This window comes from Oreochromis niloticus, linkage group LG7, assembly GCF_001858045.2.
Source record: "Oreochromis niloticus isolate F11D_XX linkage group LG7, O_niloticus_UMD_NMBU, whole genome shotgun sequence".
In the NCBI taxonomy this organism is placed as follows: Eukaryota; Metazoa; Chordata; class Actinopteri; order Cichliformes; family Cichlidae; genus Oreochromis; species Oreochromis niloticus.
In genome coordinates this window covers 14,138,547-14,282,725 of record NC_031972.2, presented here as the reverse complement: position 1 = coordinate 14,282,725, position 144,179 = coordinate 14,138,547, and the positions used below count along the sequence as shown (strand labels likewise).

Below are 144,179 nucleotides of genomic sequence, written 5' to 3'. Positions count from 1 at the left end.
TGTTTGCAAATCCAAGATATAAGGGATTTTTTTTTTTGTACTTAGACTTTCTACTTCGACTTTGTACTTCAATAGACTTGCATGCACTGCGAGGCCCCCTTAGTAATATGGCAGCTGAGTTAAAACATTGCTTTAATGAATAGCAGCAAGTCCTGTGGTATCTCCCAGGGATGCACAGATCTTATATTTGGATCAAATATCATTGAGAGTGAGTTGATCTGTGATCCAGACCATTCAGTTCAGTTTTATACTTTGCCAGCAGCAGCTAGTGGCAGAGTTTACATAGCATGGAAGAAGCTAATGGCAGAATGTCATTGGTTCAGACTGGGACAGGTATTTCACTGTAGCTAAACTAACAGCATCTGTGCATTTGCAAAAGTGGTTTTACTTAACTGCAAACTGCGGTCAAAGTAAGCTGACGAATGAAAAGATCCAGTGATGAGGCTGCTGTCTTTCTCTCACTGCACGCTCATTTACTCCCACTCTCATCAATTTCGCTCAGAGACATTATTAAAGAAGCTAGCTAGCTCAGCCAAACTATTGTTGGTAAGCTTTTGGTAACCTAACATGCCAATAAATGTTTTTTCACTTCAGCTGTCTCCTGTCAGCTCTACACTTGTGTGAGAAGATCTGAAATAAGACCAGTGCAAATAAATTAAATAAACACCAGCACATGTATTTTTCTTCTTCTCTGTATTTATCCCGGCTACTCAGTATCAACAAACACCCATAGCTAAGAAACTGGTGCTGGATTAGAATGAGAAAAAACTGGACCATGCTATTCCCAGTACCTACATGGATACAGTATATCTACTGGGCTGGATTAGCTTAATTAGCCTACTTAAAGTATACAGCAAAAATAGATTAGGTCTCTTAGAAATATGCCTGAATATGACCTTTATCTTCCATCACAACATTGTCAGGTGGCAAACGTGAGAAATTGTTTGGTTGTTGCGAAGTTGAGAATGACCAAACAGTTACTTTGCTAAGCTACAGTTACCATACATGCACTATACCCCACATAGCTTGTATTTGTACAGAAGAGGGTGCTTAAACTTAATTGCATTGTGTAAGATATAATAAAGCGGAAAATAAACATAAATTAAGAAAGATACTATTGGTTTTTTTGTGGTGTGCTGTGTTTCAACTCCCTTTCTATACGCATGGTAAAATCACTTTTTAGCATTTTTTTCTAGTAACAATGTAATTGCCTCCGGAATTATTTATTTATTTTTAAATCTTATGAGGTTCTTTGTGAAATCTGCAATTCTGTAACACCACAACAATATTTTTTCAGATACACGGACATATGCAGTATGTAGATGTGTAGATATATGCTACATGCATAATGGATTCCAGTTACACACGACTATCGTGACACTACTGGAAATATCCAATATATATATATATATATGTATACATATATATATATATAGTCATATAGTGTATGTGACAAAATGGCCATATTTTGACCTCCTGTGTTGAGTTTTATGCATTTGGCCCCAGGTGAGGCGAACCTGTGACTAAATCAGAGCCAGGAAATCTCACAAAGACGACATATGTGACAGCATCAAAGACAGGATGTGTCCATTTTTCCCATACATTTGTCTGTAAAAGACTGAATGCAAAAAACAAGGCTCCACTTCTCCTCAACACAACATTACTTAAGGGCTATTATTAAGTATATTTACACATACAGACACAGGCATGTCTGTGGGTAATCAAACATAGCTCTTTAAAATGACATTAGCGACTGCTCTTCTGCTCAGTAAAACTGCGCATGGGATTTTGTTGTGAAACAAACTCCTACTCTCATTTTTCCTAATTTATTTTGTTTTATTTTCCAATCACATAACTGATTGATATAAGAACAATTACCACTGCCTGCTCTACCTCCCAGGCAGCCGCTGTGCTGCAGGCTTCACTAATGAATGTAATTTAAGTGTTATAGAGGATGCGGTTTCATATTGGTGATGGATGGTGGTGTGTGGGGGCCTATTTTGTGTTGTAGTGGAGGTGTATTAATCATTATTAAAGACGACTTAAATGCTTTCCCTATGCACCAAGGTGATTAGGACTCCTGGGTGGACAGTGTGTGTAGCACTGAGGGGACTGCTGCTGGTAGTTTCCATAATGAAGTACTTACTCAACCTGCTGCCAAGGGACTGCAGGGTCATGATAAGCTGTTGTAGTCAAGGTGAAGCAGTTTATGGGCATGCTCAAGGGCAAACACAAATATACACATGGCTACATGCGCATGCCAAGACATACGGCAATGCACTGTATGCATACTGTGGAATTAAGTGACACAATCACCAGACAAGAACAACAAAACTAAAGCAAAAATAATTAAGTTTGATATGGCTCCAGCCAGGGAAAATAAATGCAATTTATTTATTAAGTCTGTTTTGAAAACCAAAGTGTAAAAGTGACTATCTGCAGTTTGACAGTGGGTTATGAAGATGGCTACAGAGCGCCAGCAGAGACTTGGGGACGTTACTGGAAAACACAGTAATTAGTGAGCTTCAGAGATACTGGTAGGTGAATTCTATTAGCATCAGACAAAGCCTGCCTAACTGTTTTCTTCTTTTTGACAGTCTTCATGCCAAACTAATTTCATGTATTTGTTTTTAAGTTTAGCAAAAGAGCATTTTTTTTCTACAAGTTATTAGCATATGGTTGGAATAAAGCAACAGAAACACATTCAGTGCTCACCAATCACTGAGCCTGTGGTGATGGCTTTGGCATGTAGTGCCAAACCTAGCAATATTGAAATCATTCTGTTTAGCATTCATGGATAAACTAGTTTACAGAAAATAATGACCCAAACACAGTGAAGCAAAAAGATTAAAAAAGATACAAAGGCCAAAGAGGATACCCTGGACAGAGAAAGCTTGGCATCAATGTGTATATACACTAAAAAGCTACTTTCGACTGCTCCCTTATTTACTAAGGTTCGCCACAGTGGGTAGTTCCATGAGTTTCATTCAGCAGATTTTTAACAAGCGAATATGTATATGAACTAAGAGAAGTAATAAGCTCATTGGGATCGGTTGGTGCAGAAAATTAGCAGGAAAAGCACAACGGGCTGAAACAAAATGAACAAGAATACATGAAATCAAAGGATTACAAAATAGCACGGGAATCAGCTCGGCAGGAATAGTAGCCATAAGCACCCTTACTTTAATTTAGGAATATAACTAAATACATGTGCTTATTTGCAGTGTTGGGACTAACTACGTTATTATTGTGGTAACGAGCACGGTAACTAGTTATTATGCCAAAACCAGGAACGCGTTACTCGTTACTGGGATTTAGATAGGCTCGTTACTCGTTACTTCGTGTGGTGGATATCGCGGAGCTTCCACAGATTCAATAACATTAGCAAGTGGTGGAGGCCAGCAGGTGGATGAGGGAAAGGGGAGGCAAGAGGAGAGACCCGAAGCGGCCGCCGGTCCGCGTGTCAGGTGAACTGAACTTCAGGTAAGAAGTTATGACCTGCAGTCTATCGGAGTCAGATATAAACCAAGTTTAGGTGGAGTTTATTTTCGGTATGCTGACATTTTCGTACTGCGTGCTAGCTAGCATGACGGAGTTTCTATACAGCTGGGTGGGTGCTATGTTACTGATGTTTAACTTTATTTTGTTCATACGGTTAATTATTAGAGTTGCCAACCGTCCCGTAAAAAACAGAATCGTCTCGTATTCAGAGAAAATATTACGCGTTTCGTACTGAGGTGAAAAGGAACACAGTTTGTCCCGGACTTCAGCTACAATGAAAAAGACACAAAGCTGAAGCTGCACAGCTGCCTCTTCTTCTCTCATTCTCTCCTCTCCTGTTTCTACTTCAATCACGAAACTGATCAATGATCAGCTGATCGGCTTTTCTCTCTTGTTTATTTATCGCCCACTTTGCGCCAGAAAGAGGAAACCAGCGGATGTCGCGTTAAACAACAGCAGCACGTTTAAGCTTGATCAGCTGTTGTTAGAATTTATTTAATATTAATTTCTAGTATCAGCTGATGTTTGTTGGAGCCACAGCTGTAAAGCTGCTGGTCATGATATCGGTTTGGTTATCTGGTGAGAGGGAAACATGCAGATGAAACCAGGAGATGTCCTTACTGAATCATCAGAGCTGAACAGGTGATGGAGAAACAGGTTTACCTTTTAGGTGACATGAATGAGTTGAAGGGAAGTTATGAGCTGTTTCTGAGAGACAAATAACACCAGCATCCTTTTCTAAGTAGCTGACAGCTGGTAACTGTGCAGGGGCGGGTCTAGCAAAGTGTTGCCAGGGGGCAGGTAGGGCATTAACAGGGAAAGGGGGGACAAGGAAATAGTTTTCTTTATTATTCTCATTTAAAATGTCTCGCTTTTAAAAAAATAATTATCTGAGTCTTGCAACAAACAATTGATAGATTGATACATATATACCATCAGAACAGTGTACATCACTGTCACAACAGTGTTTATTTTCATTCAAAGGCTTTATGATTTTTCCTATAATGGCGGGCCGGTCTCTAGTCAAAATGCCTGGGACGATTTTTTTGTCCCAGTCCAGCCCTGTATGCAGCTCATCTGCAGTCTGGTGTTACCTACATCTTCCTATTCAGAAGGCAGAATTTCCAAGTTCTGAGTACAATCAAAAGCACCACGACGGCAGTTTTTGTGTTGGATGTAAAAAGCAGGCTAGAATCATGGCGGCGGTCAACGACGGTCCAGGCGTGGGATTTCTCTCGTGGAAATGTGCACATTATTTTTTCCTTTCTGTTGGTAGGTGGCACAGTGCACTTGTGGCAAGTAAGCAAGCTAGAAGACTGGCAATCTGGCTGGGTATCCAGTTACAGAAGCAACACATTAACAAGAGAATTCTGAGTAAAACCAAAGTTACTTTCCCTAGTAACTGAGTTACTTTTTTAGAGAAGTAACTAGTAATGTAACTAAGTTACTAATTTAAAGTAACTTACCCAACACTGCTTATTTGCAAACCTTCACCAATCTGTCTGAGAGTGAATGCAGTCAGTCCAAGTCGCATCACAAGTGTTGACGACAACTTGCTTCCCACCAGGAGACCTGTGCAATCAAAAGATGATTAAGGCAACCACCAATTTTTCCAAGTCATAAGGATGCAAGCCTTAGTGTAAATGAGTCATAAGGTGCTAGCTGCAAAAAATTACAACATGAATGTGATGTAAAAATGTCTGTGGCTGAGGAGACGCAGTTTCTCGGTGTTGCACTGTTTACCTTTGGCATAAAGATCACAGATAAGCATGCACAAAGTCTCCACATTTCTAACATCCTGCAGAGGACATATGCTCTATAGTCAGAATCTTCACATACACAGGCATACCATGATATATATAGAGAGAAGAACAAGTCTCTATAAAAAGATGTAAGCATTCATACAGAATACCACTTTATAAGCTTCACTCAAGTCAATGAGGTACACAATGTTATGCAGAGACACAGCAAACTCAAACACAGCTAGAAGCATCATGAAAGACTGTCTGATTCAAACCCAATCAACAGACACATCAGTGACTTCCTCCATTGCTTATGCTTACAGAGAGGATGGTGTGTTTGTGGAAAAATGTAATTACCTCGACTTGAAAGCCACCATCAATCTGTCCTCTTTACAAGGATCCGTGTGTGTTTGGATGGAAATGCCTAAATCACTGCGGCGGCTCTCCAAGATAACTTTAATTTTTTATTTCACACAAACTGAGCCGAAATAGAAGGGGAAAAAAGGAAAGGCATTTGAAGGTTAGCATTTAAGTTTTAGTCAATGAAAACAACTTTCACTTTAATAATCAGATTGTGATCAGGTTGATTTGTTAGGATTAAGCAACCAGAAAAAGAAGCTGGACTTTTTGTTTTGGCTTAAATGCTCTTTAGAGGAAGGATGAAATGCAGAAATGTCATATCCTATCATAAGCAACCAAATCTGCTCTGTTTGCTGTTGCCAAACAAGAGTTTGCGGATTGGCTCGCACCAATTCCACCATTACTTTTATTTTTATGCATGCCAGCAAGAGCATGACAACCGCTGTGCATAACTATTTTGTATGCAAGCTCTTTTTATACATGCAGACCAAGATAAGTGACAAATGTCAGATAATTATTCACTGCTCCTGCTTGAGAGACCTTCGAGCTCAATCAGAAGGTCCACTGGTCTCAAAAAGAAGTGGAGTATACTTCTTTAATGTGGCTTCTTCTATTTAGGAGGAAGACAATTTATAAGTAAAGTTGATTTTTGACTAATTAGCATCATTGCCACAAACATCCAAGGTGTCCAAATTAATGGACAGCAATTGCTGATGTATAAATGTACATAGAACATTAGTTTGCCTAATGAGAAGTGAAATGCATTCACTTTGTTCATGCATTTGTTATTAATCAAAGGTTATGAGTGACACTGGAAAAATCCCGAGCTACTACAAAAGCAAATGGCTTAGCATGAGGTAATTCACCGGCCAAAATACAGCTAATCAAAAAATCCGGTCCTTCCTTTTATGTGTTGTTCAAATCAAAATCTTCGTGTCGGTGCCCTGCTACACCTACAAGCTCTGCACTGAGCATTTTTACTGCATACAGTGTGTGAAAATTACAGTGTGCGACCCTGATCGCATGATCACACTAGTGACTGACTCTCCTTTGAGTCACTGTGGATTGCAATCTATGCTCAGCTTCAACAATAATAAATCCATTTTCTCTCCTCTCCTTGTTTTTTATTAAAACATCAGTGTGTCAAACATTCAGTCTGCAGCTTCTCATTTTTAGCCGCTTTTCCTTTAATTTAAAGAAAGCAAATAAGAGGGAAAAAGTTATTTTCTGTTTGTTTCACGGCACTTACCTTCAAAACCACAAGTAAATACACCCACACCTCCACACAGTCCCACTGAAAGGTGCTGGTTTGAGTGCATGTAAAAGCAACCAGGGTGCAAGCTTCTTGCTGACTGCTTTGGCCCTTTCTGCTCTTTGCCTGAGTCTGTAAGCACAGCAATGTCCTCGACTACACAGAGACTCAGATCTGCACCTCTTTATACATCAATGAATAACAGAGAGCTAAGAAAAGAGATGGATATGACGATGTTTGAAGGTTTTTTTTTTTTAAAGACTCTAACCTTCACTCTATGCTTGCTGTTATAGTTTACAAGGCTACACACGAACTGCCCAAAGGATGCAGCCCAGAAATGTCCAGCAAAACAAGAAGATATGAGAAAATACATGGTCAAAGCCCCTATGCTCACACTGACTTCTACTGGGTCATAAGTAACATAAGTTACATAAGCCTGAAATTGTCTATGTGTCTATATATTCTATACATTAATCTTCAAGTGACTTTGAAAGCCAGAACTTGGCTATCTTGCCAGTATTTAAGCTGTACAACCATAAGAAGATGTTTCTGGCATCCCAACAGTGTCCACATATTTATATGAATTTTCTGTAGCTTATTGTATCAGGTAACTTTAATCAATACTTTCTGCCTCGGAAATTGAAGGTTGCAGATAATAAAAACCTTTGGAAACGTTTGGATTTTTAATGTATTTTATCTGAAAGCTAAATGTAATAATGTAACTATATTTATACTATTTATATAGACAGAAATACTTACAAAGCAATACTATTTTATGTACTAAGTGACCAATTTTTACATATCATAGAAAGTCATGGTTAATTTTGCAGAAAAGCAAACAATATATTCCATGTTACATCAGAAATGTGGCCATTATATTGAGTACATTAATCTTGCGTTTTTACATCTTTTTTACATCTTTATTTAATATTCATTATCTTGATGTGCATCGTGGATGTTATGTTTTTCAGTAACTGTGTTAAGAACTATTCTGCCTGACCAACTGAGAAGAAAAAAAATAACTCACTCCATCAAAATGTGTATGTTTATGTGGTTTAAACTTATGATTGAGAAATTACACAGTAATTAAAAAATAGTTGTGCAGTACTTAAAATACTGCACAACAGTATAATTTGTTTGTTGTTTGTAAAATACCTGTGATATGCAATAGTTAAAATTATCATGCACTACCAAAACTGTTTACACTTTACTTAAATTACTTACAGACTGCTAAACATAATTACATTTTAATTTCTGATCAAATACATTGAAGCTACATTTAATTAAAGGGGAATTGCACTCTTATTCACAGGTGGTGTTAGAGTAGGCAAAACCAGTGTTACCAAATTAAAGACTGTATCAGATTTGGTAGCAGTTGATAGCAATATTGGCCGTGCACGCTATTTTTCAAAGTCCACCTTAATCACCTCTGCAGTTATACTTTATTTATTCAGCATTTATAACTAGCAAAATAACTAGAGTCTCCCAACGTGAAGCAGCAGCATGGGAGTGAATACACAAACGTGATGTGATGTTTCAAGTAAACTAGCAAAGGCCTTGAGAATCATTATGACTCCTGTCTACTGGGAGCAGAGGGTGTAGCGAGGTGTGATTACAGGGGCCACAAGGTGAACAGACCGAGGGAAGGTAGGTGATCGGGTGGTTAACAAAATGTCGTGCTTCTCACCTCCTTTCCTATAATGACAGTGGTAAGAAATAAGGAGTATTGTACATAACCTTTAAATGTTATTGCCGTTTACCCCCACTTTTAACCGGATTATTCATCCAGAATTGCTGTGCGTTGCTGACCTACAGCAGACAAGAGATTCTGGACATCTGGACTCATAACTCCAACAGTTTTATCGCCGATCTCCGACTCATCCCAGAGATCTCCAGAACACCGGAGGCTGCCCACTCTCCCCGGCCGGGCGGAAGTGCACGCAGACGGCGCCGAGAACGTAAACAAAGGCGAGGTAGGCGCGGAGGGCTACGGGCTAAGCTAAAGCTAACACCACATCGGCTGCCTTTACCCAGTATTTTCCTCGCCAATGTCCGTTCTCTGGCAAACAAAATGGATGAGATACGGTTCTCCATCACTAACAACAGACGGATTATGGACTCAAATGTCTTGTTTTTCACCGAAACATGGTTGAACAACAGCTGCCCGGACAATGCTATCGAGTTAGCAGGACGCCACACACACCGAGCCGACAGGCTAGCAGATGACTCCGGCAAGACCAGAGGTGGAGGTTTGTGCATTTATATTAACAATGCTTGGTGCATGAACTCCACTACTACTGAGAGTCACTGCTCACCTAATGCGGAGTTTTTAATGGTCAAATGCAGACCTTATTATCTCCCCAGAGAACTCACTTCGATCATACTCACTGCAGTATATATCCCCCCCGACGCTAATGCTAGGTTGGCCATGAAAGAACTTTCTGCAGCCATTAACAAACACCAGAATAAACACCCCGAGGCTGCTTTTATTGTTGCTGGTGACTTCAACCACACCAACTTAAAGACAGTCCTCCCCAGATTCCACCAACATGTCTCCTGCCACACCAGAGGAGACAAGACTTTAGACCATGTTTATTCCAACTTGGCTGGAGCCTACAAAGCAACACCCCTCCCCCACATTGGACAATCGGACCATCTCTCCCTGTTCCTCACACCTAGGTATTCACCACTCATCCAACGTGTGAAGCCTGCTGTGAGGACAATTAAAGTGTGGCCAGAGGGGACAGACGCAGTGCTCCAGGACAGATTTAAAAACACAGACTGGAATATGTTCACCCACACAGACCTGGACCAGTACGCCTCATCTGTACTGGATTACATCTCCGAAACCACAGACAGTGTCACCACCCAGAAACGGATCACCATGTACCCCAACCAGAAGCCTTGGATGAACCGGGATGTTCGTCTCCTCCTGAAGGCCCGCAACACCGCCTTTAGGTCAGGAGATGCACACGCCTACAGTACAGCCAGGGCTAATCTAAAGAAGGGCATCAAAAAAGCCAAACACCATTACAAAAAGAAGGTAGAAGAACACTTCTCCAACTCCAACCCCCGACGCATGTGGCAAGGACTCCAGACCATTACAGACTACAGGACCACCAAACCCTCCCCCGCATCCTCTGATGCCTCCTTCCTCAACGAGCTCAACAACTTTTATGCTCGTTTTGAGCGAGGGAACCCCACAACCACAACCATAACAGACATGACGCCAGACCACCAACCTCTGACTCTCTCCCCCACCGATGTAGGAGCGGTGCTGAGCAGGATCAATGTCCACAAGGCTGCAGGTCCTGATGGTATCCCCGGGCGTGTTCTCAGAGCGTGTTCTGGGGAGCTTGCAGGAGTGCTCACAGACATTCAACCTGTCCTTGGCCCACGCTGTGGTACCGGCCTGCTTCAAATCCACCTCCATCGTCCCGATACCCAAAAACTCCAACCCATCTAGCCTCAATGACTACCGCCCAGTAGCCCTCACCCCCATCATCACTAAGTGCTTAGAGCAGCTGGTCTTAGCACACTTCAAATCCTGTCTCCCCCCCCCACCCTGGACCCCCACCAATTTGCATACCGCCAGAACAGGAGCACAGAGGATGCAGTCTCCATTGCACTGCACTCTGTCCTCTCACACCTGGACAACAACAACACCTACGCCAGAATGCTGTTTATAGACTTCAGTTCAGCATTCAACACAATCCACCCCTCACAACTCATCAGGAAACTGACAGACCTGGGCATCAGTTCCCTCATCTGCAAATGGTTACTGGACTTCCTGACCAACCGCCCCCAACATGTCCGACTGGATAACCGCTGCTCATCAACAATCACAATGAACACCGGTGTACCACAGGGCTGTGTGATGAGCCCTTTCCTCTACTCCCTCTTCACCCACGACTGCAGACCTGCTGATGGTTCCAACACCATCATTAAGTTTGCAGATGACACCACGGTGATTGGCCTCATCAGTGACAACGACGAGGCCGCCTACAGGGAGGAGGTGGATCGTCTGGCTGAGTGGTGCGACACAAACAACCTGCTGCTTAACACCGAGAAGACTAAGGAGCTCATCGTGGACTACAGGAGGAATGCTGACCCACATCCACCCATCCACATTAAGGGGATGGCTGTGGAGCGTGTGAGCAGCTTCAAGTTCCTGGGAGTCCACATCTCCGAGGATCTCATCTGGACGACCAACTGCTCCAAGCTGGTCAAGAAGGCTCACCAGCGCCTCTTCTTCTTGAGGACTCTGAGGAAGAACCACCTGTCCTCAGACATCCTGGTGAACTTCTATCGCTGCACCATCGAGAGCATCCTGACCAACTGTATAACAGTCTGGTACGGGAACTGCTCTGCCTCGGACCGGAAGGCGTTGCAGAGGGTCGTGAAAACTGCCCAGCGCATCGCCGGCGCACCACTTCCTGCCATAAAGGACATCTACAGGAAGCGGTGTCTGAAAAGGGCTGGGAAAATCATCAGAGACCTCAGTCACCCATCACATAGACTCTTCACCCTCCTGCCCTCTGGGAGGCGCTACAGGAGCCTCCGGACTAAGACCACCAGGTACCGGAACAGCTTCTTCCCCACAGCTGTCAGACTCCTGAACTCTGCCTCCTGACATCTGACCCACGTTAAACTCATGGACTGAACATACACACACCCACAACCACTAGCACTTTACCACTACTGTATAGTTCTGTGTAGATAATCATTCTGTACATACGATCATTTTTAATCCCACAACTGTTTATAACTTACATAGTTCACATTTCTGTATAACTGTATATCTCAGATTTCTGTATAGTTTTTATTTCATATTTATATCCTGTTCATAGCCTGTACATAGCTTGTACTCACTACAGCCTGTACATACTTATAGTTATAGAATATTCATAACATACTTCACACTGTGTACATTATGGGGCGATCGTGGCTCAAGAGTTGGGAGTTCGCCTTGTAATCGGAAGGTTGCCGGTTCGAGCCCCGGCTTGGACAGTCTCTGTCGTTGTGTCCGTGCGCAAGACACCTCACCCGTTGCCTACTGGTGGTGGTCAGAGGGCCCGGTGGCGCCAGTGTTCGGCAGCCTCGCCTCTGTCAGTGCGCCCCAGGGTGGCTGTGGCTACTATGTAGCCAGTGTGTGAATGTGTGTGTGAATGGGTGGATGTCTGGATATGTAAAGCGCTTTGGGGTCCTTAGGGACTAGAAAGCGCTATATAAATACAGGCCATTTACCATTTACCATTATAACATACCATAATAGACCCATTTCTGTAATATACTTACACATCTCTATTATTGCTAAATTATATTGTAATATATCTATATCACGACTAAAGCACTTTCTGGATGGATGCAAACTGCATTTCGTTGCCCTGTACCTGTGACATGTGCAATGACAATAAAGTTGAATTCTATTCTATTCTATTCAAAGCATATTATTTTTTCATTCTTCATTTCATTTTGCAATTAGGTGCAGTCACGCTGAAACAGAATAGGACCTGCCCCAAACTTTTGTATTGTTTTGTGGCAAATGTCTTGGTAAGCTGAAGCATTAAGATTTTTCTTCAATAAAACAAACAGATCCAGAACAACCCTGTGAAATTCAATTTAATGTGGTATACTTGCAAAATTACATGGAGACAGAATAAAACATTATGGAGCTTTCTATTCATTAAGGCCCCATTACATTGGTAACTTCCCGCACTCGTGATAAAGTCATCACTCAGCTACATCCATTTATACGTGCCATTACAATACAGGTAGCCACTGCAGTATTCTCCTGAACAACAGGTGTTGCCACTCAAACAACACATCCAGATACAGGAGAAGAAGTATCAAAATACTATTAAAAGATCAAAATTTATGTCCTCCTTTAAATTCTCCAAAGTCTCTGTTGGGTTGATCCTGTCCCTTGGACCTTATGTTTGACACCTTCCGTGTAATCAGTGACTCTCTGAGCTTCCATCATAGAGTCAGAGGTGTGGTCCAGTACTTTTGTCTCTGTGTCCCTTTAGGCTTGCGTATCTCTGATTTGGAAAGGTTTCTCCACGGCATTTGTTTATTTAGCTTACCTGTAAAACAAACTAGGTGATCAGGCCTGCACTTCTGTCTGAACTAACCTGGAAAACCACAGAAACAGAAATAAAGTGAAATGAAATAAAAAATCACGGCTCAGCTTGAAAGTCTTTCAGATTCTCTTTCACTCCTCTCTGGACACCACTGACAATCCAGTACCGTCCTCTCTGCAGTCACAGCCAGTTCAGCCTCTGACCCTGGATCTCAGTGTCCCTGACACAGAAAGCAGTGGCCACTGATGTGAAAAATACTGTCACTCATCCATAATTTTTTTCTTTCTGCAATTTCTGAGAGGTAAGTGTGAAATAACCTCAGAGAATGATTCATTTACTGATGCAGCTTTTGATTACTGGCAGACTTGAGTGAGTCAGCCCTGTGAGAGCTGACAGATCTGGTGACATCATGAGCTGACCACTCATTTCTAACCCTACTGTATTTTGCTCTGCCCTCTTGTTTAAGTGCGGAAGCCTCACTGGGGATGGATGACAGTTTGCTGTTAATAATTCAGCAGCAAATAAAAGCCATATTGCAGCAAATTACCTCACTGCCGGCCTTGTTGCTGGGATTGTGATAATGAAGTCATGGGTTAGATCAGCTGGAGAGACTGTAAAGAGAAAAAAAACATTACATCATCAATTAGAAGGCTCGCGGTTCATAGTTTACACATTTTCCATATAGATTTATTGGACTAGCTTCTAGCTCCTTGCATCTGACTTGTTTTACATTATTTGGAAATTACATTTTGAACTCAAACTGTGAAAACTGGATTTACTGAAAGAAAGAAATGCTGCAGAGGAGAGAACATTTATATGTTTTGTTTTGCTTTTTTCAAGTAGAGCCTAATTTAAACACTTTCATAGCCCTCGTTCTGAGTCCATTCGCTGTGTGAACTACACACAGGCTGTTTTATTGCTGAGCCACAGTGGCAACCATGACAAATAAAAGAAACCACTGTAGTCAATTGCCTGTGGAGCAACCATGAGAAGAGAATGAAGGGATCATTTCTTGTGCTGCCTGAGACCTCTGGTCAGATGGCAGAATAGAGTTGTCAGGAGCTAATACAGAAGCTAAATTAAATAGATAAATCTCTCATCTCTGCCCTCACTGATTGTCTGAGATGCTTCGAGCTGTGCCGGGAGGTCAATGATGGCTCAAACTTCTGCCACGAGACCTCGAATCCATGACTCTGTTGTCACTAAGAAACTGTAGCCATGCTTGTGAATGCATCGTGTTGTCTAGCTAACCTCTCTCCAGTCAGCCAAACTCCCTGTACTGTATGTAGCATAGCCTTCTCTTTAAGAAGCAGTTAAATAACAAGATGATCAAATACCTAAAAGTAACAACATGCGCTACTCTCTCTCCTGCTTCTCTGTCCCCTGTAGCTGCCGTGCAGACACGAGTGGGTGGTTATTTCTATTTGACGGAGCCAATTTGAATGAGCGGCTACTGTTTGTGCCTTTGAATTTATGCGGTTTCTGCAAACAATATTGGTTCTGAGCCAGAAGGACTTTGAGCAATTTATACTGACAGCCAAGAGTTTCTTTTAAATGTATTTTACTGCAGATAATGAACAGGGAGGCTCTGACAGGAACATTACGTGTTTCTGCTGAATGTTTACTGATTATCCACTGTTTTTGTGTGCCATTCGAGCAGGTGGAACACACCTGCAGTCACTTTACAGGTGTGGAGAACAGCTTCACTGCTTGTTTTAATACACACTGCACATACACGCAACCACATAAATGACCACACATGCTGCTTTATCTTATACATCATGCTCTGTTCACCTGTTCATCAACGCTGGCAAATTGCTCTGCAGTCCCCTGTGATGTTTTATAAAGGGAGTGCAAACTGTTGCCACATTATGTGGTACCTAACTGAAATCCCTGGCTTTAAATATATTGTTTAATCACCTGATCCTTAGTTATTTTGGATTTTATTCATGTTAAGATAAGTACATGTTGAACTCGCTGGTTGGTTTTGTTTGTGTGTAGTTGTTTTATTTGGATTTGTTTACCATGTGTGTAGGCTGATCTGATGAGACGGTATTTAATTTCCTCTCTGGGGTTTGTTTGTTAGGCAAAGACACTATAAAACCTGGGTGTAGCTACTGGACTGGAAAAATGAAGCCTACAAAGAACTGCCTTAAAGCTGTATTCTCTATCTGAAGGCCACCAGATGGCTACGGCTTTGGGTGCAAAAAGACTCCTAGTTCTATTGAAGTGTATGCGAAAAGTGCCTTTCTGTCTCGATCTCTGTAAACACTTTCATGCTGAGTCACTCATTTCAGGTTATGTTAATAATAAATTACGTTTATTTTGTAAATCTTGGTCACGCTATGATTCAAAATGGAGGCAATGAGCAAGCAGTTTCACACTTCACACAATTTCACACCATCATGGACTGACACTTTATTCACCAATCAGGCATAACATTATGACCACTGACAGGTGAAGTGAATAACACTGACTGTCTCTTCATCATGGCACCTGTCCACTGTCGAAGCAGCAACAGTGCACACATGACCATCATAACGGGACGACGGAGCAACGGAAGAAGGTGGCCAGGTCTGGTGAATCACATTTTCTTTTACAACACGTGATTGGCCGGGTTTGTGTGCGTCATTTACCTGCTTTAGGCAATGTTCTGCTGAGAAACCTTGGGTGCACCACCTACGTAAGCAATGCTGAAGGACATGTACACAAAGCAAAAATGTTTCAGGGATGGTTTAAGGAGAACAACAATGAGTTTGAAGTGTTGACTTGTGTTCCAAATTCCCCAGATGTCAGTCTATTGAAGCATCGGTGGGATGTGCTGGACAAAAAGTCCGATCCATAGAGGCCCCACCTCCCGATTTACAGGATTAAAAAAATCTGTTGCTAACATCTTTCACCCAGATACCACAGCACAGGTTCAGGGGTCTAGTGGAGTCCATGCCTCGATGGGTAAGGGCTTTTTGTTGCAGCAAAAGGAGGACCAACACAATATTGGGCCTGTGGCCATATTGCTATGCCTGTGTATATACTGCATATAGTGCATTTATACTTAATTTTGAGCAGTCAAAGTACTTTTTAGTACAGGTCTTGTTCATTCACTCACACACATGTATACCTAACCATTTCATCAAATATACAAACATGGACAAGAAAGAGCCAAGGATTGATCCACTGACTTTCCAATTGATTGACGATCCCATTCTACCACCTGAGCCACAGCCGGCTCTAACATCGTAAAAGCGCTCACTGTCACATCTCCAAATTACCATAAAACCATACATCTTAGGGCTTCAATACAGGACTTAAGAAACTGTTGGACAATGTCATGGTATCCACATCCATCTTCCTTACCATGATTTTGTATATTTTCAATGTGTTAAAAGAAAAGAAAAAAAGTGTTTCAAAACTTACCTATTTGTATTGTGATGCAGAAATTGTATCTTCTAAACATCCTGCATTGCTGAATAAAACTATGAATCATCTGAACCAAAAGGACCTCAGAAGTAAAACTGCTTATCTGAATGTATCATTCAAACTTTATTTGAGCTGCACTTTCATTCTCGGAGGCAACACTTTTTTGTATTGTATACAGACACATAATTTGGTTTGCGTGTGAAGTGAGATGAAAATTTGTACTAAAAATTTGCAACTTGTATGTTCAAGCAGGATTGGGAAGTTACGCTTGTTTGACTCAGAGAAACCTGGCTGCGGTGCTTAGTGAGAATTTTAATTCAAAAATGATTCCTTTGAACAATTGTTGGATGAGCCTGAGGAAAAATATGTTCAATATTTACATTTGGAGTACATTTTTCTGACACTTGAGAACAGGCAGGGGTTTGTGAATTAAAAATAATGATATTTATAGATCTAACTCGCAAGTGTTTCTCATTACAGAGCATTACGGAGCCTCTTTAAACTTCCTTCAAGCGAACATAAATACAGAAGGATAAAAAGTGTTCTCTAATTTGACCAAAGACTTCTACTTTCACATCTGTTGGATATAGATGGATATCAGCAGTAGGCCATTATATTGCAGCTATTCAGTAGCAGTTCAGGTGAATTCCAGCTTGAGGCAGATAGACATGAGCTCCAGTCGCCATCTGTGTGCCAGCCCAAAAGGCATGGTTTTCCTTTCGCTCTTTCCAAACATGAGAAAGAGTGCAGGGGGTTGCAGAGAAACCGATCAGACGCAAAGTCCAGTTTCAAATGCAGCTTCTTCTTAGAGCCACCTGCCAGGAAGCTTAATAAGAAAGACCTTTATATTTTATTCAATAGTCAAGTGTATTGTTACGATCTTTATAAAGGAAAAAAAAGAGCCACTGAGAAGAGTTGTGCTATTTGATACAGAGTAAAGCCAGTGTTACACAGACGAAATCTGGCCTCCAGTGTAGTGACTCCTGACCTCAGACGTGTACCGGCACGGATTACAACACGCCCTTGGAGTATTGTGTTTGTAAAGATCATAGATGGTGATGGTGCTGCGGCTGCTGCTCACACGGCACATGACCGAGTGTTTCACTTCAAATTTAAAACGAAACTACCATAAAAATTACAGCCTGTTAATTTCTTTGTAAGTGAGCAAACTTCAGTTTTCAGCAGGGGATCTGTACTAGCATCTTCGTCTATGTTTTAATTGTTAGCATTGTGTGGTGATGTGTGCAGCTGAACACATGTGCTGGCTCAGAAAAGACCGAGTGCTGCCGCTGAGGATGAGGCAGCGAGCAGTTTTCATTGACCTTTGCGGTGTAGCAATGATAGCTTGTGCTACTTTTAATTAACTTATTATACAGGTACACCACACACCTGGTACGAAGGCTGTGACGATGTGGGGCTATAATGAGCATGACAGTGAAATTCCTTGAAAACAACAGAGCCTTATAATAACCGCCCTCTGTGTACACTGATGTATACGCGCAGAAGATAAAGATCCGCTCTGTCTATCAAACACACCCAGAAGGAAGGTTAGCCAAGGACTGCAAGCCATCTGATGCTGTGATGTGTTTTTTTTTTCTAGTCTCCAGCTGAAGCAAAGCATCTCGCTTTCATCCTTAATATATTTACACTTACTCGCCAGAAGGGCAGAGGCTGTATGGCTGTATGAACAAAGACTGTGATTAGAAGAATAAATCTACTGTTGTCTACTATATTAAGCAGGAAATGAGGATAATATTTACAGAAGATCCTCGCTTGCTGCTGCACGTGTTCCTGCTGTCCAACTTCATATTCTGGATCGGATTCAGGTTTGAACATGCACAGGAGGATTTAAGGAATTGCTATTTCCAATTAGGAACATTTTTTAAGTGACTTAACAGATTGTTTTCAAAACTTTTTTTTCAAAATCAGAGTCCCAGAATGCAAATATGGATGTGAGCTGGAAAAGAGCACATGTCCGCGTAATAAAAGCAATAAAATTCCACAATTCAGTTACCAAAACATGAAACCAGTCTTTTTTAATCTTCATATAGTAATAAAATTTCAAACATAATACAAAATTGGTGCTGTTCTGATGCAGCTTTAGTCAAGGCAGATGAGAACAAATGCATAGGTGCATTCAGCGGGTTTCTTGTGAGGAATTCAATTTGCTTCTAATCAAGCTAGGTGCATAGCAGATGGAAAAGAACGGGTGTCAGGGTTTCAAAAATGAAAAAAGAAGAAGAAGAAAGGGGTCTTGTGTATGTGAATGTGTGTATGACAGTTCTAGCCCCCAGCCTGGAGGGACAGGTCTGTTTCTGCAGGCCTAAATTGGCTGTCAAACCTGCCACAGACGACCCTTCTCACAAGCCTCAGTCTCATATTTCTCCTGTAATATGAACTGGAGGCGAGAATGGGGGAGGGAAAAAATGCAATTACTGTTCTTTTTTTTGTGTGTGTCTGTGTGTGTCATCTCGGTCATGTATGAAGGCAAAAACAGAGCAGCTCTTGTTATAATGAATCCCCCAAAACTCATTTCCACTCCCACAACAAGCAACGGGTGTGCGGGATCCCATAACATGAACCCGCAAAAGATTGTCAGAAACACTCCACATTACATGCCATTACTCCGTATTCTTCCTCTGTTTTAATAAAGGCTTCTCGGTACATTGAGTTTCCTGAGAGCTTGAATTACATTACATCCTCTTGTCCATGGGTATGAAGGCTTTGTTTTTTTCTCTGAGAAGTTACGGTATTAGTCTTTGGTTCATCTTAAAAAAGAAGACTAACAAAGCCAAATGATATTCACCACCTGACATCCTCATTAAAATGATTTATGGTAATTGGGAGGAGTGACAGCAACCTATCTTGCTTTATGTGTGTATTAGCGCACTATGAGCTAATACAGAATATTTGTCCTCATTACATCACTAACATTAATATAGAATACGTCCATGGTATTGCACCAGATTGCCACTGGACTGGATGACATGTCCCTTTATTATGGGTACCGTGGGCATTGTAGCTCATTTTAAGCTGACTAACAACCTGCTGCTGTAAGTACGAAAGCTAATATAGTCCCCAGCAAATGTACTGTTTCCACTAGGCTGAGTACACTCTACGTACTATATCATCAACATCCATTCATCCATTCGTTTTCTTCTACTTATCCAATTCAAGGTCAGGGTCAGGGTACAGACAGTGTGGGAAGGCAGATGGCTGGAGCCTATCCCTGCAACCACAAAGCAAGAAGCAGGCACCAAGATGTCTTACAGAATTATTTCAACTCTTAACAAAATGCCATTTATGGCTCCCAATTAGTTTATAAAGACTTATGTCAGTGGGCTTGGTGCCCAAAGCCACAGAGCAGTAAGAGAAATGGATACACCAACAACTTAGTCATGACTTACTGTAATTATGACAGCCCATACCCAAGACATTATTTTAATTGGTAATTAATTTGGTATTCTAAATTGACTATAGACATGTGTGTGAGTGTGATTGGTGTACTCTACCTCTTGCCCTGTGACGATAGTCTCCAGCTCCGCCACGACCTTGAATTGGATAAGTGGAAGAAAATGGATGGATGGATAAAAAAAACAATTTTGATGACAGCCAGTGCCAGCATGGTTTATTTTATTGTCCTGTTCTTTCTTTTTCCCTCTGTGCTAGGAAAACAAACAGATGATAAGCTGTTTTTATAAAGTCTTTTGGCTCTTTCTCACCCTATCTGCAGACATTCAGCCAGTGCCAAACTGATGTAATATAAAAGATACCTATCAGCCACTGACCTTGGTAAATATAATCTAATTTACAGATAAGATGATATCAGTCAGCAGGGCCCATACTGCCCCGTATCACTGTTCCTGTATCAGCCAAAACAAAACTATAGAATTTCAACCCAGCTCAATCATGAAAGGATAGGTTTGTTTTCTTATAATGTATAATGTATCTTTTGTGTGAAAAATGAAATAAAAATCCAAGAAAGCCAACAACCAAATTCTCTGGCATCCCTGCTCAGAAATCCATCAGCATAATGTTCAATATTCTCTTTAACTTTGCCACGATGCAAAGTTCGAATTCCCTCTGCTTTCTCCTTCTTGTGGTTTAGTGCTTGTTTAATGCTTTGTTTTTATAAGCAGAAGTTATTCTGCAAAACATCTTTCATGCCATGCTACAACTACACTGCAATGGACTGCATTCCAAAGGCTTGAATTTGAAATTGATTGACAGCCACCCACAGCGACATGCTACTGTCTCCATCTCTCGACCAGACAGATTTCCTCATTAAATGCAGTGTTCTGGCACTGTGGAGGTGATCGATGGCGTCGCTTTCTCATCCTTGTGTGCTCCTCACACGATTCATCATTCATTCTGCTCCTAGACCCCGCCCCCCCCCACCCACCCACCCTCCACTACCCCAAACCCCATCTCAAAACTCTGCAAGGTGAACCATTTCAATGTGGGGATAACAGACATACAGTAGGTCAGTTGTGGTAATCAGATGTGGGGGAGGAAAGCACCAAATGAGCCGTGTTTCAAAACACTATGCAGAATAGACCTCTGGAAATGCTACAACTCTGGAAATTTCCAGGCAAGGTCACTTTTCTGTCCTTCCTAAGCTTCGTCTGACATTGTGACTTCATGCTCTGGCAACCATTTCCACCAACTGATGGATCACAGGCAATGCCCTCCCTTTGCAAGTCTTTTTTGTTCTGCTGCTTTTTTCCCTCTTGTAAAATAAACGGAGGTGATTCACCAACTCCAGGGAGGCAGGGAAGGCCCCTGATGTGACTTGTATGAACAAATCACAGCCTCATTATCCGCAATCTATCATTGACATCCAGCTGACCTGTTTTCCTACAGCTGCGACATACAGCCTCAACTGACGAGTGACCACCAGATGAATCATAATTAAAAACCAGTTCCTCCCTTCCCTCAATCACCACCGTGGCAGCGATATCACTGAGAGTTATCAGCGTGAGACAAGCTGAAGTATAAATGAAATGCAGAAAGAGACAGAAGCTGTCAGTCACCCTGTTTAGAGTGAGCATATCCATCTGTGTCTCCTACAGGCACCGAGGAGGTGCAGCGGCCCATCAGCCAGTCAGGAATAGTTCCCACCTCCTCCTTTCTACTTTCTGATTATTACGTTCTTCATGAATAACTCTGGTTTTCAGTATACCACTGTGCTGCATACTCCCGTCTTGGGAAAGGGGGAGATTAAAAAAAAAAAACCTGCCATTAATAAGGGCAAAGGAATGCAGGGTACACACAGATAACATGTTTCCCTGTGCTGGATAACAGCCGTCTGCTTGCTGTTTTTCTTAACAAGCACAAAAACAGAAACATGTGATGTGTGCTAGGTGTGTTTTTGGAACCCTCAGAGGCACAGAGGCTGGATTGGATTTCCATACCTTGTTTTGGTATAATGAAATGCAGATCCTCTTTGTGCTCCAGAAAAGATAGCTTTCCTAGCATTCAGCTGCAGGATTATCACGTACAGCATAATGTTCGTGCATAACTGAGTCGTCTCAGCCGAGACAGCCGAACAACATTTGACACAAATTATAACTAGCGGGACACAAGTGACATATTTGTGGCTCTGAAGAAAGACATTTTCATGTTATTTTTTTCAGTCTGTCAGAGTGAATCAGGGGTGTGCAATTAAATTTCCCAAGGGGCAACATGAGAAACTGGGACTGTTGTGAAGCGCCAATAACACTATAAAGCATTACAGTTAATACTGAGCTGAACTGAGTTCAGCTTATTGGTGTGGCCTGCCACAACAGACCCAGATTTTCATTAGGGCCCCTTGGGAAAATTAATTGCCCACCCCTGGTCTACCTGGTCACATATGTGAAACATGAAGTACTCTGAGATCACTCTCTGGGCAGTATTTATTTCTAAGGAAATAGTATTGTATTTTATATATATTAATTTGCTCTTTTCCAACATCCCTTAAGAAGTCAGATAAGGGTGTTAACTTTGATTACACTAACATTATGTTATGATGGTAATTATAGCAGCTATAATGTGATATTTAGAATCCCCAACATACCAGCAACATTTCCTAAATGCTGACAATACCAAACAGAGGCAGCAGAATTTAAATCACAGTTTTAAAGATAAGAGACAGTTTATGAAAGTTATTTATCCATGAAGATAAGGTCAGAGGTCAAAGTTACATGATATTTTGAATCCCCATGTAACATTCCCTATATGCCTATATGTTGACAATCAAAACGATGCTTGAAGGAAACTTAGTTTAGCCCTATATACCATTATTATCACTTTGATATTCAGATCAATCAATTGACCTTGAAGGTGGGGTCAGAGACCATGTGACGTGGTATTTTAAAGCTTATAGAGTACTTTCTATATGTTGACAATACACCCCACACTTGTAATGATCATAGTTTCTAAGTTGTAACTTTTTTGTTTGTTTTTTTACAAACAAATCATTAAGCTGACCTTCAAGGCCTTGGTGGATGTAAGCCATATTTTAATGGATTGCTAACATGAGCCCACTCTACACCCTTACGAGGTTTTATCAGAATTAATTCGAAACTTTTTGAGCTATTGCGTTTGCACACAGAATGACATGCACATAAACACTACCAAAGAACATAACCTCCTTGGTTATTACATCCAGTACAATAACATACATTACATCACATACATTTTTCTACTTACTGTAACCGCTCGGGCTAAATAGCATCACTTTCTTTCTTTCCTGCTTTTATTCTTGGGTGACAAGTAGCTAAATTGCCCTTTTAAAAAGTAGTACAGCCGCTAACACCAATTCATCCATGACCAAGTGGGTGTCCACTTGTTATTTAATGAGGATTTCCTTATATTAAGGAAACTTTAACAGGCTACAACTTTGCACATCAAAGTTTCCTCTATAGCCATTTAAGAGGATTCAGTAAGTGTAAAATCCTTTTCCCTCATTAAATGTCACTAAGTTAAGAACACACAAGTCATGCTTGGAGGGTTTCCATCACGTGTGCGTCAAGTCTGTGTCAGGCCTCCTCGTGGCAAACGTGTATTTATATAAACAGACTCTTAACTCATTGCTATAAAAATTCATATTAAGTCCTGACTTCACTTTTATGAGACAAATGGAGCAGCAGAGCAAACATTTTTTTCTGTATCACATCGTTTTAAAATGTCAGATTAATTATCCAAATAGGGTCTATTGCAAGCTTTCACCTTTGTCACACGCTACTTGTTAGCAAAGAGAAAGCCTAACAGGATATTCTTCCTCCGGTCTTTCTGCTACTAATTGGGCCCCTGAAACTGCTGCTAGTATGGTAATTGTGGCATTGTATCTGAATATGCACTTCACCACTTTAAGCTTTTGGAATGAAAATTCATACAGGGTTCGGGGTTTGTGGTTGTGCCACGTGTTCATGTGAGTGTGGATAAAGATGGCCTATTAGGGAGAGGTGTGGTGAACCAAAGGAGGTGATAAGAAAACCCTCCTTTATTTTTGCTTTTAAAATGTAATTGGCAGTCATTGTTGGGGTTATAGATTAATGATTCCATGTGAAGGCTTCCTTTGGGCATTTGAAAGGAGCGATGTGTAAGGCATTTTTTTAACATTAGGAAACATTAAAAACACAAAATTTTAAGAGAGTGTGATGAGTGTTGACATTATGGCTGGCACTTTGATATATTGTGTTGCAGAGATTTGTACTGAAGTATGGGTGCTAACCAGCTTGCCCAAAGGCTCTGCCATCTCCTATTACCACTTTGTACCCCAAGAGTGAGTCACCATGGTGTCAACTTCAGTTCAACATATGAGGAAAAAGAAATGGGGCTGCCAGAGTGTATTTTTACTCCGTAAAGACTGTCTTGTCATGCAACTTGTGAGGATAGGTGGATGATAAATGAAACAATATATGCAAAGGAGAAGACAAGGGGATCTAAAAATTATTCTTGCCATAAATTAATAAAATGTATTAGACAGTAGGTGCACTATTTTCAGAATTACAGCCAGATGTGTCAACTAGCAGGCCTGGGGAATAGAACTGGGCAGGCACTGCTCCAATTTGGCTCTCAGGATGACATGAATTTTATGGCTTTTCTTCCTGATGAAGACCACTCACATTCATACTACAACAAAGTAATTAAATAATAGAAAAACAACTACATGACAGGAAAGAGGACTGCCTGGGCAATAAGCCATCAATTTTAAACATTTCTTTCTTCCAATTTAAGGCCGTAGAGTAGTGGTGACAGCATTTATTTATCCTTTAGAAAACCTGAGACATACTGTTGAGACTGCACTTCTTTTTCTTATACTAAGATGGATACTGAGCACACTAAGCAGCTGGATAGTGTAGTGGTAAGACTACACACCTTTGGAGCGTGAGTCGCAAGTTTGATTCCCACCAGTATCCAGTAAGGGTCCTGGCTAGAACCCTCATGCTAAAAACCAAGCCCTTGAATGGTGCAGCTATTTCTGCCAGCTGTCTGCAGTTTGGACACGAAACACTTCCACTGCATGTTGTACTCTGTATGACTGTGTATGTGACGAATAAAGCTTGTTTGTTTGAAGATATCTCAGGGATTAACTGTGTCGTTAAACGTCTTTACAATGACAGAAGGGAAAGTTTCACAAGTCTGGCCCATTTACGATCAAAGTGGGCTGCATGAGGCCCACGATGTAAAATGAGTTTGACATTCCCTGCTATAGGCATTTTCCCATGAAGCAACCTCTTTTGAATATGCAAACACTGGCTGTAGGCAAAGTGATATTGCTTACTTTCCGTTAACCAGGTGTCAAGGAAGAGATTGGACCAGTGAGTCTAACACAAAAGTCTCTGTAACAGTAATTTTCGATATGGTTTCGATAATGGTTTTATCTCTTTAACTTTTTGGATGCTTTGTCTCAGAAGCAGAAGGTCCAGATGAACAAAACGCCCATGAAGCCATGCAGAGGTAGCAATGATTCATTCAGCATTTGTTCTGGTATATCAGGGTGTAATTCAGCAGGCTTGTCCATAAAAGCCAAGAGAACCCCAAAATGTCCAGGGACCTAAACTTAGACTATCTTCACAAAGATCCAACCAAACATCCATGACACTGTGAAAAAGGAACTTTTTACCAACTAGTGAAATGATGAACTTATATGTGTGAACTAACTAGCAACTGGAAATTTGGTGTAGAGATGAATCTTTAAACATGTTCTTAATCTACCTTTTAAAAATTTGCCTTTGCTTTTCAAATTCCATAGTTTGGGGTGCTATAGATCTAATCTCAGTTTATGCTTTCCAACTTTCAGCTTGCTATCTCTGTACTTTTTAGCGACACTACAACAGTATCAGCCACTGAATAATTTCCCACAGCCACAGTAAACTCAAGATAAACTCTCACAGTCCTTGGGTCGTTTTAATATCACGCATATGTTTGTTCTTTGCCAATCAAGTTGTGAAGCCAAAGCTCAGGTTGGCTGTTTATCTGGCGTCCCCGCTGGGAAACAAAGCCAAGCATTGTAAAAAATTCTACTTCCTCTTTTCACCTTCTTTTCTGTTCCAAGGCAGATTTGGGAGAGTCTGATTAACAGGCCTGTAACGCAGCATTTAGGAAACATTTTGTTTTGATTAAAGACAAAGTTTTCAATTAAACTGTTGCAGGCATTTATAGCACTGGTCTTGTGCGTTCACTGGAAAATGCATTTCCATTCCTTGCAAGAGGGAAAACACTGTAATCACTTGGAAAGAAATATTGCTTTTTTCCCCTAAAACTTCTAAAGTTGATAAACCTTATTTATCTTTTTTACTTTTTAAGAAATAAACTATGTCATAATGTCTCACATAGATATTGTGTCTTTTTTTCTTAGTTATTACAACCACACACAGTATTTACTGTTATGGAAGTATTAACTTGGCATGATGTATCAGCTAAATGACTTCACACAGCAGACATCAGACATCTGTTGCAATTTTCTTGGCAAAGTTTCTACACCGGGTTACAGGACCATCTTTCACTCTCACCTAAACAACCGTCAGAATAAGATGTTCCATGTGTTTTTTGTGCAAATAAAATCCAGCTGAAAATGAACTGCAGTCTGTCTGACAGCCTTGTGACACTCCATTTTTTTCAGTGTAATTTTACCTTAAATGGGCTTGATTTGGGTTTCTCACTGCTATCCACTGATGAAGCTCTAACTGCTGCTATTCTAAGCACTAACTACAAACATTCAAAATAGTGCTAAAACTCATTTGTCCTGAATTAATAATTATTACAAGACTTGTGTCCAGTGTTTCCCGAGTTGCTGTTTGTGCCTGTTTATGAGAAATTACCTTTTTACATACCGTCTAATGCATTTAGCCCTGTGAGACCAGAGAGCACAAAATATAAACACAGAGAAATGTCAAACATGATCATCCGACAGCTTCTTCATTAATGGGGATTTGCTAGCGATTTGAATATTTCAGGGTTGTTGATATACCAAAAGCAGCACCATTTGTCTGGGTGTTCATCAGTAATTTGGTAGTCTGGGACTGGAAATACAAATATTAACCACTTAGGCAATGCAGGCAAAAGTCAAAGACAGCCTAAAATCAGACATTGTGTACCCAGAAAGGTGACCCTCACGTCTGTAGGTTCAATGCTGTACATTGGATGTGTTAGACACATGATTAAGTGAATTTATAAATATAGCACTCATCATCTGCATCAGAATGTGAGGTCATTGTTCACCCACTCTTCCAACAACCTGTGTCCCTAAAAATGCAACGAAACAATTAAATATAGCTCTTAGATTAATTTCAATCACCTAGTGCAAATAATCAAAATCATTACAATTTCAGTGTGAATCCAAACAACTGCCGCTCTCTGACAGATAAAGAAATGAAACAAAAATAGATTCAGAACTATAAAGCTTTGAAATGTGTTTTAAATTTCAGTGAAATAACATTTGATTATGGCTTCACAGTGCAACACACCAACATCAATCATAAATAGCAGTGTGAACAACAAACACGCAGAGTGCCTCAGTAATTCAGCTGAGAGCAGGGGGAAACCAAACACAGAAAGAGGCTGTGATTTTAAAGCAATTGTTCTGTGATTGAAGTACTCTGCTCCCCAGCCCCAGGCTCTCAAATAAAGCCTGATCCCTCTTCCCCCATATCCTCCAAAATGTTTTAATGAGACCAAATCCTTTTAACTCATGCCCGAACTGCCAGAGTTATGGATATAACTGGGTTTGGTTGTGTGCGTGTGCGTGTGCATGTGCGTGTGCGTGTGTGTGAGCGTGTGTGTGTGTTTGTATATGAGAGTTCTGAACAGTTTCTCCTTCTCCTGGAGTGAAAAGGGAAGAGCAGCAGTTTCCTCTGGAGGGGAAATCACATCAAAGACATCAAAAGATCCAAAAAGGTGGGGCATCAATTTCAGACCAAATGAGCATTATCTCGCACGACCAACCGTCCGTGACCACCGCCTAGCTTAACCCAAATGCACTGAAATGTGTCTGAACTCTGAATAAAATGTTACCAAAATATTACACCTGACAGACTTAAAGCTTATCCCGAGCAGCAGTCCTGATCTGAGTGCAAAACTATAACCAAACTGTGGCCGGGATAAAAAAAATCGGAATGACTCTTTCATGTCATATAGTCGGTAGGCGTTTATCATAAACGGGAAATTTAATTTCAGTGTAGCAACTAGGTATTAAAATAATAATAATGATAATTAGCCTCAGCACAAACACACCCACATGTGTGTGCTCGGCTGTATAAGGAGGAAACGTTTTCTTTTTCTACACTTTCAGAGTACTGTGGAATTTTCTGAGGAACTGTTGCTTAGCACTGATGGTTATCATTCACAACAAAGAAACAACACACTGAAAGGGGATGTTCTAGAGGCTAGAAGTGAAGTAATGTTGATAATACATAGTTCACTCAGCTATTTGCAACAAGAGCACCACAAATATATAAACCTCCATAGTTATTATTAGCCATGCCGTCTATCTGTGAGTTGGACAGTCCAGTATTTCAGTTTGTATTAAATATTTCAAATAGCATTGAACAGCCTGCCACAAAATCTTCCTCCAGCACCACTTTGAGGTTGATGTGTCGTTTAGAGTTCAAAATATTTAAAAGTTTGAAATAGTTTAAATCATGAGGTGTATTTAAAACTCTTTTTACATGACTATTTAACTAAACATCTTAACATCCTTTAGATTATCACAAATTTATGTTTCAATACTAATTTATCCAACAGTTGTGTCTTGTTTTAATGAAATATCTTGCTGAATCGTACAGGGAGTGCAGAATTATTAGGCAAATGAGTATTTTGTCCACATCATCCTCTTCATGCATGTTGTCTTACTCCAAGCTGTATAGGCTCGAAAGCCTACTACCAATTAAGCATATTAGGTGATGTGCATCTCTGTAATGAGAAGGGGTGTGGTCTAATGACATCAACACCCTATATCAGGTGTGCATAATTATTAGGCAACTTCCTTTCCTTTGGCAAAATGGGTCAAAAGAAGGACTTGACAGGCTCAGAAAAGTCAAAAATAGTGAGATATCTTGCAGAGGGATGCAGCAGTCTTAAAATTGCAAAGCTTCTGAAGCGTGATCATCGAACAATCAAGCGTTTCATTCAAAATAGTCAACAGGGTCGCAAGAAGCGTGTGGAAAAACCAAGGCGCAAAATAACTGCCCATGAACTGAGAAAAGTCAAGCGTGCAGCTGCCAAGATGCCACTTGCCACCAGTTTGGCCATATTTCAGAGCTGCAACATCACTGGAGTGCCCAAAAGCACAAGGTGTGCAATACTCAGAGACATGGCCAAGGTAAGAAAGGCTGAAAGACGACCACCACTGAACAAGACACACAAGCTGAAACGTCAAGACTGGGCCAAGAAATATCTCAAGACTGATTTTTCTAAGGTTTTATGGACTGATGACATGAGAGTGAGTCTTGATGGGCCAGATGGATGGGCCCGTGGCTGGATTGGTAAAGGGCAGAGAGCTCCAGTCCGACTCAGACGCCAGCAAGGTGGAGGTGGAGTACTGGTTTGGGCTGGTATCATCAAAGATGAGCTTGTGGGGCCTTTTCGGGTTGAGGATGGAGTCAAGCTCAACTCCCAGTCCTACTGCCAGTTTCTGGAAGACACCTTCTTCAAGCAGTGGTACAGGAAGAAGTCTGCATCCTTCAAGAAAAACATGATTTTCATGCAGGACAATGCTCCATCACACGCGTCCAAGTACTCCACAGCGTGGCTGGCAAGAAAGGGTATAAAAGAAGAAAAACTAATGACATGGCCTCCTTGTTCACCTGATCTGAACCCCATTGAGAACCTGTGGTCCATCATCAAATGTGAGATTTACAAGGAGGGAAAACAGTACACCTCTCTGAACAGTGTCTGGGAGGCTGTGGTTGCTGCTGCACGCAATGTTGATGGTGAACAGATCAAAACACTGACAGAATCCATGGATGGCAGGCTTTTGAGTGTCCTTGCAAAGAAAGGTGGCTATATTGGTCGCTGATTTGTTTTTGTTTTGTTTTTGAATGTCAGAAATGTATATTTGTGAATGTGGAGATGTTATATTGGTTTCACTGGTAAAAATAAATAATTGAAATGGGTATATATTTGTTTTTTGTTAAGTTGCCTAATAATTATGCACAGTAATAGTCACCTGCACACACAGATATCCCCCTAAAATAGCTAAAACTAAAAACAAACTAAAAACTACTTCCAAAAACATTCAGCTTTGATATTAATGAGTTTTTTGGGTTCATTGAGAACATGGTTGTTGTTCAATAATAAAATTATTCCTCAAAAATACAACTTGCCTAATAATTCTGCACTCCCTGTACAGATCATGTCAAATCAGACTCCTACATGCAATAACAAGTACTCATACCTTGTAACAAGTACAAGTTATCATTCAGTCTTCAAGCATTCCTTCACTATCATATGATCTGTGAATGAGTATTTCATGGGAGAGTGAGAGAGAGGTGAGATAAAATGCCATTTCCTAATAGAATAACATAATTCCAATTGCTCTGTAACACAAACAATATGCAAGATGTGTATCATTGCTTTAACAAAATAAAAGTGATTTTTCTGCTTCCTGCATCTCGTCTTCTAATTAAGAATATAGCTTTTAATTCAACTAGGATTGTTTTGAATATCATTTGTTGGGCTCCAGAGATTCACTGGTAATTAGCTGTGAATATTCAAACGTTCATCCATGGGGTTGGATATTGCAATTATCCAGTGTTTATGATTAAATCTGTTGTTTAACTTTTCCAAAGTCAAAAAAAGTTAAAAGTTGAGAGTTAAACCTCTAAAAGTGATCCAGCAGCTGATATTTTGTGTCAAATTGCTGCTTTCAAAGCTGGAAATGATCACAATCTTGTAAATGGTGGCTGTTGTGGGTTTTTTTCAATTAATGGCCTCAGGGAGACAATCAGATGTTTGTGTTTGTATTTATTTTTCAAAGACTTTTACAGTTATCAGTGATTTTGGAAAATTTTGGTATTGAGTAAATACAGCAACAATATCAGTACTGATACGTTTAACTTATAAAGGCAGCTTATGTCAGTTTGCCATGATTTCTAAAGATGAATTAGAGTCTTTTTCTCCAGTTGATCCTTCTGAGTTAGATTTAAGAAATTATTTCCTCCAAACCATCAAAGTGCCTTTTAGACCACATTATGACAAAACTGCCCAAATAGGTCCTACCATTAATTAATGCTTCAATCACAAATATGATCAGTCTATCTCTATTAATCAATTACTGACGACACGCCTTCAAGCTGGGAGTAATTAAGCCATTACTTAAAAAGCCATCACTTGACCCAGCTTGACCCAGCTGTCTTAGCTAATTATAGGCCCTTCTCCAACCTTCAAAAGTTCTTGAAAGAGTAATTGTAAAACAGCTAACTGATCACATGCAGAAAAATGATTTGTTTGAAGAGTTTCAGTCAGGTTTCAGAGCTCATCACAGTCCAGAAACAGCATTAGCGATGGTTAAAAATGATCTTCTTATGGCCTCTCAGAGGACTCATCTCTGTGCTTGTCCTGCCAGACAAGCAGTGTTCAATACTGCTGACCATAATATTTTATTACAGTGATTAGAGCATGTTGTAGGTATTAAAGGTACTGTGCTGCAGTGGTTTGAATCATATCTATCTGATAAATTTGCATTTGTTCATGTAAATGGAGAGTCCTCTTCACACACTAAGGTTAATTATGGAGTGCCTGTCTCTAAATGACTTTGGGTCAACTTTTTCTTTTTCATTTTTAATGTGCTATAGCTATAAAACGAGACGTGACAGTCAACGCCAGGAGGTTCAGACATTTTTTTATAGGTTATGTTTGAGGTATATTTTTTTAATTTCCCCAAAAATAATTTCTATAATGTGATGACCGACAGCCACCAGTGATGGATGACCCAAACATTTGACCAACAAATTCAGCCTTCTCTCAGGCAGCTGCGTCTGCAACTAGGGGTAAATGACCCCTCATAGCTATAATTGCCAGTTCCCCATAGTGAACAGGCAGATGGAAGTGACTGACCTTTTTTTCACCTACTTTAATGACCAAGGAGGGCCAACTCACTATCTGTTACCTGCTGCCTCCTCTGATGCCAAGGAGAATGCTATCAAAGGAATGAGCCTGTCAGACTGTGGCAGGGAGCTCATGGTCCAGTGAAAAAAAGGGATAGATGAAACTGAAAATATGCATGTGAAATTCAAATTAAGCATGTTAAAGGATTTTTCCAGTTAGTTTTAACTTGGGTCTCATTTTTGTCATTTGGCTATCATTCTTCTTACTTATAAAGATGTTGCACCAGTATAAGTGGTCACAGAGACCTCACAATCAAAAGACATTGCTATTAGACTGGGCAGTGTGGGAAACACCAGTACTCAAATGATCATACTGTTTTAAATATAAACTTATTCAAAACATAAAACAACCAGAAGAAATATAAACTGTTTGTATGATGTTTGAATGTCAGTTTACAGGTGTTAACAGTGTGTTCATACCTCTAATGGTCTTAATAAAAACATTTGCAAATGATTAAAACAAGATTCCCCATTTGGTTTTATAATATTCTTCCTGTAAGACTACAGTAAACCACTAGCACCCATATGCCATCATGAAACTGTTATTTAACAGTATACTGATGGTAAATTTCATACTATGAGAACTATCTCAATAATGTGCCGTACAGAATATAAACATGACACTGTTATAGACTGGTTCTTGTATTTTCTACTGTACTTAAGCACTCAAAGTGCTTCATACCACATGTCTCAGTCATACAAAAATTCATACAGGTTTTTTTTCCTACTAATATTCTAGCTAATATTCAGATGATTGACACATTGGGAGCAGCTTTTGCCCTTATCTGATTGCCATTACATCATTATTTTAGTTTTTCTACTGTAATCTCTGTGAAGCATTTATCAGTGTCAAATATATTAAAGTGTTCTAGAGTTATAGCAACAAAATGATTTATATTACTCAGTTCTCAACTTGCATATCCTCTTTCATATAACTCAACTTGATGTTCTGTTATGTTTTGTTCTTTTCTGGACAATGGAAAGATATCAATCAGTCGATCCCCTACAAAAAAGCATTAGGCATCAGTGGGAAGAAAAAAACTTCCTTTTAACAGGAAGAAACATCCTTATTATCAGCCACTACTACTGTCAATGTTCCCTCTAAGCTGCGCACGTCTGGCACGGTCTCTGCGCACAGAAAATCTGCGTTGCGCACAAAAAAAAATCTAACCTGAATTGAAATTAAAATTAAAACTTTAACAATTCTATTTTGCAGTGTTAGTCAGTAAGTGACTGGCTGCTCCTGTATGGGATAAGAACGATGCCACCTTATCCTATAGTCCAGCCAATAATGCGATTCACATACGCAGCCAATCAACGTAGTTGACAGGCTATGACAGCGTCCTTATGTGCCGACACCGGTGTTTTAGCTAGCAAAGCGGCGTGGCTGATGTGCAGTGAAGCCACATTAATGACAACGTGTCCAACCATTGGAGATGTGAGCACGACAGACGGAACAATTGACGGAAAAAGTGTGGACTTTATACCAGTTTTTAAATTGTGTTGATAGGCCACGTAGAACCAGAGTTATGATAAAAATATCTGCAGTGTTTGGTTTTCTTCCTGAACACTATCGTTATTTATATTTACTGCGGGAAGAAACGGTAAAAACGTTTTTACCGTTTCTTCCCGCAGTAAATAAAAAAAGCGTTTTCCTTATAAAAAAAAAAGCGTTTTCCTTATGTACACGCCGTTAACGGCTCGAAAGCACTCCGCCTGTGAGCAAAACCAAAACCAAAAAACCCCCCGCCCTTTCCTATTGGTCGAAAAAAGTACCGTGTCGACCAATCAAAAAATGATATGGCAACGTGGCATCTAGTTGTTAAGAAACGGGGGGAAGTTTTAGGAGTGACGGCGGTGTTCTGAGATGTGAGAGATTTGAGACGTTTAGCGCAAATCTTGTGTAGTTAGTGTGTAGTTAGTGTGTAGTGTAGTCAATAGTTTTGTTGGTGTGTCAGAACAATGAGGCGACTGCTGAATGTTACAGGTGTTACAGGAGTGATACATCTCCTGTTGTCAGGCCTGCAGGTATCAGGCTGTTGTTCTCCTTTATCTCATAGTGGACAGAAATTATTTTTTGGAGTGGCACAAATAATTTGTGTGGCATCAGATTTGATACAAAACAGCTGATTGTTCTGTAAATAGTTTGAAATGTTTATTTAAAAACGCCTTGGCTGCATTAAAAAAAATAAATAGCTGCAAAAAACTTTGTTGTTTGCCAAACTGAGTTACTTTTTTGAAGTAGTAACTATATAATTAATTGCCCAACATTGGTCATTATATACTGTATTTTGCAGACAGAGAGTTACAGGACTCTCTCCCAGACCACAGACTCATAATACAAGTCAGAGCTTTATGAAAAGAAAAGAAAGAAAGTTGTGTTTTCAAAATTGGAGTTCAAGTTATTTTTACTTCCAATAGTGTTAACATACTACACAGGTCATGAACAAAATTTTTTAAATTTTCATTGTAAGTGGGCTAAAGCAGTTAATTAAAAGTAGTCTAACATAAATGTAAATGCTGTAATTTGATTATTTTAATAAACCATGTAACTTGGATGGATTAGATGCTGGCGTGACCACAGTGCACACGTCTGATGTCGCTCACAGTGGTCCAAGGGATCGCTCAGGGAGTTTGTGTGTTCGCTCAGACACATGAAAAATTAGAGGGAACATTGACTACTGTAATATGAAAATGGTTGCTTGCTGTTAATATTTGGTCCTTAAGGACGTGAGCATATAGTAAGCAATAGTCCAGGGGGTCTTATCTTTAGCTGGGATAGGCTCCAACCACTGGATGGATGGATGACAACTTGTTAATTGTGTGAATGCCTACAGCACAGAAATCAAATTTTATAAACTCATTCATATTTCTACACCAGTCTCCATCTATATTAAAGGGTTTTTTCTTTCAAACATTTGTAAGAGTCTCTTATGGTTGTCAAAATACTTCCACAAGTCCAGTAAGTGTAGTTCAGTAACATAACATATTGATGGTATCATTTTTACTACAGTTTGAACTTATTCTGTTAACATATGAACAACAGTAACTGAAACTGGTATATAAAATGCATTTCCTGTAGAAAATGCAGTGTGAATGCTAATAGCTGAATAGTTTGATTTGAATTTTTATAATTGCTGAAATCTTTGGTGAAAAACATGCTTAATGGGCTGAAATACACCGAAACATTCACCTGACAGCCAAAGCACAGAACTGAAATTCACATAGAAGAACTTAGAAACTAGCTGAACAGCTTGAAAATGTACATAAGAAAAACTGTCAAATGGCAAAAGAAAATTTAGAGCTAGAACACATCTGAATGAATATTAATAGCTCATATTCTTTAAATCACTGGAAGAGTGGAATTATGTATTTTAAATGTCTAAACTCAAGAATTTCAAATGAAAAAAGCTGAATATTTTCAGAATATCGGCTGTTTTTTGTTTTTTGTACCCTTGTGTATCTGCCATTTGTTCGAGGGGAATCCTCTATATGAGAAATACACTGCAGAAAGCCTGTGTCTCTCTTTGTCTGTGTGTGTGTAAGGGCTGCAGCAGGTGAAGCTGTTTGGGCAGGAAAAAGTACACAGCCTCTCTGACTGGTGGATTCAAATTGAGTTCAGACTCATTGACTGGCATAGATCCACTCAGGCCCCTCGGTGCTCCATGTCTGTGTGTTTGTGTGAGTCTCTGTGTGCATGTGTGTGTTCATATGTGTCCATATTTGTAAATTTGTGTATCTGCTGGCTGTTCCCTCTTGCTTTTCTAATGTTTCTGCCAATTTTTCACAGTTGAAAAAACAAGTAGTTTTGAGAAAACTTCAGCTTTTTTTCAGCTGGCCATTTTGCTTTTCCAATATTTCCGCTTAAGTTATTATTTTTCTACTAAATTATACTATTTCTGTTACTATGTTACATTTCTACTACTATTATACTACTGTATATTAAGTTATACTGTTACACCACTTCTTCCAAGCTGTTATGTTTGTGCTAAATATTAACATTTCTGCTGAATTACAATAATTCTGCTGTGTTGTACCATTTCTGCCAAGTTATTATGTTTCTTCTAAGTTATTGCATTTCTGCCAAGTTATTACATTTTTGCTAAGTTGAGCAAAACGATTACAAGTTCAACTACTTTTCAAATACTGACTTCATCTTCTTCAGCTATTTTCAGCTGTTTTCAGCAGACAGCTTCAGCTTTACAGCATTCACACAGCATTTTTGCAGGAAATGCAAATTTTTCTAGTATTATGTTAATATAATAATATAATGTTAATAACAGATTTGAGAAAAATCATATCTATATTATATCTTGCTATTATTATATTATTATGATCTGCTGCAAGCTGGTTAGAATCATATATGAAAACTACAAAAGTAATCCCAAAATTTTGTCCTAACATTCAATAAGAAAGATGGGTTGAAACTAAAACAAGTGATGTCAAGAAGAAGAAGGTAATGTGATATCAAGATAGTACCTGATAAAGGAAAAAATGTTCTTTTCTGATTTGTTCATTGCAAGTTTGATCATACATCACTCATACATCAGTTTTACAATTCCAAAAGAAGAATAAAGGTCAGACAATACAAAGTTGGGAATGCTTTCTTCATGTGGTAAACACTTTAGGATTACACTACATCTGTTAGCATTCCGTGACAGTAACCTATCCTATAGGTTGCACAACACCCCAGTAATACATTATTATCCAGTAATTATGCCACCTCTTGTTAAACATCATGACACATGGCTACTTGACAGTCCTCTATAATTTAAAAGGACAAAGAAGCAAAATGAGGGTCCCATTGAAAACCTGGTGGGTGGGTTGAACAAATGAGTGAACCTATTGTGAGGGATTACCCCAGTGTCACGGTGCAGGATCACAGTGAACAGCTCATCCACATGCTCTCACGAACAGCATCACATGAGTGTCCGACACTCCTCAAGTGCTGACAGATATGAACCTTTGATGTGTATTAGTATGCCTAAGAGATGGCTCACCTCCACCCTGTGCATAAACACCAAGACTGCAATTAAAAGAAGCATTTAAAAATAGATGCGGTCTGTCATGTCACAACAATGTGGGCCGTAGATAGCCGACGACCGCAGCGCGTACACATCCAGTTAAAATGATTTTCATCCCTCGCATACAAACACATGCGTGCATGCACACGCCTTACTAATACTGTTGTGCCAACAATATCGCAGGAACGACTGATGACACTGATGACAGAAAGATGAGAGCGCTGACAGGGCGACAGGCGGTGAATACACTTTCATGGAAATAGCTCACGATGAAAAATGATACACTATTCATAGCAGAAAGGTACCCAATTGGTGGCAGATGTTAGATGCAGTATTTTTATGTTATTCCTCTCCTCTCAATTTGAAAAAAGCAATATACAGTATAGCTGGAAACCATTATACAAGTGGACATTTTACCAAATCAATGTAGAAAAAAAAACTGCCATGAAATGCGCATAGACGCACGTAGATCATACTTGTATTGATTTGTGCTCACCCTCTAGCAGTGTGAGGCATTTGGACACCACTAGAAGGCCATGGTTATCAATTCAGATGCTTTTTTGATACATGATAGCCATTAATAGAAAGTATTTCTTTGCCTTTAGCAAATAAGAAAATCATTTAGTTGCGCCTTTTCTGCTATGAGGACATATGAGTTTCTGTTTTGTCCCTCTCCTCCGTTTTAATTTATTTTAACTTTATCTGTTGTGATGCCTCCAACCATATGTCTGGGAAACTAGATTCAGATGTACTGTACAGGGATGGGCTTGGATAGACATGAAAAAGAATAGAAACTGATTAAAATAATAATAATAAACAAAAGAGGTTTCAGTTAACCTCATTGAATTCCCTTCCTGCCCTCTCCCAATATTCTGATAAAATATAAATGTCTTTTTAACCAGTTTTTGTAGCCCAGAACACAGGAATGAGCACAGACTTCTGTCAAATGAGGTAACGCATGCTCATTTTCTCTACTGTACACAGCATTTATGTTTCCAGCTGCGGATATTCACCCCCCCCAAAGGCCTATTCCGAGCCAGGAAAAACTCTGATGTAGGCCCCAAAGCACTTTGCAAAGCAGTCCCATGATAACAGTGCTGGAGAGCCTGTTAATGCTGCATTTACGTCAAAGGGAAACAACATATTTGTATTTTTCCAGCTTATAAAACAAACATAGAAGTCCTGGAAGGTAACTGTTTGATGTTTTTTTTTCCCTAAACCTCTGATTTATCCGCCTGTGTTTTACACAAAACTGAAAGGACTGAAAAGCAACTCAATGCAGTTATGCACGTAGACCTACTTAAGTTCAAACTGAGCATCAAAATGGGAAAGAACGGTGTTCTAAGTGACTTTGAACCTGCCAGATGGGCATGTATTTAAGAAACTGTCAATCTACCAGGATTTTGGCACACAATCATCCCCACAGTTTACAGAACATGTCCAGTGAGCATCAGTTCTCTCTCTCTTTGCTGATGTCAAAGGTCAGATGATAATGGACAGACTAAGACTAAAGGACATTTAAGTAATCACTTGTTATAACTGAGGTATGCTGAAGAGCACGACTTACTGAACACCAGAACAACAGAAAACAGTGGATAAAACTTGCACAGGCTCATCAAAATTGAACAACAGAAGACTGGAAAAACATCTGGCCTGATGACTCTCGATCAATGCTTCAGCATTCAAATGGTAGGGTCAGAACTGGTGTAAACATGAAAGCGTGGCTCCTTCCTGCCACTTGTATCAATGGTTTATGCTTGTGTTACTGGTGTAGTATTGCAGGGAATATTTTCTTAGCACGATTTGTGCCCCTTAGTACCAAATGAGCATCTTATAACTGCCACAGCCTACCTGAATACTGACGCTGACCATGACTATCCCTTTATGGCCACAGTGTGCCCATCTGCTGATGGCTGCATCCATGAGGACAGTGCTCTATGTTACAAACCTCCATCTCAAATTGTTTCCTTTAACATTACAGTGAGTTCACTTTACTCCACTTTTGGAATGTGCATTATGGATGTGCAGCAGACAAATCTGTTGATCATGTCTGTATGAACCAAACTCTCTGAGGAATGTTTCTGGCAGGCTGTTGAAAACATGTCATGAAGAATTAAGGTAAAGAGGGCTTCAACCCAGTACTAGAAAGGGGTACTCACCAAAGTGTCTGATAATTGTACTGTATGTTATTAACAGTGATAATCTTAGCTATAAAGCAACATTTTGTAAAAGAGTGGCGTACCTGACCTGCCTTTGCTTTGAAGCTCAGACCCGTGGCCATGACACTGAAGCTGCACAGTGTGTAAGTGTTGTAATTAGCACTTATTTTGGGTTAAACAGCATCGCACTCGGCTTTGACGCAGCTGCAGGAGACGATCGTGATTTTAAAGGGACGTGATGAGTGAAACCAATTAAAACGGGGGTCAGAGATAAAGATCAGAGGATGTGTCAGTTAAAAATGTCTCTTCAAAAGAAGCAACTTTTTGCAAATGCTGCAAAGGCATGTCATAAGCAAATCTGAACGGAAATGTTTGCTTGTGCCAAATACAGTAAAAAAGAGAGAGCAGAAAACACTGAAAAGTACTGAAAGTCAGACAAACATGAATCAGGTTGTTATGATCATTATAGTTGTAGATTTCCCTCTCTGGGTATGGTTTTGAATAGTCTGTATATATACTGAGTCTATGCTGTAACTATAATTCACCCCTAAGAGAAATCTAATAACCTGTATATATGTTGTATATTGTGCAGGTTTCTCATAAAAGCATCACTCACTGGGATAAGCTTTAATAGCTGTTATTTATATTTGGACTGAGCAGGTTTATTCTGTGTGCCTACAGAAATCATTACACCTCCCCTTGGGAGAGCCTGTAGCAACGTGTGGTTCGGCCTGCCAGATGACTCAGCGATAATATGTTTCCCCTTTATCGGTTTTTCCGTCGGTGTTATTGGTCACCTTCCACAGAGGTCATTAAAAAACAACTAGGGAAGAAGGGACAGAAGCCACGTGCTGTAATAAGGAACAACCTTTAATTACTGATTCCAGACAAAGAGAAGCTAAACGCTAAAGAGCTATTACTTTAATTTCAGCTCGAGTGTGTTTACGCTTTAATGAAAGAAAAATTATGACACTTTTGGCTCCGCTGCTCAGTTAGCAGGAAATGAAAAGCGTTTGTGATGATATCGAGGAACTTTCAGCTGAACTGGAAACATTTAGATGGTTGATTGACATCCTACTGCTATAGCTCAAGTTAGAGCGCATTTCTCTGTCTCTGCCTCCTGATTCCACAGTCCCAAACACGCACCACACATGATTCAGTAGACCATCCTCTGCATGGTCACCTCGCAGCAAGACCATTCCAGTTTTTGACCTCGCTGAGCTGGGACCTTTCTGTGGGAAGTTTGTGGGCAAAAACATGACTTAACACTCAGTTACTTTTCTGATAGTTCAGAACTTTTTAACTCTTTGTGATGTATGTTGAAAAACGTGCTGGAAACATTCCTAATTCCTGATTCGTATTGAGATCTACAACAGTGCAGATGATTTCAGTGTATTCATAGTTTTCACAGGACTTCAAATCATTATAGGAAGGGCCACCTGAAGAGCTTGACATTTATTTATAAGCATGTAATAAAATTGGGCAGTCTGCCTCACAGCTTAGTAGAGTTTAGCAGAAGATAAATTATACCGCCCTTCACTTGCATCTAGTTTAAAGGAGCCAAAGGTTCAAATGGAACAGGAGAAAAATAAAGTGGAGGAGCAGGAGGAAAATTACCACCAAGAAGAATAAAAGAGAAGAGGAAGAACAATAAAAAGGTGGAGTTCATACCGAGGTGTCAACAGAAAGAAATGAAGGAGAATATGAGTTAGCTCTACAAGGCCATCATTTCTCCTGAAACTTACAACCCCACCGTTTCCCCCCAAACCTATTCACTGCCTCTTACTTCAAACCTTTACACCAACACACCCCCTAACCCATGCACCTGCCTATTTAACCCTTATAACATACCCATTTACCCCAACCCATGTTTCCCAAATGTAGATAAACAGATAAGAAAATAAAAGCCCAATAAAATCAAAGGAAATAGCTCAAAACAACAGCACAAAAACCAGAAGTAGCTCAGAATGTGTAACAAAGAACAACGACGACCAACCAACCAGGTCTGCTGAAGTGAACTGACCCTGTCTGTAAGTTCCTTTTTAACTAAAGCTCTTAAGCACTGTATTCTAGTGCTTGTTTATATAACAGTACAAGCATATGCGGCTGTGCGAACAATGACACCTGTCACATATACACGCACACACACAGGCACCTCTATGACATGCATACAAAAGCTGGCAATATCGTAAAAGGCTGTTTCTTTCTCTTCCCACACCTTTGTCAAACACCTTTGTCCTAGACAAAAATACAAAAGATTCTTTTTCAAACAGCTGTTTGGGTTTCCTTCAAAACTGATGAGGTAAGGTACACCCTATTCCACAGAAAGCTCAAGAAGGCCTGAGGGAAATGGGCGTAATCTCAATTTTAAAGCAAAGGTAATGCCTACAATGGATCCTTGATAAGGTCTGACTAAAAGGAATTATTTTTAAATGATTTAAAAAATGCTAATAGTGTTTTACCCAAAAGGCATAAAGTTATCGTACAGTCTCAGAGTCAAAGTAGCCCCTAATTTAATAAAGCAGTGGTAAATAGAAAACCATCAATTTTGCAGCAGTTAACATTTGAAAAAGCTCAGATCTCTCAGCAGCTTGTTTCAGATCTGTACCACAGAGAAGCTAAAGGCTTCATCACTATATTTTATTTCAAAACTTGAAGGAGAAACAGTTCCCAGATGACCTGAAAGGCCTTGAGGGTTTGTAAGAGCGCAGATCAGAGTATTCAGAATATCAGAAGTGTTTTGGTCTTAAAACATTTAGTGTTTTATAGGACTGAAGTATATATATATATATATATATATATATATATTCACACACAAAGGAAAAAATAAACAGTCAAGCTCTATGATCAATGAGTTTAGCAGTGGAAAAAATTCTATCAAAAACATATATAGACTCTATATATCATGCCATAATGATGATAAAGTACGTACAGTATGTATGTTTGCTCCTGAACTCCTCTATATGGTGACTGAGTCAAATATTTACCCCAAATAAAAAGTACTGTTTCTTTTTCTGTGCATTTACACATAAAAACTGCACGATCGAGGAAGGGTTCATTGATTGATTTCCATTTTAATTTCTACGTTTCTAATTTAAAGCCCCTATTATTGATATATTGTGATAGTTAAAGTGTCTGATCAATATGTTGGAAGGGTGGCACTTTATAATAACTTCATGCTATTAAGCATTAGTAAGGTATTAACTTATCATTATCATTTATATATCATTAATTCTCCTTAGTCATTTATAAATATAGATATTTTTATACATCTGTTACTTTTTACACCACGTACAGCTGCCACTGTGCAGTTACAGCTATCACTGCTAATACAGCACCCCTAGTAATAATCGTAATAGTTGTAATAATATTAATAATACTAATATATTTTTTACTAAGCCAAGTTTGATCACCTAGGCTACCACATGCAACCCTAACCCTATGTCCAAAAAATGATGAATTACACTGTAGTTCTTTAAACAAAAACAAAAATAATCATGCAAAATGTACCAAGCCAGAAAAAAGGCCGGGGCGTGCAGCTGACATGTAATGAAGTGGGCGTTTACAAAATATGCAGCAGGTCTGTGAAATAATAAGGTGCAAATTGGGGGCAGAGCCGGGACCCTGTTGCTATCACAGACATCTGCTCTTCTTAAACCACGACAGAAGCAGAGACACAGGTGGAGCACATGAAACACATTACTTTTATTGTCAGGAAAAAACCTGGAAGCTCTGTTTTTGTTTTTGGCCTCTCGTGAAAAGATCAATTTTGGTTCGCAGGAACCTGTATTTGAAAATAATAAATAATGAAATGCCCAAGAAACGTATCGTTTGTTGCAAAACAACATATTGCATTCATCTGATACTGGAGCGGATTTTATGATTGCAATTCAGCGGTGCGCTCAGATAGGAAATCATTGACATTCACGCACCTGGTCTGCCACCTGTCACTGCTGGCAGCTGAACGGGAAGCTCAATCACACATCTGTTTACACTGTTGGAGATACTGCACATGGAGACCAAGGACATAAAAACTGAAGTGTTATTGTCACCCATGCTGAGCTCTCTGTTTATGATTCAGCTAATTTGCTGTTTCAGTGTAATAAACCCCATCATGTAGCCCATCAAACAAACCTAAAGAAAAACAAAGCAAATCCAATTCTTTTTAAATGCAATTTTATCAGGAAAGTCAGGAATGTACAACACATGAGCTCAAAACAAGAAAATAGACCTGGTTACACACGTTCACGTCTTTGTGCAATAGAACCCTTCACACCGCACAGTAAAACATGACTTTTTTTGTAATAAATAAATAAAAGCACATAAGTTATGTACATGGTACTTAAGTCAAAACATCAAAATACTTCCACTGCCTTGTGGTCTGATTACACTACAACAGAAATTAAACAGGATTCATGTTATAGTGCCTGTACAAACATTAGGAGACACCTAAAGCATTGGCACATTCTTTACAAAAAAAAAAAAAATCCTCAGGAGAAGCAATATGTAAATGCTAGCTCAATTGTAATAGTTCAGCACAGAGCACAAGAGCATCAATAAGGCAACTTCTTATTGTTCTGGGCACTTGGGAGGATATTTATATTAGGACATTTTTCACCCTATGAAGCAAGCAAAGAAAGACAGCTAAACTGAGCAAACATATTTATGATGCTGAGCTTTAAGCACTGTAGTTCAATGGTTCCTCTGTCTTAGTTTAGGGTCTTAGCACACTAATATTACTAAATCAGCACTAAGCATAAAGAGAGACCTGTTAGGCTATTTGTTTACAGGAACTGTTCGAAACTGTAGCATTTGCAAAATGAAAGGGACATTAGGTTTTACGAAAGAAGCACATTGTAATGGCTATGAAATGACAGTGTTTAGACTTGCTTCCAAAAAATATCACTGTAACTATGAAGTTCTTCCTGCCACTGGTACTAAATCTGGACTAAAAAGCAGTTAGCACTTTCCCCATTACAATGCACTAGTCAGGCAAGGAATAACTGTGGTTAGACATAGCTGCATGACTGAAATTATTGTAACCATGTGCAATGAACATTAGCTACTTACATTCAGAGTGCAGCTATAGATTTAAAACAGGAATGTCTCCACAAATAGTCATGTAGTTGCTGCATGACAGCAATTTAACCAAGAAGGACACAGGCACTTAAATTCAACCTTGCTTTTATGTAGGAATATAACTAGACTACAACCAGTTGGCAACCAGTTCGAGTACATATTGCAAAAGACGAGACGATTTTCACTTATTGGCACAGACTGACTCAGATGGATTCCAATTTGTTGGCAATCTGTCTGTGTTTATAAATTAGATGCCAGTTATTTGCAACCCTTGACAAATGTGTCTGAGAGTGATTTCAATCCAAGCTTGTGACTGTTTGGAGACAGGTATGCCTTACCAGCTGACCTGTGCAATCCTCTTGCAATCAAAAGTCGTAACCCAGAGGTTGAAGGTGTTGCACCAGTTGGTCAAACTAACTACTTCCAATTAGTCGCTGAAGGCAAAAAAACCCACAATCCAATTATCACTTCAGTCACAAGGAGGTTGCAATTCTATTTTTACTAGAGCAGTTTCTTTACTCTCGTGTGACTGAGCCATTAGTGAGCGGTTGCTTCCCCAGTTAGATGACGTGATGGGTGTGATCCAGTCTTTGTGACAGCGGGTGCCGAAATCTGTTGCCACTTTTAAATGTTTGACCTGAACATGACACTAGACGAAATACTAAAGGCTCAATTACGGTCACATTTTTTCCTGAGGAGATCATTAACGTTTGTACCAAAGGTCATGACAATCCATCCAATATTTGTCAAGACGTTTCAGCCAAGTGTCAAGCAGGATCACAAATGTCTTTAGAAAATTTTATGGAAATATATCCAACAGCTTTTAGGACATTTCATTTCTGATTTCTGATGGACCATTGGACAATCCAAAAGAGCCAGGCTACATTTTGACTTCAGGACTTAAGGCGGTTTGAGCGAGCGTGCTTTTGCGTATTGCAGGAAATAATTCTCAAGTGCTTGAAAGCTTATTTCTCATTTCTACTCCCTGATAAAACTGACAGACTAGCCCAGCTGCAACATCCCCACTAAGACCATATCTGGGCTTACTTTTTTAAACAAGGAAAACATGCTTCAGATAAAAGGAAAGAAATGAGACGGCAAGACTGCAAAACGTGGGACTGATGTTGTCGGCTCTCATCTCTCATTTCTAATGATCTGTGCTCCCCATTGCTCTTTAGCTGGTAAATAAACAGGACCTGTCTGATGAATGAAACAGGGACAGTTTACTCCAAGGCAAAACAATCGCCCACCTGAGAGATCCAGGCTGATGTTTCACCGATATGGAGTATATGCTTTTCTCTCACTCTGTAGGAAAAATAATAAATATAGAGCTTGAGGGGTGAGATATGCAGGACCTGAGAAAAGCAGCGAGGGAGAGACTGTAAAAAAGCAAAGAAGGCGAAAGGGGAAAAGGGCTGCAGGGGATTTGACAGTCAATATATGGCCATATATATATACACACACACACAGACACACACACACACACAAAAAGAAGACAGAAAACAAGGAACACTGAACACTCAGTGGTGTTTTGAGCTAAGGTGCATGACAAGTGAGACAGAGTCTTTCTCTCTCCATGTTGCCAGTAACTGTTTACAAAAAAAGAGACCAAAATAACCTTTCAATGGTAGAAAACAAGCATGCTGAAAAACGAAAGTTAAAAAAAAGAATTGCTTTCTTAAGGCGGCCCAGTCCACTACTGATGCTGATCGTGAATGTCTTTCACCAAGTGTTTTTTTAGAGTTTGAAATGCACCAACGTTCAGAGGTACACAATAGTTTCCTCCCTGCCCTCCTCCCCTCCACTGTCGGTCTCCAAGGAAACCAGTGCACTTAGGTCCAGCTGAGGGTCACCGGGATGCGGGCGCACCGGATACGGGTCAGTTCCACTTGCTGTTGGCGACCAGGTCTCCCCATTGTAGCTGTGATCTGAGTGGGCACAACACACACAAAAAAAACATCATTTGTAGGAGAAATACAGTTACTGAAACTGAACAATGAGACGTCATCATTTATTCAGCGCTGATCAAGTATCTGACAGTATGGGACACGTAGCCACGTGTTTAATGAGCTCGGTCTAATTGCTTAGCCCACTTATGTAATCACTAACAGCATACAGATTAGGCGCTGCTGAGCCTGCTGCTCCCTCCTGCACCGTGTCTGAAAATGGGGGAAAAAAGAGAATTTCAAGCTATGCATCACACCCCCTCAACTCAGGCGTGTCACTTTTATCAGCGGCTTTCTCAACACGATCAATTGTCAGGCTTCGATGACATCAGCCTCCTCGCAAGCGATGGCGGACAAAAAGAGAGGAAGAGACAAGGGACCAGAAATGACAAATGAAACTGCTAACACCTACGAGTTGGCAAGCATATGGTCATGCTGAAGTATTCTCGCAGCAAAATACTAAACCCCGACCAGCCTGTAGTTGCTGTTCTCATAATCTTTTTCAAGGATTAATACCATTATTATTCAGATTCAATTAGCTCTTAAAGAGGCTATGCTTTTGTAGGTGGTAACTATCACTTGTCTCTGCTACGCTTGCATTCTTTTTTCATCCGTGTGCTGTCTAGCATTAGGGCAGGTGTGCTGTCATGGTAACAGATGGCGTGAACTATAAATTGCCTCATTGTGTCCCTGTAGGAAAGTGTCTGTTTGATTAATTATATAAGAGTCTGTCAGAGTAGCTCTGTTAGCCAACACACAGGCCAGGCCTCCACTAAATGAGATGTAAAGATAAAAATACCAAATCTTTTTCTTTGAGTTTCATCCATGAAATATTAAGATTGAATGATAATGTGACATGCATGCTGTTAAACATTTAAATTGCAATAAACACAAGGCTGTTAAAGCGTGGCACAGGGTTGTTTTATTTTCTGTCTACAGCAGTGAAAGGTAAATACTACACTACTGCTGTGTGTCATAGTTAAACTCACTATTTTGAGTGCATAAGTGTGTTCACATTATCAACTATGGATACATTTAAGAGTACCTCAGTTGATCCTCGTAATGGTCAAAAAAAGGGCAACATTCCTGACGTCTGACCCGTCAAAATTCAAACACTACAGAAACAAGTGCTCGCTCTGCAGAAAGTAGTGTACAAAACAGAAGTATCCACTTTAACAATTTAGCATCGCATTTTAGTCCACAGCATGGAATAAAATGCAGCACAACAAGAAATGGGTCTATTTTTTAAAGTATATGTATTTTTTTTATTTGCATCTAAATAAACCAAATGCAAAATTGGTGCTGACAGTTTAACCAGATGATTTACAAACAGGGAAGAGCTCACAACTCTCCCAAGTTCCTGGTTCCCGCATCAAATGATCAAATCAGCAATCTTTAACGATGCTCCCAATGTCTGCCATAATTATCGTTTGGAAGCAGCTACGACCAAGAGATATGTGCTGTAATAAATCCTTTATTGACCAATTATGGCTCAGTCACACTAGAGTAAAAACAGCACACCAACCTCCTTGTGTCTACAAAAAGTCAACAGTTGACTGATAATTGCAACGAACTTTGTTGCTTTCGGAAACTGGTTGCGGGTACTTGCAGCCCAAACAATCACCATCCAACTCAGACTGACTGCAGACAGGTTGCTGAAGGCTGCTGTTCAATTCATAAATGCAGACAGATTGCCAACACATCTCTGCAAGACATTGCTTGGTAATAGTGGACTTGACTTGGTTACTAACACGTTGTATTCTGTTTACATTCGTATATAAAATCAAGTATGTCTGTGATTTTACAGTTCAATCAATGTCCTGCAACAAATACGTCATTATTGGTGGAGGCAATTCTGAATTCCTGATTGAAATCTACAGGGTTCTGGTTGGACTCTGAATTTTGCTGCATGCTTTTCGGTTGTTTGTTGTGTCTGTATTAAAAGTGTGCATGTAAGGATGGATGGCTGACGTCTGTAGACCAAATCTACCTACAGATACAAATAAGTAACCACAAAGTGACCTGTTATCACTTGTTAATATGAATTTTTGTGCATGCAGACGACAAAAGATAAATTGCAGTTTTCAAGAAATTTTTCACACATAATCGGCATATTATCACAAAGAGATTTCATTTAATTGCCAACCTGACCCAATTCGGTTGCACACTCAAAGCAGACTAACTGCAGACTGACTCCATCAAGCATAGCTTGTTGTTCTATTTCCATATTGTTGCAGTTGCTTTGAATATGTCTCCAACTACTGCTTTACCTGTGTGACCGAAACATTCACAGATTTCTAGCTTTCTGTAGGGGATATCATGCTCTATGTATAAAAAACAAACAAAAAAACAAAAACAATAGAATTCTCCGTTTTTCATTTAAATTCTGACAATAAATAAAAGCAAACTTAAACAGAATTAGGACTCAGATTAACTTTAGCCGGCTTCAGCACAATGAAATAAAAGGAAGCGAACGGGCTCTCTGTAGATGGGCTCGATGGGTTTGATTGAAGAAGTGGCTGCGTTAAGCTAGTTAAATCTAATCAGCCTGGAGCTGCTCGCCTTAGGCAGAGAGAGCTCAATTCATTCTTTTTTTTTCAGTCTTTTAGGTTTGTGAGCACTTGGACTGACAACAACACGCTGATGTCAAAAAAACGATACCGTTTATTAGGAAACTAACGATGAATGAATAAAGTGCCGTGATCATTGTGTTATATAGGCTCACAGTGTACAAAGAAGCTTTTTTATTTAATGCCAAGGAATTTTTAATGCCGGATAAACACAACACTTGGACACCTTTCCACAAAAGAAATTGTACACAACCAGTGTTATAAAGTAAGCAGTAAAATGTCCTGATGAAGGGAGGTTTTGTTAAGTTTTGCACCTTTGCAAAAAAAAAAACATTCCTAAGTTATGTGTTGCATTATTATTTGTATTGTGTTATGTCCACTGTTTTTTAAGTGTGTGGCAGACTCACAAAAAAATGATCTATTCAAAAGCTACTGAGCACTGCGATGCTTGAGCACAAAGTCACAAAGCAGGTTTTTTTGCCTCCTGCAGCACTTTGTACAGGGTTTGAATTCGTCAGCGTGCCGTAAAGTGAAGCGGCTTCACCTTTCTTTTCTTCCTCAACCTCCTCACAGAGCTCTCATCTTTTGTGTAAAAAGGTGAACAACAAAAACCTGATACGACTCATCAGATGAAGCGTCAGTGTAAAAAATTCCATCCAACTGGTTCTCCAAGATTACACTGAACCAGAACGAATTATGGAAATCCACTGAATTAAAAAAGGTGTGTGTGTGTGTGTGTGTGTGTGTGTGTCGGTGTGCACAAAAAGAAATAGTCACATGCACAGGTGAGGATGAGAAGAGAGATCATATTTTGATCCATGTGACTGACAGCACAATGGGTCATTTACATCTGAAAGAGATTCCTTTTCTTTTCACACGAAAAAAAAAAAAGAATGGAGATACCGGGTTCCTCCACATACCAAGCAGCTTGTGACCCAGAATGAGATCACACGAGAGCTCTTAAAATATAAGATGACAAAAATGACTCCTTGCAGAGGTTAAAATCGAACAGGAACTTAGGTGGAGATTTGGTCTTTTATTAACTGTCGAGGAGACCCTTAAGGGACCCACTGAAGAGCCTTGTGGTTACACGTCAGCTGGAGCACACCCTGCGCTGTAGACTGCAGACATCCACCCCGGGCTTGTTAACAAGTGACTCAGGTTTCACTGGGGCATTGAATGTGCTCAATAATGAGGAAAGGCTAATAAGCTGATCAATGGCAAAGAGGTTGTGCTGCCTGCTGTAAGCTGGTAAACAATACCAGGAACACCGCATTAGGCTGCGCTGACCCGGTTTTTACGAGGGCCCAGGGAGACAGGCCGAATGTAAACTGTAATTTTCCCCGCCTGCTGAGAGCATCGGGGCGAGCACGCTGATGAATGGATTAGAAATGGGGACGGGCAAACATGGGAATGTAGCCGACACCTCCAGAGTGCAACCTGATTAATCTGTGACTGCATCTCTCATTCCTCCCCACCCCCGCCCGCTGACGCCACCCTCTTTTCACCTGATGCGATGACAAGCCATGCTGTAATGAGTTTTGCAAAGATTTCTTTCAGATCGATGTCCCAATCAGTCAGCCATCGCCTGCGAACTGTGATTCACACGCTGTTGTCTGCCCGGCCAGTCGATAGATAGAGAAAGCATTGATTTTCTTTTTCCTTTGGCAGGCTCGAGCATTGTGGGGTGGGGTGGAGTTTGGGGGACTGGATACTGCTGCAGGTGGAGGTGATGGGAGGACAGGCAAGGCCTCACCGTGGATACGGCCTTGAGAGCGCGGCGTGTTTGTGTGTACAGTAGGCTCTCGCATGCATGGGTGAAACCAGTGCAAGCAGAAGGTTTGTTGACATTCTCACAGGGAGCAGATTTCTAATTTATGTTGACAGGGCGATAACACAGTACGCTACTGTTCAAATACATGAGGTAAATGCAATGTGTAGCGCTGTGCTAAAATGCATGTTCTTACATATTAAATGTAGTAGAAATGGAAATAAGCAATTGAGCTATTCGGTGCTGAAAAAAATACGATCCTCTTTTGGCAAGCAAAAGGTATTCACTGAGAGAAAATATATCCCAGCCTCAACTTTGGTCTGTAGGAGCAGACGGGGAAAACAACAGCTCTGAAACCAGCACTGTTACAAGTGTACCAGAGACTTGTATGGAAGCCAGCTGAGGGCTCAGTATCATTAGGTCTTCCTCAAAGAGGAAGGTCCCATCTTATCTTAAAGGCTTCATAGTCCCCTTTGCTCTCAGACTGCAGGGTTACTTGTGGTTCCTAGGATATTTAAGAAGTAGAATGGGAGGGAGAGCCTTCAGCTTTCAGACCGCTTTTCTGTGGAACCAGCTCCCAGTTTGGATTCAGGAGACAGGCAACCTGTCTAATTTTAAGACAAGCCTTAAAACTTTCCTTTCTAAAAAACTTACAGCTAAGGTTGGATCAGGTGACCCTGCACCTTCCCTTTGTTATGTTGCAATAGGTCTAGGCTGCTGGGGGCTTCCCATGATACACTGAGTGTTTTTCCTTCCCACTGTTGCCAGCTGTTTGCTCATAGAAGGTCGTCTGATTGGTGGGGTTTTCTCCCCACTATTGTAGTGTCTTTACCTTTCAATATAACAGTGACTGTTTTTGTGATTTTTTTCTATATAAATGAAATTGAATAGAACTGACAGAGGAGAGAAAGTACACCAGTGTACAGAAAAGAGATGCACTGGATTAATCCCATGAAACTAAAACCAAATCGAGACCATCAGTATATCTCAATTAGAACCACTGAAAGCCAAATGTTAATGCAATTAAAATTCAGTGTATCATACAGTCCAATTTAGTTTTTGATCTGTTTGAAAATATAGTAGCAAGCAAGTGACTGGAAAAGTTTAAAAAACATATGAGGCCCAAGCTGGCTTTGCATTTGCGTCTTCTCTTTCTAACTTTGAAACTGAACTTTGTGGTAATTCTTACCATGCCTTCCTGCAGGGCTGTAGAGGTATCCAGTCCCCATCATCCATCCCTGGGAGTCTGAGTGTTGGCCGTGGGGAGTCTTAGCTCCAGGAGGCTGTCTGCCATTGGATTGGGCCAGCAGGGAGTTGAGACAATTGTGTGTGCTAGCATCATTTCTTCTGTGGTGCACATGGCGGTTGTTGACGCTGGTACTGGCTAACGCGGCCTCGTTCACAAACACAGAGCCGTTACCGGTATGGCCTCTGGGCGGACTTGATGCCGAGTCCTGAGGGAGAGGGAGGAAATGTCAGGGCTCGATCCAGACTAGCAAGACGATCATCGAGAACCGTGAGAACAGGAAGAGGAAACCCGTTTTCGTTCCAGGATAAGATCATCAACAAACAATGAATGCTGACAGCTGGATGGCATTCACACCTGTGAAATCTGTCAACAATCCACCTTTGAAATACACTCATGCATTTACATAAAAAGACCAGGAAACACATTTGACATACCTGCCAACAACTAGAAAAGCCTCCATTTCAAGATCTCTACTTTTCTCAAGCTTTAATTACAAAAAGACAAAAGTGAGTCACTCGAAATGACATTTTCTCACTTCATGCAATAAACGGATCTCTCTCTCTGTCTCTCTCTCTCCAATATAAAGAAAGTGAATGAAATTTTATTTTTTGATGCTTGCAGTACTGAAACATTTCTTTCTGTGGATAATATAAAGACTTCACTGTGAAGTTTCTGCAGAGGCAATTTCTTCCAGAGAAAGCCATTTCCAAGAAAAGTGCTCACAGTATGTTCTGTGGATTTATGTGAATAATGGAGAAGCTGTTTCTGGAAAGACACCCTCGCTGACATTTTTTTCTCCCTCACAAATGACTCACTTATCGTTGCAAAGGCAAAAGCTCTCAAGAGAAAATAAAAATAAAAGTATATCAACTAAAGGTAAGTGAGGGAAAATGTTGTCATTTGGGTGAAGCAACCCTTTAATGTTTGGCTAAGGGCAGATTAGGACTCATCTTCACATAAACATGGCCTTTCCCTCTTCTGAGTGCAGGCAGCACAGCTAATTAGATGCAACCAGAGTCAAAGTGTGTGTGTGTGTGTGTGTGTTATTTGATCTGTCTCTGACCCTATGAACCACTGCCTCTGGCTGAAGCATTAGTGTGTGTGTGGGGGGAAACATTAGGACCTACACTGTCTCGGCACGCTTTTGTTGGACCGACTAAAATAGATGAATGGAAATAAATAAAGACTGCAAAAAGCCAGGAGAGCCTCATCACGTCTAGCCTGGAAAAGACCAAGGTGGGGGTGGCAGTTGTGGTGACATCTGTGTGTAAATTAATGAGGGACAGAGGGAATAACGAAACCTGAGCCTGCTCATTTGTCCGTCCATTCTGTGCTCTCTGTGTGTCTTCTGAACAAGTCACACCTGCTGCCGAACACAAGTCCCATAAGCCAACGGAGGTTCAGATAGATGTATGTGCTAAATTAGTTTCACCACTGCTGCAGTTCCACGTGAGGTATATTGGGACTTAAAGGGCAGGGGGAACAGCACACCCTTTATCCTCCATGCCTTCCAGCTGTGTGGGACATTTCGCTGGAGTGCTTTTCAAACAAAGTGTCGATAATCTAAGCCCCTTTGGGTCATGATTGATTGGTTTCTTAGGCTGTGCGCCTCTGGTTTTAATTATTTTTGTCAGAGCTTTTATTTGCAGTGGTTTAATTATCATCAATCATTAAGATGTTTACTGGTGAGCGGAGCTGCCGGAGCACTAAGACAAATGGTGCTGAAATTGCTCCCATTATCGCGGGTCGTATGTCAAGAGGGGATTGGGCTTCTAGGTGTGAACGTGTGAACCAGCGTAACTCAGGCTGATGGCTGTTTGAGAAAAGCTTCGCGTTAATGATTTTAGCACAAGAAATACTCCATAGATGCTGTACATCTGCCCCGTGCTCCCACTGAGGTCACGAGCATTAGTGGGGGGCTTTACTAGCTCATAGATTCAATGGTAAAAGAAAGGCCTATCATTTCCCCAATACCTGCTGGCCATCAAGAGGGATTAACATGTGAGGATTCGCAGTTGGAGGGCTGTCCTGCGGCCCGTGCTTCCAGCACTGCAGCAGCTTTTGCTGCTCATCCAGGTGTTCTCGCTCCCTCTCCACGCTCCTCTGGCCCTCCCTGAGCCTCTCCAGGTTCTGCTGGTACTCCTCGAGCTGCTCGTCCAGCTCTACGCGTTCACGTCTCAGCCTCTCCGCTGCCACCTGGCACTGCCTCTCCCTCTCTTCCAGCATGCTCTCCTGCGCCCCCTGCTGACTCTCCCTAGCCTGGCACTCTCGCTCCCAGCGCTCCTTCTCCTGGCGCAGGCGGTCATGGAGCCGCTGGGCCACCGCCGCCTCCTCCTTCTGCTTCTCCAGGTTACGTTGCTTCTCCTGATCCTGGAGGGCGCTGCCCCGGACGGTTGGGAGATGCAGCCGTTGGGCACGAGGGGAAGGGCGGCCGCTATCTTGGAGAAGGAGCCTCTGGACCTCATAGCAGCTGTCCTGGATGGTCACTGCAGCCTGGCACAGAGAGGGGAAGGGCAAAAGCGACATGGTTCATTAAAATACAAACGATCAACTGCCACTTTTACCACCGTGTTGCCTCCTCGCAATATATTTGAATGGCAAAATGTGACGGAAATCATGATCAAGGCTAAACTGATGGCTTTTAATTTTTATGCATTAAGGTCACTGCAACTAGTGAAAGGAAGCCACAGCTGCTCTCCGCCTGTGGTTTTCCGAGTTCATACCCAAGATGAAACTTTGAATATGGAAATCACATCGTGATCAAATCCTCGAGCCTAAGTAGACAGGCAAGAGCGCGCGAACATGTCATATGCAAATACACCCACATTCTCCTCCTCGTACAAATTTAAATTTTACACCAAAGAAGGAGCGTGTGTACAGTGAAACAAAAGATCCTGCTACGTCTCCCGACTGAAAAAACTAAACAAAAAACAGATCAGTGAGATGAGCTCCTGGAGCTCCAGCAGAGTGATGCTACTGTTTACTGAAAGTGTGCAGGCGAATGAGAGCCTGCTTATGATATAGCATGTATCTGTTCATACTGAGATCACAGGAGGTGTTTTTCTTTTTCTTTTAATTTCTTTGTTGGCTTAATATAGATGAGGGCTGTGAAGAGGGTAAATAAAAATAGCTCACCTGCAGACTGTACAGCAACTGAGTCAGGTTTTGGACACTCTGAGCCACCTGTTAATAGACAGAGTCAGATGCAAAACACAGATTAATGGGTCTTCTGCAGATTTCATGTGTGAACATCAAGATTTCACTCCCTATTAGTTAGCTACACAATTAACTACAAGCTCCATTCCTGTTTAAGCATGAAGTTGCATTCACAGAACACCTGCGCCCCCTGGAGGCCACGCATGGAATGTCACCACATTGTTTAGGGTTAAATTATCACTCAGTAGTCAGCATGAAAAGTTATTCTCTCTTATCAGAGTAATTTACCTCACAGGTCACAGAAAGCTGCAAAGAGCAGCAAGGCTGTTGCATGGTAATTGGAATAAGTCCCCATATCAATATTTAATGCTGCAATACCTCAGGAAACTAAATGGACTTCCTTTATTATGAACTTATCAATGATTCATTAGATTAAGGCCAAAATGTAATTCTAATAGACTGCACTGAATTATTAAAGCAACAATCTTGAGCCACACATCTGTAAAGACGTGGAAAGAAGCCGTGCTCAGATGCAGGGAACACGTTACCTCTGCAGTACAGCAGCGAGGGAGGCATTACCTCCTGATATCTGCATCAATATTTAACTCAAAAAGCAATTTAATTTATCTTCTCTGTTTATATGGTGAAGTCACATTTCCTACAAGCTAAATCCATTTTAAACAGCAGGTTGCGTACCTTCAAGTCAACGTCGCCTCGATTGTCTTTTTGAAAGTCAGTTGTGGACTGAAATACAAAGGTCTCAGGCCAGCTCCCCTCACTGCCCCGAGGGTCTTCAAGCGAGGCCTCCAAAGAGTCTGAGGGCTCGACAGGTACAGCAGGGCTGACAGGAAACACGCAGTCTGTGTCAGAGTTCTGGCTGTGACTCGATGGTGAACGGGCCTTGGACGATAACATGGCCTTCAGGTTCTCAGCTGGAAAAAAACAGACGGGACAAGTGTAAAACTCAAACTAGTAACATCAGTAACAACATTACTGAATCAACTGAAGCCATCAACAGTTCAATTTTGTTGTAAGAACATAATCCAAGTTTTCTCGCTGGCACCGTTGGCATTTTAAAAATCATGTAACTCTGTTGAATTAAAGCGCCAGCATCTCATACTTTATGAATTTTCTTAAAATTGGTTTATTCATCATGTAGTGAATTGCAGGGTGTGTGGAATAAAAAGAAAAAAAAACATTATGACCATTTCAACCCAGCACCACCAAAGACGTTACTTTGATCCCATGGAAACTAAGCTAAAACAACACAGGCTGCATGCCGGGCTGTGTAGCATCATGCATTTTTTGCACACCTTTAAATATGAAAGCTGCTATACCAAGAGCTAGAGCTAGCTGGATAAGATTATTTATATCTCTTACTTATATTTGTGACTTTCTGACTTATTCTTACAGTGTAAATATGTTTCTTCTTTTTGCATATATTGCTCTTTATGTTTATTAGTGTTGCTGACCTATTTTGGCTTCATCTCATATACTCGTACACATGCTGGAATCCTTGATTAACACATAAATGCAAAGGGGACTGTAGTAAGATAAAAGACGATGGGTCACAGATACTACCACATTTATAACCAAAATTAATTTTTAGCTTTTCCATAATGTTTTTCTTCTCTAATAAATGAATTATTAGATGTGTTAACTATTGTGTTCTCTGTTGTTCCCTTTGTGGATTCTAACATGTATTTTAACTTCATTATTTACGTTAATTTGACCTGATATTAAAACTTGTTTGACGATCTAAAGCACAAAAAGAAAGGAATTAGGAACACAGGTTTCTGGTTATTTTTCCTCTGTACTGTATTGCTACAGTAGATTTTTTAATTAAATGATCAAGATGTGATCAAGTGCAAACTCTCAGCTTCAATTCAAGGGGTTTTACAAAAGCTTTTCAATAACTGTTTAGGATTTTTATAAGTACTATAAGGAGTACTGTAAGTTGATAGTACTGTGGATATGAAAATATGTTTGCTGAAGTGTGCAGTGCATGTGAAAGTTTCACCTTCTTGCAGCGCAGCGGTCAGCAGCGCAGCAGACTGGGGAAGCTCCTCTGAGTGCGGCTGCACCAGCAGTCGCGGTTCAGCTAGCGAAGCCTCCATCCTCCCACTCAGAACAGAGAGCTGTGCGTAGATCTGCAGCTTCTCCGCCAGGCTAGAGCAGATCTGCTGGTCCTGGCTCGTCAGGCTCTCTGGTACAAGAGTTCATGTAGTTCAAAGGGCGTAAAATGTTAACAGCTACTATGTTTACAGTTTTTCTCAGTTGCTTTGGCTCATTTCTTAAATGTCAGCTGAACGTGGCCAAATCATGTGTGAAACTCTTCAGAACAGTCTGTTACTTTAGCACTTCAGAACAAGCTTTACTTGTTATTAGTGTTTGCAAATATTTTAGAACATTTAGGCAAGAGACGACACTCAGTGTGGTACAATTCAAACCATTCAGAGATGCTTCAGTCTTTAATAATGCTTCTATACGCTCACTATTTTTACTCTTGGTAATATGTAAGCATCAATTCATTTGCAGCTCAATGAACAGCGAATAGTCCATCTAACAGTCACAAATATGCTGAGCCAACATGTGCAAGTCATCAGTATTGTAAAGCATCTTTTAGAGCTTCAGTGCAACAAAGTTAAAACAATGTAACATTTTTCCATTACAACAGATGCAAAACATCATTTTGACAAATGCATACAAGGCCGGCAAGTTAAGACCCTTTGGCAGTTCATCTGCAGTGTTTTAACATTTTAAGAGAAATGCATCTGCAGAGCCAAAACAGCAGCATTAGGAGAAAAGTGTCAAAGCATCTGAAAAAAACCAACCCTGTAATAAATCTACATTTAAAATTATTACAGTCAAAAGTAAAAACACCCCAAACAAAATGGTTAAAAATACCTTGTAGCTTTTGGATCTTCTGAAAACGAGCCTCGGCAGCTCGCTTCTCCTCGTCCGATTCACTTGTGTATTCCTCTTCTTCCTCCGGACAGCTGAACAGAGGCGACAGTGAAATCAGGTCAGGCAAATGTGTACACATCAAAAAATCTGTGTATTCAGTTCTCAAAATCTTCCTTTTCCCCAGAATACAGAGAAAACCCCAACAATCAAACAAACCCGAATGAGCAAGAATCTGGTGACAGTGGGAAGGAAAAACTCCCTTTTAACAGGAAGAAACCTCTGGCAGAACCAGGCTCAGGCAAGGGCCTCATACACACCTTTCTACGGCCTCTCTAATGAGCCTCATCCATGTGTTTCGCTCCTCTTTGGACGACGTGTGGACCTCATACATTTCTGGTCCAGCCGCTGAGGCGCTGATCAGAAACATCCCTCTCTCTTCATTCGCTACTTCCCGAACTATTAACTTCTGTAGTGGAATCACTGGAGGCTTCTGGTCCTTTAACACATTTAAAGCATGGAGAAAAACCCCCCAAAACAAAACATCAATCATCCTTACATGATGCAGTGTTTATTACTGATTTCTTTACTGAATGCATACCACGGTTGCAAATGTGTACTTCTGGTCTTTTTCTTGGAGGAAGATGAGGGTGTCTATGAGGAGCAGCGCCAGGACATCTGGGGAAAATAACAACGGGTAGAAAAACAGTTAGATCAGAAAGGATGCAAAAATGACACATGAACTTCTAAGTATCAGGTATCACCTTTGAGTCGCCCGGTGGCAGTCTTCCACAGGAGCACCCCCTGGTGTTTGAGCACTTGTCCGGGTCCCATCATATCCTGCTTGCGGAAGGTGTGTCCGCTCTTCAGCTTAGCTGCGCTGCGGTTCTCCATGCGGTTAAAGACTTCCTGTAACCTCTGATGCCGTTCGTATTCGCTGACCCTCATGTCCACAGCTGCTATGACCTCTCGAATGTGAGCCAGGGCTTTCGAAAGGTCTGCGTGCTCCTCTGTTTCCTCTGATGGACAGCGCAAAGGAAAAACAAAAATTAAAAAAGGGGTTTTCATGGGGTTTTTTTTAACTAAAGTAAGGTTTTATTTTTTGTCCCCCAACACCTAGGTGTAGTAGTCATAAGAGCCTGTAGCCAGCAGAGGGCAGTAGATGACTGACCTTGAGTATAGTGTAGGATCCTCTCTAGCAGCACTGGGTACTTTGTAATCCTTTGGGTTACCAGCAAGATGCACTCTGGGATTTCCCTCCGTCGCACCAAAGAATTATTCCCTTGTTGCTTTAAAAATGAAGTATAGCAATTATGAAAGATCTAGTGAGGTGAAAGGGACTGAGTCTATTTTAATTTAATGATTTTTGAAAGCATGACACAAACGTTAAATACCCTGATGAAGGTCTGAAATCTTTTGTTATGTTGTTGGAGCTCTTTGAAAAAGCTGACAGCTTCATTATGGCGGCTGCAGAATTCCCCGTATACCTGCTTCATCTTCTCCCCGTTCTCATCCGTGAACTGCAAAAAGTAGAACCAGGCGAATCAAACATGACCTAATCCGCTCTAACCACACCTGAGACAAAGGTAGACCCATGAACACCAGCTAACCTGCTGGAGCAAGATGTCTCCTATTCTCTGGATGAGGTAGTTCCTGTGGCCCTGAGGCTGGGTCGAGCTGTGTCGCCGTTCCTTCATGGCGGCAAAGAAGGCATGGTGAAAGAGGAGCAGCTGGTCCAGACAGGGAAAGACTCGCTCCACCGCTTCAGCGTCCAGCTGCACTTCTTGTCTCATGCCTCGCCGGAAAATCTCGGCCATGATGTGCAGAGTTTGCAGGTGATGAAGCTCGGTCTGCATCAACTCTGCATCAGGGTGGGGGAGGTGTTAGATTTGGGACACGTGTTAAATTATGCCAATAAAAAGCTGAATCTCTTACTCAGTCTTAAAACAGTTCTCTGTGGTTTGACACTTTTACATATGAAATCCTGACACATGCAGAAAGTAAAGCATTCCAGGAGACGCCTTTCACAACAGCAACATCTGCTTACCATAGATTACATCCTGCCTTTTGACAGCTCGTTTGTCTTGCTTCTTGCAGAACTTGTGCTCAACCGTCAGGCTCCATGATTCAGCTTCATATTCCACAGAATCAGCTGATATGTCACTGTGGATGTATGAGTCTGTGCAGTCTGCAGATGGAAAGAGGCATACGAATCACTTTAATTTCTCTCAGTCAGTTTTGTTTATTTTCTGTAACATTTTATTTAGTAAAAAGAGACTCCCTAGCTTCTTTCCCCGCTAATTTGACAAAATGACACCTACAAGTTCTAACAAGGTGTTCAACTTTTTAACTGTTCAGCATTTTAACTGAATGATAAAAGAAAATTTGGATGTTTCTTATCTCACATAATGTTTCTGTACGATTTAATAGCATAACCTTGAACTACAAACAAAGTGCAGGTTATAATGTTCTCCCCACAAGATTAGACGATAACAGTGAAAAAAGCTTCACAGTGCAATGTACTGAAACCACCATCAGGGCATCGGTGAGGCCTGAGATTTAGAGAGAATCACAGAGAAGTTGTTGGAGAGACAGCAACAATCCACACTTAAACTCTTCACATGTGAAACTCTGGGATCGCATTTTTGATCTTCAGTTGATCCTAGCAGCACTGGGTACCCCGTAATCCTTCGTGTAACCGATCCTCTGATGACATCAGACCAAAACAAGTCAACTTTAGTGACTATATGTTACTTTCGGCTGCTCCCTTGTTACAAAGGATCGCCAGAGCAGGTACTTAAATGTTTAAGCAAGAAAACCCCTCTAAAGTCAGATGTTGGAACTCTGAGGGCACTAGCTTAGTGCATTTCAGTAGGAAAGTCAGGAAAACAAGGGCTGCTCTAACTTTACAAATCCAAGTTGAGGGGGGCATTACAGATTAAAATTCTGACTTAAATATTAGGTTAACCAGTGTGCATAAAATGGCTAGCTGTCTGTCCCGCTATGTTAGCCCTTTGATGGACTGGCACACCCTCCAGGGTGTCACTAGTCCTTCTGTGACCCTGCACTAGTTAAGTAGTTAAGAAAAAGGATAGATGCATTTCAAATATTGGACAAATTGCTATGAAATCGGAAAAAATGAAAAACATTGCAACCACCATTTCCACTAATGGTTTGACTGAAAGTTGGAATGCACTAAAGATTTTACAAATGCTTTGATAAACACTGAACGTTAATCATAAATCATACAAAAAAATCTAGCACAAAATCTTGCCCCTATCATATAGCCTCCATAATAATTAAAAAGACTAAAACTAACACTGAAACTAATAGAAACAAAACTAAAACTCAACATTTTTAAACAACAAAGACTGAAATAAAACAAGAAATTTCACTCTGGCCTAAAGTGGATTAAAAGCAAAAAGTCAAAATGAAAAAAAAAACATCAACTAATAAGTAAATAAATAATTAAATACAAAACTATAATACTTCTGGTTAACATTTTAAAATATTATTTGTATTGTTAGAAGGTTATAAAAAACTAGGAATGGTTTTGGAGAATGTTTTCCCAAGTTTAAGAAGAAAGTTTTGGGAAAAAAATAAAAGTGCCACTCAAAACTTTACTAGATCTCTGAATCATAATCATTGGGCGTCCTACGCTATAAGTGCGTCTCAGAGTTGGTAAGGATAACTGCCCTGTGAATATAAAAGTCTAAAAACAGTGGAAGACCCCCCGATTCATTTACAGACTGTGGAATGCATGTTAATGGTTCACTAAAGCTGTGTAAATCTGAGACTTGTCTGACACACAAACACACGATGCCTTCAGTTGCTACAGGAAAACACACATATCTGTGCTCTCACTAAATTTCAGTACATTTTCTTCCTCAAAGCATCTCCTCTCTGATCAGATGATTTAAAAAAAAAACCTTAAAGTTAGTTTTTAAATATGCATTTCACTGTTACATACAATTTTTTTTGTATTTGGGGATCCTGAACGCATCTTTATCACGCCTTTCCTGCAACTATTCCATTTGAAAAGAATATATATTCATTGGTTCTATTTTAAAAGTCAAATATAATGACCAAAAATGGGTGGAAAGCTACTTTTTTTACAGTAATATTATAATCTAATCTTTTAGGAAATAGGAATGTTTTACATTTATTCTTTGACACCCATCTGCTTCCAAACATTTCCTGTTTTAATTTAAAGTAATGGGAGGAACTGTGATGCCTACTCACCAACTATATGCCTTTGTCCCCCATAAAAAAATACTTTCAGTTTCTGAATAATATTCTTACAGTTTGACCTTTTAAACTGCACCGATCAGCTTTTTCTTGCAGCAGCAAACAATGAAACAGAAACTGATCTGTTTCTTTTTGGCTCTTTTAAACAACAAGCCCTATTCATGCCTTACCCTCTCCAAAGGACGACTCGGTGGAGGTGGAAGACACTGGAGTTGGCAGGAGCTCTTCAGATTGGCTGCTCAGCTTCAGGGTATCGGACTCTGTCTCTGAACTCTCAATGAGTTGGCTGTACCAAGAGGAAAAACACGAACAATCGCTACTTATCTGTATTTTTTTCTTTTTTAATGAATGTCACCACAACAAATTGTGTAAAAGATAAAGATTAATAACCTTTCCACGTTGGGGAAACTTCGTGAGAGAGACTGCGTCACGGCGTCCTTCTTCTCCTTGGGAGTCATGACAGGTAGAGAGGTAGAAATGGGGATCACTGAGTGAGAAGGGCTGTCTCTCACTGTGAAGTCTGAGGGGGTGACGGGAAAGCAAAGCAAATTAGCCTAGATAACAATAATCATCCCAAGTTTTATAAACAGGAAACTCTTGCATGACATGGTTAAAATCACCGGCGACCAAGTGTTGTAAACTCACTCTGTGGAAGGGATGCTGTCCTGTTCTTCACCATGGACACAGCATATTTTTCCTGATGTTTCTAAGTAATACAAATGAGGGAGTCTGCTTACAGCACATAAACAACCGACAAATGGACGATCTGCTTTAGGCCAAGACTCACCTTTAAACACGGGGGGACAGATTCCTTACAGCCCTTATGGACAATCGCAGTGCAAGCTGTAATGGAAAAAAAACACCATTTTAAAGTTTTTATACATGAAGAGAAATTAATATAAATGCTCTTTTGAATTGAAGTTTTACCAACTTGAGCAATGTAGTAGGTCCTTTCCAGAAGCTGGTTTGTCACACACCACACACACCGTGGGGCCTAAACAGGACCCCGTCGCAAAGCGATGTCCATTCGGCTGCCTGTCCTTGCCTTCTCTGTCCTTCCCTTTCCCCTTTGAAAGCCACGCCAGAGACATTGGAGTCAACAAAGAGGCCATACATACGCGAGGCGAAACGTGACTGACAGTTACACCTATAAACTCAAGCCCATGCAGGACTTAGTACAAAAGAGGATAAACATCTTTGTGAAAGTTTCTATTTGCAGGGTAAACTCTCCAACATGCGAGCGGATAAACGAGGCCACCAGGAGGACCCGCCTTTTTCCAAACCGTAAGAAAGTCCACTGACACGGAAATGAAGTGTGGTGTAAACAACAGACACAAGCAGGGAGGGCTTCCACTCTCTGTGCTGACTCAACAACAGGGGATTAATCATTAAAAAGGAAAGAAGCTGGACATGTTTGGTCTGTCCCTCTGACCTTGAGTGCTTCCCAGAAACATTTCCTGGTTCGTGTCTCTCAGAAAGCAAAGACTTGAGTCTAGACGTGGGAATCACCCAATGACATAAATAGTCTTACAAGAACAACACAAATGATCCTTTAATCTACGAATTTCATCACACCAAGGCCTACAGAGCAAACACCTGAAAACACTGCATGCCCTTTCAAGGTATTATACTGAGAGTTTCATGTTGTAGCTAAAGCCAGCTTTAATCTACAACAAGCTGAAGTTATGCGAGTTATTCTTTACATTGTTGTTGTAAGTAAAACTTTTATAGGTGTAACAGCAGGACTCTTTGTGGCTGGGGTTTACCTTGCTTTTGTTACGTGTACTGGACATCCTGCTCTTGAGAAAACTGAATGTGCGGATGACTTTGTACTTCTCCGACTCCGTTTTGGCTGGAATGTTGTATTTATCCAACTCCTCCTCTTCAATTCTGTAGACAGGTTGATGTAAGCAATGCAGTTATTATTATTTGTGTGTGTGTGTGTGTGTGTGTTCTGCTTACTAACTGGACTGAAGACATAAATTAGTCACCGTGCTCTGATTTCCTTCTTGCTGAGTCAACAAAAGTAAACCAAGCATGACAGGTTTGTTGAGGTGCATACACTCTTACATGCAAGTAGTCCACAAACATAACGGCTATATGACGTGACAAAATATCGTTTCAGCTGATACTGTGCAGCATGTTGTTTCTGTTAGGGACAGGAACTGAAATAAAAGACTGTACAAACATTTCTGTTATCTACCGTGGGGGAAATAATTATTTGATCCCTTGTTGAATTTGTCAAATAAACATTCTCTAACTTTTATGGTGGAAAGAGACTTTCTATCAACCAAAAATCTAGAAAAAAAATTACAAAAGTTATAAACTGATCTGCATGTTATTGGGTGAAATAAATATTCAATCTCCTTATAGCCAGAATTCTGGCTCCCACAGATCGGCCGTTTGCCCTCTGTGGATTACAATCACTCAATCAATTACACATTCTCCTGTTGTCAACCAGTTTTTTCATTCCAACTTCTCCACCACCATGGGCCTGGCCAGTGAGCTGTCAAAGGACGCATCAGTTTGACAGAGAAATGCTGAGTATGATCCAAATAACACCATCTCCACAGTAAGGCATGGAGGTTGAAACATTATGCTTTGGGGCTATTTTTCTGCTAAGGTTACAGGACATTAATGCACTAAGAGACCAATGAATGAATCTATACTGTACCAAGCCATGTTTTGCTTGGGGATCAAATACTTATTTCGCTAAATGACAAGCAAATCATTTTTTGGGGTTGATATTCAAAAAAAAATTGAGACTGTTCATTTCTTTGTCAGTTAGAAAACTTCAAATTCAGTAAGAGATTAAATAATTACTTCCCCCACTCTACAAACACAGACCAAAAAACAAGTTCTCCATTTCTGCAACACTTTGCTGTGAAAGCAAGTAAAAAAAACTAAGAACTGTTAGAAGTTAGAGACATGCATGACAAAGAAAGACATTCGGTGCATATTGTTAAAAGATCCTAATTCTGTTACTGTTCTGCTGTTAGAGGAAATGTGGTTTGTTGACAGGAGGTACACGTGCTTTAAGTTTTGTTTCGTTTTTTAACGGTTAGTCTTTTATGTCGGATGGTTAATGACGCGGAAACAGGCAAACAGAGGTTGATCCCCCACATACTCTTTGAGAAACTCAGACAGGGTGAGATGTTGTAGGGACTCTGCCAGCTCCATGCTGCCTTCATCATCAGCAGACTGGGCACGCTTACGAAACTTGATCTCCCTGTAAAGAACAGCGCCATAACAGACCATGTTTATATATTCTCTGCCACTAGAGTAGCTTTGTATGAGTCACAGTTCAAAATAATCCTTTTTTATCCAACACAGGGCTTTGGTAAAACAAAGAAACAAACAAAAATAAACCCCAAGAGTTTTCTTTTGTAAACAGGAGAGCTGAACATCCGATTGGCCATCTCTGCTCCAGAGATGATCACATTATCTACTCTCTTTGACATCATAGAGATCCTGGAGTAAGGAAAGCTGTGCGAGTGAGTGTTTCAAGCAGTCAGAATCCCAGGAATTTGTCTCACAGGGATTACTTTTGCATAGTTTGTCATCATTATACAAAACTATGAGCATCTGCCATTGTTATAAAACATCCACATAACCAGAAAGTTGAAGCGCAAAGTAGGTCCACTTAAAGGTGATTGATAAGTAATATCAATTGGCTTTTCTTTTTTAATGGAAGAACTGGAAACTGTGCTTCATATTCAAATCATAAACATTTCAACATCAATCCATATCCCTTTCAACTCAGTGATGAAAAACACAGAGCAGCCTTGTGACACTGACAAAAAAATCAGGTTGGGCGTAGAGCAGGGTCATATTGATATCTCTGCGTCACTACCTCTTTTGTCCCTGGAAAAAAAAATAGATCAAACACCAGTAATGCCAAAGAATAGGCTCTGAGTCATCAGGACAAAAGAGCTTTTCATAAAAACCAGCAGCCAAGTTCACAGAGCGCCTGCTGTCACCAAGCAACCTGGTCATGACAGTTACCTACATATGCTGCCCTTGGGATTGCAAATTTATTGACGCATACGGCACTTTCAATTAAGAGCCCCGAAAGGTCACATCATTTAGTGCTAGGAAACAAAAGGAGACAGAAAAGAGACCCTGGAACACAAAATAATCCTAATAAGGTTGAGTAAATTAAATGCAGTGTATAAATACCTTTTCTCATGTGACTGATCTGATATACTCGAGGCTCTTGGCTCTGTGAACACAAAAAAGGGGCAGATGTTGCTAAAGTTGAAAACAATAAAAAATGATTATTTACAACCCAAGAAAAACAGCAGGTAAAGTAATATTCAGACTAGGCAACAAGTTTTGTCGTCAGATTTGTCAGATTTTATTTCCATTCTAGAGAAGCTGTTCAGTTTCATATGACAACATTTGAATACAGACACAATTGTTATGCAAAGCAGCAAAGATGGTCCTCAGGCATCGAATCAGGACAGGACGATAATATGAAAGGCAGTAGCACAGACAGACAATCACAAGTGCTGACCCGTCAGAGACCCACAAGCAGTCATCTTTTATTTAATGGCTGCTAATGTGAATTCTTCTTGCACTCCCCTCGAACGTTCTGATTACAGCGAAGGTGTGTCGTGATTACGAAAGCCATACACAGACACAAAGACAAGCCAAGGTTATTACAGTTTGGTGATTCTAATTGAATTCTCTTTTTTTCTAATCTTAACTTTTAATTTTTTGTTTCATGTGTTTTGATGAAGAGCATTAGAGTATATTTTTACATTTTGATGTTTTTTTAAGGTTAATATGTGTTTTGTCTAAAGTCCGTATAAAACAAGAATAAATGTTTTCTGAATTTGTCACATTGCAGAAAGTTGTGTTGTTAAGTGTTTAACGTATATGATTAAAATATGATGAACAAATGAAGAAACTCAAGCTTTGTGAGCATTTGCAAAGACAACAATACTACGCCCATCTGTAGGAAAGGTGCAGCCTCTCAAAAGTTGAAATACCAGTTGTGATTTGGTGAATGCGTAACAGAAAATAAATGCATTCTAGCGGCAGTATTAGAGTTTAAGCCAAAAAAGATATTCCAGGCAACAATGCCCTACACAAGAATCAACTTTTCCAGCAGACTGTTAATTCTGTAAAGATAATAACTGTGTGGCCAAGTAGAGTAAGGCTGTCAATAACAAAGACCCAAACATTATTTGGTAGTATTTCTTTGTCTCTCTAGAGTAAGATTAAATTGACAGATATGCTCCAAGCCGTCTAAGTTGAAGTGGCAGTCATTGTAGAAACTATTCTCAAATTTCAGGTTCATGTTTCTTTTGTAGTAGTTTATGTTTTGCACAGAAATAAAGGCTGTACTTTTATGATTTGTGGGGAAAAAATAATTTAAATATTATACGCATCCAGCAGGCAGTGTAATATTACTATAGGTTACTGTTACTAACTGGTTTTCCCTCATTGACAATTTGCAGTTTTTCCTCAATATCAGCCCTAATTACCCCATTATATAAACTTTAGGCTAACATTGAACCTTAGTTGATAGTAAATAGCAAGCTATCATAGTACCGTATCATCCCAATGGAGCACTTTGCTCTCAGACTGCTAGCTTAGTTGTGGTAGAATGGGAGGCAGAGCCTTCAGCTTTCAGGCCCCTCTTCTGAGCTCCCAGTTGAATTCAGGAGACAGACACCCTCTTTACTTCAAGATTAGGATTAAAAGTTAAGAGCTGGGTCAGGTGTCCCCGAATCCTTGCTTAGTTACGCTGTAATAGGCCAGGCTGCTGGGGGCTCCCAATGATGTATTGAGTGTTTTTCCTTCACACTTGTTTTTATACACCAATCTGAATTTAGTCATTAATTTAATCATTCACTATTATTGCCCTCTTTCACAGTGTGTCTTTTGTGCTGTCTCCCTCCACTCACCCCAGATCGCAGCTGATGGCTGCCCCTCTCTGAGCCTGGTTCTACCGGAAGTTTCCTTTCCTTCCCACTGTCACAAAGTGCTTATGAATAGTGGGACATCTGATTGTTGGGGTTGTCTCTGTATTATTGTAGGGTCTTTACCTTACAATATAAAGTGCCTTGAAGCAACGATTGTTGTGATTTGGCTCTATATAAATAAAATTTAATTTAAAATTAAATTGAATTATATGACTATTACTGCTTTTTTTCCACATTATTACCAAACTATTACCATGTTGTTACCAAGTTTCAATATAAAATTCTATCAATTTATAACTCAAGCCATTTTTTTTTTTTTTTTTTTAAGAGTTGAATCAGTTTACAATAATAACCTTTAATCGCCCCTCCCACAAACATGCAAGCATTAACAGTGACAGCGGCATGCCGGCTTTGCTGGGCCTTAGCACAATGAGACGGGTGCAGGTGTCCAGTACTTACTACCAGGGTGGAGCAAAGACAGAGATTTAGACAGAGAGAGGGCCTGAAGAAGAGATCGGCTGTGGCTGACACTGTGGAGCACGGCATCTACAGGGCACAGTGGATAGAGGACTGCTCATAGATCAACTAAAGACACTTGAGACTATCAGCATGTACAGTCAACTCTAAGCTAAAAGCTGTTAAACAGTACTTCTATTTCATTCAGTTTTGTAAACTTGTTTTGAATAAAAACTACTAATAACAACTACGTAAAGAAAAACCTTAAACTCTGATTGACATTTTGAAAAATAAAGTGGCTTTTTTAACGGTTGCCACTGTCATGTCTACGCATTTCATATGAAGCTGGAGGCAGCAGCCGGTTACCAGCTGGCTCACCATTTTAACAGGAAACAGCTAGCCTGGCTCTGCTGGAAGCTAGCAAAATCCATCTAATTTGTTTAGTCCGCACAAAGAACACTGTTTAAAAATGATAAATTGTGTTTTTCCAGGAGAGGTTTTCTGCCAGACTATTTCTTGTCTAGGTCTGGTACACTCATTGTGATGTCAGGACTCCAGAAATAACTGACTCCAGCCAAGAATTTGTCTGTCACATAGAAGCACCACTTTTTTATTCAATGCATAACGTGCTAATTTGTGGACTATAACTGTTGCAGGTAGGTTAGCTTACACCCACTGTTTCGACCCTTAGATAAAGATAGATATTTTTTCTCTGTACATATATTTACTATACAGACAAGAGGCTGAATGTTCTCAAATGCAGGAACGTGAACAAGCATATTTCCCATTCAAACCACTACTTAATTTACTTAGAGTTGACTGTACATTATATTAGTTGTAAGGCTATCTAGTTCAGCTGATCTGTCACTTGAAAGCTAATTTAAAATTAGCTAAATATAATTCTCACCGACCAACGATGTGAGACTACCCCATCAGTGACAGACAAAAAAAGCAAAATAAAAAGGTTAATTGGAAATGTTGTTAGTCATGTGTTAAACTTTTATCATGCTCAACGATCTGAGCGTTACTAACCGGGGCTGATATCTGAGGCTTGGTTATCTCGAGTAAAACGAGCTGGACGTAAGCTGATTTTGGAGGAGTAGGAATAGGATCGCAATCGAAGGCCCTCGTCAACCAGTTCCTACATGAGAAACAAGTAATGTTTGAAAGCATTAGTATAAAACTTGTAGAGCACTTCATGCTCATAAGCTGAAGTACTTGATGAGAGGATGGTATATTACTTGTGAAGTGGGTTCATATGCTGATGCAGACTGGCTACGGGTGCAAGTGAGATCAGGAGAGGGGAGAGGGAAAGTTTCCTCTTTGTCTTCACTTCTCTCCACATCTGACGACAGCGGGGAAAGTGGAGACTTTGGCCCGACGCTTTCTTCTTCGCTGTCCACTTCCAGAGCCACCAGACTGGGACTGGAGTTATAGATGACAAATTAGTTTGACACTATCCGTACTCACAACGCACCGGAGAAGACATCTGATGTTAATACCTGAGGTCACAGGTCTCCATTGGTGGACTGCCTCTCTGATCGGTCTGCTCGGAGGAGGCGGGACGGATCAGCCTTGTGAGAGCCAGATCGACAGGTGAAAGCAGGGGAGAGCAGGATGCAGAGGATGGGTAGAAGTCTTCTGAAAAGGGCGGAGGGGTATCGGTGGCTAAAAGAATTTCCTCCGAGTTGATGGTGTCCCATAAACTGCCATCTGTCCCTGTACTGTCCCTCGTCACTCCGCTGACATTGTACTTAATGTCAACATCATCCGCCTGAGGTGAAAACATAAGGCGGGAGAGGAAAGAGCAAAATAAAAGAAATTTATTGAGCAGCAAAATTAAAAAATGAAATTTTATAATTAAAAAGAAAGAGAATGACGTATGACCTGTGCGATGGTGTGGTCGCTGCTGTGGATCGCAGAGAGCAGAGGGTGGGCAGCTTCCTGAGTGAACTGGCTCTGTGCTTCACTGGACGGCATGCGATCTCCATTTACTATGACAAGCATACAGTTCAAACTTCAGAAGAGATTCACTTTGGTTTAGAATAATTCAAACAGACTACTTCTTCTTGTCACACACACACCACTTTCTTAGTAAAGATCAACTACTGCACACTCTTGATTACAATAATTCCTCCCAGCATCAGCCCCATCAGCCAGAAACTAGAGAGAGACGGCTCTCAAGAGCAGGATAAAATAATCAGGCGACTTATCCACACAAACAAAGCAAGAAAACTTCACCATGACGTGGTCAAAAAAGCATGTCATCATGATAGACCTTTAAATCATTTTTGCTTCTCTCTCCTGCTTTTTTTCTGTTATTTGAAGTCTTTTTTTTAACCATAATTCAGTCATCCTATTGCCTAAATGTCATGGCTTAACACGAATAAAGCAAAAATGTGATGACCTTTAAGGGGTTGTTTTTATAGAAACTTCTACATATGATCCTTACCGGCAGTCTGTTTGTTTTCTGAGGGGAAAAAAAAAAGCAGATTACTGATTTGCACTGAGTCATGCTCACTATCACTCTCCCTCTCTCTTTTCTTCAAGTGCTAGGTCAACACAGTGTTTATGAACACTCATTCGTAGCAATATTCAGAAATAAAGGCAATGACCTTGGTTAGATTTTAGTTTTGATCTCATAAAAATCCAATGATGAAGAATAAAAGAAACAATGTTGCCAAAGTTTTATATCCATGTGCATGGTTTTTAAGATTTAAGAGGCCATAAAGCTCCTTGAAATCAGAGTTGAAGTTGTTAAGACTTGATTTTTTGTTTTAATTCATTGACTGCTCGGCACTGAAGAGAGAGGCATCTCTGTCTTAATCTCATCTTTCAAATCTGATCTGTTTTCCTTTTGTCGCCATATAAATTTTTTGTGACATTTTCTGGTCACTGAGCCTATACATGGTTAGGATCTGTTTGTGCGTGCTGCCTCTGGCATTCAGGAGCTATTCTGCCAATTAATAATCTCTTTTTAGGGCGACATAACATTCATATCTACTTTGGCTTAAAGTTTCTAAACACTACATACTTTGGTATTTAGACAGAAGTGAGGTTTTAGGACTGGTCAGAGTTTGTCTAGAAAGGAACAGTTAGTTCCAGGAGGCTGACGCAGGAAACTCTTTTCTGCGCTAAGCTCTTGGGTTTGAAACTCAATGTTTTTTTAAAAATTTATTTTCTGGCACTTACGTCAAGGTTCATATCTTGGAGTTAATGACCAACAGGGGGCGACACCTTTGGCTGCATATAGAGTTTTGCTTGGCAGTGTTTCCCAACTACAGTGCCACGGCACATAGGTGTGCCATGAGAAATGATCAGGTGTGTCGTGGAAGATTATCTGGTTCCACCTGATTTGTACTCTAAGTGATCGGCGTGAGTAACGGGCAGAACAATTACATTCTCTTCCACTAGAGGGCAGTACAACTACCTGCTCTAATTAAATGGGTTGCCAATTGCCAGTAAAACAGAAGAAGATGAAGAAGAAATGACATAATAGTCATGCTGTGAGTGAGACAACACAGCGCGTAATAGCAATAGATAAATATTTGAAAAGAGAAAGTAGTCAATCTGACCTGGGTCCTGGAAAAAATTCCAACCCAGATGAAGTCCCTAACATGAGTAGTGGCCAGAAGAAAGCAAAAACGATATAATGGGGACAAACTGAGCCAATTCTGCTATAGCTGGTGCGCAGGGAAAAATTATCAATATGCTTTTTGTGACATTTTTGTTTGGTGGTGTAACGTGCGATTTTTCTAATGTAAAATATGCGCCCTGGCTCTAAAAGGTTGGGAAACACTGGTCTAGAGTCCTGTGCTCCCTCACTACATGACCTCAGTAGACAGTTTTCTGATGACTCCCAGAGGACAATCACTAGTTTCAGACTATAGTGACTAAAACATGAATTTCATAATGTGAATAAGTCATTAGCCAAAGAGCATGCGGTGCTCTTTCACAGTCAGATCCATACCATACTCATCAGCTTGGGTTTCAAAACACTAAAATCATAAAAAAAAGCTCAGTTTAAGTCTTCATAACATGACTAACCAGTGGGTGACATAAAATTTGGTACTTCTTTTATAGTGTCTATGGTCCCAGCAGCTCCCTTATTTTGCAAGGGGTCGCCTTAGATACACTCACTGACTCCCTGAGGGGTTTGTGGGTGATAAAAAGCTAGTATACTGACCAGAGGTGGGAGGTAATTAAGTACAAATACTTGGTTACTGTACTTAAGTAGAACAGCACAATTCACCATTACTCCACACTTCAAAACATTAAACCAGTTTGAGTCTAGATGGAGGAAAACTATAGCTCATGAAAGATTATCTCATTGGTGTATCCATTATGAGGGCTTTCTGCATACAAAGAGATGAAAGAGGCATCCATCCATCCATCCATCCATTGACTTCCGCTTATCCTTTTCAGGGTCGCGGGGGGCGCTGGAGCCTATCCCAGCTGTCATAGGGCGAGAGGAGGGATACGCCCTGGACAGGTCGCCAGTCTGTCGCAGGGCTAACACACAGGGACAGACAACCATTCACACTCACATTCACACCTAGTGGCAATTTGGATTATCCAATTAACCTATCCCCACAAACTGCATGTCTTTGGACGGTGGGAGGAAGCCGGAGTACCCGGAGAGAACCCACGCAAACACGGGGAGAACATGCAAACTCCACACAGAAAGACCCCGGCCTGATGGTGGAATTGAACTCAGGACCTTCTTGCTGTGCGGCAACAGTGCTAACCACCATGCCACCGTGCTGCCTGAAAGAGGCAAATATATAAAAAATTTATGCACCGTTTATAGCACTATGCTCGAGTTAAAATGGGTCAGAATGTTCTGGAATGGTTGTATGTACATGCAGATGTACATAAGTTGCGGTCATGGTGCTTCAGCATCTAGCTAGCGCTACAGGAGGAGGAGCAAGCATAAAGGGAGCAAAGTTTTTTTTAAGTAATTTCAAATGCAGTGTCACTAACAGTTCAACACACATCAACAAACATACAAACTGTTTGAGTGCAGTTTGTCACACAGTGTGTTGCTAGCTAAAGGTGCAGCTGTTGCATTTCACAGGAAGAAAAGATAACTTCACTCGGAGATGAAGAAAGATGTAAGAAAGAGAAAGATGTAGAAAGACGGGCAGGACAAAGGATGTAATGTCCTCATTTTTAAAAATATGGTGCACAGCCGGTGAGGTGTTCCTGGTCAGAGTTGGTTTACAGAGTTGGTTTACATAAAGGGTGGCAGAGATTAAACTGAATTTAAGCTGATGATGCTTTGGTTCATTCAACTTTTATAACAAATGTATACTGTCTAGTATAATGACAGTATAGGGAATGGAAATCAGAGAAGATAGCTCTTGAAAAATTTGCTTACAGCTTGTTCAATTCAGTTGTGTAAATCCACAAAGAGCAGCAGCAACAGCTGATCACAGCATGTACACAAAGAAAATAGCTCACAATACTAAACAGGAGTAGAGCTCAGAATAGAAATGACTGGGTTCCCTTCTGTGAAATCCCACTTTAATATTAGACTGTACTCATTTTTCTGTTCAAAAAAGTTTGTATTCTCATCTGTTAATATCATTTAATTATTTTATTATTTTATTAATATAGCACAAGGTTCAGTTTACTTTTTACAAAAAATAGCTGGTGGAGATGCCCTCCAAAGAGCTATTTTTTTTTTCCTTTTTTAATATGAGCACATTTAGAGCTTGTAATTCTTCACTTTTACTTGGGTAAAGAATTTGAATCAGTACTTTGACTTTTACCAAAGTATTTTTAACACAAGTATCTATACTAGTAAAAAATGCTTCTACTTTTGACACCCCTGTCTATGACACTGTCAAATATTTTAATCTATATTTTATTGGTGTTCAGATATTGTTTTTCTCTTGCTTTTTTCTGCATCTTATTTTTTCTTCTTTTCTAACCTACATTAGTGGTTTCCAGTTAACTTCAGATGAATCTTGTCTTTAGTGCTAATTAGCAAACGTGAGCATTTGGTTTAGATTAAAGGTAAGGTGGATTAAGCTTCTTTGTATAACTCTGCATGTATTTATACAAATATACACACTATAAAGCCTGCCACATGATCTGTATATGTAATATGACCGTTATATGTATTTAAATAGCACAATATTTCCCTTTCACTATGAAATGTAGTACATTTAAAGTAGCCTGAACAATGTCTCAAAGTAAAGTGCTGTTGAACATGTACAGTGTACATAATTACTTGGGCAACTGTAAGGGAGTGGTGGTTGGCATTTTTATTTTAAACACGTGGAAAATTGCCTTCCTTGATGAGTGCACTTTCCACCCAGACTTTGATGTCTGGACCGGCCACGGCTGCACTAATGTAAAGGAAATCCTGGGCATCACAGAGGCATTTCCTCTTTGCTGCTCTCACACAGTGAAGACATACAAGTAGCGCAAATGGAGCTCAAATATACAAGGCAGACTTCTCATATAGTTCCATGACTTTTATCTTGTTTTTATGTATCTGCTGTGAGCTTTAAATAGAACCTTTCACACAGGCAAAAACAAAGAACCAAGATTCCAGTAAACTGGATCTAATGGTGACAGACACAAGCAGCACAAGTCTCGGCTGGTAGACTAATCGTAACACGAGCTAGCTCCAACAATAACTGCCACCGCTGAGTTATGTCAGTGAAACATGAGAAACTGTTATGATCATTTCAACAGATCTGGAAAAAACAATAACTCCAAATGACAATTTTTCACCAAGACACTGTCATCCCATCTAAAGCATTCAGGCCAAAAGAGAGTTTAGGAACTTGAGGAATATAAGGAGAAATTTGCAATCTGTGGAAAACAATGGGACAATGCCTCGTGTTTTTCACGCGACACTACTTAACGCCGACACTTCGTCGTAAACGCACACACATACTTTCATTTATACAGAATTTACAAGCGCCATTCAGTAGCACCAGAGTCTCTCCAAAGTTTACAACAAACTCTTCATTCTTCCACAGCATCACACAGGAAAATTAGCATTCGCAGTAACCGTGGTGACACCTGAAACACTTAAGCATCCTCTTCAACTTTTTTTACTAGCCAATGAGCTTCAGCTTATATAGTCTTGGGTAGATGTTGGATTTAAAAGGGAATCAGCGTAAATGCATGTGTCTTATCTGAAATGTCAGCTTTTGTAAGCCGAGGACACTTTAGCTTGTTAACATTCCACCTCTTGCTTCGAGTACACAGCTCTACTGTTTGATCCAGGAGAGAATCGGGGGAGGGGATGGCAGGGCGACAAACCAGAGGGGGGCATCTCATAGCTCAGACAAAGTCTGAGTGGGACAAGCCTGACCCCATTCCTGTCTTTGTCCCAGTGACAGGGCAGATTCCTGGACCCCTGGACTGAGTCATTATGGAGCCAGTGTGGGTAAAGACACAACCAGCATCATCCAAAGACTCCCAGAGGATAATATGTCCATTTAATAAACGAATACCACCTCTGTGCCTAATACAGAAGCCCATCCCTGTCTGTGCCTGTGAAGCAGCAACTGCATCGATTTCCAATGATGTGATTCAAAACAGAGCTTCGCATATTGTGCTAAGACCACGAAAGAAACAGTTCCTCCCCAGGCTTTTGTACTAGCTTAATATGTTCTGTTCCCACACCCTGCTGTTCAGTGCAGCCACAAATATGTTGTTGTATTTTTTATGGATTACCCATTCATCATTTAATCCAGATGCTGAAGAGTTATTGCCGTAATATTAAAACGGAAAATAAAAAGTTGTGATTGCTGGGCCAGAACGTTGGGCCAGTGAATAAATCATCTGAAAATGCTTGAAGCAGAGGTCGAAGAGAAGAGAAGAGAAGAGAAGAGAAGAGAAGAGAAGAGAAGAGAAGAGAAGAGAGTTACCAGATAATGAGTACTCTTCTTCATCATCATCGTCATCTAAAGACAGGACGAGCTGCTCTTCAAAAACCTTTAAGCAAACACAAAAAGCATGCGTGCCTTTTCACCAAAATTACATATAGTTTACTTGAAAACATCATAAATGCATATGGCTGCATTCAAAAACCAGGAATGATCATAAGTGGCAAATCTGCAAACATCTACAACATATGTATGTATACTCACACTGTCCACGAGCACATGCTGTTCCTCATGTCGTTCCTTGTTGATGCCTGTGCAAAAGAAAAACACTTAACCAAAAGCTGAAGCCTGACACACAAACACCCTCATCTTCCTCCTCCTCCTCCTCCTCCTCCTGCTACTGCTGCTGCTGCTACTCTAAAAAAGAGAGTTATGTGGAAGGCACAACATCAGGTTCTCTGGATGTGACTCTGCTATCCAGGAATGGAAAACTAACCAATCAGACTTTGTGCTTGTCCAAACCAGCAGGTCCAGAGAAAGAGCACAAGCTCCCTACTGTGGAGCTGTTATTTCAAGAGGATTAATGGACGGCTGCTAGAGTCGCCACGGGGTTAAGGTCAATACTGAGGTACACTTCCTGCTTCCCTTTATGAGTCGATACTGCCACCTGCCATCTCTATGGTTACCAAAAAGAGTAGCCACAGGTTAAAGAAACACAAAATGTGTGTGTGCGTGTGTATGTGAGACATAGATATAGAATGACGGAAAATAATTACCTGGCATCAAAGATTAGCAAAGATTAGTCTCTGCGTGTCTGCATGCCAGCCTGAACATGTCACCGCAGGGAAAGAGAAACAATGTGCTTCTTCAGTTTTCTCTGGAGGCTCACATGTGCAGCGGCTGTGCCTTTTATGGTGTCTGTTGAAAGTGTTTTTCTAGTCTCTTTAGGTCCTAAGTGATGGATGTCTGATCATACCATTGTTTGCTCAAGTGAATCTGTGGCTGTTCATTTTTCCACTGCTCCAGAGTAAAGTCTCCAAACTCGCATGCCACCGCAGGCAGACAACACGCATGAGCTGTTTGCGCACACGCAGATCAGTGTGATGACAATAGCAGGGTTGTAAGTAATTATTATTTTCATTATTGCAAAATCCTTTGATTGTTATTTTTGACAAATCAAACACTTTGTTTCGGCTACAAAGCATCAGAAAAGTTTAAAAATGACCGCTACAGGTTCTCAGAGCCTGGGATGAAGTCTTTAAACTGCTAGTTTTGTCTGACAAAACAGTCCAAAGTCCAACTATGAGAGTAAGTGATCTGAAATATTGAAAAATGCAATGATCAGTTTATTATCTGTCAATCAAGAATTTGGATCATGACTGAGTTCATGGAAGAAACAGTGCTGACATGTGTGTTTATGAACCTTTTTTTGTTGTGTGTGTGTGTGTGTGTGTGTGTGTGGGTGGGGGGGTTACACAGCCGGAAAGTCCATGTAATATGGGACAAGACACTGCTTTGGTGTGGACTGAGCTCAATCACTACTTCTGTAGTAATAACATGAGTAAGGACAAACTTGATTAAAGCTATTTCTTATATTTACTGTCAATTAGTACGGTCCAAGATAATTCTTTATTCTAAAATCCATAATTCTAATCCAACATTTTTGATGAAGACTTGCACTAAAGGTACAATCAGCTGCTTTTTAAGGTTATTTAATAGAAGAAATACTGCTGTGCTCATAAATATAGACTGATTAGTGTGTAATTACATCTTCTAACGTATAAATTTTGAATTAATCCATAAAAATACACAGGAACAGACACCGGTTTGTAAACGCTGCCATGTTATCCCACCGTCTTGGATACAGTGATAAGTTGGACATAGCTGCTCTTCCTAATCACATTTTATGTATGTGGTTAGAGACCGGCCCCATCAAAGTACACGAAAAGCTGGATAAACATTGGCCTCATATTTTTCAGATAAAAGCCTGAAAGTAATCAATTTCTCTGATATTATGAACACAAATTGACCACAATACTACACATTAGACTGAGTTTAATTCCGAACTTACCTTTGTTAGTCTGAACACCTTCATCCGTGTCCCTCTTGCCCACCACAGTATCAGCTCTGAGCACATTGATCTTGGACAGAAACAGATGTTTGAGTAAATTAAAACTGCCATGAACTGTACAAAGAAACATGACATTATGATAAAGTACAAATATTTAGTCACTACTGCAGTCTTACTATAATATGTGTATATATAAGCTATGTATGGATGTATGTCCATATGTACTCACCTACAGGTGGGCCAATGTGAACCAAACTTTGCATGAACAACATCATACATACATTATTAATATCGCTATGTTTTTTCATTTGCGTATTCATCATCCAGGAATGTCACATTCTCTGTTTGTGTTTGTTTCAGATGTGAAGTTCAGTGTACGTCAGCCTTTGCTTTGTTTTTGCTAGTATAAATTACACTAACTTCAATATCAATGTCAATTTTATTTAGAGAGCACATTTCATTACATGTAAACTCAATGTGCTTAACACACACACACACCCACACACACACGTGCACACATAGATATTAATTATAAGCCTGTGAGAACAGAAACTCAAAACCTTTCTATTGGTTTCATTGGTCTGTTTCTGAGTGTAGACCCATATGTAACTGACCTCAGGTCAGCAGGCATTGTGTTCCAAAGAACAGGACCACATTAACTGAAAGCTCCCTCAGCTCACTTAGATCTTTTTCTGGGAATAGTTAAGAGCTGCACCTGATGACCTGAGTGGTCTGATTGGGTTATCAACACGGAGCAGGTCACAGAGTTGTTGGAGAGGTCAAACCATTGTTTGCTTTATGAGCTCACAAAAGGATTTTCAAGTGTGTCCAAACATTAAAGGTGGACTCCTTATATTGATTTCCAACTCCATATTTAAACTTGTGGACACTACTATTGTAGTTTCACATGATCCACAGTTCAAAATAATCCTTATTTGCCTTATAACAGGCCTTGACGTGACCCCTCAGTTTATCCTCTGCCTGAAACAATTTGCTTTGGCTTCTCACTCTTTAAGGTAATCCCCTTAAGCCTGTTATCATCAGCTAAAGTCATTCATTTTCTTCCCTCATGCCCTTCGTTTTACAGAAGTAATGTATTTACTGCTTCACTCTTATCAAAACGTGTGATTGTTAAAGAGCATGAGTGTTTACACAAGGGTTTACTAAACTTATGATATGGCCTTAACTTGACAACATAACTTTACATCAAGCACAAACAGGCATGGGAACAGTCATTTGCATTTTCTTCCCTAAATTTTCAACAGATATCCCCTGCGGTTTATTCTCACCATTTTAGAAACACCAAAGTCTCCTAGTCTTTCTCGCAGGACCATGATGCTCTCCTGAGGGTTGCTTCCCGGGATATGCCTCACAGAGAGGGCTAGAGAGTCGGTCCCAGGACAGAACCTCAGCATGTAAGAACTGTTGGACCACAAGCACCACACACCAGGAAGAGGGCTAACTGCAGGACCTGGAGAGCTGATGGGGAAAAGATTTACTAAGAGACTTCCAAATATATCAGCTATTGTACATACTTCTCAAGCTCAGTCTTTACAATGTTATTACTGCATGTGGAAATGTTAGAGGTTTATCATATATAAAATATATTCTCTGACATTTAATGCATGTGCATTTGGTGTCTATTTCAATCTTTATTTTTTCATCATTACTCATCATTTACTTCATAAACCAGCTATGTACGATATTACAGTAATATCCTCAAAAGGAAAATACTACTTTCTTTCAAGAGCCTTACGCTGCTAGCAGCATGAACATGGCATGCTGTCCAGACTTTTGAGCCAGTTGAAGGGGTGTGTCTCCCTCCTGATTGGGTAAGGTCAACGCCCTTTGACCTCTTGGTTGGTGAATTAAGAATCGGGCAAGGTGGACCAAACCCAAACGCACCGCAACGTGGAGAAGGGTTTCTCTGGGGTGAGGTTTGACAGCTGGAGAAAAAGAAAAGAAAAGCGAGAATTATATGGAGGGAGAAAGATAATGAATAATCTTTTAATCAAGGAGATGTTTAAAAAGCGCTGACACATGTAAAACAGCCTTCTTAGGATGTGTCTTCTGAGTAATCAGTGTCAGGATTGTTTGTGTGAGTTGTTCATGTAAACAAAAATGACTTTTAGTCAATATGAATGAATCCAGAACTTGTCCTGCTATTTCAAATAGACTTCCAGTGCATCAACGCACCAGCAGGGCACTGTGCATATAAGGAATGAGTGACTCTGCGTTATGCCTGTATGCACTATATGAATATTATCATTACCAACTAAAACCAAATGCTTCCCTGAGCAAACACCTGCTGTGACACAGTTGCTAGCTCTAGCCTCCTGTTCACTGGAGTATAAGGGTGTATAAACAATGAGTATGAGGACATGTCAGCAGTCATTATTCCCTATGACTGACTGATCTTTTAACAGTCTGTAGTCTAATGTAGGGCAGCAGAAAAGAGCAAGCGAAAAACCAGCAGTAAAATTCTTCTCTCTACATCGATGTCGTCTAGTAAGCTCAGGAAGAAACGTTAAAAAAGATTTTATCATCTGGGTCTTCCCCCCGTCTGTGGGTGAGAGTTACCATGGTACCATCTTTCCAGAGCAGAAACAATGTGCAGAAGAATTCAACTATTTCTCTTCTCCTTTCCAGTTCTTGTTGAAACCCCAAAATGAACTGAAATGTCCTGCCGCCTCAACAATGGTGCCATTAAATTGTGACCCAGTTTGGAGACACCAAGGGGAGTGAATGCTGCACATGCTCTTTATGCAAAGTTCAACAAACAAGCACGTCATTGTCAAATTGTTGTCATTGCAAATAGTGCGCCGCATGGCTATGGGGGCCAAGAGCTACTTTGAATTTGCACCGCACCCAAGCTTTGCATCAGCATTTGCTTTTTCTTTAAGCAAACCATGACCATACATGCCAAATAAAAGGACACACACACACAGTCTGAATGCAGCCTTTAGCACTGCATGTGAATATGCTGCTTTAGGCTGCCTGTAGTCTCATTTGCTTTTCCTGCTTATGATGAATACAAACAGTCTGGAATTGTAAAGGCATAATGAAACAGCTGGACCAGGATATGTAATTCCTAATTTCTTATTTTCATTAAAATTTTGTCATACTATTGAGCATTTTAATCCTTTTCATTAAAAAGGATAGGTCAAAAAATAATAAATAACTCAATCTAAGGCTAGATGCCAGAAACTCTAGCAATGGAAGTGTAGTGCAAAGGATTGTGGGAGTTGATTTAGCACCCAAGGAGGTCTGCAAGACAACTCTAATCTGACCGAGAAAGAATAATGGCAATAATTACTTTGTCTTTGGAGCAAACCAGCCTCTGCCCAACTGGCTGGCTGGTCCTCTGAATCATGTGATGACTGAGGTGAGCCGCACAGTCAGATCTCATTGGGTTTGAAACCACTGAACACGAGAGCACCAGAGCAATAATGATCTGAAGGATTAATACTGTCCTTTCCTCAAAACTACAAAAAAAATGTTTTCCAAATGATTAAATAACTTTACTTTTGTGAAATCAACATGTGAAGATAGTGGGCACCTTGTGTGCTCCTTTCCAGCACAATGTTTTAGTGTTTTCATATTATCTAATACCAGACCTTGCTGCAACCACTCAGTTTAACCTCTGTCTGAAACCAACAGTTTCTGCATATTTCCCTTTAAGGTCAACTTTTCTGATTGGCTGCCCCTTTTAAACAGAGGGGTTGACCTACAAGTAGGTGGAGCTTCTCTACTCACAGCCAGAGCTGTGTGGTTAAGTCATGATATTAGGCATGTCCACTCTCAGTGGCATCATTAGAGAGCTAAGAGACTGACCTTATTATTTTAAACTTGACCATGTTCTATATGAGTATCTACAATCTACCATAAACCGAGCAATGTACGTTTATGGTCAGAGGTTTCCATACACTTATCATGCCAGTTTGCAGCTTTTAATGATTTCTCTGAAAATTTCTTTTTCCAGGGTGGAATAATTGTACAGCATACATCTTTAATGAAAATCTATGCACAAGTTTAAATTTATTTTGGATTTTCTCAAAAGCACACAGGCACAACAATATTTGGTTAAATGTCCCGATAACAATTGCACATTGACCAGACACTTTAACTAGCTTCTAGCATGATTTTGGATATTTGACCATTTCCGATGTGTATTTGAGAATGTGTATCACTCTTCTGTTGTAACACTCAGTTGGTATCAGTACCACAGCAGCAAAACAGCCCCAAAGCATGACGCTACCACCACTGTGCTTGACAGTTAGTACAGTCTTCTTGGGTTTGAAAACCTCACCTTTATGCCTCCAAACAAACTCTTGTCAATGTGACAAAATAACTCAATCCTTCTGTCTTATGACCATAAAACTTTGCAAATTTGAGTTGATTTTCTTTATCAGCGCCCTCTCATTTGTTGGTGACACAAAACATGTTCCACTGTGAACAGTGACCGGTATTCCTGCAGTTTACAGGTCCTGTCAGGCTTGAGTTGGTGGTTCCTGGGTTGTTCCTGAATATCCTAACCAATTTCCTCTCATCTGAGGCTGACAGGTTGGGTTTTCTTCCAGACCTTGGCAGTGCCGATATATCCAAAACCTTGTGCTTGCTTACAATTGTTTGAACTAATGAACTTGGAATTTCCAATTATTAAGAAATGGCTTCAGAGACCTTCTCAACTTGTGTAAATCTACAGTTCTTCTTAGATCTTCACTGAGTTACTTGGACTTTCCAATTTTTCTGAGTATTGGTCGATCTAATGAGTGCTGTCAAACAAATCGTTTTTATGCTGGCAAAAAAAAATTATTAAAGTTTTAATTATTAATGATTATTAACAAGATGTTAATAGGCCTTGACTTTGTCTAGCTAAAAGACATAGTAGAATCTTCAGCACCATGTAAAAGTTTAAAGTGAATGCATGTATATATTTGAGCCTGTGTGGATAAAAGATCCAAAATAAATTCAAATTTGTGTACCCACAATTGTTCTTTTAAAAGTCATTAAAGATGTGAAGAGAACATGAAGCAAAAATAACATGAAGACACATTTGGGCTTTAGAGTCAGAAACCTTCTGAGATGCAAGTGGTTACTGAAGTTTCTACAAAATAACCTCCGACTTAAAGTTGGACTTTCCATTTCATTACCTTCTTTAGGTTGGCCATCTGTTTTCCACTGCTGAGGGTAATCCATGTTAGCCAAAGCATGTGTGATCTTCTCATCCAGCAGCCGAAGATCAGCTGAACTTTGATTGATCTCCACCTCCTGCTCAACATGAGCTAACTGTTCCACAAAGAGCTCATCATCCGCTCCCTGTGCGCAACAAGGAAACTTCTTCAGGATCTCTAAGAAGTTCTGGGGGTCAAGATGGTCCCTGTTTTCACTTAGGTATTCTGCTACTTCCTGGGCATCATCCCTGACGTACTCAAAGAACGCTTCCCCCTCACACGGTTTGACTTTGTTCTCAATGTGAAAGTAGGATGTGACAGAAACAACTTCCTCAAGGTTGTGGCCTGTGGAATATAGAGAAAATCATAAAAAAAAATCAAAGCAGGAAGTGATGACAACGTGAGAGCCAAAGTGGTTGACTGAAGGACATACCTGGAACTGTGAAGCAGAGACTCAAGCCATCATTGGCTCTTTTTGCTGTAGTCACGTGTGCAAGTCTAGAGCCTTGTACAACAATGTAGAAATCTGCATGTTCAGAAACTCTGGTTTGCAGCCTCACATGAGCCTCCACTTGTCCCTGGTTTGAGAAAAAGAAGGTCAGACAATATTATCACCCTTGTGTATGATTTCTAGTAGAACTGAAGAATATTCTATCACTTTGGCTAGAAATCACCAAACTTATGCGATTGTGTCCAATGATGATGTTTCAAAGATGTGTACCAAGTTTGCGAGCACTTGCAGTCAGTTGCCTTTCAAAGCAACTTTGGTGCATCAAGACAGTGATAAAACAGTAATAAGACAGAGCCACTCTGCTGTCAGTGTGCAAGAGAATGTGATAACAAAGCAATTAACTGTGATACATCGGTGATAATCTTGAACCTGTTGCGAATCTATTGCCATCAACATGCAAAGAATTTCTCACTAAACATTAATTTGCATTAACTACTTGCATTCAGAGTCCAGCCAGAACCTCATGTATTTGAAGTATATATTCAGAAATTCCTTCACAAATAGGGACAAAATGGCACAGATGCTCAGCAACCTTGATTATATAGCAATAAAACCAGGACACAGTCTTTTGGCAACCAGTTGAATCAAGCCCACTTATGCAAAGAAACTTGTCCCAGGTGACTTGTGCTCATCTTGGCAATCTGTCTGCGTTTTTAAGTCAGACAGCAATTATCTGCAAATCTTTACCAATCTGTCTCAGTGTGGTTGTAGTCAGTCCAAGTCAGACTGTGACTGCTTTGGAGACAAGTTGCCTCGCACCAGGCAACCTGTGGCTTGTTACTCAACTTCTTAACGACCAACTGATCACTGCAACTACTTACAAGCTGTCACCAAACACAAAAAAGTTTATGCAGTTGTTGGGAAACCACCAGTTGTTCCTAGGATGCAAAATGTAAAAATAGGCCATCCTATTTTAACTCTAGTGTGTCCGAGCCATTAAGCGTAACCTATACTGTAAGAAACCTGAACTTCAAGACAGAAAAATGGGGGATTTAGTTTCACAACATTCACTACTCTTGTACTTAACCCTCCTGTTGTGTTTTTCCAGGAAGAAAACAGGGGCTCTTAAGTTTTCACAATCCATCCCATGAAGAGATTCTACTTTTTAACCCACTGCAGCCTTTTTTCCTGCATTATCCTAACAACTGTCATAACTTTACCATCTTTTAAGGATATCAGCAGGAAACATGACAGCACTGACTTACTCTGTTTGTACACAAACACAAGCAAAAACCACCAAGGTTTTCTTGCCTTCCAGCTCATACACTGCAAAGAAAACACAATGACATCAAATCAGGAATATGCTGGAAGGACAAATGTTCTCTGTAAACACCGTCCTCGTGTCAGTATAGATAGCTCAACACTGGAATTTATCTTCTTGGTATTATGTTCCTCCATAAGAGAGTTAGCAAACAGTTTGTCCAGACTCTGACGTTCCAGATAAATTGTGGGCAATACTCTTATCTAAGACATGTCACTTTCTAATGCATTTGCAGTGCCTGCAGTGATTTCACTTTCAAGGAATTTTTTTCTCAGGACATTTTATGTCTTCAAACATGTTTTGACCTATATTATACATGCAAGTATAGGTCAATCTTTCCCTTGGAAACAAAAAAAACCCAAAACAAAAAGTATAATCATTTTGACTGCACTTAAAATCTGGTTCCAGTCAAATTTCTAACCTTTACCCCTGTTCTTTCGAAACCCTTGGGGGTTTCAAGAGTTGCTATCTTCCTGTTGTTTGCGAGGCTGCTATTTGGAAGTGATAAACAGGTCTGACTCAAGCTGCAGTTTCTCCGTTTTCAGCGGTTAGCTGCAGTACCACTTAGTGCACACTTATCTCTGATTGTTTTTCCGCATAACAAAAGATAAGATTTCATCCTGCTGCTTGTGTAGCCTTCGTTATTTCCTGTAAGTCTAACTCCACATGAAGAGTCATTCATAAAAGTACATTTACAAAAAAAATGTAATAGAACTTATTTAGATATTAATGCTATGTGCAGTTTTCTGTACTTTTTATACTGTATTCCTTTGTAAATGTCTATAAAAGACACATCACACAATATTGTTTGATTGTATTTTGAATCCTGCACAAAGGATATAGTTTCAACTCAATTGTCTCAACATTACTTTAAGAGGAGCAAAATTTGATCAGACAAATCTGTACCTCCTGAGCCTTGGAGATGAGAACAGAGGACGGCTGGGGTTGTGATATGACGACACATCGATGTGATCTATGGCCTTTTTTCCAGAGCACCATCATGACACAACCTGATCCAGTAACAATGAAATATTCAACACCTTGTGGTTTTTTACCTCATGCCTTCCACGTGGCGAGTTTGAAGGTCGGGGAGTATATTTAGTTATGAACACAAGGTTTCTCATATATCCCTGATAGGAATCTACAAGGCGGTTTTGCTGTTGTATGACATAACAACTGGGGTGTTTTGTTTTTAATGTTTATTTTTATTAAAACACTAAATCCAATGATACACCAGAGAGATGGTTTTATAACCTCCACGTGTTATTGTCCATTCAGTGTGGGGGGTGGGAGGAAAAACAACATCAAATCTGCTGCCCGGTCTCCAGGAAACCTGTAGTTGTCAGCTCTACAGCTCTTTGCCATGATCTCCTGAGTGTATCACACGGGTGACGTCAGGGGAGTAAGCTCAGTGCCACCGCAACAACAAAAACAGCTCCAATAACAGTTAGATCCCCTCAGTGCAAAGACCTATTGATGTCAGCTCTCAAGCATAGTTATTTCAGTTTAATAACCAACACAAATAGCATTTGGTATCATTAAGAAAAACTGCACTGTGCAATGGAGCCTGCTATAATCATAGAGTCACTATAAACCCTCATAGCCTATTTAATTTGATCAAAGAACAACAGAGGCCACCGTCCCACTTACTTCCACATGCTCTAAGATGATATGCTCATGAACGTTCACACACAAAGACATTACATTAAGCAAAACAATTGTCCAACCACAAGTATGTGACAGTACGTCACACACTACCATAGCGACACTCTGGGCTGTTCACATCTGAACTAACATAAACTCCAGAGTCTTGAGAGTGACAACCAGCTAGTGCTGAAGGCCTTTTCTCAGGCTCAGCTGAGACACATACCTCTGATTTAATCTGCTGTGCAAATGGGATACTAATAACTAGTCTACATGTCAAAAGGGGCTGGTGCAGTGCCACAACCATTCATCTCAAAGAAAAGTCCTGTCGGTAGACTAACTGTTACATAATATTCTCAAGAAGTACTGAAATGAATAATTACGACATCTGAGAAAGCAGCTGTAATAGGAGAGCGTGTCTATTTGGTGAAGTAATGTTGTTTTATCCTTCTTTTATGGCTAACTATCTTATTCCCCATCAATAAACATTTGGAAACGTGAGTCTTTCTGTTGGTTTGACATATGAAAAGCAAACACAATCATCACAGCACTTAAAGGGGGAAAAAACCCATAAACCATTGCACACACACATACCTGCTAGTTTAAAGGAAACCACGATTACACTACACAAACCACACTCGCAATCTAACAAACATTGCAATAAGGAGACACCTAATCTATCTTCATCTGTCAAAATGTGGCAGTACTGCGCTGAGATAAAAGCTGCTGTTAAGAAAAAAAAAGAGGCTTGCAAGCAGATGTGTACTGGTTTAAGTAGAGCCCAACAAGACACTCACCAGCCACTTTACTTGGTACACCTTCCTATTAAGTTGGACCCCTTTTGCCTTCAGAAAGGCTTGAATTTTTTATGGTGTAGGTTAAACAAACTAGCGGTCCCCAAACCTTTTTGCGCCATGGACCGGTTTATGTCCGACAATATTTTCATGGACCGGCCTTTAACGTGTCGCGAATAAAAACAACAAAATAAAACCAGTACCAGTACCAAAAAAGATAGATTTATTCATAACACACGGGAAAAGACCCGTGAACTGACAAAAACCCTGAAAACCAGAAGTTTAACACCCGAGCCTCAACTCTCGCGGCCCAGTACCAAACGACTCACCGACCGGTATCGGTCCGTGGCCGGGGGGTTGGGGCCGCTGGGTTAAACAACAACCATTCCCTGTAAATTTTAGAGATAATTGTGTGAGAAAATCCAAACAACCAGTCTGATCACCTGCCTCCCCAGTTCTGATGCTCGGTTTGAGCATCAAACCGAGCTGGTCATCGTAACCATGTTTACATGTCCTGTGTTGCTTTTTGGATTAATGAGCAGTTGACCATGGGTACCTAGCGTACTGTACCCCCAGTGACCTAATCCCTAAATTAGGGATTGTGAGTTTGAGTCCCACGTAGAGTGGCGCAGTGGAAGCGTGCTGGGCTCATAACCCAGAGGTCGATGGCTCAAAACCATCCTCAGCTAGAAGAATATTTAACCACAATTTTGTTGTATAATAACAAAAGGCTATTCTATTGTAATAAAGTGTATGTGTGAGTATATACTGATATTAACAACCGACACTGGCCTATAACAGATGAATCGTTCTGCCAGGTATGTTGACATGTGCCAATATAAAAGCGTTTTCACAGAAAATAATCCAGATTACAAAAATTGAGCCAATTTTAAAGAATTGTTTTTCAACAAAATGTATCATAATTGTATCAGGATCAACCAGGGCTATTGTTACTATCATCCGTCAATATTAGCTATTTGCCAATCAATTGGTATCTGCATTTATAGTAGCCAGCAAATTCAAGTTTAAAAACGTACAAAGGGAACCAGATGAAAACACCCTTCAGCCATGTTATGAGAGTTAACATAGTTTGTCCAGCAGAGGCACTTTGCAACTTCCTTGTTGGAACCAATATGTTTGGAAGACCACAAACATAAACCACGTGATCCAAGCAGAGTCAGACACATCATAAATGTGTAAATAAATAACTGCAAATAACAAATGTTAGGGAAATTTGTTTATGTTTCATTTCTGAAAGCCAAAAAACTATTGGCCGGCATATTGAATATTGGATTCTTAAATCACCAAATATTGTGTCAGTGTCTGTCTTAAAAATCCTGCTGGGCTCTAACCTTGGCAACAAACATCCAGGATTGGTCAAGCACTTGGATATAACATCTTAACATAAACATTAATGCTGTTATGCTAACTTGCTCACAACAGCACTGCTAACATCCTGATGTTAAGCAGTTGTTATGGCTACCCTATTTACCACCTTATTTGGCTTGCTTTTAACCATGTAAAGCACTTTGTGCTACAGTTTTTTTTGTATGAAAAGTGCTTTATAAATAAAGGTTGATTGATTGATTGATTGATTGATTGATTGATTGATTGATTGATTGATAATAGCAGTAACAGCAGAATTTGGGATTTTTTCAAATCTGCTGCTGCGGTCCTGAGAGAAATACTGAGGAGAACGAGTCTAGTTATCACATTTAAGCCTCGTGATAGTTTCAGATCCTTCAGCATGAACGAATGTGGTGGCAAACCAACAAAAGAAGCAAGCTGCTGGTGTTGCTACAACTGGAAACGTAGTTAGTTCAGCCTCCATTGTGGTAAAATTGCACTTTCCATTTCACCAACATGGCCACACATTCTTCTTTCAGGGGCATAAGTTTCATTCAATCATGCACCTGGACAAACAAAATGACTTTCGCATGAACCTGAAGCTAAACTACAGCGCAATAAAATCTCCTTCCACACAGGAACTCCCAACACTTTTTCCATCCAACTCATGGCAGCCACTTCTCCATTGATCTCGTCCGTCAGTATTTGCTATGGGCATGACACTGTTGCGTGCGTGGAGGTGCACCATAAAACTTTACTAGGCGTGCTACAATAGCAGTCTTTATATCACAGCAGTGTGCCACAGCTTGTCTACACAAAGCCCAGCATTGAAATCTGGATCTCATTCAGTGCTGAGAGTTGCTCCTGTTCAGCTGTGTCCTCTGAGGGTGGAGACACCACTTCCTCTTAGTATGTGTAAGTGCTAGCGCCCATAATGATTCACATGTCTGGGCCTCGAGACCGGCCCTCCATCAGATTCTGTGAGCGAATGGAGGCAGCGATTTCGAAGCGACCCCCACCCCCATCACCACCCCTCTCTCAAACTGGTGACACAGCAAAACAAGCAGACACTCCGCTTACCAGAAATCTGGCAACGCTTCAGTGACTGGCCCACCCAGGCTTCCACATTTACAGGAGAATAGGCAGAGAGAGAGAGTGAAAGAGGCAAAAAGGAAAAGAGAGAAAAAGATGGGGAAATGAAACTAAAATGTCCAAAAGTTTAAACAAAAAAAGTTGTTGAAACATTGATTTGACAATTTTAGAAAAGAAAATCCACATTTTTTTTTCAACTTGTGTAATCAGTAGTTCTCAAAGAGCCAACAATACTCTGTTAGTCCCATGTTCACTATGGGAGCCATGCTTTCAGAAGCCCTTGTCATGTGGTGGGTGGCTGTGTAGAGCCTGGCTTCCCCAGGGACTGAAACCCTGCTGGGTTGGGTTTCACCTGCTACACAAGGCTTACTAGTCAACCAGTGCACACACAGAGAGAGTCAGGACTGAGAGAGGAGAAGGACCGCTGGAGGGAAACACTTCTGCTGAGTTAAAAAAAAAATGTTTTCTTTATATTAATGAAGACTTTCAGTTTTGCATTTGCAAGAGAGTCTGGACAATGACCAATAACCAATGACAATTTCTTTTATTTACTACAGCAACTTTCCATATAGATTAGAATTCAGAATAATGATGTAAAAAACAGACCTGCTGTTCAAATTGCACTTCTTGTTCTTCTATTAATTGGGATTGAATGTGTATTTGACAAAACGGGAAATTGTGGCCCACCATGCAGAATAAGTTTGACATCCCTGCATTATGCAAACACCTCAGACACACACAAGCAAAGGAGGTAGTCACTTACATATAAAGGCAGCTCCCTCTGGTTCACCTCCATTTTCTCTCCATCCACCAAAGACCTGGAGACAAAATAGCAGTGTTACTATGACATCGGGTTAATAACAGCACCGCCTAATGTAACCTATAGCCATGCTACAACTGAAGCATTGAATGTTGCATCAAATTTATTGCACTTATGTTATTGTTTGGCGTGAAACTTTAACCTCCAAGATCTGACCCACCTCTTAGCCCCACTGTCTCCCAAAGTCAGGACCGAGAGATCGCTTGCTATTTTTGTTTCAAAACATTTCCTGAGGTGAGTAAGATGAAGACTGTTATAGGGCTTAGTTCGCTGATATTGCCCTGCCTGCGTGAATGGAAAAACAATAGCCTTCAGACAGGATAGAGCAGTGGTAGAAAGGGTAACTGTATCATCAGCACACACCTGATCCACTGTGACTTCAGTCTCAGCTGTGAATAGTGCATGACTTCAAAGCTGCACAGCAGGTCTGCAGGCTGCGCTTTGTCTAGACACTCATCTGCATCAGCTGGGGCACATCCAGCAGACCTTGTGCCTCTGCAGACTTTTTGCATGTCCCAAACAGGCAGAAATTCCATTAAATGAGTCGAATGTTAATGTATCCCTAACCCATAAATGGCTCCCTTGCATGAAAAAGATGTATTCATGATTTTATTTTAGGAACATTTTCATTTAATTGTATAAAGTAATCCACATGAATGTCCTGGCTAAAATATCAAGGATTTTTCTTATGGTAAGCATGATGAGAAAAAGGAACAGCTATAGTTTTGGGTAGATTAAGTATTTCCTGCTTTTAAAACCTTTTTAAAAAAATCTACCAGTATGCAAGTTTTTACACTTTTGAAGAAATTAGGGTTAAAATTGTGTTTTTGTTGGGGTTTTTTAACCAACCAAAAGCAGGAATCACACAATGTTTATTAATTTATTAACTGAATACTCTTCTCAGCTTTGATCTCAATACACATATTTTAATGATTATTGAATATTTTTTGATTATGCCACTTCTTCCATATAAAAGTACGTAAAGGAATGGTGGGCAGGTCAATTCATTTAGAGTGGTGGAAATGATTATTTTAATTTCTAGCTAAATTTTTAAGAATAGAGCAGGATCTAATTCTGATGGTAGTTTAAATTTAATGGAGAAAGACAGGATATCAAAAAAAGAAAAAAAAAGACTACATAGAAATTATAAATTGCTTAGCACATCAATGAGTGAAATAAGTTTGGGTTTTTTTCACCACGCAAAATATGACTTAGTACTTGGTGGAGAAACCCTTGTCGGCAACCAACCTGGTGACCAACTTGCAGTTGGTCACCAGGTTTGCACACATCTCAATGCTGGGCTCACTTCTCTCTACAGAAACTGTAAATCCTTTAGCTTTCTTGGCTGCTGCATGACAACTTAAAGTTTCAGGTCCCTCCACAGATTTTCTATAGGTCTTAGGTCTAAAGACTGGCCTGGAGACAGCATGACCTTAATGTGATACTCCTTTGTTGGCTTGGTGGTATGGTCTGTGCCATTGTCATGCTGGAAGACCCATAAATGATCCATCTTCAATGTTCTGTCTGAGGGAAGGTTCTCATCCCAACTTTTACAGTACATGGCCATGTCCTTTGGCCCTCAAATGGATGTCAGTGAAGTGAATTCGCCTTGTATCCTTAGGAGAAAAAAAAACAGCCTCAAAGCATAATGTTTCCTGCAAATTGAGTTGATGCCAAAGAGATCCATTTTGGTTTCATCTGACCACGGCACTTTCTCCCATATCCCTCGCTGACTCATTTAGATCTCAACTGGCAAACTTAAGGCAAGCCTGTACATGTGCTTTCGTGAGCAGGAGAAGGTGCTGCAAGATTTCAATCCATTACACAGTATTGTGTTACCAATGGTGTTCTTGGTGACTGTGGTCCCAGCTGCCTTCACATCATTAACAAGCTCCTCCTGTGTAGTTTTGGGCTCCTCCCTCACCTCTATGATCATTCTCACCATATGAAGCAAATTCTTACTTTGAGCTCCAGATCAAAATGGTCATTTTATATTTCTTCAATTTCTAAATATCACACCAATCACACCAACAGTTGTCACCTTCTCACTAAGCTTCCTGCTGATGGACTCGTATCACATTCCAGCCTTGTACAGACCTTTGACAGCTCTTTGGTCTTCCCATGGTGGTGGAGGGCTTGGAATGGAAGAAATTGACTTTGCTGACAGGTGTGATTTATACACAAGTTGAGATCAGATATATATGTAATCGATTGGCTGATGATAATCTGTTCACCTGGCTGGGTTGTAGGGGGTCATTTATTTGCATGTGAGCAAACTTGGCAATTCAGCAGGGGATCAAATAATTATTTACCCCAATGGAAGATCACTGTTCTCATACCAAGATATGTAATCCCCTGCATTAAACCCAATATTATGCCATGTTATTTTATGAAAATAAACCTGCACGGTGACACTGCAAACCAACAACAAGCATTCAGCGTCTTTAATGCAGGTCCAGTCACATTAGACTGTAACTCTACAGCTGATGTCCTGAAGGTTTATCTAACAATAATATCACTATCATATTTACACAGTGTAATTCTCTTCACAGGGGATACTTTACCAATAGAAGAGTGGAATACCAGAGGCTTGGACATTCTCAGTTTTCAGTCATACTTATATCCATAGCATTACACTACTGTGATGTACAACTGATGATGGTTTATCTATCCTATTACAGAATATATTTTTTTTAAATGCCCACAAATGCGATTGTTCTGCTCATCTTCACTTTATAGAAAGTTCAAAACAAGATTCACATCCAAACACAGAAGGAAGAAATCACCTGAGCTTCACGAGCTCAAAAACAACTTTTGAATAGTCTGCAGGTGAAAGCAAAGATTGGATGACCAGGAAACCAAAGTAAGGCACACCACCATCTACGGATTAACCTTAAACCCAACGTTTATTGTCTATTTTTTTCTAATACTATGCGAAGCATTAGTGTCATTCATTGTCCTCAGTCTGACTGTTCAGTATGAAGGAGAAACCTGATCTGAGTCGTGGCCAGGCACGCCAGAACAGAGCGTGAGAAAACAGAAAAAAGATTACACATAACAGCACGCTGTCAAAAAGCATTTGGAAAGCATTTTGACATACACAGATGGGAGTATGTACACCCTGTCTTCATCAGGCTTTTTTTCAGATGACGCACGGTTAAACTATTTAATTTCCGTTCACATGGCAAGCTGCAGAAATAGGCTGTCGAATGCATTTTTATGCATGCAGTGAATGACAACTGCATAATTCCGCACTTTTCAACATGACGTATTTAAACTTAATAAAGGAGCTCACAAATTCATGAATGATGTATGTGAGTTTCTCCGTAAATTAGAGTTATCGGACTCAGAATGTAAAGTATTACTTAGAGGAAAACAACCTCGCTTTCACACGAATGCATGGAGCAGCCACACAAAGAAGTGAAAACGGGGGACCGCACACATTGTGAGCACTCCTATGAACAATAAATGATCTCCACTGCTACTGTCACTAGGAAGCGAAACCCCTGCATTTAACAGTCAAATACAGTCAGTAAACACATCATTTATCTCTCTCCGGGATCACAACAGCGGGTTTGAATAGACAACATAGACGGGGGAAAACGCGCGTTTTGCCTTTTACCTGTGAACGCACCAGCATTTCACTCCATCCACGCCTCACGTGAACAATTAACAAGTTATATATATATATAAAAAAAAAGTATATACAAAAATTAAAAAGTACATGAAAACAGTTTCGCTGTCTGCACACTGCTCCTTCCTTTAAGCTTTAATGAAAATCTGCGTGAAACGGAACTTTTCCGAGTGAGGATGAATCAGCTTCCCATTACCTGCTGCGCTTTCCTCCCTCCCTCCGCTTTCTCGCTCCGGGAGTCTATTTGGAAAGTGTTTGAGCCGCTCGCTTCTGCTCCGCGTAGTAGGTGTGACTAATAAACATACTTTATTAATGCACCTTTTATTCCGAATGAGTTGTTTCTTTCCGCTTCTTTCAGGTTTCCATGTTTTTGCTCCGAGACAGATAGACAGTTCGTTAGGAGTCTGCAGGTGTCGCCAGTGTTTTTCCTTTTCCTTTGCTGCCTGTCTTTTTTTTTTTTTTTTTTGGTCCACCCCTTCAAGGACCGGGCAGCATGAGTGAAACCTCTCCGGGAGGCAGGGCCAAACGTGGCGACATGTGCTTAATTCCGTCTCTATAAATGTAACGTCCCCAGCATAGGGAGCTCATAATGACATTTAATGCTTCATTTGACATTTCCTTTGGCCACAACTGAGCTCCTGTATTTGGTGTTTGTCATTTTAATTTTCTCCAATCAGAGATCAGCATGAGTGATGTCACTGTGACCGAGTACAAAGAAACCACAGCAGCAGCGGTGAAAAGACTGTAAGTACAAAGTCAATTCAATTCAGTTCAGTCACATTTTCTCACACAATAGTCGCCTCAAGGGACTTTATATTGTAAGGTAAAGATCCTACAGTAATACAAAGCCCCAACCATCAGATGACCTTGTTCAAGCAAGCACTTGGCAACAGTGGGAAGGAAAAACTCCCTTTTAATTGGAAGAAACCTCATCCAGAATTAGGCTCAGGGAAGGACAGCCATCTGCTGCTACCTGCTGGGGGTGAGGGGAGGGAGACAGATGGAAGAGAGCTAGAGATTAATAATAACTGGAAAGAATGCAAAGTGCATAAACCACATTTTTATTCTACTACACTTCTTCCACGCTTTAATTACTATTAACCTTAGAAAAAATTGCTCCACTTTATCAGCCCCAATGTTAAAATGCGCCTTACACATTAATACAGCATTAACATGCCACATCACTATGCTTTGAACTTCTTCTTGAGGTGGATAGTTGTAGAGTGTACTTCTTGATAGGGATAATGGATCTTTTAAACACCAGGCAGGCTGATACACTAAAGTCCAGAAGTTTACTGACAACAGTTTTGGATACATTAACTACATTTTTTTTTTATGTACTTTTACTTAAGTATTTGTAATACAGTCTCTCACTGAGTATTTTAGCACTTTGGTGTGGCTACTTTTGGCATTAGCTAACTTGGTAATAAATATAGTATAAATACACACATGAGACGTGTGTTTCACAGAATTCTAATTTATTATTAAGATTATAAGCAAGACTGGATGTATGAATGTTCAGCACCTTACACTGATAGATTCCATGTTGTTTGCCAATAGCCAACTTCAGACAACATGGCCAATATCAGCTGAAACAAATCTTATATACTGATGTATCCTCATCAATCAATGCTTGCTTTCAGTTTAATTCAATTCAGTTTAATTTCATTTATGTAGTGCCAAATCACAACCACAAACCCTATTTATATTGTAAGGTAAAGATCCTACAATAGTGGAGAGAGGAAACTCCAACAATCAGATGACCTCCTATAAGTAAGCAATTGGCAACAATGGGTAAGAAAACCTCCTTTCCACTGTTGCCAAGGAAGAAACCAGGAAGAAAACTCCGGCAAAACTAGGCTCAATGCAAAGTGGTGTATAAACACACTGACAGTGAAAAAAGGTGAATAAAGAAGAAAAACTTAGTGCATTGTGGGAAACCCAAGTAGGCTAGATATATTGCAGCATAACTAAGGGGGGGGGGGGGGGGGGGGTTTCAGGGTCACCTGATCCAGCCCTAAATATATGGTTTATCAAAAAGGAAAGTTTTTGATAAAACTTGCCAAATCGGAAAAGTAGAGATGTGTCTATCTCCCAAATCCAAACTGAAGAGGGGCCTGAAAGCTGAAGGCTCTGCCTCCCATTCTACTTTGAAATACTCTAAAACCACAAGTAAGCTCACAGGCTGAGCGTGAAGTGCTCTACAGGGGTGATGTGCTACTTTGAGGTCTTTACGATAAGATGGGGCCTGATTATTCAAGACTTTTTACATCGGCAGGTGCATGAGGGAAAAGTAAAAATAAAAGAGCCTTTCTGGACTTTGAGATGATTCTTCTTCTTTTTAGTATTTTAGCATTAACTATTGACTCAATAAATGTGGCTGTACAGCTGTTTTATGTAGTGACATCAGGTGTATCAAGCATAACTCACATTTCATACGTAAGCTGATTGGTGATTTTTGCACAATCTACTTTAGGAGTTATTTTCTTTTATGAAAATGAACTCAAGTGGAGTTAATTGCACACTGATAGCAGAAGGACAGAGCTGTCTCAAAATAGCGCTTTGTGTGGGACTCTATACTTACTTTTTAACTGGCTCGGGGGGAAAAAAGACCTCTTTCATTTTCAGCTGGATTCTCATCATAGTCGCACACAGTGGAGGGCAATTTATACTGACATTTTACATTAATAAGAAACACAAAAAGAAGACAACTTTCCCACAATCCCTGCTCCCCGGTCACTCCCAACCCCTGTTCTCCCACTAACTAATAATGAGCAGCAGATGAACTAAAACGATGCTCCAGCTTTCACACAGTTGGCAATATCAGTTAATTTCACCCTGTCCCCCAAAAAGTGCCGTCTTGCTTAATTGGGAGATCAAAGGATTATAGAAAGTTTGAAACAAGGACAAAGCCACCCTCAAGTACAGGCACTGAATTCAGAATTTATAAGACTATGGTGCCATCTGCTGGTGTAACCAAGAAGTGACTAAAATAAACAACACTTGTGCAGGAGGTTTTTCCATACCACATTCCACTTGCATCCTCTGTAATTCATACACTAAATTCCAAAGTAGTTAAGGTGCAGTAATCTGCTGTATTTTCTGCATGCAATCCCCGTTTCCTGTAGATGGCGAGAGCGGTACACAAAAACACACACTGAGGTTCACTGAGTCACATTTAACAAGGCACAGCTTCCTCAGTGCAACTGACCTGGAAGGGTTTTTTCTTTTTCACCAAGACCCCCTGGTGTTGTTGGAGCAGCTTCATGGACGTCCCATGACCCTTGACCTCCTCATTAGAAGCTTGAAAAAACAAAACCAACAGAACAAAAAGGCCTCGGGAGAAGCATCGCCATCACTTTTTTACTTCAAAACAACAGGAAACAAAGACACTAATATTTGAGATACAAAAGCACTTTCCTAAAACAATTAAAACAACAAAACAAGAAGGGTTTCTGTCCCAGCGCAGCTGCCATCACGCTGTTTCAATGAAGCCTTTTTTTCCCTAGCCGAAAAGACATTTCAGTTACAGTCCAATAAAAACAGATTTTGAATCTTAATTTCAATCTCCAAATCCTCCTCTGATTTCTTAAATATGAAAAGCATTTTAAAAAATCATTCAGGGGTTTCAAAGGCAATAATTCAAATAACTGTATTTGTTTTCTCTCACAGAATTTGTAATGTCTGTCTTTGTGGTTTGACATGGTGATAGATTACCAAGTTTAACTCAAACACTGCATAATCATGAGTGAGGAATTAGCCATCAACCAACAGTAAACATTGCTCACAGAAGCATTAGAGGAAAGCTGCTGGCATGGATACCAGGCAGTTAGTCTGATTTTTTTTTATAGAAATTATACAGAAAAAAACACTATTAAACCTTCTATTTAGGACCGCAGGGGATAAATACTGCAGGGACTTAAATACTGTTTATCCTCCAAAGCCTAATCACACCATTAAGAAATCTCTACTTTGCAAAACAAACAGAGAAAGTCAAAGAACACAAACACTTTCAGAACATCGACAGCAAGCAGGGAAGCAAATACGGAAATACACAGATTGTGAAACAAACAACATAACATGAGAAAGGGGGGGGAAAGGATCATTCCATATTTATTTCTGAATAAAAGGATTTCACACATTCTGAGGAAATAGTTGCCGCGGCCTTTAAATTGGATTATTGTGTTGTAAGGTTGACCTTGCCGTGAAAATAACCACTGTTGGCAGGACGTTTGAATTCCCTGTCATTAATGTGGCAAACTGTTTAAAAGGAAAGTAAACAAGCTCGAATTCTTCAGCTTTTGTAGCTTTTCTCACATAAGCCCCGACTTAATTATATAATTTGAATATTATTTCGAACACGCGTCCACACAAGTGGGGATTAATTTCTCTCAGACTTTAGCTTGAACCAAAGACATATGCAAACTAAGTATTTTATTAGGTGCACCTTGCTACTGGGTAGGACCCCCTTCTGCCTTTAGAACTGATTTAATTCTTCATGGCATAGAGTCAAAAAAGTGCTGGAACCATTCCTCAGAGAATTTGGTCCATATTAATATGACATCAGCACACATGTTGCTGCAGATTTGTGGACTGCACATCCACGACACCAATCTTCCATTTCACCACATCCCAAAGGTTCTGTACTGTGTGCTGAGAGGTGCTGACTGTGGAGGCCGTTTGAGTACAGTGAACTCATTGGTGTATTCAAGGAACAAATTTGAGATGATCTGAGTTTTGGGATTTTGCGTGTTATTCTGATGGCAGCAGGCATCAGCAGATGGGTTACACTGTCTTTATAAATGGACTGAGATGTTCAGCAACAATACTCAAGTAGGCTGTGGTGTTTAAATGATGCTCATCTGGTCCTAAGGGGCCCAAAGTGTGCCAAGAAAATATCCCCCGACACCATTACTCCATCACCATCAGCAGCCTGAACCGTTGCTCCAAGCCAGGATGAATGGGATCCATACTCTTTTATGCCAAGTTCTGACCCTACCCTCCAAAATTCACAGATGACATCGAGATTCAACAGACGAGGCAGCACTTTTACAATCTTCTGTTGTCCAATTTTGATGAGCCTGTGCAAATTGTTGTCATGGTATTGGGAGATTTGACCCAGTGGTTCATAGATTTTGGACTTTCTAGTCTTTATTTGAATACTCTGTTCTGATTCCTGGTTTGTTTAATGTTTATATTTCAGGTATTCATGTATGTTTCATGTATTCTTGGTGTATTTGCTCTAGCTTGCACTTCCTAGTTACTTTAAAGTGTAAAATAGCTGTCTCCGCTTCCCTTAACTGCCCTACTGCGCATATACAGTGAGTGCCTCCCATTGTCCTATGTCAGACCATGTGTTTCTGTTCCTGTCTCTCTTGCCCCTAGTGGTTTTCAGCATGAGTGTGTTTCCTAGTGGTTATACTGTAGTTTTCAGTTTCCCCTTTTTGGATTTATGTTTCACTTTTTTCTATTATGGCCACTTTGTTCTTTTGTGAACAGAAAAGGGGCCCACTTTTTGTTTTATTCTGGCTACCTCTACACGACTGCATGTGGGTCCTTTTCCCTACAGCTAGTCTCTAAAATCCACAGACTGTGACAACTGCAGCCTTTGTGACCATTTGCTTCAGTGTTTGTGTTCAATGTATGTTTTTCTGCATACATTTGTTCTAACAGGTGGTTGTTTGAGTGGCTGTTGTATACAGCTCAAAGCAATCTGGCCATTCTCCTCTGACCTCTATGATCAAGATGGCATTTTTGCCCAGAAACCTGCTGCACACTGGATATTTTGTTTGAGTGAACAGAATAGACGGTGAATATATTTGAAGCATTAGATAAATAACCTTTTTTCAGACTTCATTAAATGATTTTGTGAACTTGGAAAACCAAATAAAACAAAAATATAGAGGAATATATCCTCAGTTTTAGTATATGATAGTTTGTTAAATAAACATTCAACATAAATTCAAACATTAAAAACTAAAATAAGAAAATCCACTCTGTAAACTAACTAAAACTAATCTGATTTTTTAAAAATGAAATAAAAATAAAAAAATAAATAGAAGATACAAAACTATGGTAACTTTGCTTCATACTGTAACAGACCGTCAATTAAATGGCCTACCATTAAATAACAGCTTTGGTATTTTGTTTGTGTGATGTAGTCGGTCCGGTCGGAACCTACTGGGGGGAGTTTAAAAGATGATGCACCGACGTTTCAAAGACGTCCAATTGCGCATGTGCAAATCTATCAAAACACCGACAAAAGAGCGAGGCTTGCATGGAATTTATCTAGAAAAAATGTCTTATGGACTTAGATTAATTTATTTTTTAAAATAAATATTTCTTTCTTGATAGTTACGGTTAATTTGTATGAAGGTTAGCAATCCGTTCTCCATACACAGTGTACCTGGCGGAAGGTTACATTAACAGTAGCTAGCATGCTAAGTACTGGTTAACCACCGTCTGTTGTTTGCTAGTTAATATGTTTCACACGCTGTTGTTTGTAAGGCTTTTCTGTGTGCCTTTAGTACGCAGTCGAGGATAAATGAAGATGACTCTGGCGCAGAGTGCTGATTTCCGTCGATTTTTAGCATAAATTTCCTCCGTGTTTCAAGCGTGCATAGTACACCGTTTAACCTCAGTGTGAAAGCTCAGTACGTGATCCGGGGATGGACAACGTTACGGTGTCAGCCTCCGATGGGACCGCAGAGTGCCCTCTGGTCTCTGAGGATATGGAGGGGATCTGTGTAATGCCTGACTTGAGTGCCATAAAGACTGAGCAGTCGGTGGGTGCAAGCCCAGACGACACAAACACCCAAAATGTGGCTATGGGCATCAAATTCATCTTGCCCAACCGCTTCGACATGAATGTTTGCTCAAGATTTGTAAAGTCGCTCAACGAGGAGGACAGTAAGAACATCCAGGATCAGGTGAACTCTGATCTGGAGGTGGCTTCCGTTTTGTTTAAAGGTAAGAAAAAAGCAAAACCCTGTTTCTTCGTCTTAGATTTACTTGTGATTGTGTCAAGTGCACGATACTAATAAACGTGTTTTACTTCTGTCAGCCGAGTGCAACATCCAGACCTCACCTTCCCCGGGTATACAAGTGCGTCATGTTTACACACCATCCACCACCAAACATTTCTCGCCAATCAAACAGTCCACCACTCTCACCAATAAACATCGAGGCAATGAGGTGTCTTCCACACCTCTTTTGGTGCACTGTAAGTACCATCATTTCCTTCAACTTCAGTTTTTTTCGTTGTTTTTATGTGAGCGGAATTGTTAAAATGTAATTGTTACACATGCACATGTTTCCTTTCAGCTCTATCCATTCATCAGCTGGCAGCTCAAGGGGAGATGGTGTTTTTGGCCAGCAGGATTGAACAAGGTAGGCTGTCAAAGGATTACAGTTTTTGTTGTCATGGAGTTCAATCCATCCAAAATTAGTTAAATGAAAAATTGCACCACAGTAACAACCAAAAACATCACTGTCATACATGCACCATTAAACATTCATAAATTATGTACCAATGAAGTGCAACACTTTAAAATAAAAACACATAAATTAATATAAATGATTGCACATTTTTACAGACTAGGTCTACTTTCAGTCTTCTATAATGTTCATATATAGTTCGCAGAGGTGTGAACTGTATATGAACCAACCATATAAACAAACTTCTTCCATTTTCATTTAACAATGTTAGTTTTTCCAGACTGATACATTCTGAAAGTTCCTTTATCCCATGTTTCATAGAAGGAGCATCCATACTCTTCCAGCATAGTGCTTCTGTGTTCGTCAGAAGCCCACTGGGTAAATTCCCAGCAGGCACAGTTTAACATTTAGAGGGATGTTGAAGTTGAACACCTCTGACAGACAGTTGATGACATCTTTCCAGAATTTATGAATGTTTGGACATTCCCATGAAAAGTAAAGAATGATTCCTTTTTCATTTAAACATGTTTAGGTTTAACAGAAGTTCTACAAGTCCACATCAGCTACTTGTATTGAAGACGCTTTATTTATATTTGTACCTTTAGACAAGCCTCATTCTAGTTTGTCTCATATATGTCCTCTTATCTGCCGCTTCTCGGGGCATTTAACTTGTTCACTGCTGAGACTTTAAAATTAGATATTAGTAGGTTATAGTAAATAGAAACTCAACCTTTTTTCTTCTAAATCTCCAAAAGAGACTAATTCTATTTTTCATTGCTGTTGGATAAGTGTGCATCTCTCTGGATCTGGATGACATGTATTTTTTTTAACTGTAAATGTTACAGATTCTGCTTTTTTAAAATTTTTGAATCCTTATTTCTCAGACATTGAATTCACCTTCACATAAAAGAGAAAAACAACAGTTCTTCATCAGTTTACCAGCAGATATTGAATCTTGATAATTACTTGTATATGCAAAATATAAAGTTTAAAAATGTAATTAGACCAGTAGATGGAGATTAAATACACTGCCATGTTTTATTTTCCATGTTTATTTTAACAGAGACTGTAATCAATCTCCAAGATGAGGAGGGCTTCACCCCGCTGATGTGGGCAGCTGCACATGGACAAATCGCTGTGGTGGAGTTTCTGCTCCAAAATGTATGGAAGATCATTAAAAAAGTTTATATTTTTAATGATTTTATATTTTATATCCGAGCAAGACTTCTTCACTTACTGTTTGTTTGTCATCCTGTGACACTTTTTGCTGTAGGGTGCTGACCCTAACCTCCTAGCCAAAGGAAGAGAGAGTGCATTGTCCTTGGCTTGCAGTAAGGGATACACAGATATTGTGAAGATGCTCATTGACTGTGGAGTCGATGTCAATGAATATGACTGGGTATGTTATTATTAAAAAGTGTGGTTAGTTTAAAGTAGCGCCTCCGTTCAGTTTGTGATCTTGGTATTAAATGTTATTATCTCTGTGGGTTTTTAGAATGGAGGAGCCCCTCTGCTGTACGCTGTCCATGGCAACCATGTGCGCTGTGTTGAAATCTTGTTAGGTGAGCAGAAATCTTTGACTTGAAGGAACATCTGTGTTCATATTTGTTAAAGCGGTTGTGTTGAGTTCTAACACAAAATGATGTACAGTGATTGAAATTTTGTATGTTTGCATGTCTTCCAGAGAGCGGTGCTGATCCTACCATAGAGTCAGATTCTGGTTTCAATGCAATGGACATGGCTGTAGCCATGGGCCACCGAAATGGTATGTGAGAAAAAGAGCAAAACACAGCTGAGAAACATGCTGGAACAGTCTCAGTAATCAAATAGTCTCTGGAGTAACCCTGACTATATTCCAATATGTTTTAACTTTAGAGTTTGCCGCACAAACCCCAGAACTACACGTTCATTTAAATATATATGAGAGAGAGAGTGTTTCTTTAAAGGAATAAACAACTGGCACTGTTATGACTTCATTTCATTTTACCTGTTCAGCTAATATCTTTAGAGAGAGTAGGGCTTAGACAGGCAGAGGAGGGGTAGTGGATCAATTGAACAAAAGTTGTTTAATATAGAGCAGCCAGGCAGGAGGAAAAGAGGAAGACCACAGAGAAGATTCATGGATGTAGTGAAGGAGGCCATCTTTCATTCACCGCATGTGCTGGAGCTGCTCAGCACAGCTCTGTTGTTCCATATCTGCCACATAGTTTGTGGTGGATTTTTTCTAAAGGGGGATGCTTGAATTATATACAGACATGTTCCCTCTGTAAGAACTTGATACCTTATGGGTTGAGGGCATCGAAATTAGATTTGAGATATTTTTTTTCCTACAATGAATCATTTGGTGATGGCATGAACTTGCCAAAAAAAAAAAAGGTTTTGCCCTGCTGCCAAAGCCTAAAATTGGAAATTGTCCTGGTGTTTGTCCTGTAAAACTTGATTTGAGTAGATAAGAATTTGTTGACAGTATTGCTGTTTCTGCTAAGATAAACACAAAGTCGCCTTTTCCTGCCAGATCCACACTTTCTCCTTTCTCAGAGTGAAGAATGGTCACATGGAAATGTAAATATTGGTCTTAATTTTCACTTTTAATGCTTAAACTATCGCGGTAATCAGGATTTGTTTCCACAAAGCCCACAGTTCTGTTAAATGACTTCAGTGTATGTTTCTCTGTTTAGTTCAACAGGTGATGGAGGCACACTTGCTAAAGTTATTGATGGGGATCAGAGAGTGAACTGCTGCACTTGAGGGAGAACAAATACTGAAGAGATGCTGCTGTGCGCTGGACAATCATGTAGCATGGCCAGTCTGTCAGCCTGCAGGAGTATTTTGTTCCCTTAAGAGATATTTCATAAGCATTGCTTCATATTATTCATGATGCAAGTGAAGGTTTGTGGTGTGTGAAACATCAGTTTTAACCCTCTTTAAAGCTATTAAGCGCTGCACTTTTTTCTTTTTTTTTCTTTTCAACATTGACTGTGGAGTTGCATATCCAATCAATATACACTGACTGGTTTTCAAAGAGCATGCTGAGTTCTTCACTGCAGCCCACCACACACTGCCCTCCACCCATGTTGCCCAATGAGCAGTGCAGACTGGAATCGACTTTGTTCTAAAGTAGCAAAGAGCTTACTTTTTACGTTGTTGTAATTTAATACCTTTTGCCCATGTTTGTGTTTTAAGACTAACCTATTATCCTCTATTACATTATTTTATTGTAATATTTTCACGTTCACACTCTCTGGACTCGGGATATTTCTGAGGCACGAGATTTTATGACTCTGTCAAGCTGTTTGTGGTCCGTTGACTGAAGATCTTTGTGTTTGATGTATTGAATTTATTTATTTTAATAATTTAAACTGTTATGACGTCAGTTTGTTTCTTTGTGTAGTGATACAAAATGTTCAGATGTGTTGTGAATTTTAAAAGAACTTACACCAAAATTAAACGACCCACAAAATGCTGTGGTGCTACTTGTATGAAAATAGCACCACAGTAAGTTTATTATAGATATTTGTCTGATGTGCAAGAGTCAGTGAAGTTAAGCAGTTTAACTTAAACACCAAACTTTTGAAAGTCCAACCAACAGCATCACATTCTGTGGAGAAGTTGTTCTTTTTATATTGTTGATAAGACAGGAAGAAAAGCCTGCGTTTAACAATTTTACTCTGAAAAGCACTGGAAAATTTTGAGTTTCATGCTTCAGTGGCCATAATGCACTGAAAAAACCAAGCAAGCATTTCATGTCAAATAAAAAGAAATGGGGAAAATAAACAAAATCATATTCACAAATGAAAGGTACAGTCTCAAGGTTTTCACAGGGCTTTATGGAGCTTGTAGATCCACTGTTTGCAACAATAATTTGAGGTGCTTGTTTTCTGTATGCGTTTACATCATTGTGGAGGAATTTTTGCCCACTCTTCTTTTAATAGTTCTCTTTTACTTCAGTTATTTAGATTTGCAGGCATTCGTTCATGAATGGTTCTTTTAAGCTTCTCCCACAGCGTTTCAGTCAGATTGAGGTCTGGATGTGACTGAGCCATTGTAAACATGGGGGGAATTTGCTGGGATGCTCCCTCCCTGGATCATTTTAACACGCACCTAAATGGCTGGTAAAATTGTTATTTTTACCAAGTTTAATTAATTTGACAAATGAATTTATTTCATTCAGCTGCTGTTTCTTTGTATCCAAAATGTTGTATTTCCAAAATTGCTCATGCAGATTGCACCATCAGCTACTCACAAAACTGGAAAATGGCATTTTAAAAATAAAATTTTGAAATCAGCATTGCCTCTCTGACCTAAGTTTTAGCTAAAAGCAGAGTCCTTGAAGCAAATCTTGACTCTTAGCAGTCATCTTGAAAGGCCATCGGTCTTTTATTTAAAGCGCTGTCTAAATTATCTTTAACCATCTTTCTTGTTGTGGCATTTCAAAATAGTTTTCTATTCAGCATGCTTTGTGCTTAGCCTGAACTCTCTTAGGGAAGCTTGTGTATTTTTTTTTTTTTTTTAAGTAATCTTCAGAAAAAGTTCTCCAGCTTCTTGAAAGACACCCAAAGCTCCTTGGATGTTGGCTGATGAGCCCAGATTGCTGACACCTGTTGTGGTCTTGACTTTGGGGAGGCCTGTCCATGGTTATGACAGTGTTTCCAGATGTGTTCTGCATGGTGAAATCAAAATCCCTCCTCCGTATATAGTGATAATTTTTAAGTATGGCTTGTCAAGTCAACCTTCCATACTCACCATGTCTGATGAGGCATCAGTGAAAAGTAGATGGATGACACAAAGGACCAGATGCATATGTTCGATCTTGTTTTGGGACTGGATACTGTTCGTGTGTTAAGCATGCCATTTCTTTCGTCCTCCACTTGTCCCGTTTCCTTCATTTCTTTAGGGACACACTACACTTCATACCAAGACAAAATGTTTTCATTCAAGATCTCTGGGAATCACAGTGTCGCTGGAGAAATACCATTATTTGTGTTTTAAATTGTTATTTTTGGCATTTTTCATAGCGAAAACTAAAGAAATGGAGGGAAAAAAGTGTTTGCAACAGGCTGCTAGTAAAGTACTTAAAAACAGCGCGCTACACTGTTTTGTCATTCGACCAAAATGAAAGTATGGTTCCTTGGAAGCAAAATATAATGATTAAAGACTTTTTCATATTACTGCCATCATAGGTAATTCTGCAGTTGTTATAGCTGTATTCTAATATACACTTATGGTCACACTCACCCTCTCCATTTTCTTGACCATAATCAAAGTAAAACTGAGGGCTTGATAGCCCTCGTTACCAAAAAAAACATACCTCTTACCCTAATTTTCATATGTGGAAATTGTGAAACATACTAAACTTTACCTCCCTGTTACTATCTGCACAGAATGCAACTGCCGTGTCCTTACAGTAACTAAACAATGTTACAAGTTTAATCTGTACAATTCTTGGTTTCTCACCAAATCTACACGAGCAGTTGCAGTGTTTCAATTGTAGAACTGTACTTGACCAGGAAAACAAAACACAAAAACAGAATTTTTAGCTATTTATTGACAGTAGCAAAGGTTTATTCCAGATATGGTGTTTTTAGGGAGGCCACAGATTTAGGGGGTCAGTAACATGGAGGAAACAGAAGGACAACGTGAGCCTTTAACACCACATTTTTACAAACACTCTCTCACTCCGACCACACAGCACAACAAGCATTAAGGAAGTCTGGTGGCAAAGGGGAGGTGGAATGAGTACTAAAATACCTTTCACGGAAATACTGCTACTCAAGATTTAATACAGAGTACTATTCTAAAAAAAGTTACTCAAAAATAATTCACTTAAGAGTATGCAAGTACTTTCAGGTGTTGCACATGTTACAGAATGCTCACAAGCCAAAAAGAATTTGACGTGTTTTTCCATCTTCTCAGGTACTTCAACTGTTAAACTTTCCACCCCTTGAAAAAAGACATTACAACATCTTGTGCCCCACGTGGTCCTGTCAAGTTTCGACACTCTGGAGTCCCGTCCCCTCTAGTTGGCCTCGTCTTTGGATGCTTCATCGAAATTCTCCACCAGATCTGAAACAAAAGATTAGACATTAAATTGATTGATTGGGGAAGAAAGTAAATGCGTATCCCATCTGCACAAGTGACTCAAAGGTGCTGGAGAACAATTCAGGAAGTGTGTGTTTATGTGAAACAGGATACTTGGTGTAATGCAATTCTTTGCTCATCTCTCCCACTCCTACACACAGATGGCAATGTGCTCGACATATGAGGTCCTTATAACTACTGAAAGCAGCTGTAAAAATGACGGCAAAGGGCATCAAAAAGTTGGCTCCAATTACCCCGTGAAATGTGAGAAACCCACCTATCCAACTCAAAGCTCAGAGGGTCGGGGGTTCAAATGGAAACAATTCAAAAGGTCTGAGCAAACATGTTCCTTCAGTGGGAGAACAAAAAGAAATCCTTGACTCCAATAACAATGTGATGGCAATGGATGTTAACCCCTGAGCCATCAGGCTTCAACTGCTACAATTTCTGAGTACATATGTAATCGTTTGTTACGTTAGTGAGAGCTCGAGCTGTAGGGAGAGAAGCCCTGGGAAAAAAAGAAAAAAAAAAAAAGCTGAGATTATTGTAATGGCAACCTCATGTGCTCGGTCCATTTTCTTCACAAAGAAAAGCAAACTGAATCTTACAATCCTATAAACAAAGAACATGAGATTCAAACAAAACCCAGCCCTGCACCATTGTCAAAAGTAACTGATGAGTCCCCTTCATATGACCCCCTTTTTATGAGCCAGAAAGAAAAGCAAACCCACCATGATTTTTCTCTTTTTTTTTTTAGCTAACAGAAAGAAAGAAGAAAAAAAATCCTGCAGCAATAAATGACAAGTGTAAAGCAGGATCTCCAAACAGAACCGCAAAAAATCTAATGTGAGGCAAACAGATTTTTCTCGAGAAATGTCGGGCTGGTCTGATTCTCAGTGGTGGAGCAAACTGCTCAGACGCTTGGATGCAACATACGAAAATTGCTCACCTGGAACATCATCTTCTTCTTCTACTGCAGCAATTGGCGCTTTTCCATCTGCAGCTGTAAAAAGAGCAAAGGTCTGTGAGAAGCCTGAGAGTAGCCACTAACTAAACCAAAGCCTTTTTCAGACACAGCTGGCTTCATCAGTCCATTACACTGATGGCATTCTTCATGGCTTCACTGAGACTTTACCAGGACACGGACCAAACTAGCCACAGTGCTAGTTCAATATGGCACAAATAAAATATAATGCATGTGGCCGTGGGTTTTCTCTCTTGCCGATAAAATTTTAAAAGTTACTTAAGCAGCACTGTTGCCTCACAGCAAGAAGGTTCTAAATTTTAATCCACCATCTGGACAGGGTTGTTCTATGTGGAGCTCTTTGTGTTCTCTCCAGGTACTCCGGATTCCTCCCACAGTCCAAAGACATGCAATTATTGGGGTTAGATTATTGGATAGGTTTAATTTGCCCATAGCTGTGAATTTGAGTGAGAATGGTTGTCTGTCTCTCTGTTAGCCCTGTGATAAGAGTATTGACCCGTCCAGGGTATTCCCTGCCTCTCGCCCTATGACAGCTGGGATGGGCTCCAGCCCCCCCGCAACCCTGATAAGGATAAGCGGAAGACAATGGATGGATGAATTTAATTAGATGTAGTGAATCAATCCCACAGCTGTAACAGCTCATCAGTCTAAAGTAAAGTACACAATGTCACATGTAGCTACCCTGATCTATCCTGTCTTCATGTGTTTTACGACATTACAAATAAATTAAATTACTGTTGTTGTGCAATATGTAAATATAAGGAAATCTCAATTGGCTAATGGATGGATTGTGGTGCCGTCTGCTGCAGCAGGTTTTTTTTTTTTTTTTAAAGAAAAACCATACAGGACTTCTAGGAACAGCTAGACGCAACAAAAAAAGCTTTGCCTGCTGTGGAAATTCTGTCAAAACTCAGATTACAGTCATTAACAGCGAGTCTTCTTATTCTGTTGTCACAAATGTGGTCTTCACTGCAGTCACATTTTAGAACTATTGCATTTTCACTCTGCAACAGACCTGAAGCTGCAGAACAAGCTGCAGGAGAGACGTGGACCTGTAATCTCACATGCGCATTCAGACTTACTTTAGATTGCTAAGTATTGTTGTATTTAATTCGATGGGAGGTATGTTTTATTTGGTACATGCCAGTGGTGGTGTTAAAAACAGCAAATTATTGTTCTGGGGTTAAAGTACAGTACCATCGCATCTAACCACACTGTATGATTGACAGCTTACAAGCAGTCAGACGTTGACGACTGACTCAGCGTCTGACTGCTAGTAAGGATTCTTCCTCTATTTCTTTGATTTACTGTTAGTTGGCTAACAGTTTCTATGCATTACAAACCTTGACTCTTACAAAAAAATGGCTGTGCAAGCAGACACGAAGCTGATACCTTAAAATGTGTGTCAGATTAACAGAAACAAGTGGATATCTGAAAACCACTAAAAGTCTGACTAAACAAGCTCAGAGTCTAAAGTGTGGTAAGCTACACGCTGCATAACTTGAGGCTACCGACCTTGTTTGGGCAGAGCCTCGGCGAGTCTCCTGAGGCTCGTCAAGCTGTCTGCTCCCAGCTGGTTCAGGATGCCTGGCAGCATCTCAGTCAGCTGTTTGGTCTCAGCGTGGCCAGTGATGGTGAAGGTGTTGGCTGCGAGGGAGGCCTGCACTTTGGGATTGTTGAAATGGATGACTGTTCCTTGATTTGTAAACATGTTGACCTGGAACCGATCAAAACACGTTTTCCATTCTTAGTGATAAAAATGGCAATCTGTATTGGTGCATGTAAGAAAAAAATCACAATCAAAGGGATGACTCAAGAGTGATATATGCCCCACCTCCTCAATGCCGGAGATGTTGTTCACACCGAGTTTCTTTAAGGAGAACTGTAGCTTCTTGTCATCTGCGGTTGCTGTTCTGTGGACCACCTTCTTCTTTCTGCGAGCTGTTCCCTGAATGTGGACATTCGCACAAACATGTTTCTTAGTCAACATAACTTGAGTGATGTTTTATGCCCAAATAAGAGAGGGTGTTTTTGGTCTATTTATATACTGTACGCAACGCTGCCTAAAATTACTGCTGCTATGCAACAAAACTATACAGCAAACTGCTGGTTGTCATAGAAACTAGCTATAGAAAATTCAGCTGCTTGAGCTCAGGTTTAATGTCCCTAGATTCACATTTTTAGAAAAGAAAAAAAAAAAAAAAAAAAAAAAAAAAAACAGGAGCAGATTTACACTCAGAAAATGCTTTGCAAAAGAATCTTTCATGTGATGCTAGATCCGCTTTGCGTGCATTACCTTTCCACCAATGCGGACTTGCGCTTGTAACTTTGCAAGTTTTTCTTGATTCATTATTGCTTCTTTCATCTGAAAAGCAAAGAAAGTTGCATGTCATTATTTCAGTATGCAAATATAATTATCCAAAAACAAAGGATCAAGTAAGCAAAACAAGTTAGTCCACCCCAAAACAGGCACCAAAATAAAGTCCAACATGCAGATAAGAAAGTAGCACCCTGAGACTGCCGGTAAAGGGAAAATGGAAAACAGAAGGGAACTGGCAAGAGGTAAAGTGTTATCTGGCCGGAAGCTGACTTGAAACATTTCTGCCTTAACACTTGACCTGATTTAATAAAGGTGACCTGAGAAAATCCAGTCACTTCCCAATCCACTGTTTAGAAATTAACTTGAGCTAGTGCAGTTGGTGACTGGCTCACACCAACTGCATTTTTGGTCATTTCATGTGTTGATCAGAGGCCATCCTACCGACATGACAAATGCTAACCAAGCACTTGCAAACTACTGTGTAGGTGACCACGTGAATTACAGGAGGTCAAACATACACAATTCTGTTATTCTAAATAACTATGAAATAGTTAGCAAAATATTTGGTTTGTATATGTTCATATTTTTAATTTAACAAGGCCACTCTGGCATTTCTAGTTATTTTCTGTTTTTTGTATGCCTTTGTAAACTTAAATGTTTAATAAACCGAGCTGTGTACACACATCCATTTGTGTTTAACAAGCACAAACTTGCGTATTAAGAAACTGCCATATTAAATACCTGTTCTGATGATTACATTCACACCTGCTGATGGCCTCTAATTAACCACGTGACCAATAAGCTCTAAACATGACTTCGTTTGTTCCCCCCACTATACAATTTGGCTAATGACTCACAAAAATATACTGTGTGCCGAGGAAATTCACAACAACAATGCTGGACAAGATATACTTGCGAGGAAATCAGATGAAAATAAACAAACTTCAAAAACAGACGAGAAACAAAAGTAAGGCGGGTGTGGCTGTGGTAATGAGCGGTAAAATAAGATATTCAAAACAGCAAGCAGACATTTTAAAAAGCCAGAAAGGAGCCGTGACCGTCACAGCAAGCGCTGCTCACTTCACAGGTTAATTAGCAAACGCTTTTTTTCCCCTGAAGTGTGAACCACCGAAGGCAAACCAACATTAAGTTATTGTTGCTCAAATAATCTGAGGTGAAAGCACCAACGGTAACAGCAGGTCTGGTTTAGCTGATGAACACTGAACCGAAACGAGGTGTGGTTTAGCTTTTGTGCCAGAACTTGCAGGCTAACTTCGGCTAGCTTCTAAGCTAACTGGGGAAATTGTCGGCCTGTCACCTACAGCCTCTCACAAGCCCGTCAGTACGGTTAGCTTCACACCACGGCAGATTTCAGCCATCTAGTCAGAAAAGGCTTTCGTTTACCTCTTGCCGTCAGATCAGTGGAAAAAAGAGGAGAGAAGAAGGTATTTAAAGCTCCTGACTGACCTGTAAACTAACAGCAAACACATGCGGGGAGCAAGATGGAAGCGAGAGAGCGGAGGGAGGAAGTGACGTAGTACAAGAAGCGCAAACTAGCGCGCGTTGGGTGTTCCTGCCCTGAGTTTTGCTTTCCAGGCAACACTTTCGAGATTCTTGCACATTGCCAACCAGGCCTGAAAGTTCCAGATTAGGTTAAATTTAGGGATTCGTTATTTAGGAGAGTAAGGCCTAAAGCCTCTTAGACAACACAGAATCATTTTGTAACTACACAGACTATTTTATGCCATAGAAAAGTGGGATAATTTACAAGTTGATATAATTCCAGGTTTGCAAGAAACCACAAGACTTCTGGAATAAGGTCCTTTAAACAGACGCGACCACAGTGGAGATGTTTAGACATAATGCACAGTACCACATTTGGTGAAAACCTAACACAACATACCAGCACAAACACATTATACGCACTGTCGAGCATGGTGGTGGAGGGGTGACTATTTGGGGTTGTTTTCCAACTACAGGGCTTGGGCACCTTGCAGCAAAGCACACCAGCACATCTTCAGCAGAATGGCTGAGAAAGAAAAGAATTAAGGTGTTGCTATGCTTGAGCCAAAGTCCAAACCCCAACCCAATTGAAATGCTTAGGTCAGGGGTGTCGAACTCCAGGCCTCGAGGGCCGGTGTCCTGCAGGTTTTAGATAACACCCTGGGTCAACACACCTGAATCAAATGATTAGTTCATTACCAGGCCTCTGGAGAATTACAAGACATGTTGAGGAGGTAATTTAGCAATTTAAATCAGCTCTGCTGGATCAAGGATACATCTAAAACCTGCAGGACACCGGCCCTCGAGGCCTGGAGTTTGACACCTGTGGCTTAGCTGGAATCTTAAGAGAGGCGTACATAAGTGAATGCCTGCAAACTTCAGTGAACCGAAGCAATGCTGTAATGGAAAGGGGGCCAAAATTCCCTCACAATGATTTGAGAGACTGATAAATTCATTCAGAAAGCAATTACTTATTACTTAATTCGTTATTGCTACTAAAGGTGGTTCTAGAGGCTACTTAATGATGGGGTGTGCTTAATTTTTCACAGAGTCCCATGAAAACTTTGTTTAATTATCTGCATGTTTAAGAATGAATCTAATTTGAGAGAGATTGATAGCTCATTCTATCAACAAAGCTGTCAGTTTTGCTTGCTGTTTCTGTTTATATCTTATTTTTATACCTTTATTGTTATACCAGATTATATGCAATTATATTTGGTGATCATCACACCATACTATTTATTTATTGTTGGAAACTTTGGCTAGCTTTTGTTATTGATTTCCTGATGTCTGTCTCTATGTTGGATTACTTATGAAAGAAAGTTAATTATTTATTTCATCTTTGAAGTAGTTGCTATGGTAGCCGAACAACCGTATGCTTTTGGATTGCCATGAAAATGGGATATCTCAAAGGGTTTTGTACTAATAGATACATTTAAACATGACCATAATGTGGCAATGCTTAAAAAAATAAATAGTCTGATTAGACTAACATTATCAGGTAACAAGCATGTCATCCCAACTCAGCTAACTCTGTGAAATGTCTTTATCACCAAGTAATCGGGACTGATTGCTGATTCACAGAGATAGGTAGTTACACTCTTAAATCTAAACCTACATTTATCTTAAATCACCAATTTATTTACCAAGCACTCCAAGGATGTCTTTTAATTGTGTGATGATACACAAAGGCACAAGCAGAAGCTTCAAACAGCACAAGGAAAGTCCCCAGCCAACCTGGCAGTTCAAACCCAGCATCTTCTTGCTTTGAGGGGACAGTGCTGACCACTGAAGCCCCAACCCTGAACAATGTGAAAATGGGATAGCCTGTAAAGTGAGCTGATTGCTTTCTGAAGTATGTCTTATAATTACGTTATTTTCTGTTTTCAGGTCTTTGTAATGGACAGAAAAAGATGAGGGATTATATCCAAATCCTACTTAGAGCCACAAGATTATAATTGGTTTGGGATTAGCTACAACCTCGAAGGTGAAATTCCTCAATGTGGCTGATGTTTATAAAAGAAACCAAGCCTCAATACATCTATTCTTAACAATTTAAGTTTAGTTTTTTAATGCTGGAAAGTTTTTGGGAAAGTGATGTATTCAGCTCATATTCACTTTAATCTATTATAATCGAATATGTGATATTTCAGTCAGTCTTTAGAACTTTACACAGAAACTATTCAAACTATTTAGTCCTCAGGTTCACCACTGATGTCCTTTTAGCAGATGATAGGGAAAAGGGTGTAATTTTGATTCTTTAAGCCATAAATGCAGCTTTTGACACTGTAGATCAGTCATTCTGAATACCAGGTTGGCATTGAGGATGCTGGAGTTAGTTGGTTTATAGAAACAAACTGCTGGCTTACTTTAGGATAACTATTCATCAGCAGCAGCTCCCTTTACCTGTGGTTCATTTCTAGGTCCCCCCTATGTATATGATTCCACTGGGCAAATAAGACAAAGTCACAAAATCTCTTTTCATTGCTGTACAGATGACACCAGGTGAGTGAAAAAGGGCTCGCTGATGTAAGCTGTTGGATGGCACAAATGTTTCTTAACTCAATTTATTTTAATGAAAACACTCAAGAGTTTACTGATCACTTTTAAAGCACATTTAAATGAGTCTCCAAGCTTCATAGCCAAAATGTTGACCCCCATATGAGCCCTTTCACAGTCCAACTGTGAAGCATAAATCTAAGTCCTGTTTTTGCCAACATGGCCCCTTAGCTCTGCCCAAGAAGACAAGGCTCACAGAATCAGTGACTTTATTAAAATCCCTTCCAAAAACACAATCCTACCGACTTTTTCATATGTTTTTCATGTGATGTTGTCTCTTTCAGTCTTCTCAGTGTCTGTCATCCTTTACTTGTCTTGTTTGTCATTTCTGTTATTGCTTCATGCGCATGGTATTCATTCATATTTGCAAATGTCTGCATCACATTCTATTAATGGTGCCTAGATTGTGTGCCAAAGCTAGTAACTCTTGCTTTCAAAAAAGAACAGTAAGTCAAAGAAAGTCAAGCCAGTTGCACGGAAATATTTATTTGTTGTTTCTCTTATTGCTTCATGCGTATGGTATTCATTAATATTTGTTATTTGTTCTTTGCATTTTGTTCTAGTTTCAGCTCAGTTTCATGTCTTTCTTGTATGGTCTTATTTTAAGGGGTTTCTCTTTGAATATATTTATGCTTTCTGTTATTACAAATAGCAAAGCATCAGAATAACCAGTCAATTAAAGTTACATACAGTGTGCCACAGGGCAATGTGTCCATATTCATTTAAAGATATTCTGCAAAAACAAAGAATGAACAAATTACATTATACACCTGTTTTAAGCCAATTATTGTTATTATTTTGCATTTAATAATAATAATTCGCACCTTGATTTGTTTTGTATATTTGTATATCTACTGCACCGAATACTGTATTAAAAAGACAACATTTAAAAAACATTGATCTTCTTAACACAAAAATGTGAGCTAATATGCCACTGACGGTTATCATGTATTCTTCAAATGAGTCTACATCTGGTCATTTGCCCTCGTGTAACCATATAAAGTAAAAAGCGTGATTTTGTAACAGGAGTTGCGCTGAAGTGGTCCCAGGACCCGAGAGGGATAGAAAGAGCGAAAAAAAAACTATACGGACTTCCTGAGACTGAAGAAATCACTTGGATGAGTGAGGGAACGTTTTTCACACTGACAATACGTCCAGATGAACAGAATGAACTTTTGGGGATTTGCTTACCTGATTGAGCATGCATCAAGACATACACGTACTGTAACACTTCCACAGCCTCGTGGCTCATATTTTCCCACTAAGTCTTACAAATGAAGGCACTAAGTCGACTGATTTTGTGTTGGTCATTTGGTTTGAGGACTGATCAGGAGGGAAAGACGAAAGGTTTTGTGTCAGGACTGCACGAAAAGTGTGCGCAAAACCAAAAGCCTCAAAACGGACTCGACAAAGTATTCTATTAGGTGTCCTCTCAGGGCAAAAACTCTCACTTGAATTCAATTTATCGATTGTTTGGGGATTTTTTGTTGTTGTTGTTTTGTTAGCGTATTAATTATTTGTGTATGACGGCTGTTATAGACACAAATTCTAGGCAACATATCATTGCCCTTTTTCTGCATGTGATACACATTAATCACATGCTCCACTCAGACGGAGCGTTTTGGTGACTTTCGGAGTTTTTATCAGAGCGGGATCAAGGCGGGCAGGGTTGCCTTGAAACAGCTACTGTAAGTGCTTACTTGGTTGATTTTCAAGACAGTTTAGAGGTGCTTCACCTCGTTTTATAATAATAATAATAATAATAATAATAATAATAATAATTTGACAGCCGATATTTGGATACGAATCCACTCTTCCGTCTTGACTCTGTTGAGTCACTTACTTTTCATTCCAAGTACATTACAAAAAAAAGACTCATTAACTCATCACACAAATTAACAACTCGTGGCGTCAAACGAGTCCAGGAGCTTTGCTAATAAAACGTCACATCTGATGTCAAGTTTCACGATTTCCAAATGACGGTGACTTGTGAGTCATCACATCTTCTGCGCATATGGTTTCAAAACTGGGAGATAAGCTGTGAAAGACCAAAATGCAAAGACTAAAATGTAATTATTTAATGAACACAAATTCTTCTTCAGTTCATTTAAACTGATTGTATTTGCTTGTTTGTTTTGAATCCATTCTCTTATACGAAAGACTGGATGTTTCGAGTGTTATATCATTATTGATGAGAACAGAAATATGATCGACTGATAATTGGTTATTAATGCAGGTAAACTGGGCACACATTTAAAACCTTAAAAAAAGCATCAGTCTTAGCTGTTGCAGTAATTCCTTGCAGTAAGGCCTAATTTGCACCGATAAATAGCACGGATGAATTTATTGGAAATCTCTAATTTTAAAACGTTTATTTAGTCAAAGCGAACTTTATCTGTTTGTGTAATAATAGTACACGTCATTCCAAAGAGGAAAGTGGCGAACAGTGGTAAGCAGGACCAAGAGCACTGGCGTACGCAGAGAAATCAGAAATACCAGAATCTATAGTTTGATCCATCCATGGCAGTAAATTATTATAAACAGTAAATAATCTAAACGGGATGGTTGGAATCTAAAGCTTTATGCGAGGATGCTAAACTGTTCAAAAATGTTGTTTCCCATATTTAAAGAAAGCTGGCTGCATGCCATATTTCTGACTGTCTGTACAGTTAAAGGAGCTTGAATCCTTGGAGGAAATAGACCGGTAGTGTTTTGTTCATTGTGAAACAAGTTCACCACTAGATGGCGTAAGACAAATGGGAACGTCTAAAAGGTTCGAGAGGTCCCACACAGAACCTAAGCATCTGTCAGACTTAATGAAGCACACGTTTATACCCCAAGTGGAAATTTCATTTAAAAGTCAGCTGCCTTTATTAACACCTGAGTGATGACTTCCTTTTTAAAATTTAGAAACATATTTAAAAATCAAATTAAATTAACAAAATAATTTAAAGGGCTGTTTTGTTAAATGTGCGTGCTTTGTTTTTAGGTATTTATCACGTAATCTGTTATTTCCTATAAAAATGGGTACGTGTGGCAGGGTGACAACTTGTAAACTGTCACAATGGGTGTAAAGTCGGGCGGCGCGTAAAACACAATCCTTCAATATTCGTATTTTAATAAGCCAGCCATATTCATCTTGACTTGGTTTACTGCAGCTCCCCCCAAGTAAGAAAAAAATAATATAAACTAAACTATATGCTGGTAGAGTCAAACCGAATCTGCAAGGAGAACAATTAGGCTAGTATAATATATATTACCGTGGGTTTTAATTGGCTTACACAAATTCTGCAACTTCTGAAAATTTAAACTTTATTGACACCATTTTTTAATCACGTGTTTATACTGTTTCCTAAAACGCAGACCGATTCATAATTTTAATCTAATAAACACAGTAAAATAAATAAATAAATACATTTAAATAAAAAATAAAAAAAACACCCAATTGCCGTAATTTAGTGAAAATGTTGAAAATACCAAATAATTACAAAACACAGGCACAGGCACAGACACACATACACACACAGTGTAACGTGCTCCAGACGCATGGCACGGCCTTCTTTCTGTGGCTTGCATGCGTGACCCGTGACTGATTCGAGTTAACAGCTGACTCTTTTCCATTACAAATGGCTCCCGGATAATCTAGATAACTACCGGATCACGCAAACCAAGCTGAGTATGATGCAGCAGACTCCGACAAAGACTGTTTGATAAGAAATGTAAATATCGTTGGTGGGGGCGTGTATTTCACGCCTTTATGATTTTATATATAGGCCTACGTCGCTGTGTAGTTTGTTTGGAAATTAAAAATCCAGATGTTGCCTCCATTAATTTATGACATTCGGTAACTTAACAAAGTCCAACAAAGAAAAAAATGCGTGTCAAAATATCCTCTCGGATCCTACAACGACCACACCGCCAATTAGACTTTTCTAAAGATTTTTTAATCTTCCAAAATCTATTTTTGTTGAAAACATTGCGTGGAATAAAAGCTTTAGATTAGTCATGTGTGGAGAGTAGGCCACCGTGAATGGCCACTAAAAAGGATGCAGGCCACACCAAACTTTTTTTTTCCATAAAAACACTCATAGTTCATTTTCAGTCTCTTTTTTTGTGATTTAATTTGTTCCTCTCCTTTCATTCGCCGTGGTGACGTTTCCTCGCCATGTGATCAGAACAGTAGTATAAATACCGCGAGAAGATCCGCCCCCTGTTTGATTCAGGTTTGGCCCTTTTGCGGGTTTCACAGCACAGTTTCTCAGCCTGCCATCGACGGGGGTCGCTCCTCATAGTTGGTGATTTTTTTAAAAAAGGAAACAGCCTGTAAACATATGGAAATAGCGACAAAACGGAGGGACAGTTCTCACCGGTGGCGAAGCGTGCTCCACTCCTCTCCCCCTCCTCATATGAGTTGCTGAAGAGGGAGGAAAGGGACAGCTTGTGCATCTCACGGTCTTCCTCATCTGGCGTCGGAGGGGCACGGCTGTGCGTGAGCCATGACTCTGAGCTCAGAGATGTCGGATGCCTCCATCCTTTCGGAAGAGACCGACATAGACGTGGTCGGAGAAGGCGAGGATGGGGACAGCCAGACGCGCTCCTACGTGGATGAAGTAGCGCAGATGCACGACGGTATCCTCCTGGCCGGCTCTCCACCTCCGTGCCTGGACAGCTCCACCTCTTCAAGGGATACCTACAAGCCGGCGGGCAAGAACACCCTGGTGAAGCCACCTTACTCCTACATCGCCTTAATCACCATGGCCATTCTTCAGAGTCCCAAAAAGAGGCTCACTCTCAGCGAGATCTGCGACTTCATCAGCAACCGCTTCCCGTACTACAGGGAGAAGTTCCCGGCCTGGCAGAACTCCATCAGGCACAACCTATCCCTCAATGACTGCTTCGTTAAGATACCGAGGGAGCCCGGGAACCCAGGGAAAGGCAACTACTGGACTTTGGACCCGGAGTCGGCTGATATGTTTGACAACGGAAGCTTTCTGAGGCGGAGGAAACGCTTCAAGCGGCAGCAGACGCAAGACCTGCTGCGCGAGCACAACACTTTTCTGCCCGCGGCCGCTGCCTATGGCTACGGACCGTACGGCTGCGGGGATACGGCATCCAGCTCCAGTCCTATCACGCACACTCTGCGCTTTTTGCTTTCCAGCAGCAGCAGCAGCAGCACCCGAGGCATTCACACTCACACTCGGGGACCATTATCCCTGCACCGTCCCTGATGCCCACCAGCACTACCACGGACTTAACCAGGAGTAGATTTTATCCCCAGCTCAGCTCCAGTCTGGGCTCAGCCGGCGTGCAGGCAGCATCACCGGTGCAGAAGTCGAGCTCCCCGGTGCAGCGGTCCCCCTTCTCCATAGAGAGCATCATCGGAGGGTCGCTTAGCCCCTCCAGGACTTCTCCTGTCGTTGTCCCGGTCTTACCGTCCTCTCTGGGGCCTGCAGCGGCCAGCCAGCCGCAGTCCATACATCCTGGAGCTGTTTTACATCCGGTTGAAAACTTTCCGAGCAGAGTTGTCAGCGGCACTAGCGCCTGTTAAATGTCTTAACTCCAAACTTTTCAAGACACTTAAAAAAAGAGACAGCAACCTAAACAAAAACGCCCCTCTTTGAAGGTAGGATTATTTTTGTATGTTTGTTTTGCTAGCACGCAGCTGAATGATGGACATGCAGAACACTATTTGTGCCTATATATTCATGCTGTTCATGAAGATATATTTAAGTTCATTATTTTTGTTTGTTTATTTCGGTGTGAATCAGACTTTCGACCACGAATTTAACTTTCCAGCCTTTTTTTTTGTAATTTCCTACCATGAAGTGATTCGTTTTCAGTCACTGTATAAAGGCGTCTCAGGATAACGGACAGGTTACAAACGATCACGTGTCTGAAACAGGCTTATAATGTATTTGTGTCAAACACATCAATGTTTTCTATCAGCCAATCAAAGCGACCTTTTTTGAAGGTTTTGATTTGATGTTTGTATTAAAGAGAAACGCAGAGCAAAGTCATACATTTATAATAATATGCAGTGTGTTTATTTCAGTAATTAAACCTTGTACATTTTTGGCAAGTATTGTGTAATTCAAGTGTGATATTTTTACACAGTTTATTGTTTGTTTTTTTTTCAACAAGAATAAATTTCTTTTTGCAAAAATAAGAAGAAAAAAAAGTAATTTGTTTGAAAATAAATTTATGAATTGATGTTGAGCTTTCTTGGCGGTTACTGCTACCACTGTGTGTGGAAACAGACGTGTTGCTGATGTTGTTGTGTCTTTACACTGCGGATGTGTTAACTATAACTGTATGATCCAAATATAGTAACCACTGAATGGCTTAAAGAAACAGACAAAACTCTTTATAACACACACAAACAAACACACACACGTGCGTGCCAGTCAGAGAATATTTACAAATGCATTAAATCTGACTGCACTCTAAAGTCATTGCTGTGCCCTTTTGAACATGCGCACACAGGGCCTGCGTGTCCGTCTGACCTCTTTCACACTCATCCTCGTTATTACAGTGAGCGGACAGGAGTGTGTCGGAGGGGTGAGACAGGGGCTGTATTTTTGCCTGCTTCAGCTCAGCGATTATCCCGGTGCTGGTGTCGACAGGCGGCCTGGGCTCTTGAGCAAACACTACTCATCCAGAATTTCATTATCTGCTCGTATTAGACCCGAGAGAAAAATGAAATGTTGCTCCTGAAGTCAACAGCGCTCACGATGTTTCGGAGGTTAGAATCACCTTTAATCCACTCACCGTTTTCAGTGTTTGACAGCCTTAATGCAGCTTTATTTGCCCCACACGCAAGAACCCACTAACACATGTATCCAAGCAGACTGTGTTGTTTTTTAAATACACGGACATTTAATTTGACACTTGAAAGAAAAGAAGAAAAAGCCTTCCCAAGCACCTGCGCTGTCGTGATGCTGTGTCTGTCAGAGCTGTGCTTTTTTAAAAATTTCATAAGCTTTCATAATGTTGCCTGTACTGTACAGCCCTGCTGCTTCCGTGACTGTAAGTGCGTTTGCCTCCCTTTATTCAAAGCAACGTGTGTGTGTGTGTGTGTGTGTGTGTAGTAGAATGGCTAAATTGGTGCAGCGCTTAGAGCCAGTTCACTAGGCCACGAGAGGACAGCTATTGCGTGATGATGTAACACGCAATGAGAGAAAAAGGTACACGCACGCGCTTACACTCTGGAGAGAGAGTGACTATAGCAGGGAAGGAGGTCAATTGTACTGTGTGGGCTTGTTTACAAATACAAGAGGTTAAACAGGGAAAATGAAGAGATGAACGTGATGTAGCACATTATAATAACGCATGTACCCGAGATTGTGTCTGCTGAGCAATGGCTTGTAATTAAGGCCTAGCCTACAGGGTTTAAATAGTATCTGTCTATACGGCCTGTAATATATATAATATCCGGGTATTCAAAGCAGATGTTTACACTAAATGTGTGTTTGAGTTTCCTTCTCATGGGTCTGTACACTGTGTTTGACATTAGACATCTCTATTCTACAGGATTTTATTTGACTAATACTAAACTCACAACAGTTAAGCTGCTGTTATTTTTAATCACAGTTTCTCTGCACATTTGCTCTGCCGATTAACGTTAAGAGTTCTTCTTTTAACGCGAGACTAAGTGTGAATCCAAACTATGCAACAGGGCTCCGGAATAATTTAGAAATTGCATTCATAGCAAGAATTTATCCTTGTATTCAGGGCACAATATTTGAAAAATGGCACTGTTTTAATTACGTGAATATTACAGATATATATGGTAATGTTTACATGAGTATAATTGTGGCAGTTATGTCAAAAATACAGTGCATCTCAAGAGAAGTTGCTGCATAAAGACGCCAGATGGTAAAATATCTATCTATCTAATAGTAAAGTGTGCACTAATTTTCCTGGTTAAGGTAGTTCATGAAAAATTGATATCTACGCTTTAAATTGAAAATTCAATTATACGATGTTAAGCAGAATAATAAGGAGGGTTTTTTTTTTAATTATTATTATTACTAACAGCTTCTGTAGCTAACTCACTGCTTTGGCCCCAGTGCCGCCATAATAATAAAAATGCCAAATAATATGTCAAAAAAGGCGTAACAGACTGATCAGAAAGTTTGCTGCCTATGTAAAATAAAAATAAAATAAAATAATAAAAAAAACAATCGTAATTGACAGTGATACTCTTAGGGAGAAAAAAAATAGTTGAATCACGTAAGAGAGAGAGAGAGAAAAACGTTTTCTAAAGCTTATTTTGTGGATCAAGTAGCCGAACTCAGAAATGATCTCACTGAATGTTTTGCGATAATCTGCAGCAGCAGCACACAGTCCTGCAGTTGTGTTAAAGAAGGGTCTTTTCACGAAATGTCACGGATCATGTGGTCATCAGCCTCCGTGAGCATGACTGAAGCTCAGTTTAGCAGCCGATACTTGGGGGTCACAGGTCATGAGGAGAGGGGATAAAGCAAAAACACTCAGCCCATAAAAGACACTAAAACTTTGGGAACATGCGTAAAGGCCATTCAGCGCAGTGATAATAATCTATAATTCAAAGAAAGTAAGGACACTTAACGACTTCCGTTTAAGATGACCAATAAGTTATTTCGCTCACTCTTAACCTCGACATTTAGTCATCATTTAAACACACACACACACACACACACACACACACACACACACACACACACACACACACACACACAGAATACACTGCAGCACAGCTACTCTGAAAGGTCATATCGAATGGATTTGAGGTGAAAAAAATGATGTAAAATAGGATTCATAGTCGATTGTATTGGGTTAAAATGTGTTTTGCAACCGTACAAAATAAAACAGACACGACAAAACGGTTGGAAAGAGAAAAACATATACGTTTGATAATATTCAAGATGCCTTTATTAATTATTATTAATTATCTAAACGGCATTTTGTCCTTTGATTAGAAATAATAACAAAGATTATACAAAAAATAACAAAAAATAAGTTCAAACTATATATATATATACATATATGTATGTGTATATATATATATATATATATATACATACATATATATATATAATTTTCATGTATATATATATATTGATGTTTTAATTTGTAAAATGTGAAATTATTTATATCCCATCTGCGTGAAGCCTAGCCAGAAGTCTTTTGTGGTCAATGAGGGAAAGAAAGTTGTTAACGTGTGTATGTGTGTGTTTCCATATAATAACAATCACCTCTATCACTATTTTGTAATTATGTAAAAAAAAAAAAAAAAAAAAGTTAAAAAAGACGTTGTTAACCTCTATAAGACAATATATTAGAAAGACCGTCTTCTACCAGTTTCTATTTATGTTAAATACCAAAAAATAAAGAAAAAACATAAGGAAAATATGCTGATTAAAAGAAGCATTAAAGATTCTGAATTAAAAGATTTTTTAAGTTATTCAGATTTTAACGTTTTAAATTAAGTATTTACAAGATTTCATTAGATTTGTATTGAGCATCTGATATAAATGAAGGAAATGAAGAAACCCTTTATTAGAAAATGTGAAAAAGGACACACCTTGTGATCAACAGCACAGTAAATGTGAAAGTGTGAAACTCAATTTCGACTCTTGATCGTTAAATTGTGTTTTCGAAATTCTAAAACCAACTTGCCTGAAGCTTGTGGTATCTGCAGATGTGAAGACAGATGTGTATAAAAAAAAGTAAAAGTAAAAAAAAAAAATTAAAAAATAAGATTGGTTGGAAAAGTGGGGAGTATAAGGAGCAATGTAAAAAAAAAGTGAATACCTCCCAGGAGGTGCAGAATCTCTCCATCTGCTATTCAGTGTATGGCACAGTGGCTACACTTATCCGCTCTCTCTAAAAGGAGCTCCGCTTTCCACCCCATTAAAAAGTTTGGGAACTAATGCCACCCCTGAATACTACCCTAATTAGAGGCTGCTCAGAATTGCAAGGACCTGCTACACAAGAGTGGCTTTGGGAGAAATTCTGCTTTTCCCCTTTTGTAATGACATCGTTTTGCTCTCTTTCTTTCTTTCTTTCTTTCTTTCTTTCTTTCTTTCTTTCTTTCTTTCTTTCTTTCTTTCTTTAAGCAGAACAAAGCTTTTTATCATTTTTAAGCTCCTTTGATGCCATCCTACAGATCCAAATTGGTGGTGAAAATCCAGTGATGAGCACACATGATGAGACATTCAGTTACAGTAACAGCTATAGAGATGCATGAGGTGCTGTTTGACAGAGGAATTAAAGACTCTGGCTCCAGGCCACGTCGCTCCAGACAGGCCAGGGAGGAACTCTGAGCTTTCACCACTTCATGAAGTGCAAGCTTACAAGTCCTTGCACATAATTTATTTAGCTGAAGACTTTTCAGGGGTGTTTTTATTTGTTCTACATCTTGCCTGTCTCACCTCAGTGTGAACCCACCGATCCGGGATCTGCTGCAGAATTATGTTGCCTGCCTCTCACCGCATTTTTCACTTTCTTTTCTTTTCTTTTTTCTTTTTTAAGTACTGCACGTGTTTGCTTTGGCACGTTATCCACTCGTGCAAACAACTAGGATCCGTAGCTTATCCATCACGCTTGTGCAGAATGTGATGATAAAATAACAGGCGGCTTGAAACAAACCATTTGTTGCAGCAGGATTTATTATTCTGTCCACTTGAAATAAAGTACAGAGGTTACCTAGACTTCTCCTACTTAGGTTACAACAATAAATAGAACAAAAATTGGCTACCCCCAGCATCTCCGCCAAGTCTCCAATCTTGGTCATTCCAAATACCTCTGACTCCAGCAGCTGTGTGATGTCACTGCAACATCCGCTGACGGTTTGCGTCCTACACATCATTAAGCATCGTTGCATTGCCTTTCAAAGGGAACTTCCAAAGAAGCATTGCTCGCCTACCAGCGTCAGGCCTGATTAGTTACATGCAACAACGCCTTTCGGTCATAAACACTTCACCGAGCTCCAGAAGCCCGTTCATCATCATGACGCCCACAGGTAATCCACACCAATGGCTGCAGCTGACACAAGGCAGACCCCAAACATTTCCTCTGAGCAGGACCTGCCTCTAAACACAGTCTGCCACTGCACACAGCAAAACATCTCAACATTTTTGTTCGTGTACATCCTGCACTTTTGTATATGCATATGTGTAAATTGGAGGAAGGGGTAAATTTAGCAGGGGGGTGTAGTTCAAACTTTGGCTTCCTCAGGCAGCAAGTTTGAACTTTCAGTCCTCATTTTCTGCATCATGTCATTGATTTTGCAGCGATGATGGCCTTGTCACTCAAAAGAAAGAAAGAAAGAAAAGAAAAGACACATTAAAACTGGAAGCCACCCATGTAGGACCATTCGCTCCCTAGCTTCTTGTCTAAATCTCCTCCCCAGATCATTTTCCTCAGTTTCTACATATCTTTTCCTTCCACCCTCCTTTCTAGCTCTAGCTTCATTGACTCAACCACAAAGTGTCTATAAGGCAGATGCCTTAGATCTCTAAGAGGAACAGGGAGACGCTGGAGCTGAGTATTTAAGTGGTTGATTCAAGTCACCGCACCCCTCTCTGTGTCGCTGTATCTTCTCAAGCTTTTGGAGGTCTTCCCAAATCTGCCTAAGCATTTGACAGACGTGCTATTCTCACACAGCAACGGATCAACCCCACAATTAGATCCAGAGATGTTAGGGTACAAACACACAAGCCCTGCAACTCATGGATACAGTCCTTGCTGAAGTGTATGCCACATTAAACTATCACTCCCTGCAACATATTAGGAGTCTGAGCTCTGATTCCCTGATCACACACTTCATGGTTTTATGAGGTCGGGAGTTCCCTTAAAAAAGGCATATTCTTTATTTGTTAAAGGTCTTCAAAATCACAACTCGGTAAGAGCAAAAGATTGAGCACCTACACAGCTTATGCATGGGTGCATAAACAGCTTTCAGGTGTCTCCTATCAATGATATATAATCATCTTAGAGAACTTTTCTGAAATTTTTATGAAATTCAAGAAAAGTTTTAAGCAAATCCTTTTCCTTTGCCTTCTTTTTCTTCCACAGGTTCGATTCTCTGAAACACGGGAATGAAAGTGCATAAATGTCCTATTCGGTTCTGATCTTTGTGCCAGTGTTAAAACTCCCATGAATTTTTTTGAACTGCAAGATCACACCAAAGTAGAAAAAAAATTCAGTTTTATTTGATATTTCCTCCCAAGGCAGCAGGAACTTCCTGTGCCCCGTCACAACATTTTCAGGAGCCTCTATCAAAGTATAGCTTCACCGTCGGGGGTGTCCAGCAACCCCTGTGCTTCAGGGTGGTCAATTCAACCATTTCTGGTGGTTCCACTGACTGGTAACTGAATACATATTCAGGGCTCAGCAGACCTACTGACATCTAGACTACCGGCATCTACTTCTTGTGTTAGTGCAGGCGAAATTTACCATCTGAATCGTAATGTAGTTTTGCCGCTAATGCAAGCTAAATACACTCGATCAGGGCAAAAAAAAAAAAAAAAATCTGCACTGGTACTCAATTCACACAAAGTGCAACAGTTCACAAAGCAGTGAGAGAGGTCCATCTTGTGTATTTACTGAATTATCATAATCTCAACTTGCTTTCTGTATCCTATTTGAATCTACAGTTACTCTGGGGGAGGGGGGGTCCACATGTTTTATCTCCAATGCTTAGAGTGCCTCACTTATGATTCCATTTTGCCCTCTCGTACATGGCTAAGCTGGAAAAGTGGCTTTTACACTCCCACATACCCTCTGTGCACACGCACTCCTAAATGCGAAAACCAAGACTAATTACCACCATCAAATAATGGTAATTCAGTGCGATCATTATACAAGCGGTCTTCTCCAAACAGCAAAATATCTCTTTTACCAGGAATCACTTAAGTTACTCTGTCAGTAACATGCTGATGGCATGGCCACTGGTCAAAGGCACTAATTACCAGCTACTAATGACTTTCATTTGTATGATTTTCTAAGCTGTTCACACAACAGGTTATAAACAATGATACAGAGGATATACAGTAATCATACACAATATTCAAACCAACTCATGTTGTGTTGGTCACCTGCTCTGACCTATTGGGACATGGAAATTGGGTCACTGAGGTATTGTCTGGTACCATGATGTTTGGATCCGATCCTCTGGGTTCTGTAGGTCCCTCCCTGTAACTAGCTTGTTCTGGTACATCCCATGGATAGATAATTGGATTTGAATCCAAGGAGTTTGGAGGGCTTTTAAAGGTCTTGTGTGCTTCCTTTGTGAGTGTAGTGGGACACATTGTCCTGCTGGAGAAACCATGGCTAACACTTTGCCTGGTCTGGGAGTTATGTGGTGATTTCCAACAATTTTTCAGTTTGTTATATAGTAACATCCATGTGCACAGTATTACCAAAAGACCTTCCATTAGAATTAATCATAAGCACTTCAAGAAGGTGTCAGTGCTTTAAATGTGGCTGAGTAGTGTATTTATTCTAGTGGCATTCAGAGCACTGAAGACACAGAGGTCATGCTCTTATCGTGTTTTTGAATTTGGTTGATTTAACACCCTGAAAGATTAATATGTGAACTCAAAATGTATTTTGAGGGAAATGGAAGAATGGATATCCATCCATTCATTGTTTTAACAGCTTGTCCAACCTGGACCACATACACTCGGAGCCTGACGCTGATATTATGGAGCAGGAGGCGGGGTAAACACCAGACAAGCCATCTGTCTGTCATGTGTCTCAAAAAGAGACACATGCAGGTGCATATATGAATATTTCTAGAATATTTCTCATCTGAACTGTGGACCTCACTTGTGATATTATGGCATGTCAAATATCTAAAAACTACATATGAAAAAATACACTTTTACTAAACACATGGACTGTATAAGTTCAGTGAAAGATTTTTGTGTATTTGGTCAGGTATTCTTACATACTCGTATTATATGCAGCTCTCTGCATATGCTTCATTTCTTTTCTATTAAAAAAAGAATTACTACAATCTATATCAATGCATAATATAAACACTGTGACATGTCCTCATCTTCCTCTAATAATATTTGGGGTGGGCTTTGCTGAACATATGCAACGTTTCACTAATTATGGTCTATTGTATGTGAAGCCTAAGAAAACAACATCTGACGTCTGTATTTGTTTCTTTGGCCTGCAGCAGTTCCTCAAACGATGCCCTGGATGGTCTTCAGTGACTGTTTATTTTTTACTGATTCATGTACAGCTCTGCAGCTCGTGTAGCCAACTCAAACATTTAACAATAATATATGTGGAAACTTTAAACAAAACTGGATTACATGGTGAGCTCTTGTTGTAAAAGCAAAGAAACCAGGTGACAGATAAAAATAGTTTGGAAATGTGATTATAAGTGAGACAGAAAAATGGTTTTGAAAAGAATGAAAGCATCTCATTTCATGTCCTGAAGGTCATCTGAAGGAACCCATGATGCATTAAGTAATAAAAAGTGCAGCTTTATTGTCGTTTTAAAGGTACGAAAAAGCCCAGAATGACACTGAAGCATACTGCATGGAGGCCGAGATTCAGCAGTAGCAGCAGCTCTAACAGCTGTGGCCTCTCTTGCCTGCATGTGCCGTTTTCACAGTAGCTTAATAGATTCATTGGCTGCTCCGGTCTCCTCTTTTTGATCTCTCCATCCACTCTCGTCACTCTGCACTCAGGTGGAACAAGGCAGTAGGGGGTCCAGGACGGGGTCTCCACCCAGCACAAGCACATATGTTACACAGATCAGCGTGCTTCCATTTCTCTGCCCGTCACCAGGAGGGATAGAGTTACTGTGTACTGATGAGAGAGGGTGAAATACACCGCTGGTTGGATGGCAGTAGGACGTCACAAAACAAGCATATATAAATCTTTGCATCTAAACGCTGGTCATTATTCAGCCGTGGGGCTCCTTCTCCTGAACATACCTCATCAGTTCTCTCACACCTTCTTTGGCCACCCTTAAACTGGGTAGTTTTAGACTGGAGTTTACATTTCAGACTATTAAAATGCATAAATGTCTTTCTTATGCAGAAATAAGAAAGTTGTATTAACAATCAGCCATGAGGTAAAGATAGAGCAGGAACTGGATCTTTAAAATATAGAAAAGGTCATTTCTCTGTTAAGTTAGTGAAATTTTGGGCAGTCTACTTGTCGTCAAAATGTGACACCATACTCATCGTCATCATGTCATACTCATCTATGACATGAAAAAAGTATTTGCCCTCTTCTTGATTTTTTTAGTCTTTTGTATATTTGTCACACTTAAATGTTTAAGATCGTCAAGCAAATTTTAATATTAGGCAAAGATTACCCGAGTAAATACAAAATGCTGTATTTAAAAGGCAATTTTATTTATTAATGGAAAGAAGTTTTCCCAACCGATCTGGGCAAATGTGAAAAAGTAAATGCTTGCTAAACCTAATAACTGGTTGTGTCACCCTTGGCAGCAGGAACTGCAACTGAACATTTGCGATAACTGGTAATGAGGCTTTCACATCACTGGGGAGGAATTTTGTTCCACTGTTCTTTGCAGAATTCAATTCAGTTGCATTGGAGGGTTTCAAATGGTTTTGAATGGCCTGTTTAAGGTTATGACAAAGCATCTTAACCTAATTTAAGTTTGGACTTGAGCAGGTCACTCCAAAACCTTAATTTTGTTTTTTTAATCCATTCAGAGGTGGATTTATTGGTGTGTTTGGATCATTATCCTGCTGCATAAGCCAAGCGGCTTTGAGCTTGAAAGCACAAACCTATATCAGACATTCTCTTTCAGGATTTCTTCTTAGAGAGCACAATTCATGGTTCCATCAATTACTGCAAATCGTCCAGGTCCTGAAACAGCACAGCAGCCTCAGACCATCACCACTATCACCACTGTGTTTAGCTGTTGGTATGATGCTCTTTTATACCGTGTTAGTTTTAATATGTAATAGGACACAAACCTCCCCAAAACTTTTGTGTCATCAGTTCATAGAATACGTTCCTTAAAGTCTTGTGCATCATCAAGATATTTTTTGGCAAATGTGAGACGAGCCTTTGTGTTCTTTTTGGTCAGGAGTGTTTTATTTCCTTGAACTCTCCCAATGGATGCCATTTTTGCCCAGTCTCTTTCCTATCGTTGAATCATGAACATTGACCATAACTGAGAGAAGAGAAGCCTGAAGCTCTTTAGATGTTGTTTTGGGTTCTGTTGTGACCTCCTGAATGAATTAGTAATGTGCTCTGGGAGGAGTTTTGGTAGGCCAGCCACTCTTGTGAAGGTTCACCACTGTTCCCTCTATTTGCAGATAATGTCTGCAAAAAAGATATTTTGCTGTCCGCAGAAGTCTCAAAGCCTAGAGAAATGGCTTTCTAACCACATTTTCCATTCACCCAGGTTATCTTTGAATAATGTTATAATGATTTGAATATGCAAAATCAACATCAGGAAGGGGGCAAATAGTTTTTCATGGCACCATATTAAAAATTCTAATAAAACATTTGGGCTTTTTAGTCATTACCCAAGTAGTGACTGTCGAGTTTGCTTGTTTTCTAAAATTCAAGTGGTAAAAAGTTGCATTTAGTGGCTTATAAAACAGTGTTATATACACTTTTAGAACATCTCAAATTATTATATAGTTTTTGGCCGTGGGATGCTTTAACTGGATTGAACTTAATTCACATGAGACAGAAACTCTATGAGAAGCGGGGGAAACAGCTTGCCTAAAGAGAGAAATCCTGTCAGCACCTCTGGAGCTAATATAATTCTTTACACTCCCGTGTCCATACAGATTTGAGAGTGCACGGTATCAGTCAAGCAGCACAAAAACTCGAGCAGCAGTTCTGCCCAGGCTAAAACAGGAAGTATGGGAACGCAAACAAAATAAGCCTGAAGTTTCAGTTGTCAAACACATTCATCTTCTCCTGCCACATTACCTCCATGTTAGCAGCTGACTATAAACTGCACGTTTGTTCTTGATCTCACTGAAGAAAGCAATTCATCATTTAATCACAATCCACTTTATTTAGCTACACATAGGAGAATTTCCATTGTTTTTAGCTCAATTCTCTTTCAGTGTAGCACAAACTGGCTGTTTAACAGCCTGACAGATTGATACTCTGTCGTTAATACTTAATGACTTTCCCAGTCTAAACAAATAATCAGTCTCTCAGTAGCAGAGCTGGGGGATTCGTATGGCTATCAATTCTCTCTTTAGGGATGCAGGAGGGAGGGCCGGAGGGAACCAGGCTTGATGGCATTGGAGGTGTTCACCAAAGAATTTATCCTCCTGGTTTTTGGCTTTCTGCGTGGTGCTGCTACGAGGGCGGTCAGTGTGGTGACCTCTCCCCAGTAGGAGGGGTCCTCTTGTGACCTCTATATTCCCCTGCATCCCCTTCCAGCCCTGGCTCAATGCAGGCCATTCATGAGTGTGTGTTTATCCGAGTGATGCTCCGCAGGGACAGACTGCTATCCACTGCCATTTTATGGAGCCTGAGGGGCAGGAGGAGCGAGAAAGCGAGAGCAATGGAAGCGTTTAACTGCTCCGCTCACACTCATACACAATAGCATTTCTATTCACCTCTTCTCTATGTGTTTGTTTTTCTTCTTCTTTCCCTAAAATGGTGTTACAATGCACCTGATTCTGGGTTTTCTTTCTTTCAGCGAGACACCTTTTGGCCGCATAAATGCAGAAGGATTGATATGCACTGAAGAATAACACAAACTTTCTCTCTCTCACACTGCCTTAGACAAACATACAGTTGAGGCACACCCACAGAGAGCAAGAGGGAGAAAGCGAGGAAGTGCTGAAGTATGTCTTACGGCGCTTAACCAAGTGAACCTTGAAGTTATTTAGCTTCCTTGGAACCAAGCATCTGGATCCCCCCCACCCTAAAATCCAATCCCTGCAAACTCCCCCTCACCAAAACCGGCCTCCAGGGACCCGCTGTAGGACAGGGCAAGGAGGAGGAGATGCGTACATGTTCTGTTTTTACAGCTGAGATCATTAAAGTTGTACGTGCAGGATTAGACAAAGAGCGGAACAAGGTTGATGATGTCTTAAGGCATATTCACATTTAAGGGAAAGAATCTTCAAATTCATGATGGTCTTTAGGCTGAAATTGTGGAGATATTGCAATAAACAATGAGATCATCCCCCTCTTCTGACCCATCTCTTTTTTTACCTTGTCATGTGTGAGCTTCTGTCCACAATTTGTACTGTATTTATTTATGTTTTGTTTCTTGCTTCTTCAATATAATGTTGACTAGATTTTAACATAATTAATAGAAATACTAAGATGTGAGAGGGGGCACGTCCATGAGTAAATAATAGCAGCAGCATATAAATGGTACGAGAGGTACAAACATTTACTGTAAGTTGTTTCAGTTCCTTTTCAATGTGGATGCTTTAGGCAGCAAGATCGTTAGATTGAGGGGAAGATCATGGTTTGAGTTAAAATAGACCCTTTCACAACATTAAGCACATGTTACAACGCTCCATTTGACATTTCAACATATTTCCAAAGGGTAATGAGTTCCACCCATGCAACACAATGAGACAAAAAGTATAGGGATCTCCTAATTTTACAGCTTTATTGTAAAACAGACTTTATTGTATAAACTGAGGTCCTGACGACCAAATGTTTTTGAAAACTTTAGTGTTTTAGTGTTGATTCAGCGGCACTTTGGTGACCCAGAGTGCAGTTTAATACTAGCACAAATACCTGGCAACACTTGAGGAGTAGAGGGTGTACCTGTTTACAGGTCAACATGCTCACACTCCTTTAAGAAAAAAGCTAGTCAAACGTGATCACAAAGCTTGTGTAGTTTTTTCTCACAGTAGCAGACATAGTAAAAGGAAGTGGGTATTACTGAGGAGTTGCTGGTGGGTAATGTGTTGCCTGTAGTTCTTCATTTTACAGCTCAGTGTATCTGCTCCTTCTAAATCTAGAACACAAGACTCAGACTTCTCCTAACAATAAGCGCTAATCTATGGAGAGGTAATTATATTACTAATGTAAATCCACCGAGTAAAAAAAAAGATTATGACCACTAATGCTATAAAAAAGGCGTCATGAAAATTTAAGGGATACTACTTATAAAGTAGGATGTCTAGTTATGTCAGTAGTTCACTGATGATTATAATATCATTTGCAAGAGCAGCACAGATGGACAAAGTGCAAAAACTGTGGGTAAAAACAGAAAAGTCAGACACTGAATGGTAACATCTTACTTTTTTTTCTCCAGTGCTGCACCTCACTGTGCTGCACTGACTGATTTAACTTCACTTTGACAAGAACACTTCTGCCCACACAGAGTAAACACACACCAATTAAAACATATCTACTTCAGCTGTAATGGCAGAAAAAAAAAGTAAAAATGAAAAACTGTGTTTTTCCATTTAGTGTCAAGCTCATATCAGGTATTGGTCATAGGTCCAGTACAGTGTAAGTGTAAAGGACATGCTGTAATGGATTTTTGGGATGATCTCTGGGGGAGGTTGCTTGTCCGGTGTGTACTGAAGAGTGTAGCTGCCACTGAAGAGAAGTCTTCTAAAAAATACCAAAAGAGCACGCTCACATTAGTCAGCCTCATTACATTGGCTTCCACTTTGGTTTAAAGTCAATTTTTAAATTATCTTACTTACAATTACCCGGCAAAGCCCCAAAGGACATTTTGTCTGTGGTCTACTGACTGTTTCTCCAACTAAAGTTGATGTTAAAGAAGACAGATTTTGCAGTTGCCTCTTTAAACTTTCCATCTGCTTATTCGTGGCCTTTTCCCACCTACTTTATTGCACAGTACTGTATTTATTTCACCTGCTGTACGCATATATGTTGACATGTTATCCACTAGGTGCATCTGTGTATGTTGTTTTGTTGTACACTTATTGCCATGTTGTCAGAGCAATAAAACAATCTGACCACCCAACAACAAAGCTCTGTGAGTCATCATACCAAGCTAATCACACAGCAGAAGTTCCTACCATAAATAAAGCAATTAACCCATTGTCCATTGCTTTGTAGCCAAGAGTAGGTTGCATCAAGTTGTTGCCATGAATGTTGGGCTTAGTTTAACTTAGAGTTGTCTAAGGAACTTAATTATCCTGGATGAGCCCCCATTTGTTACAAATAGAATTTCGATGAATATATTTACTTAGGTAAAAGAGAAGTGAGGTGGCTGAAGTAAGACACAAAGTAAACACACTGGCCAGCTCTTATACACTGGGAGACCCAGGCAAACAGTGTTTGCTGCTACCCTCTCAGCAAATATTGTCAAGGTGTATGTTCAATCTAGAAAATGAATTAATGTGCAACAATGGACACAATGCTGTGATATGTTTTGTTTTTGTTTTTTTCCTACCAGCTAGGTGTGTCCAAAGTGTTACAAAATGCTGTTAATCTGTTAAGATTGCAGTCCTTAGGTAGAAAAAGTTGAACTCAGTTCCTACAAGCTGTCTAATGATTTTGAACATCCTGGATGAGCCCCCAATTGTCACAATTAGAATTCTGCTGAATACATAAAATTAGATAAAATAGAAATTAGGGGGACTGAAGAAAGAGACCAGTTAAACACACTGGCCAGGTTTTATAGACTGGAATACCCAGGTAAGTTGGATTTGCTGTTATCATCTTAGCATGTGTAATCAAAGTGCATGTTCAACTTGAAAATGCTGAAGTTGGGTAAAAAGACAGAATCACATATTTGCAACAAATAAATTCAAACATAGCTTTTCTGTGAGACAAAGAATAGACATTTCATTCACAGTTCAATGCTAAAGCCAGAACAGCTATCCTTTTTTAAATAGATCCCATTCCAAGTTAAAGAGGTGGTTGCTGATACAAACGGGAGATTTGTCATTGTTTCAGGTCTATTATTTGCCAGTCCTTGGTCAATGTGTACACCAAAATTATGATGACTGTAACTTTTTCAACAAGCTGTTTGACTCCCATAGATAATAGTTACAACTTGATAATAGGTGGTGACTTTAACTGTGTGCTTAACATCATGCTAGAACAGGGGTGTCAAACTCCAGGCCTCGAGAGCCGGTGTCCTGTAGGTTTTAGATGTGCCCATGATCCAAAACAGCTGATTTAAATGGCCAAATTACCTCCTCAACATGTCTTAAGGTTCTCCAGAGGCCTGGAAATGAACTAATCATTTGATTCAGGTGTGTTGACCCAGGGTGATATGTAAAACCTGCAGGACACCGGCCCTCGAGGCCTGGAGTTTGACACCCCTGTGCTAGAAGGATCATTGTATAAACTTCGAGCCCTTATCCAACGTACTAGAATTATAAATATTTTCATTGTACATAATTGTACAAAAAGTTCAGTCTTCTAATTTATTCCTAAAATGTATAGCCAAACAGGCATTCCTTTTATAAACCCAGTGGAAATTAACAAAACTTTCAAACAATATTACAGCAAGTTATACAGCTCTAAATGTGATGACGCTCTCTCAGCTACACCATTTCTTTGATAACTTTATCCTTCCTCCCCCTCCATCTGAATATAATAATCCATTGGGAGGTGAGATTTCTAACTCAGAGATCCTACAGACTATCAAATCACTAAAATGCAGCAAAACTCCTGGTCCAGACAGTTATACATCAGATTTCTTAAAGAAATTTGCATGAGAATTATGCCCACTGTTACAAGCCATGTTCAACGAATCTCTGTCATTAGGACATCTTCTCACCTACCTTACAACAGGCTGCTATTACACTCCTGCCAAAAGCAGGTATAAATCCAATCCAGTGTGCTTCTATCAGCCAGTTTCATTACTGAACATAGATTATAAAATCTTATTCAAGATTTTGAGGCAGGTTTTATTTTAAACTGGCACTCTAGTTCAAATCTTAGAAAGCTTCTTAATATTATTTACTCATCTCCATCCTATTCCCCTGAAATGGTTATATTACTAGACGCTGAAAACGTGTTTCATCATGTCAAGTGGCAATATTTAATTTTTACCCCGAAAGCCTTGGGCTTTAAAGATTCCTTTATCTCCTGGATAAAGCTCCTGTATTTCCAGGCTGTCGCCACAGTATTTACCAATGGGCAACAATCCAAATATTTCTCTTTAGCAGAGGTACATGTCAGGGGTCTAGCCTATCTCCCTTACTTTTTGAAAATGCCATCGAACCTTTAGCCACTGCCTTTCGACAATCAAAGGACTTCCTGGGTATAGAATCTGGGGGGCTCTCTCATAAATTATCTCTTTAGGCAGATAAAATTATCTTATATGTTGCAGACCCATTAAAGTCATACCCAGCAATTCTCAACACATTAACTCAATTCAGGAAACCCTCAGGAGACAAAATAAATTTTGAAAAAAGTGAAATGTTCCCCCTCAATCACATCATGTCTTAAATTACTATTTCTCATTTCCCATTTAGAACTGTTAGGAAGGGCTTCAAATATCTTGGAGTTGAGATCACACCTGGCTTCGCTTCCCTCTCACAAAACGTTTTGGCATCTTATTTGAAAAATGTAAAAAAGATATGAGTAGATGGGCCAAGCTTCCTCAATCCAAGGCCGAATTAATCTAATCGAAATGACAGTGTTACCAAAATTCATTTATTTATTTCAAAGCATCCCAACTCTGATATTATTAATATTATCGACCACATCCTCACATATTCCTGATATCGTAAGGGTTTGATTTCCATTCTTTATAACAGTATGTGCACTATCACTTCTGATTCCTTACAGGATGTTAGGAGATTGTGGGAGATCGACATTGGAAGGGAAATAACAGATGATAATTGGGAGACAGTAATAAAATTAGTACACTCATCATCCCTGTGTGCCCGGCAAATGTGACCACATTTGACCAATGCAGGTCTGGCAAAAATCTTTCCTTAGATGGGCCCTTTATGCCCTTACTGTAAAGGCCAACTAGTAGACCATATACCAGGGGTGTCAAACTCCAGGCCTCGAGGGCCGGTGTCCTGCAGGTTTTACATATCACCCTGGGTCAACACACCTGAATCAAATGATTAGTTCATTTCCAGGCCTCTGGAGAACCTTAAGACATGTTGAGGAGGTAATTTGGCCATTTAAATCAGCTGTTTTGGATCATGGGCACATCTAAAACCTACAGGACACCGGCCCTCGAGGCCTGGAGTTTGACACCCCTGCCATAAGCATGTTTTGGTCCTGCCCTAAATTGAGTTCACTTTGGGCCAACATTTTTGATGCTTACAGTAAAATTTTCCAAAAAGATATTGTTTCTAACCCCGTGTGTGTGCTTTTTGGATTTACTCCTGAAACTGAAACTATTGCATTCACTTGTCTAATGTCTCTAACGCCTCAATCTCCTTTCCTGGACACCCCCCACCCCTCCAATTTTTCTTTTTTCTTTTTTTTAAATTATTTATTTATTTACTTCTTTATTTTTCTATTTGTTTAATTATTTTGTATTTCATTGATGTTCTGTTTTCTTCGACTCAAATGGACAGGAGTAGGGTACCCCTGGGCTGGAATGGGCTAGAGTGGGTGGAGTAGATCAGTATGGTGGGCACAACATTTCTTGTTTGTTTTTTGTGATTGACACGTTCACTGTCATGCTGCAAAAAACGAACAAACAAAAATCTAATGGCTTTTTTTGTTGTTGTTTTTTTCTTGTTCTTTTCCCCTCCCCTTCTGTTATTAAAGTAATCAATAAAAAATTGTTAAATTTTTCTTTAATGCCAAGGAACCTATTCATGAATTAATTTGCAACAATGCACTATAGGCTTTGATGTATACTTGTTTGGTGTAATTAATAAATCTGTTAACATTGCAATGTTCAGGTAACAAAAGGGCTACCTGTTTTTTCTTTTTTAATTTGAGTTGAATGTAGCCCAGGACTGCCGGAAAGACAGCGGGAGCGGCGCCACACTTCAACATCCAACACTGGCTCTTAAAAGCCAGTGAAGGACTACATCATCCTCCAGAGAGCCTGCTGTATATGAAGGTGTTGTGGTGAGTGATGCCCCAGGATGTTTATTTTAAAATCCCCATAAGTGAGGCTGTTGGACAAAGGCAAACCACAAGCAAAGCAAAGGAACCTGCACTTAAATGCTGTTAAAACCCAGGCGCAGCACAATGAAAAAACACAAACCTTCCACCATCGTACGCTGCTTTTACGCCAATGTGAGACCAGTGATGAATTTTCTTCTCCTCTTTCCTGCTTGCTGCCATCCTCACAATATACTGTTTATGCAAAACCACAATCATTTTGCAAGATCACATAATTTAAGGGCCCGTGGCCATCACTGTAAAAACAATGTAACACATCTGATATTTTAGGCACCTATCTGTACAAACTTTAACTCATAAGGCCCTCTGCACGTATGCCTTTGTTGCGCACAAGCTTTTATGTGTACTTTATGGCCCTGCTATCTTTAGTTCCTTGGGAATATCACAAGAATGCCTAAACTGGCTGCTTCCATAAAATTCCTGCCATAGTCCTCCCACTTTGAGGTTTCTGGCTTTAACATGCTTTGACATACTTCAGTAAATATAATTTTCTTTATTTTTTATGATTATTTCTATACCAAACCATGCTCTTCAAAGGTTTTTTAAATCTTTTTTTTTTTTTGCTAACCCCCTTTTTTTCCTCAGTTGTTGAGTCCATTGCCAGGGAGCCATGACCTCATGCTGTAATTTTAGTCTAATTCAATTTGGACTAGGGGAACTCAACTGAACAGGCCTTTGATTTGAGACCAAAACGGTTAAGAAACTACCACTGGCTAATAGCAGAGGTAAGGATGCTTAAAAAAAAATAAAGATCACATTTTGACCTTCTTCACTTCCTCTTTCAATTGTGGCTCTCAATCATTTTTCCCTCTAAAGGGCCGCAGCAGCATATGTTTTCATTTATGAGATATTATTATGATGCAGATTTTGCTGTTGCTTTGCAGTCCGGTTAATTTTTGCACATTGCATTGGTGCTTCCAGTAAGCATTCACTTTAATGTATTAAAATGTACTAACTGGGAAACATGAATATTTGGTTTCTTGCTGAGAACTGAATAAAACATCATGTTTCATCAACAGTAGACAGTAGTACAAGCGAACACCTGCAGCTTTGGTTAGTACATCATTATCTCACCACAAGGCTGGAGAAAAAGAGGGAAAGAGAAAAACCCAGTGTGTGCTGTGTTATTTCTTGGAGTGTCCACAGATTTAGGTCCTGTACAAAAAGTGCAGTAACCTATAACCCAGAACATACACTCTGATATATTTTTTCAGCATCTGACATAACAGTGATATTCTGATGTCTCTTTTTTTCATGGGGGTGAATGTGAACTTCTGAAATGACCGTTTAATAAAAGTGACTGACAAGAGCAAAAGCGGGTTAAGCACTTAGGTGTGTTTTTCCTGCATCTGGAATCACAGGACTGTAAGCTGCCTGATTCATTTAGGGGAGATTTCCAGCCATCTTGGCACACAAAAAGGGGAGGTGTATGAATTGAAGTCTGGGTGTCAGTCTGTTGTAACTGATTCAGCGGTAATGAACCCGCGGCTTGGGAAAATGCCAGTGAGCACACTGAGCCACCGGTAAATGATTCACTCAACTCTTGAGGTTTGCCAAATGATGTGTTTCCTTATTTTTGACAGCTTTTTTTCTAATAAATGCTTAATGCTCTTGTTATTCATCTCATCGGGACTCCGTCAGTTATGTTGGTGGACATGCTGTCCTCTGAGCTTTGTTGCTGAGAGGTGTGCAACTCCTCTAGGACGCTCGCTTTGAGAGAGCTCACGAGTCAGCACCGTGCCCCCACCCCTTCTCACTCCAAGACAGACAGGTCTTCCAAGCTCCCATTAGCACAAAATCACATAATACCCATAATGTGTTTTGTCTATTTTCATCTCAAACACACATACACACACACATACACACACACACCCCATCTCTGTGACACCACCCTCCTCCCTACTCTTTTTGAGATAGCGGCTCCTCCTCTCCAAAACCCATTCATCTCAGTCTTTTGTCGCCACTGTTTCTCATGCAGTGTGTGTGCCCTCAGCTAACACACCAGGTGAGTAATTCCAGGGCTTTTATCATGACATGAATAAAGCACAGTACCTTCAGGCCCATTAGGAAGATGTGCAAATGTATCTGGATATCATGAAAGACATGGCAGAGCTAATACTGAGATGTCAAGATGATAATGTAAAGATAACGTTTCTGGCAAAGAAGCGCAGCTAAGGTGCTGTGTAGACATGTGTGTGTGTGTGTGTGTGTGTGTGCGTGTGTTATGTTTATTTGACTGTGTGGTTATATAGCGAGTCCCATATGAGACATCTCGTGCATTGAGCACACAGGGACACTGAAGCCACACAGAGCATTTGTGAGAGATTATTAGAGCGAAAGATATCGAGTCTGTTTCTCTGGGAGGAGGTTCCTCGAAAGATTGAACCAGAGGATGGAGATGGAGAGCATGCATGCAAACCATAGGGCGGAAGTGTTTCGGGGGAGGGGGCTTTAGCAATAATATGACTGACATTTAGACGTATAACAGTAACACACACGGTTCTATTGTGACATTAGTGTGGCAGTGATAGATTCAGTGACATTAGGCTACATAAATATACAGATGATGTACTAATAAATCATTTGGGTGCAGAGCGGCGCCTGCTCAGCTTCATTCTTGAAAACCATCAGAGCACACTATTGCAGCTGCGTCGCTCGATTCCAAACTTTAATATTGTACTAAACAATAAGTACAATACCGAGAAACAAGAAGGCCTACGCACTTTGAAACAGTTTTTTATACAAATATAGACAAAAATATAACTTAGTGTTGTTTACAACTGGATGCTGTATGTGAGAGCTCAGATTTAATCTCTATAAGAGCACTTTGTGACGTCAACTAGCCTGAAAGCCATTTAAGTGGTACTTAAGTAACTTCCACTTTCACTGAGCAAGTGCAACTTTTATCTGGTATTTATATTTTGAAAGTTTTTAACATATATATTGGTAGATTTGTTGTCATTTGTAGTATATAAATCCTTCCGCACATGTTGCCAGAAATGACACTTTTTGCAAAAATATCCACAGAGAGTAACTTAAGCTTTCACTTCAGAGTCCTTGTTTCCCAGGTTGTTCAAGTCAGTGTGGTATAATTAAAAATTATCATGCGTTTAAGTGTTAACTTTGATGAGCATTTGGTGTTAATTTTAACTACTTCATAAAAAGGTAATGGCTTCCAACCTGGGGGTCAGAACTCTTAAATAAGTCGTAAAAAAACCCCAATGGGAATCTTCTCCAGATTACTGAGTAGTTGAGAAAAAAAAAAATACTATTGCGCTTTAGCACTCTAAAAATCCTTCAAAAATAGTGATCTCACCAGAGAAAAAGCAAGGGCTATGATCCACGGTGTAACATCATATTTTATGAGCTCATATTGTGTTTAATATATACAACCCTAAACATGGAGGAATGTTACTGGTGGTGCAATAGTTTTGAAACTGGGTGAACTGGGTTTAAACACAGGGCAATTTTACAGTAAATGTACTCACATGCCACTCCTCGCTTACAGTGTTTTTTAATACCTGTGTGACTGCTGGTCGAGAAAAGAGCCAAAGTCAGAGCTTTTAATAAAAAGTGGCTCCGCAGTTAGTTGTTACTCCAGCTGAGAGACTGAAAAAAGCAACACTGGCAAGACCGAGGGAAAAGTACATCAATAACACAGCTAAACATACAAAAAACAGCCCTGCTCTCTCTCTCTCCTTTTTTCTTTCTTTCTCTCTGTCTCTCTCTCTCTCACACACACACACAGTTATAAGATAGCACATGCACAGCAATAGTGCCTGTGCTCTCCTACATCTCTTAGGTTTAAAAAAAAAGAAACATCAGAGAGCAGAGCATGCTTAAGCTGGTGGAGAAAAGATGAAGGTGGAGGGGGCCGGGCTGCATGAATGAATGAAGGTAAACGACACTGGAAAACCCAGCCTGAGTCCAAGTGCCCCTGCTCTGAGAAGTTTGCGTGAGGCAGCTCAACGGAACGTCGGGTTGTTTTTCCGCTCCGCTGCTTTCTGGACTGAACCATAAACTAAAGACGACATCCTCTCATTAGTCTGCCCTCTGTAGCAAAGCCAGGCCATTTAGTGTACCCAAAATCCCATTGTTTAATTGTGCGGGTCAAGTCAAAGGTCTAGCAAAATATTGATGAACTTTTTTAAGGAAAAGGAGGAGGAGGGCGGCGGGGAGGCGGGCGAGGGCAGAGGTGCGAGGGCCACAAACACAGCTGTACTGAAGCAAAACAGAGCCAGAAGACAGCATGGTCGCAGTTTGCGCTGTAAAATTACAATGCACGGAATCACCAGAGCAGCACAGATGCAGTTCACTGGCTCCTCTGTGAAGAGAGAAAGCCCTCTCACTTACAGCAACGCAGTCATAACAGCAAGGGCAGGGGGGAGCATAACGCCAGCGAGACGGCGCACAAACGGCTAAGTGTTGTGGATTACACTGTTTGCTCAAATCCATCTTAGGTGGATTACGCTCCTTCACTAAAGAGGGTTGTTTGGGGGTCAAAGGCCAGTGAGGCAAAGACTGCTAAGAAGGTCCTCCAAACACAGCTATCTCTCTAACCTGAGGGGAATCCTGCAGACACCAATATTTAAACCCAAGTTTGTTCCAATATATTTAATCCCATCCCGT

General features: G+C 40.1%; 4 protein-coding genes and 1 long non-coding RNA gene across 13 annotated transcripts; 3 read left to right on the top strand and 2 right to left on the bottom strand.

Moving 5' to 3' along the window:
- Positions 1-43,290: 43,290 nt before the first annotated feature.
- Positions 43,291-95,091, bottom strand: arhgef28a (Rho guanine nucleotide exchange factor (GEF) 28a). 6 transcript variants are annotated; one of them, XM_019360652.2, is made up of 36 exons: positions 94,963-95,091; positions 90,954-91,008; positions 83,975-84,119; positions 83,521-83,886; positions 80,124-80,313; positions 79,657-79,846; positions 78,368-78,437; positions 76,561-76,607; positions 76,339-76,405; positions 70,331-70,437; positions 69,946-70,217; positions 69,685-69,868; positions 69,476-69,584; positions 68,447-68,533; positions 66,234-66,276; positions 65,182-65,283; positions 63,821-63,944; positions 62,986-63,121; positions 62,842-62,897; positions 62,700-62,760; positions 62,445-62,574; positions 62,225-62,340; positions 59,854-59,994; positions 59,417-59,667; positions 59,201-59,326; positions 58,978-59,095; positions 58,571-58,825; positions 58,408-58,484; positions 58,127-58,305; positions 57,810-57,901; positions 56,923-57,108; positions 55,599-55,834; positions 54,882-54,929; positions 53,721-54,239; positions 51,687-51,951; positions 43,291-46,138 (listed from the first exon to the last, which is right to left on the bottom strand). In XM_019360652.2, the coding sequence occupies exons 2-36, from the start codon at positions 90,984-90,986 to the stop codon at positions 45,972-45,974; spliced, it is 5,295 nt and encodes a 1,764-aa protein (XP_019216197.1). In that variant the 5' UTR covers positions 90,987-91,008; positions 94,963-95,091; the 3' UTR covers positions 43,291-45,971. The 6 variants fall into 6 exon arrangements, with proteins under 6 accessions (XP_019216197.1, XP_019216196.1, XP_025764772.1 ...); XM_019360651.2 differs by having other exon boundaries at positions 94,841-95,079; XM_025908987.1 differs by lacking the exon at positions 94,963-95,091 and adding an exon at positions 94,633-94,735.
- A 24-nt stretch (positions 95,092-95,115) lies between these two features.
- On the top strand, positions 95,116-98,909 carry LOC112847369 (uncharacterized). Of its 2 annotated transcripts, none has more exons than XR_003220885.1 (3): positions 95,116-95,205; positions 95,322-95,388; positions 97,884-98,909. It is a non-coding gene; the product is annotated as an uncharacterized LOC112847369 (long non-coding RNA). The 2 variants fall into 2 exon arrangements; XR_003220884.1 differs by having other exon boundaries at positions 97,773-98,909.
- A 1,943-nt stretch (positions 98,910-100,852) lies between these two features.
- ankra2 (ankyrin repeat, family A (RFXANK-like), 2) lies at positions 100,853-106,366 on the top strand. 2 transcript variants are annotated; one of them, XM_005454506.4, is made up of 9 exons: positions 100,853-101,613; positions 101,708-101,866; positions 101,968-102,033; positions 103,145-103,242; positions 103,355-103,480; positions 103,577-103,643; positions 103,766-103,846; positions 104,597-104,643; positions 104,760-106,366. In XM_005454506.4, exons 1-9 carry the CDS (start codon positions 101,313-101,315, stop codon positions 104,769-104,771), a joined length of 957 nt encoding a protein of 318 aa, XP_005454563.1. In that variant the 5' UTR covers positions 100,853-101,312; the 3' UTR covers positions 104,772-106,366. The 2 variants fall into 2 exon arrangements, with proteins under 2 accessions (XP_005454563.1, XP_003449706.1); XM_003449658.5 differs by lacking the exon at positions 104,597-104,643 and having other exon boundaries at positions 100,854-101,613.
- Positions 106,367-107,608: 1,242 nt separating this feature from the next.
- Positions 107,609-113,083, bottom strand: btf3 (basic transcription factor 3). Of its 2 annotated transcripts, none has more exons than XM_013274073.3 (6): positions 112,932-113,083; positions 111,441-111,509; positions 110,979-111,092; positions 110,660-110,861; positions 109,109-109,162; positions 107,609-108,144 (listed from the first exon to the last, which is right to left on the bottom strand). In XM_013274073.3, the coding sequence occupies exons 2-6, from the start codon at positions 111,507-111,509 to the stop codon at positions 108,098-108,100; spliced, it is 486 nt and encodes a 161-aa protein (XP_013129527.1). In that variant the 5' UTR covers positions 112,932-113,083; the 3' UTR covers positions 107,609-108,097. The 2 variants fall into 2 exon arrangements, with proteins under 2 accessions (XP_013129527.1, XP_003449705.1); XM_003449657.3 differs by having other exon boundaries at positions 112,869-112,975.
- A 5,960-nt stretch (positions 113,084-119,043) lies between these two features.
- Positions 119,044-121,684, top strand: foxd1 (forkhead box D1). The gene is given in 2 exon segments (XM_003449655.5): positions 119,044-120,625; positions 120,628-121,684. Coding segments are annotated over 2 exon segments (1,050 nt in total). The 5' UTR covers positions 119,044-120,022; the 3' UTR covers positions 121,075-121,684.
- Positions 121,685-144,179: the final 22,495 nt, after the last annotated feature.

Bases quoted from the DNA above. Each gene is read 5' to 3' on its own strand.
- btf3 (XM_013274073.3), bottom strand. From the start codon at position 111,509: ATGAAAGAAGCAATAATGAATCAAGAAAAACTTGCAAAGTTACAAGCG. The intron at 111,093-111,440 runs GTAATGCACGCA...GTCCACATTCAG, and splicing joins AAGTCCGCATTGGTGGAAAG to GGAACAGCTCGCAGAAAGAA. The intron at 108,145-109,108 runs GTGAGCAATTTT...CTTTTGTTTCAG, and splicing joins AGAAGAAGATGATGTTCCAG to ATCTGGTGGAGAATTTCGAT.
- ankra2 (XM_005454506.4), top strand. From the start codon at position 101,313: ATGGACAACGTTACGGTGTCAGCCTCCGATGGGACCGCAGAGTGCCCT. The intron at 103,481-103,576 runs GTATGTTATTAT...GTGGGTTTTTAG, and splicing joins ATGTCAATGAATATGACTGG to AATGGAGGAGCCCCTCTGCT. The intron at 103,847-104,596 runs GTATGTGAGAAA...TTTTCCTGCCAG, and splicing joins AGCCATGGGCCACCGAAATG to ATCCACACTTTCTCCTTTCT.
- arhgef28a (XM_019360652.2), bottom strand. From the start codon at position 90,986: ATGGAGGTGAACCAGAGGGAGCTGCCTTTATAT. The intron at 78,438-79,656 runs GTGAGAATAAAC...TTTCTGTCCAAG, and splicing joins ACTTTGGTGTTTCTAAAATG to ATCAATGTGCTCAGAGCTGA. The intron at 76,406-76,560 runs GTGAGTATACAT...GTTTGCTTAAAG, and splicing joins AGCATGTGCTCGTGGACAGT to GTTTTTGAAGAGCAGCTCGT.